Raw genomic sequence first — 144,179 nt, forward strand, 5'->3', positions numbered from 1 at the left:
AGATCACACAGCTAAGGGGCAGAACCCAATTCTGAACCCAGAGCACCTCTGGCCAAGCCTGATTCATTCAGCCTGCCTAAGCCCCTTCCTTATTACTACTGCTGGGCCCTAGTCCCAGCCCATTGCCACAGGACTGAAGGTGGAAGAGTGCAGCAGGTAGGTGACCCTGGATCCTAACTCTTCCAGGTGTGGTCGATGTCCATCCTCTGTCACTTGAAGAGCCTTCTTCAGACAGAGCCGCTCCCACTGTGAACTCAGCTTCTTGTGATTGAGATTCCTATCTATGGGGTCAAGTGAATCTAGGTAGTGTTGGGCAGCTTCTTTTCTTCCAGCTCAATGCTATCTACCCCAACCAGCAAAGCCAGAGTACAGGAAGTTGGCACTCTTGATGCCTTTTGTGGTCAGTCCTGTCCTCTTCAGCTCCTACATAAGTCTGCAAAGGAAATCCTGTGCATTCCTAGGAACAGAGCTGATTTTACAGGGAGGCCTGCCAAGCAGAGGCAAGCCAACCCACATTCCCTCCCCTTCCTGCACTGCCAGGGCATCTGGAAATTTAGAACTTGACATTTCTCCCAGGTAGCAAACAGTCCACATTTTCTAGAGTTCTTTGTTAGGAGGAGCCCCCGGCTAAGAGAACCAGTGAAGTGCTGGCCACCATAGGCATACGGCTACCCTCCTATGCTACTAACACCTACGTTTAGCACAGATGGAGGTCAGGGAGAAAGGAAGGAGAAACCAGATGCAGAGTTTGGTCATTGAACTCCAGAGACTAATTATTGCAGGAACCTCTCTGGAGAGACAGAGAGAATGAACAGGAAGCAGAAAATGAGTTACTTGTGGACCTAGACTCCTTTGGAGGTCAACCAACCCTTTGGCAGCAGTCACATAAGACCATCAGAAAACACAGATGTGTTTGTTATGATGCATAACAGTACCAGTGTTACAGTTGTGAAGTAGCAGTGAAAATAGTGTTCTAGCTGTGGGTCTCCACAGCATAAGGAACCATATTAAAGGGTCACAGCAATAGGAAGGTGGAGAACCACTGGGTTCCAAGGTAGTAGTCACTCGGGCTGCTCCAGCAGAGCTCCTTAGCCTGTAGGGCCCAGCACTGTACTATGCTTCTCAGAGGAGATGACTGACAGCAGAAGCACTCAGGCAGGCTAAGCCATTTGTTGGTTGGTTGTTTTGAGATAGTGTTTCAAGTACCCCAGGCTAGCCTCAAACCCACTTCATAGCTGAGGAAGACCTTAGATTCCTAGTCCTCCACCTTTACCTCCAAGGTGCTGGGATTACAGGCAAGCTCTAATACGCCTGAATTACAAACAGGTTCTAACTTGCCTGGCTTCTGGGTTCTTATTAAAACAAATCTCTAGACCCCACCTGAGCCCTTCAGAATCCTGAAGGAAGAACATAGACAATGTACATTTATGACACACATCTTTGGGAAATTCTAATGACCACAGAAGTCAATGAATTGACATTATAACTTGTTTATTTCTTGTTTATTTCTTTCCTCCACCCCCACAACCCCCCCTTTAAAGACAAGGTATGACATAACCCCAAGGCTAGCCTTGAACTTGCAATGCAACCAAGGCTAACCTTGAACTTGTGATCTTCCTGCCTCTACCTTCAAGTGCTGGGATTACCATACCTGCCTTACGAGGTGCTTAGAATTGAACCTATGGTTTCATGCAAGCTAGGGCAAGCATGCTACCAACTGAGCTATGTTCCCAGCCTCTTATACCTCATTTCTCTGTAAAAGCATCTCTTCTTACTGGCATTTCTGGACAGATTCCCTATTTCCCTGTCTTCCTACAGCACAGCACCAATTTAGGCAAACATCTAGATAAATTTACTAAGGTCGTTTCCCTTGAGTGCCTCTTTGGATGATTTGATGTGACTTAATCAGCAAGGGTAGTAGATCGAGTTTCACTAATTGTCATGAGGGACTGATACAAGGAGACTTGAAAGAAAAGTCTACATTAGCTCATATGGCCCTGCCTTTCCGCCCATGCTTGCACGACTCCACTCAGACATCTCGACATATCAGACATAATTTCCAGCAATGAGAAGAGTATATTATTTATCGAAATTTCAGAAGACATGGGTCTTTCTTAGAAGAAAACTGGGATTCTGTCAATATAGACTCCTCCACCATGTTCCTACCCGAGATGAGCCCACAGGAAGTTATAATGCTAGACATTTTCGTTTACTTCGTTCATTTATGGAGTGGGGCGCGGGTACTCCATGTGTACGTGGAGGCAGAAGACATCTTTCAGGAGTTGGCTCTCTCCTACTACATTGCACATTCTGGGAATGGCTTCGTCCTCAGGCTAGACAGCGAACACCCTTACCCACGGACACCGCACTGGCCTGTGCTGCTAGGTTCTCTACAGAATGAAAGTTCTAATAATCTGTTTGCTTTTCCTAATAATGCCCTGAACTTTCCTTTAAACTATCGTACATATTATAAAGCCTGTTCCTGGCTGGTATTTTCTCTTGTAAATAAAACATTGATAACCTCCCCAGTATAGAGGACTGTCAGGGTGGGGAGGTGGGAGTGGGTTGGTGGGTGAGAGAGCACCCTCATAGAAGGGGGGGGTATGGGATAGGTTAGCGGTTTTTTGGAGGGGAAACCAGGAAAGTGGATAACATTTAAAATATAAATTTTAAAAAATCCAATAAAAAATCATATTAACTAGAAAAAATTTCAAAAGAAAGAGAACTAAAAGAAACAAACAAAAAACTATAAATGTGGGGACAACATCTATGTTACTGGCACAAGCAAAAAGTTGAGGGATGTAGCATAGAAGTTAGAAAGATATAAAATGATGTAATGTTTATTTGGAGATTGGCTGAATAAATAAACTTATGAGCAAATAGTAAAGAAATGGCTTTAACATCCCACAGCTTTTGAAAGAGGAAACACAGATCCCTGTACAGTAGACTCTGCATTGTGGTATCAAATGATATGTGAGATAAATAAGATTACCAAAAAAAATTGATAACCATTACGAATGGCAATCTTAAGTGTCATTTTGAAAAATCAACATTCTTCCAAAAGAAAAAAAAAACTATCACGATATTTGAGGGTCGGGAGGATTTGGTTTTTTAAAACAAGAAAACAATGTTCAAAAATACATTGTAAACGTGCACAATTGCCCAAGAAATAATAATTACAGAGAAATAATAAAACAGAGAAAGGTAAAGACAGCAGCGATGGTCTGAAGGAAGATGGAGGAAGTGGAGGTGGCGGCCTCTGGCTCTGGCATCCAGTGCTGTCCTTCAGGGGCTTTTCCTGTTAAGTTCCTGCTTTCAGAAATGAGCCAGGCACTCCTGAGGGCATCCCCAACCCCAACCCACCCCCAACCGTGTTCAGTAGGATGGAGGTCATCTTGTTACAGGTCACACAGATAAAGGGCGGGGCAATCCCCACAGAGTCACACTGAGAAATATTTGCCGGAGGTGAGGAGCACTTGATGACTCTGAGAAACATGAAGACCTTTCTGACCTGCAGTTTTTCTGTCTCCAGGGTCCATGTGCCAAGGACTGCAAAAATAGGATGGCCCAGCAGCCGCGCGCAGCAGCCCCGCGCAGCAACCCCGTGTAGCCCTGCACGGCCCCCGCGCGGCCCACATCACACACAACTTACATTGGACAACTGATCCAGAAACACAGCAATTATCAGCATTCTCGGTCCAATCAGTAATGCAGCTATGGGAAAATAAGGATCAGGATTTCCGACACCTTGCAGCCACTCCCTCAACTGCGCCCTCCGCCCGCCATCCAGATGGGGTGTCTCCTTTTATTTTCCTTTCATTATTTTTTGTTATGCTTTGTGCTTTTTTTAATGAAAAGGGGAGGGAAAACATTTCCCCCTCTTGTCGTGTGAGGTGACGGTTTTACTTTTCCTAATGAATGGAGATGCTTGCCTCACAGAAAAGATGCCGGTAAACCCTTCAGGGGTAACTTAAAGACACTTGAGCAAAACATTTATTAATGGGCAGCTCTTTCCCGTGCAGGAGTCAGATGAGCATGTAATGGCGCATGTCTTGAGTATCATTAATTCTCTGCACCAGTACAAATATTAGGGAGGTATTTTGAGACAGGCTCTCATAATGTAGATGGGGCTGGCAAATCCCCCTGCCTCTGCCTCTGCTGTGCTGGGATGACAGATGTGGTTCACCACGCCCAGCTTCTGTAAGTATACTTTGAAATGGATTCACAGAATATATTGATTTTTGAAAATGGCACTTAAGATTGCCATTCGTAGTGGTTATCAATGACTTTTAGTAATCATCTTATTTAATTTATTTCACATATCATTCACATATATGTCAGAATATAGTACTTACACACTGTAACAGGTTCACTGTGATGTGCTCATAGTGGGTAAAATCCACTTTGATTATGTCACCTCTCGTCCCTGTCCACTGACTCCCACGTCTTCCAGCTAGCCAGGCTTCTGTTATCACGACTTCAGTTCTTTTCTTGGTTCAATGAGCTTGATGGGGTTTGCTTACAGGGACATGGGTGAGGGGTTTCATCTATAACTCTTGCATTAGGGCCCGAGGCCTCAAGTTGATCTCTGTAGAAATACAGGGAACTGTATCTCCTTAGGCAGAGAGAGTTGGGTTGACTTGAGTAGGTCCTTGTCAGAGTTGAAGTCCACTGTACTTCTCCCTCTTGTTGTCTGTTGTGTTGTCCTCAGATTAGTCAGTGGAGAAATGAGAATCTAGAAGAATGATGGGGGCTGGGGAGATGGCTCGGGGTGGGGGTGGGATAAAGTGCTTACACAGAGACAGGCAGATCCCTGGGGCTCGCCAGATAGCTGACCTAGCTGAAACACAGAGCTCCAGGTCCAGAGAGAGACCTGTCTCAAAGGGTAAGGTGGACAGAGATAGAAGAAGCTAGCTACATAAACTTCTTGCCGCCACATGTGCATGCACAGACATACTTGCATGGCACACACGTGCCATAGTGAGAGTGGGGAGGAGATGGGGAGGGGGAGAGAGAGACAGAGAGAGGAGAGAGACAGAGAGACAGAGAGAAAAGAGAGGAGAGAGACAGGGAGACAGAGAGAAAAGAGGGGAGAGACAGGGAGAGACACACAAACACACACACACACACACACACACACACACACACACACACGGAGAGAGAGAGAGAGAATCACAATGTGGGTATTACCACTTCTACAATCTCAAGTTTTGCGAGAGAGCAGCAGCATGAAGACTGGTCACAGGAAAGTAATAGCAACTGTTGTTTACCAACCAATTACCAGCTGAAGTCACCAGCTTCAAGTGTTAGCTGTAACTGCCAGTTAGTTGCAGGAACTAGCTACAGTTAAAAGCTAGCTGCAGATGCTAACTACAGGTACTAGTTAGCTGTAGGTACTAGCTATAGGTACTAGCTATCTGAAGGTATTAGGTAGTTACTAGCTAGTTGTAGTTACTAGCTACAGGTCCTAACTAGCTGTAGGTACTGACTAGCTGCGTGTGCTTTGCTTATCACTCAGTGCTCACAAGTTCATGTGTCCATTTCAGACAAGGACACTGAGTTGGGAATGTAGGCCACTAACTGCCGCACCCTCTCAGGGAGGGTGTGGAGAATCCTACCGCTCTGTGACCTTGCTGAGGCCTCCCTCACTCCCGGATGACAGCTTTCTGAGGGCCTCCCACTGGTGAACAGTCTGTGTTCTTAGGGTGCTTGTATCACTGAATAGGTACACCCCAAGGACGCAGCAGCGTACAAGGGTCATGGAGATGAGTGCGGTTCTTGTAGTGAGCTAGGATGGGGGACTAGAGAGCTCCGCGCTGGCTAGCTCGGTTTTCCCGATCATCTTAAGCTACTGCCTGTTGCCGTTTGCCAGGCACACAGTCTCACCTCTTATCAGGAAATATCCTGGTGGCTTATTTTTTCCTTTCTTCCAAATCATAACTTAAAATATTATTACTAAATATGTTTGAATAGATATTAAACACATTGAAAATAAGCAAGGCCTGGTGACAGCTACATGGTGGGGGTGGGGCGGGGTGGTGGGAGTTGGGTGGGAGTTGGGTGGAGGTGGGGTGGGTGGGGTGGACTGGAGGGCCAGTAAGACAGTTCAAGGCTACACACTGAGTTCAAGGCCAGGCTGGGAAACTTAGTGAAACTCTGCTTTAATTTTTGAAAAGACAGTGACTAGAAGCCTGGGGCTGTAACCTGTACAGTGCTTGCCCATTGTGTGTGAGGCCCTGGGTTCAATTCTGAGTAGAAGGAAGGAAGGAAGGAAGGAAGGAAGGAAGGAAGGAAGGAAGGAGGGAGGGAAGCAGGGGAGGTGAAAGAAAAAAAAAGAGCAAGCAAGGGAGGAGAAAAGAAAACATTTAAAAAATAGGGTTTTATTTGTTTGTTTTATTAAAAAGTAGAACTTTGGGAACTAGGAGGTGGCTCAGTTAATACTGTGCTGCCATGTCAACATAAGAAGCTGAGCCTTGATCCCCAGCACTCCTATAAGGTCTGGGTACAATATACACCTGTGCCTGCCGGTCACTGGGCAGGAGACAGGTGCAGCAGGGCACACCTGTGCCCACCGGTCACTGGGCAGGAGACAGGTGCAGCAGAGACCTGTGCCCAGAGTCACTGCAGTCTACCGGCGTGCCAGCCTGGCTAAATTGGCAAGCTGGTAGAAAATGATCCAGGAGGACACCCAGTGCTTTACCTCTGGCCTCCACAGATAGACCCCTTTACCTCTCACACACACCAGCAAGTGTTCATCCCTGCACATGCATGTGTGTATGCACCCATAAACACACTCACGTGTGCATATAATACACTCATATCACAAAGTAGAATCTTCATTTAAAATCTCAAAGACCCCAATTCTCTAGAACTGCGAAGGAATTCAAGGAACACTATAGCTACACTTAGATCCCCTGGTGATTATAATGGAGCTAAAAAGGGGACAGGAGGGATCCAATTCCAGTCAGAAGGGACCAGTGTGGGTTTGCTGCTTTACATTGTATTATAGAAACCTGGGGAGCTGTTCCTGAGGAGCCTGAGTCCACTCCCTATAGCCAAAGACAGAGAAAGCCAGAGACATAATTAGGGTGAGAACAGGATCACGGACATGAGGAGTGACTCTCCCCTGCTTGCAGGCTGGAGGATGTGGGAGAGACCATGGGCTGTGTTGCTCTGTAAGCACTCATCAGTCATCTATGGAGTGCGCTGGCTCGTCTTTAGGACCCAGGCTTCTGGACAGGCAGCCTCCAGGGATCATTCCGGATCTCTCACAGTCTGTGACATCGAAATAAAAATTTCATTTCTTCTGACACATTATTCAGACACAGTACTCTGAGATCTCAGAAGGGAACACTACATGAAAGCAAGTAGAAAAGGAGGAGGTTTTGTTTGCTTTGTTCTTGGAGGAATGCGTGTCTTTCCCTGTTTGAAGCCACTCTTGTGCCCCTAAGTGACATCACATTGCTGAGGTACTGTGCCAGCCCATGACACATTACATGCTCAGAGCATTACTCACATGACAAGCACATGTCAACTCACAGCTCTTCAGATCTCTCCAACCACTCTCCTTTTATTTACTTATTGACTTCAACCACTTTAGAGCAAAACTTTTCCTTACCCAATAGTCAATCTGTCATATCAAACTGACAAAACGTTTCATGTTGGCTCTCCGGGAAAGCAAACAACTTTCCACTATATTATTAAATACATAAGGGGCATATCGCCAGTTTATTTGAAAACCAAGAAGAGGAGGAGGGGCAGTTTTAAAATATTTTCACTACATAATCAACAGAAAGAAGAGACAGCCTATGGCATAGCAAAGAATCTTTGCCCACTATTCGCCAAGCAATCTAGAGTACAGAAAGAAATGTAGAAAGTAAATACCCCAAAAACTCAGGTAATCAGCAAGTGGGCCAGTGGGCTGAATTGACAGCCTCCAAAAGAAGACACAGGTGTGCCATAACTATTTAAACACAGCATAGCGTCCTTAGCCATCGGGGAGATGTGAGTTTAGACTGTTGCTGAGATTGCACCTCGAAACACCCAGAATGGCCATCATCAAACAGAAGCAGCATGCACTGGTGAGGACTTGGGAAGAGGAAGCTCGGACTGCTGTGAGAATGTACACTGGGGCAGCCACTATGGAAATCGGCATGGAGTCTTCCCCAAGTCTAAAACCAGAACCACCATACTGCCCAGCTGTGCCTCTCCCGGGTATAAACATGAACAGTCTGGAGTCAGCAGAGAGATACCCACACGGACTTACTGCTGCACGACCCACAGCTAACAGGTTTTGACTTCAGCTTAGGTGCCCATCAACATGTGCATGGATGAAGAAACTATGGTGCACATACACATGAAATGTTATCTGACTGTAAAGAAAAACGAAGTCATAGCCATCGCAAGAATAGATAGATCTGACATCATGCTAAGAAAAGCAAGCCAGATCCACAGAGAGAGACGCCACATGTTTTCTTTCACATGTGGAATCTACATTTAAATTTAAATGTATGTGCATATATAGATAATACTTTCTCAGCCATGTGATACATTCTTGTAATCCCAATAAGCAAAATTCTGATGCAGGAAGATCATGAATTTGAATCAGCCTGCTCTTTATAATCAAACATCTTTAAAAATTAAAAAATCAAGGCCAGAGAGAGGGGTCAGCAGACAATATGAGTTCCAACTCTTCCAGAGGACCTGAGTTTGGTTCATATCACCAACACCAGGCAGCTCGCCATTTCCTGTAACTCCAGCTCCAGGATGCAGACAGATACACACACACACACACACACACACACACACACACACACACACACACACACACACGTGTTGTGTGTATATATAAATATATAGATGTGTGTATATATACATGTGTGCGCAGTGTGCGTGTGCGTGTGTGTGATATTTTAAGCTGTAAAAGCCCCATGCTGCGCCCTAAAATAACTACACTATAAAATGAAAAACAAATATGGCATCCCTTTCCTTTCTTATGTTGTAAACTAATCTCATGTTGCAAGCAGAAAAGGAGACTATGGCATCAGGGATAGACTCCAATCAGAGCCCCTTTACCTTCTGAAGACAGCCTCCTCTTAAATGTCCCCATTCATGTACTCAAACTACTGCTTCAGATATTCAAACTCACTTCCCAGTGTCCATTTACCGTAAGTTATGGTAAAGCCAGAGGGAGAGAAAGAAACAGAACGTGTCCTTGCTCTCCTGACTAACAGAGACTAAAGTACATGAACTATGTTGTAAATTCTCCCCACTGAAGTGGTAGAGAAGGCTTTCCCTGCTGTGGATTCCCTTTGTAAACGTCGTATGCTTTGTAAACTTTGTGTAGTTTGGAAACTTCCTAAACTCTCAAGGCAAGAAAGTGGCTCAAACATCTGGAGTTCAACAGCAGCAGCACTGAGAGCAGAAGGGCGGGGCATGCCCACGCCACTTTGTTTCATCTATGCCCTGAGCCCATTGGATAGTTCTACCCACCTTCAAGGGCAGCTCCTCCTCCACCCCCACCCCCTCAGAGTCACTGATCTGTATGATAATTCTCTTTGAAAAACACTCTCATGTCCATGCCTAGAAGTGTGATGTGTCAGTTTTCTTGATGGCTTTTAATCCAGACAAGTAGGCAACCAAGATTAAGCATCATAGAGTATTCAGAAGATAGAACCCAGAGGACTCAGCAACGGTTACCATGGAGATACGGGAGGCACACACAGATGCGAAAGAATCGTGAGAGATGAAACTGAATGACTGAATTGAATGAGTCATATTCTTAACAGGGTAAAACACTCAGTGTCAAATATCTCATCATCAATAAAGAGCCATTGTGAGAACCAAAGAGAAAGCAGAGGCCGGCACATCCAGCCAAACGAGTCCTGAAATCCTCCAGACTTACGTAGTCCATACACATGTTGCCTCGCCCTTGAACTCAGAACAAGTTCGGCGCTCAGTTCCACGGTTTGTAAAGATTTTAAGAGAGTATTAGGTAATGGTTTTTGCATTTGTTTCTTTTCCTGTAGTTTGACAGAATGCCCGACAAAAGCGCATGAAGAGAGGAAGGTTTGGGCTCAGTTTAAGGGCATGATGGGAAAATCACAGCAGCAGTGTGAGGTAGTTGGCTTCACTGTGCCTGCAGTCAGGAAGCAGGGAGACGAATGTCGATGCTCGGCTCTCTGTATCTTTTATTCGGTGCCGGACTGCCGCCCGTGAGGTGATGCTCCCCACACAGAGTATCTCAGTTAATCCAATCTGTAAACCCCCTTGCAGACATGCTCAGATGATTCTAGATCTGTCTGTATTACTGTCAGTAGTCACCACCACAATTACATCTGTGTTTTCCTTCTCCCATGACAAAGAGCTCAGCTAAGGACTCTAGGGTGGCCAGATCCCATGGATCCTTGCCAATACGCATGCTCCTTGGCCACTTCCTGCACAGAGCACCTCCTCCTGATAATCTTGCAGCAGCCCATGGTTCCTCCCAGTCTCCTCTCCTCTACTTAGGTTACTCCTTAGGATGCTGCTGCCTCAGGACCTCGGGTGTAAAGATTCACACCTCCATTTTTAGAACCTGTCCTATTCTAACAAGCCACACAATTGTCTATTTCCTGGATATTTCTCCTAGGTGTTCACAGGCGCATCAACTGATCCTCAAGGTGTTGATGGAGCTCAAGTGGGGACTCCTCTCAGGTGACACTGGGCTTGGCCAGAGGTCAGACACCCTTCAAGACTACTTACACATCAGATCAGCTACCAAATCCTGACAACTAGAATCTAAAGGTTCTCCGCTGCTACCTTCCCTCAGCGCTGATTTCTAGGTTAGGTTTTGCACTCGGCCTTCTCACACTCTAGGTTTAGCTGGGTTCTAGAATGATCTCTATCAAGTTCCAATCTGTTTTTATCACTCCCTGCCTTTAGATCTGTGGAGATTTGAAGGTAAATCGCCCCCATAGGCTCATAGAGTTGAATATTTAGTCACGAGTGAGTGGCACTACCAGAAAGGATTAGAAGGTGTGGGCAGGATAGCCTTTGAGGTTTCCAAAAAGCCCATTCCAAGCTCAGAGTCTGACTCTTCCTGACGCCAGTGGATTCAGGCGTCGAACTCTCAGCTGCTCCTCCATCCAGCACCATGTTTGCCTTCATGCTGCCGTGCTTCTTGCTGTGGTGAGAGTGCGCTGAGCCTCTGAAACTGTAGGCCAGCCCCAGTTCAAGGCTTTCTTTTATAAGAGTTGCCATGGTCAGGGTGTCTCTGCACAGCCATAGAGCACGGACTGAGGCCACATCCTTCCAGGTCAACCCTTCATGTCCAGGCTATCATGATTGCATCCGACTCTTCTCCGATCCTGGGAGTTCCTTGGAGGCAGGGGTTGTCTCTGTTAATCTCTCTACAAGTTTTGAGAGGATTTTTCTTTTGAAATTGCATATGTTATCTCAGTGTGTGTGTGTGTGTGTGTGTGTGTGTGTGTGTGTGTGTGTATTATATGAACCCTCTGCTCCCCCTCCTCTGACCCCCCTCCCAATTTCATTTCTCCTCCTCCTCTTCCTCCTCTTCCTCCTCCTCCCTCATTCTACATAATCATTACAGGCTGTATACACTTGGATGCTGGGCTATTAACTGGAGCTTGGGTCACCTACCATAGGCAACACCCTTGGGGGAAAAAAAGGACTCTTCCTCTCCCAGTAGTTTCTCAGCTAGGGGTGGGGCCTTGTGAACACCTCTCATCCATGTTGGAATGTTGACTGGCTGGATCTTGTATCTGGCCTGACTTTAGTCAGTCCATCATAGCTGCCGTGAGTGAGGAATGCCTCAGTTCTGTCATGTGCAGAAGACACTGTTTCCCAGTGCTCTCTCAGATTTCCATCCATCTTCCCTGATATTCCCTAGACTTGAGTAGAACAGACTGTGGCCCAGCTTCCATTTAGGGCTGAGTCTGAGTTGATTTTCCTTCCTGCCATTTCTGAAGCCAGCAGACCCATCCACTCCTGTGCTAACTCTGCACTCCATGCAGGTGCCCCACGAAGTGTTAACATTTCCTTCATGTTTTGCATCCTGATAGACTTTGATGGGCAGAGGCCAGGATAATTCTCACTGATTTCTCACTCCTAGGATAATGTCTGATTGTAAAATTAATTTTTTTAAAAAAAAGATCCCACTTTGGGAGATTGTCAATTGAAGTCATAATCTTCACTACTGATTTTTTTCTATCTGGGCCTTAGATTTTTCTCATCTGGATTTTTTATCTGAGGGCAGCCTTAGAACCAATCCTCTGGTGTAACAAGGGATGAGTACATGTTAAACACTTCAAACTGGGGGCTGCAGAGATTCCTCTGTGGTTAAGACCATTGACTGCCATTCCAGATACCCAGGTTTTATTCCCAGCACCAACATGGCAGCTCACAACTGTCTGTCTCTCCAGCTTCAGGCACTCCAATGGCCATGTCTGGCCTCCACAGGCACTCTATACACATGGTGTATAAACATGCATGCAGGCCAAGCACTCATGTGCATAAAATAGTTTTGAAACCTTTCAAGTGGTATGTGGTGGTATACGCTACAATCCCAGAACTTAAGGGATGAGATAACCTGGAGTACATTTTTGAGGGAAGCCTGGGACTTACAGCAAGGTTTTATCTAAGGGAGGAGGAAGGGGAAGGAAGGAAGAAAGGAAGTCAAAAGAGTATAACATCATCAACAGAAATCCAAGAAAATGCCCAAGCAAAGTGGAAAGATTCATTGAAAAGGATTCCGATCTTTCTTGGCCATCTATTTTCTTGAAATCTTCAAAACTGGCAGCACAGCAGGACAAGTGACTCCTTCTATTTATCCCTCTCCAGTTGGTCAGCAAACCTATGGTTTTTAAAAATCATTTTAATGTATATATGTGCATGTATCTCTGTGCGTATGTGTGAGAGAAGCTCACAGGACAACATCAGGTGTCACCCTCAGGGATGTCAACTTTAAGACAAGGTTTCGCACTGGCCTAGAGCTCACTGGTCAGTGAGCCCCAAGGATCTTCCTATGCCCACTTGTCCAATGTCCACCACAAAGCTCTGAACTTTGTTAGGGGTTCTGGTGGTTGAACCAATATCCTTGCCTCGTGAGGGAAGCACTCTGTCCTGAGCCATATCTCCAGCCCAGGAAGCCTAGGTTTCGTTCTGATCAACTGAGCCATTCACTTCCTCTGGGGCCTCCCCCTCCTCTTCTCTATAAACCAAAGTAAACTAGATGGCTCTGGTCAAAACCCTTTCACAGTGATGATTAATCTTATTAAAAATCCTTAGCATTGAAAAATACAGTAAAAGAATTCATAAAAACAATAATCTTATCATTTTATTATAGTTTAAATTATTTATGATTACATTAAAAATAAATTTAGTATAATAACAAGCACAATATTAGTCAACTGTTTACTTTCATCATGCAGGAAGTGACAGTCCATGTCATTAACATTAAATTGAGTATTGGTCTGAAACATGTTTGGGAGAAGTTTTGTAGTGATATATATATATATATATGTGTGTGTGTGTGTGTGTGTGTGTGTGTGTGTGTGTATAAATTTTGCAGACTGATTGGCTAAAATTTAGAATGACATTTAAATGTTATACCAAATATCAATGGAAGCCGCCATATGTTTTAAGGTTCGGCCAAACTTATTATTTATTACTTAGTTATATTACAATTTAGTAGGTGTCTTAGTTAGGTTTTTATTGCTGTGAAGAGACACCATGACCAGGGCAACTCCCATAAAGGAAAATATTTAATTGGGGCTGGCTTACAGTTTGAGAGGTTCAGTCCATTACCATCACGGCAGGAAGCATGACAGTGTCCAGGCAGGCAGACATGGGGCTGGAGGAGATAAGAGTTCTACATCTTGATCTGAAGGCAACCAGGATGAGACTCTTCTGCAGGCAGCTAGGAAGAGGGCTTCTCTTCCTCACTGGGCAGAGCTTGGGCACTAGAAGTCCTCAGAGCCCACCTACGAAGCGACACACTTCCTCCAACCAGGACACACCTCCCAACAGTGCCACTACCCATGGGCCAAGCATATTCAAACCACCACAGTATGTATGGAGGAAGTGGGCTTTTTGCCGTGATTGCTGCTGCTATTGTTGCTCTGAGTCAGAGTCCCCTTGTAGTTGAGGCTGATCTTGAACTCCTAATCCTCCTCTACCTCCTAAATGCTAAGTTACAGGTATGCATGGCCGTTCCTCTCTACATTTGTTTTATAAAGAAATAAAAATATTAGAAAATTATCAAATTAGTATTTGTGAGTCCATCAATGCAAATAACACATTGTTTATCCTGCTGTACTTGTCTGACTTAGAGCGAAAACCTAACTCTGTCTTCAACGTCTTTTTTCCTTTTAAGGAAGAAAAATGTGCCCTGATGCCCTCCTTTGGTGTGTTAGGCAGAAAAATGTCATCTAAAGGCTTAGTGAAAATAATCTGGAGGCATACTGTCAGGAGGGATCATCATTTTTATGCTGTTTTTACTTGAATTTTTGCATCAGTGTTTCTTATTCCATTTTTTTCTTTTCCAAAGAGCATGGCAGTTCTATCAATGACGTCAAGGAGATAATTAAGATGGACGGTAGCTTAATCAGCTCTAGCACAAAGCAGTAAACAGATGAAACAAATCTACCCAGAAGGCTGCAAGGATTCTTCCTCTGTGTGCATGCGTGAGCCTTCACGTGTGTACATGTTCATATGTGTGCAGATGCATGTGTGTGCATGTATGTAGAGACCAAACAGCATCTGTAGGTGTCATCCCCACGTACTCATAGGTTGTTTCTTGAGACAAGGTCTTTCCCTATCCTGGAATTCACTAAGTAGTGCAGGCTGGCTGGTTGGTAGCTATAGGTTTCTACTTGTCTCTGCCTACCCAGCTCTGTAGTGACCAAGTACCATTGTACACAGTGTTTTATCTTCATGTGCATTATAGAGACTGAACACGTGTCCTTAGGATTACCAACAGAGCTGTCTCTACGACACCTAAACAATTCTATTTAAAATGTAAAATAATTGGTTTGCTGTGGCTGAGACAGTCTTGTTATGCAGGCCGGAATCAAGCCTTTTACACAGAATGTAGCCCGGGGTTGCCTCAAACATGATGAGGTCTTGCTTCTGCCTCCTCAATACTAGGTTTATAGGCTTGCCCCACCATAATCCCCCCTAAAACACATAATCAAACTGTCAGTGTTCTAGATGGTCTTGAACCAGACATTCAACCCATTTAATGATGCACTGGTTTCTTTGTAGAAGAGTTCATTGCAGGTCTCCTCAGTCCACAGGGCGTGTGGGAAGTCACTTACGGCTCATTCTGCCTGCTCTTCAGATCCTCAGGGCAGTGCAGAGTGCCTGCTATGTTGGCTATTGCTCTCCTATGATGGGGGAAACTAATAGGAACCACACGAGGATATTAGGTTTGTCACTGGGACAATCACAGTACATTCCATTTCTTGAGCACCTTCTATGTTCTGGGCACTACTTTCTACCAGGAGTTGGCAAACTGTAGCCCATGTGCCAAACCTAACTAATTGCCTTTTGGAAAATTAGGAATCTAAGCTAAGAATAGTAGTAGTCATAGTAGTAGTTGTTGTTGTTACTGTTTTTGTTGTTACTGTTTTCAGTTATGTTAAAGAAAGTTAACACTCTAATTTCTGGGCCAGAGAGAAGGTTTATTAGGGAGATTATTGCCAGGCCTACTGCCCTAAGTTCAATCCTGAAGACCCACTTGATAGGAAAGAAGCAACTCCCAGAAGGTGCCCTCTGATCTCTACATACACATAGTGGCATGTGTGTGCACCTCCACATGTACACTAAATAAATGTAAAATAAATATTTAATTTTCAACTTTCCTTTAAAATTTGAAGGCATATTATATCAAATATTAAGACACTAGACACTAAGAGAGGGGTTCACCCCATCGCAGGGGTCCAGTGCATCCATTTCTGCTCGTGTGTGCTCATTATGACAACGTTGAAGACAACATTCAAGACTTGCTCCTAGAATTTCTAACTTTGGCACTGTTCAACAAGATTTCTTATAGTTCTTAAAAGGATGGAGGAAAAGAATCTACATTTCATGACATGTGAACATTCCATCATACATGAACCTCTGTGTTCACAGAGTCCTGTTAGAAGACAGTCATTCCATGTCTGAGGCTGTTCTCCCCGTGGTAGCAGAGCTGAGTACCGGGACAGAGATCACGTGACCAGTTAAACCTCAAATATGTGTCATCCGGCTCCTTGCAGAAAAATGTGTTGATCCCTCCTTTAAGCACTTCACAAACAACAAAAAGACAATCTACTTTAAAGCAAGAGAGACAGAGGATAAATATATACATCATTTATAAGATAAAATTGTATTTAAGGGTGGTTGTCAAAACAAAAAAGGGGGCAAGAAACACAAGCACAGGGTCAAAAGGATAGAGGGCTGCAATATTAAATTTCATTTTGATGTATTCCTAGATATAGCTAACATCTCACTTAAGCCTACAACAATCATATTTTCAGTCTAAACACAATTTGCCTGTCACCGGGAAATTACTATGGCCATGCAATCAAGAAAAATCTTCAGGAAGGACTGTAAGTGGAAAGTGAGTTGGGATTTCTACCCAAGGAACAGTAGTTGTCTGAAGAGCTGCGTTAGCATTATAAAGGCTTCATGGGGAAGCCCAGGCTCTGTGCCATTGTGTATGGGTGGGAATGAATACACAGGCATGTCTATGTGCATTTGTATATGTATATGTATGTATGAGTGTGTGCACGTGTGTGTGCACGTGTGTGTGTGCACGTGTGTGTATGCATGCGGGTTTGGGTGTACGTGTGTGTGTGTGTGTGTGTGTGCATATGTATGTATGCATGCGGGTTTCCATGTACCTGTGTGTGTGTGTGTTTGTGTGTATGTGTGTCTGTGTGTGTGTGTGCTCCCGGATGAGCGTGTGCTTGTGGACAGAACAGATCATTTTAGATGTCTATCTGTCACTGACCTGGAAGATACCTGCTGTAGCTACACTTGGCGGCTTGTAAGCCCTAGGATCCATTATTCTCTACCCCACAATGCCAGGGTTACAGACACCTGCAGCCTCGCTTGACATTTTACATGGATGTTGGGGATTCGAACTTAGGCCCTCATGTTTGCAGAGTAAGGATTATTGCCCACTGAGCCATCTCTCTAGCTCTTCATTGGCACCTTGACCTCAGGCAGATCGAGATTTAATTGTTCCTCTAACCCTTCCCATCTGGATTTTTGGGCTGGGTTAAGCAAGTCAGAATCAAATTCCCTGTGCCTCGACTCTCCTCCTTTGTAAAGTAGAGGGAGCCCTGTCTTCCTCATCCGCTGAGGAATGACTCCATTTCTAATAAGAGCAGGAGAGGCCAGCATGGTCCTGGAGAAATGCTCAAGAAATGCTCGCTTCCTTCCCTCGCTTCTAATCAACCTTAGTTCTTGGCTCCCAATTAAAGATTTCCGACAGTTCCCTTTAATCTCCTGCTAGTTTTTGAAAAGCCCCAAGCCAAGCCAAGCCAGACAAAACAAACAGCAAATGGCCAGGAGACTTAGTCAGTGCCAAGATGCCCACTTCCTCATAGCCCCTGCCCAGAGGGCAATGGCCTGCCTGGGCTGTGTCCCCGCCAGAGTCTTTATTGCACACGTATTTCTCTTTTATACCTTTCTGACACCCCCTTCACCACTACCACCAATGTGGCTCTCTCTGTCAATGCCTCTTAAATCCTTAAGTGCGTCCATGATACTGTTATTTGGACCATCCTTCAGTGGTTTCTGAGACATAAAAACAGCTAAATTAAATGTCAGAAGCGACACTTGATAAACTGTACGAATAAATACTTCTCTTTTCTCCCCCCTCCCTAGGGTCCAAGGAATGCACAATAAAGTTGAAGCTGCGTTCCCCTTCAATTGGCCTTATTTGTGGTCATTATTTTGAAATATTTACAAAGTAATTTTTTTATTCTTTAAATTCCCACCTTCTGTGCTCTTCTGAAATAGGATTTCCACATTTTTTGGTCCTTTCATTGACATTTAAAAATGTCCGTATTATGATGTAGAAATTGAAGTACTATTGTTGCCATAGAAATATGTAAATTAACAATATACACTTATAGCCAGTGAATGGTTCGTTTTCATTTTTCTTGTTCTGTGAGGGGAGTTTCATTTGAAAGCAACCCCGTATCACATAAATTAGGGGACATTTCTCTCAGTTTTTCTTTATTGCTACCACCAAAGGCGACTCTAAATCTTCACGACACAATGAAGACATGGAATTGTGGCCTGCATGGGGAGCATCATCCTCCACCCAGCCTCTGTCTTCTCATTCATGTTTTTGCTCTACTATCAATCTACCTAAGATCCAAGGCTGTCCCTTCCTTGGTAGAATGCTTTACTGACAGCATGGGTGAGGCACGGTTTTAATCCCTGGCTCCCCATAAAACCGGGTGTGAGGATGACGCCTGAGATTCTGGCTCATTGCAGGGAGAGACAGGACGATCAGGGGTTTCAGGCCATCCTACCACATAGTGAATTTGAGGTTGGCCTGGGGTAGGATAGGACCCTGTTTTAAAAAACCAATCAGCAGACCTGCAAGACAGTTCAGCTAGTAAAGAGACTTGTCCCAAGCCTGACAACCTGACCTCAATTCCTGGGGCCCACACGATGGAAGGAGAGATCCAACTCCCACATGCAGTCTACCGTCTTCCACACGTGTACTGTTTTAACTGCACACTGGCACAGACACACAACACACACACACACACACACACACACACACACACAACCTTACAAGCAAACAACAAGCTTTTTGCAGTTAGAAAGAACCTTATGCCAAGTTCTCAATAAAGCTCCAAGATCAATGAGGCCATGTTCCTGTAAAATTATAAAAAATGATGCTGTCTTTTACCCCGCACTAGGTCTGGCACTGCAGACATCTGGTAGACATCTTCATCTCAGGCAGCAAAGCCTCTCATCCGCTCTGCTCCATCCTACATCACACTGCTGATGGCTTCTCTCTGAGCTTGGCAGCAATCTCTCTACCCATCCAGTTCCCAAGGCAGGCTTCACCATGTCAGAAACACACATCCCAATTCCATGGCGGCCTAGTGTGTCCAGCCACCACACACTCTCTTAAACTTAATTCGCCACATGAAAGAACACACGACCCAATAACCTCTGATCTAATTGATAAGATATAATTGCCCATCTAGACTCACAAAGGCCTATACACATCCATCCCTTAAGAACATCCATAACAACCTGTGAATGTACAGAGAAATCTTAACATCCGCCTCCACGTTCTCCCTTTCCTTGATCTAGTCTCCTCCTCACTTTGAAACTTTCCCCCACCCATCCTTCCTTCTCGTCCAATGACAGGCCTCGTTCTATCTTGTACCTGCCTTCACCTGTATGACATCATCCTACAGGGCCATTATATGCTCATTCCCAAGAAGGCACTCCATGTGGCTATGGGCTGACTACAGTAGAGATGCCGTTTCTGAGATGGATCAGGAAGGTACTTCCTGGATTCTCTAGTCCTGGCCTTGTGCCTGTGGCTCTCCACCGCTCATGTGCTGGGTTTGAGTCATTAAGCCACCCTAGCGCCCTCAGCATGTCTGGGAGGCTGTAGAATAGTGAGGTCTCAGGGACTGTCCTGTGAGGGTGCTGACCATTACAGTCAGAAAACACTGGTGTCTGGTATCAGAAACCCGACAGGGCTTTGACATAAACAGGGAAGCTTCCTCCTCTTCCATTTTAAGACAGACCTCAGTTTCCTCATGGTGAAATAGGGGTCACCAGAATTGCTAATTCAGTCTTTCTGAAAGAATCGATGGCATTCTATGCCCACCAAAAAGCCCAGTGCAGCTTGGAATCTCTAAGCAGCCAGCACTGTGATCGGTTCTGTTGCCCTGATTTCTAGTCCCAGAATTCATTTGATGGGGAGGGAGAGAACATGTCCAGGGTTCAGCACCAACGTTGTGTTTATAAAAAGATAGGGGAGGGGAGATTATGTTCTACAGAGGCCTGAGGAAAGGGGGTGCCTCAGTGGGCCCATGCTGAGACATCCCTTCCCCCTGAGGGACCAGCCACACGACAGTTTAGTATAGAATAGAGTTTATTCAGGGCATGGGGAGGAGAGTTAGAGGGTAGTAGGGCAGAGAAAGGCAGAGAGAGAGAGAGAGAGAGAGAGAGAGAGAGAGAGAGAGAGAGAGAAGAGAGAGGAGAGGAGAGGAAAGGCCGGCCATGAGCGTGTAGAGAAGGGGGAAAGGGAATAGGGAGAGAGGACAAAGGGGATAGAGGGTAAGAGCAAGAGAGCAAGAGAGAACAAGAGGGAGCAAGAGACAGAGGAGGGGGCAAGCAGCCCCTTTTACAGTGTCAGACATGCCTAACTGTTGCCAGGTAACTGTGGGGTGGAACACACCTGACTGTTGCCAGGTAACTGTGGGGGTGGAGCTTAGACAGAACGCTAACACCTACGACCTCCACACATGCACTGTGGCATGTGCCCGCCTATACGCATCGCACAGATGCACTGTGTAAGTGTTAGTTCAAGGGTTTGGACTTCATTCAACACATTCAGTAGATGTCTTCAAACATCAGTCAGTATGGATTCCACTTAATTTGAAAACGGACAAATTCAGGGTAAACATTTTAGACATAACACTTCAGACATAAGACATAAACGCCTCCGTTTTGCAGATGTGGTATCTGTGATTGTGAGAGGCTTCATGACTTCTTCAAGGGCACAGGGCTGAAACATTGCTATCTAGCAATCCAGTGCACGGTCTCCCAGGCCCGGGTCCTCAATCAGCACACTGTTATCTGCCCCGTAATAGAATGATAAGATTTCTAGCCATGGCCTGGTGATTGCACACGTAGGGACCAATTAGTATAACGTCCAAGTTAAGAGCATTTGAGCTTTTCCCTCAGCACAGGGCCCCCTGCTTATTCCTGCACCTACATCTTGCTTTCTTATTTATGTCCCACTCTGTGCCGAAATAATTTAAGGTGACCCTCGGATGTTTTACCAACAAGCCACATCTCTGGCTGCTACCATACCCTCTAAGGCCCGGACAGTCCCGTAGTTGCTTTCTAGAAGTGAGGGGAGAAAATCTGGGGAAACATTTGAGAACCCTGAACAATATCCAGTTTTCGTGGGATTATGTGGAACAGCGCAGTAGTATATGCCTTTGGTTAGCCAGAACCCCACTCACAATGTTAATAACCACATTGGCTATCAACACGTTAGAGTTTGCCATTCTGGTCACAAAGAAAAGAACAGGCATTTACTGTGCCCTTGTCTGGGAGACATAAAAGGGTTAATTCTCCACTGCTGTGTGCCAAAAAAATGTCTAGTTTACAGACTGGAACGAATATGGCACCTTCGTTTTAAACAGCCCATTTCCAGTTTCGTGTGGCTGTTGAGATTCCTAAGCTAGTGACAGGGGCCAGGCAGAATGGGCTGGGTTACTTACTTTGAATGTGGACATATGGGCTGTGGGAAGGAAACTATTTAAGATGGGGCTTAGGGAGAGGGGGAAAAAGTCGCCTTTCCCCAGCTGAGATTTTTCCAAGATGTCGTCATACAAATCTCCAAAACCTCTGCGGAACAGTAGACGGCTCTCATTGGCTGTATGCAAATGATGTGCGAGCACTGGTTTCCTGGCAGAGGAAAATTTACACCAAAGCAAAGATCCAGTCCGAGTCCAGCCCGGCTCCCTACAATCCTGAAAGAACAGTCATTCTTGACAGGACAATTTCAGCCTTTGACATGCCAGGAAGTAATTCCATAATGTCACTCAGTCTGAGGTCTCACCAGTCCTAAGACAAGAACACACAAATGCAGCGTTTACGGTTTAAGTTTTCGTACAAAACCCGGAGCAAAAACCGTGGGAGGAGCCCGAATTACATCAAACATTGTCACTAGTAATTAAATCCAGTGTATGGGAAGAAAGGGCTTCTGCCAGGAAATTGCAGGCACAACCTGAAGCTCATTTCTTCCCCCATTTTACAGACAGGGGGCCCACGCCACACTCCGGATGTGACACCCAGGTAAGGCTGGGTGGGTGTCATTAACGTACCTCCAGAAGTTAGCCCATCCTGGAGGCTCAGAGGCCTTCCTGAGGTTTGCTGACCTGTATGTTTCAACGTGTTTCATTTTCTCCAAGAGCAGGCAGACAAGAAAGGTCAGGGGACTTAGGTTAACAGCTGGGAAATGGCCTGGGACCCCACAGTATGACATCATTTTTTTTGCAGCTCAATGAAGCAATGACAATTCCATGAAGAAAAAAAAAATCAAAACACTATATAAAGTAGCCAGGGCTGCCACAGCAAGTCCCAGAATCTGCAGAGAAAGGACCTGCCTAGCTTAGCCCTTGCCTCTTCGTTAATATCCTCGGACAGGGCACCTCAGAAGAGAGGGTAGCAGGGATAGGGAGGGAAGAAGCTAAAAGAGAACACAATGAGAGAGAGTGGGGGGAGAGGATGGGAGGGAGGAAGTTGGGAGAGAGAAGGGGAGGGGGAATCTGGGGAACAAACATGAGAGGGCTCCTCCTAGACCTATAATGGGGTTCACTACTATTTATTGACTGTCTTGTGGGGAAGAAGGAGGATTAAAACTTGCTTCAGTGTCCAACTGCCAGGCCTGGGGCAGAGCTACATCTCCCCTTTTTGGACTTAGACAACTGTCTTAGGACTCGGTTGCACTGACTTGTCTAGAGATATGTACAGAGAAGCCTATTCACCTGGACAGAGAGGGCAATAGCAGACCAAAGAAACGGAACTGTACCAGTCTCTGGACAACTTGACAGCAACACCGTGGAAGGGTCTCGCCTCCCCAGAAACCCTTCACTGATTATGTAAGCTCTAGGAAGGGTGGGGAGTCAGCTTTGAACTTGTATGGTCCTCTTGAGACTTAGAACTTTGCTGTGAGTTTCTTCAGCTGCCCTACCCCTCCCTCTAGGAAGGGCTGTTTCAAAGCAGCAGGAACAGCTATAAGGGCCTTGTCCTGGGGCGCAGGTTTGAGTGGATGACAAGACTTTCCTAAGTAGCCCGTGAGTATGTGGACACTCCTTGTGGGATATATCTAGAAATTTAAGTGTGAGAATTTGTCTGGTTATGAAACTTCAGCAAATAGGTCTCCTGAGTGGGAACCCCCAAACATTGACAAAAAAGAAGTCCTCAAGGCACCAGCACAGGTCATAGGAGGCTCGCTGGGTTGGTAAGGAGGAACCCTGAGCTAGGCTTAGGCCTGTCTCCATGATCTTGTACCATGTGCCCAATTGTGGTGCTGCTCCTACCCTCCCCAGTGGCAGAGCCTGACCTGGATTCCAACCAACTGGTTCAGCACTGAATCAAGGCAAGGATTTAAAGGCTCTGGCAAACCCATTGAGAGGCTGCCTCAGAGTACCCTGCTGCCCCACCTCTGGTAGCAAGGTTTGGAGAACTGGCTTCTGTGTTATATACCTCTGTTGCTGGCTGAGTGGCTGCTTCCTATAACCAAGTGTCCGTTCCCTTTGTCATGCCCCAGTAGGGACTACAGGATGGCTTTGAAAGACAGTCTTAGCACTTTCGTCAATTTTCTTTGTTCTCCCCATACAGATCCTCCTGGAAGTTAACAGAAGCCACCAAACACTGACTACAGCTAAGCTAGACTATCATAGCTCCTTGACACTTTAATATATATTTCAAAAAAAAATTGACAATAAATCATTTTTACAACATCACTTCCTAGCCTCCTTGATGGGTGACACACTACAAGGGCTGTCTCAATCATGACAGAACAACTGTCCAGCAACTGAGCAGTACCAGGTGGCCCCTCTAATCTGGGTTTCAGGAAGTTATTCCACAATTCTTGGTGGGAACCATGCAGAGACAGATATGCTCCCCAGGAAATCACACATAGCTGAGAGGTGTACACATCCTCAGGATGGCTCAAAACTCTCATCCTCTCCCTCCACCTCTCCCTCATTCTCCCGGAGAGGGTTGGTGTCTTCTTTAAATGAGTCACTATCCCCACGATCTATTGAAAACTCTAGCTGTTGTAAGGTCAGGAAGCACAAGAAACAGAACTTTACATAAAATGCCCATAACTACTGAGGTTATTTTTTTCCCTGCCAAATTGGCATTCTTAAACTCTCTGGTCACTCCTTTTAGGTCGTTATGGTGTCTACAATTAACTTGATAGGGAAAGGGAATTTATTTTTACACTGGTGAACCTGATCACAAAATCCAGGGCTTGTCTATTTACCATCTGAATAACCACTGTGCTTGTTCACACATGTTGAAAGTGTCGTTTGACTTAAGTACACAGAGCAAACTCATTGAAGACTACCCTTTCACCTTGCTCTAGACTCGGAGAAAGATCAAAGCTGCCGGTATTTTTCCAGGGTGACCCCTGCTTTGTTCTGAACACTTCGCCCACCTCCAGTTTGTAGAAGCTCAGACAAAAGCCTTTTGTTTTTCTCTTCTAGAAACCTTCTTATAAACAAGACTGCGTTGCTCACTTGGCATCCCAAGAAGAGGGAATTCTTCCTCATAGGTAGACCTTTCCATTACAGTGTCTTCTACAGTTATAGCATCAGTCCCTTCAAACTTTTAAAGCTCACAGTGTTAAAGCAGGGAAGAGCATTGTGGGACTTGGCAGATGAAAAGCACTGTGGGACTTGGCAGGTGAAAAGCATTGTGGGACTTGGCAGGTGAAAAGCATTGTGGGACTTGGCAGGTGAGGAAAGGTATTGAAATGGTTCTGTTCTGTTCTAATAAGACCGATGTTGAACAATGAAAAACAGCTTAACTATTAACATCTCTGCCTTGAAATACCCAAGTGGCTAGCATTTTTTTTAAAAAATGTAACCCTGGTTTATTAAGTAATTCCTTTCATATTGGAGGAGAATATAAAGTAAGTGTTGATAACTGATTTTGATTAGCTCATAAGTTATTGTTGATAAAGAATGCACTGGGTACCAGACTGTGTCTTCTTAACATGGCACAATGACTTGGAAAAGCCCAGGGCCCAGCGGGAGGCTCAGGAGGTGAGGGTAATTTCCATTGAGCTTGGAAACTTCATCCCTGGGACACAACTCTGACCAGCAAGTTATCCTCTGACCTCCACACATGCTGTGGTATATGCAAGCTTGTGTGTGCTCGCACACACACAAATAAATAATTGTTAAAAAAAAAAATCTCCAGCCCGAAAAACACAAATGATACAGAAGATAAACGGTAAAGAAGTTTGACCAAGTTACACACCAGTAAAGGGACTGAAAACCAAACCCTTTTGCCTTTGGGGGGTTTCTGTTTTCCCACACATGGAACAAAGGAGCCAAGATTAGCTGTCATGTCCAGAATCCTGGAACTTTAAATACGTGTGCTGGTGTAGAACATTAAGCCCCCGCATGCTTTGCTTGGCAAATTTCACGAAAAAGATAAGTCCAATGGAATTATGACTTCAGACAGGGAAGTGGATGCTATCACAGACCTAGGGAAGAAGAAGAAGAAAAATATGGAGTCGGGCGACAGATAGGAAAGAATGCTGTTCTTTTTTTTTTTTTTAACAGCAGTCTGGACAGGAGGGAGCTCAGGCAGAGAAGGGCGCAGCAGGCTCAGGCTGAGAGCACCTTGCTCAGGCCAATCAATCAACAAAGATTTTATTTGACTCGAGTTACTTTATTTGTCAAGGGACGCTTAGGAGGCGCCTGAGATAACATGGACGAGGGTTATGTGCCCTGCCGAGTGTAGTGGATTGCAGAAATATCCTAGCGACTAGCTCTGGTAAGACTAGGGAGGGCAGGGGCCTGGGTAACCAGAGAGGGCTCAGGAAATATTCAAAGAATGCTCTGAGGTTGAGCCTAAACAGTGGGGCCTGGCTGGGGATTGTAAAGAGAGGGCAGTTGCAAGCAGACAGAGAATGAGAACCAAAATGGATTTATCCTCTTTAAGTAAATACCCAGCCAGCACTCGGGAGGGGACATCACGCCTGCGAAAAGCACTTGGACTGTGAACTGAAGAATGGGCCTCAGATGTCCTCAAAATATAAAGATGCTTCGGCATTCGCGATTTCCCACCGGACTCGCTTCTCCCAGAGAGAAATATAAAGAAAAAAACAGCGCTTCACGAGACTGTGTTCTCTTACAACATGAAAACTATGAAGTCCAGTGCATTACTCTTGTTGTCATGTCTCCCAGGAAGCTGAAACAGAATTGAGATTTAATTCTACGATTCATGTATCCAACTCTCTTTTCTTCATATCCTTCCTTATCTCCCCTTTCTATTGTTCATTACAGGCCGTCTCATTCTTTCCTCCATCTCAAAGATACTGCGTCCTCTGTGTCAGGCACGTCGAACGTTCTGAAGGGCAGATGGCGTGAGAGTCTGGGGCAGCAGGCAGAGTTATGAGCTTTTAATATTAGTTCTGCCTCTGACTCATCCTGTGTTTAGGTCTCGAGGCTTGAAGTTTATTCTTGGGATATAGTTCAGGCATTTTCCAGATGAGGAAGGGCTCTGGGGCATCTAGCTGGCTTTTCCTAATAACTCACCCAGTGACTGTCTTCCTCTTGTTTAAGCATGGCTTACTTCTCCGAGGGTCTTTGATCCCCTGTCTGCAGACACTCTGGCACCAGGAGCCTTAAAGGTCAAGGAGCAAAGACACACCGGAGGAGGGTGAAATCAGGGGACACTTGTTAGCAACCTCTGAGAACCTGTAGGGCAAACACTGGCTTCTAAGATAGATAGATGGTGTCATCCACGGTGTGAAGAACTGTGTGCTCACTAAGCTGAGGCAGAGACCCAGCAGGTGTGTTCTGGAACGGCTCATTAAACTCTGCTCCCTTTAATCCATGTGGATTGCCAAAGTTCAACATCATGAGGGCCAAGAGCAGAAGTATGCACTTGTGACTCAGTTTCCTAGTGGAAATAAAGGACTTAAAGGAAATAAAGGGCTCATTCAGCTCCTGAGGCTCTTTGCACTTTTAATTGCTACAGTATTTTTTGTTTTGTTTTGTTTCGTTTCGTTTTGTTTAATCTATTCATTCTCCTTACAGTCATTTGGCTCCACGGGGCACACAGAGGGACAGCTTTGGATTCTCTCTCAGTACCATGTGAAACAATACACTGATACAGTAGAAAACTATGCATAATTGGAAATATTGATTGGCAAGATGTCAATTCACTAAGATCTCTAAGATATACTAAAGACCTGCTACATATTTGTGATGGTTAGCTTTAATTGTCAATGTGACAATTTAGAACCACCTGGGAACAGAGTCTCAGTAAGAGTTTAGCTGTGAGCCTGTCTATGGGGGATTGTGTTTGTTACATTAATTGATGTGGAAAGACCTAGCCCACTGGGGGTGGCACCATTCCCTAGATTTGAGTTTGTAGCTGTGTAAGAATGAAGCAGATGAGCTGAGTACTGATTATGCATGCACAGGCTTGTCTCTGCTCTGGACCCTGGATCGTGACTAGCTAGTTTAAGCCCCTACTCTGATGGATTTGTGATTTAACACAATGCTTTCTCCCCTGAGTTGATTTTTGTTGGGATATTTTATTCACAGCAGCAAAAATGAATCTCATTACAGCATATTCAAATACGTAACAAAATTATTTGTTTTTGTTTGTTGTAAGAAGTCACACAGGAAGGGATCCTGTATAATCTTCTTTGTCAGTAGTACCATCTTGCAAAACCATAGCACAAATTCACAACCTGGTCTTGAACATTGACAGTCAAGATGACAACCATTTCTGTCGTGCTCAGGATCCCCCTCTGTGGTCTCACACATTTGCTTTCCACCCTTAATCCTTGGAAATTTCTGGACACCTCTTATCTATTCCCAACTTTTATAACTTTATCATTTCATACATTTTATATAAATATAATCATACATCATAAATGTCTAAGCTTTTATAAACTCAGCATCATTTTTGTTTGTTTACTTATTTGCTTATTTACTAAGTTTCTTTGGCACAGAGTCTCGTGTAGCTCAGGCTGGCCTCAAACATACTGTGTATCTTGAACTTGAACTTTTGATCTTCTTGCCTCTACCTCCTGAGTGCGAGCATTACAGGTATGTAAACCATGCCTCCTTTATGCAATGTAGGAATGTAGTCTAGAGCTTTGCATGCGGTATGCAAGCACTCAGCCAGTTGACCTATACCCCCCAGCCATCAAATATGTACCTTCTGAAGTGAGTGACTGCTATAAAGCTGTTGAACAGACTGGGGAAATGAAACACCAAGATTAGTTAGTGAATACAGACAGGGAGCTCTAACTTCCAAGATTAGATCAAAACTTTCCAGTTCCTTTGGGATGGCCAAATGGAGCATAACAGCTATAGAGACTGCCACATGGTCAGGAAATAGCCAGGCACCTCAGTCAACAGACAAATTCATCTGTGGTTCTGAGTGAAGTATGCTCTCTTCAGCACAGCTCATCGCTGGCCGTACACCCCTGAGTGATATCCATGATGGCCCCAAGAAGCCAAAGATTTGCCCAGCTGAGACCTCTGTGGGTATTTGATCCACTGAATCTGGTGGTATGTTAAAAACGATTGTTCTTCTAGGCAAATTTGGTGTAATAGTTACATAGCTACAGTACCTGGACATCAGCTACATGCTAACTAGATCCTCAGCCTGGACCCTTCCTATAAGTGCTGATCCACAGAGATTCATCTACCCAATGTCATCACTGGAAGCCATAGAAGGCCAACTCTCTGGCCCCTAAACCTCTCCTTTTTCTGTCTAATGAGTGATACTATTAAGAAAATATTTACAGAGTCAGTTGTGTGGCATATCTATAACCTTGGCACTCAGGGGACTGAAACAGGAGGATCATGAATATGAAGTCAGTCTGGTCTATAAAGTGAAACCCTTCCTGGTGGTGAATATGCTCGGCCCATGGGAAGTGACACTATTAGGAGATGTGGCATTGCTGGAATAGGTGTGACCTTTTGGAGAAAGTGTGTCACTGTGGGGTGGGCTTTGAGGTCTTATGCTCAAGCTCCACCCAGTATGGAAGAGGTCTCCTTCAGATCCAGATGTAGAACTCCCAGCTCCTCCTCCAGCACTATGTCTGCCTGCACACCCCCACCATGATAATAATGGACTGAACCTCTGAAACCAGAAGCCAGCCCCAACTGAATGTTTTCCTTTATAAGAGTTACCTTGGTCATGGTGTCTCTTCATGCAATAAAAACTATCTCAAAGAAAACAAAAAAGAGGATGATGATGAGAGGTCAGGGGGGAAAGAGCCATGATGAGGAAAAAGAAGAGGAAGAGGAGGAGAAAGAAGAGGAGGAGGAGGAAGAAAATAGGAGGAGAAGGAGAAAGAAAAAAAGGAGGAGGAGGAAAAAATAAATAAAAGAAATGAACTTTCTGAGCAGGGTCCAAACACTATTCTTTGACAGGCTACATTTTTATTTCCATTGAATAAAAGCTGAGTTAGTCAAAGGCTTTGACATATAAACAAAAAGTACACTGGGTGGCCTTACATGTGTAGTGCTTACAAACGGTGCACATAATTGGGCCATTTGAATGCAACTAGCTCCCAATTAGAGGAAGCAACATGCTGAAGTACATAAAGCAAGAACATTCTCAAGTCTCCGGATTTGAAAGCTGTCTGTGCCCAACACACTGAAAGGCCTTTGCTTCCACAAGAATAAAACTCGGCCTCTATTAATATCAAGCCTGGCCCCTCTGAACACTTGCTTCCTGGTGATTTATGAGGGCCAGGCTGCTTCCTGCTCCTTTTGAAAGTTAGGTTTCAACCTAGGAGGAATTCTAAGCAATTTCTCATCCCTTGGCCAGAGGGCAACTTCAGGCGAATCTTTTAAAGAAAGTTTGGATATTTACAACTCACAAATTGATCCTGGTTGATAGCTCACAAAGGAGAAAGGGGGGACTTGTTGTTATGTCTGATGCCAACTGGGACTTGATCCAAACACAAATAAGTCTACTGCGGGCAGTGTGTGTGTGAACGGATTTTCTAGGTCCCTTGCCCTACAGTAGAAAGATGGAAACTTTTCCCCTTAATCCCTAGCTGCCCTGAGCAGTCAACTGTCCCCGGTGCACCTTGATTCTCCCACCATCTCTCTGCATACATTCATCAGACCTGTGAATCCTGAACCATACACATGAGCTTCCCTTCCTCCACCTTTCTTCCCTGCTTGCTGAGTCCTCTGGGGAACCCCCAAATGCCCTACGCAGCGTGCTACCTCCGTTGGACCTCCATTTTCCTGTCACCTCTCTGCCCACCTACATCAGAACTGTGAATCCTAATCTCGAACCATATAGCCAAAGGATAACCATCAGAGATCTGCTACACCAACACCATCAAGGTTAATCATTCCTCCTCCCAGTATCTACTACTACAACAGGAGGAACATACAGGTACCACAGCCATCCAAATGGCTAAAGGCCCTCGAAATAACACAGTCAAGAAAAGCCAGGGCAACATGAGCACAGCCCTAGTAGAGCAAGCCCTGGATAACCTAACACAATGGACGCACACCTTAAGTCCAATCTTATAAAGATGATAGAGACCTGTAAAGAGGAAATGAATAAATCACTTAAGGAAATACAGGAAAATACAACCAAATGGGTAGATGTCTTTAAAGAGGAAACAAATACATCCCTTAAAGATATAAAGATACACCAGAAAATACACAGGGGAAGGAAATGAATAAAACTGTGCAAGATCTGAAAGTGGAAACAGAAGCATAAAGAAAACACAAACTGAGGAAATCCTGGAGATGGAAGGTCTAGGGAAGGGAACAGGAACAACAGATGTAAGCATCACCAACAGAATACAAGAGATGGCAGACAGATCTTGGTATAGAAGGCATAATAGAAGAATTTAATATGTCAATCAAAGAAAATGCTAAATCTAAAAATCTCCTGACAGAAAATATCCAGGAAATGTGGATATCATGAAGAGACTCAACATAAGAATAATAGGAATAGAAGAAGGTGAGGAGTCCCAGCTCCAAGGTCCATAAAATATTTTCAACAAAATCATAGAAAAAATTCCCCAACTTAAAAAAAGACATGCCTATAAACACACAAGAATGTCAGTCAGACTGGACCAGAAAGGAAAATCCTTCAGCCACATAATAATGAAAACAAAAATCTACATAACAAAAAAGAACATTAAAAACCACAAGGGAAAAAGGCTAGGATACATATAAAGGCAGACCTTTCAGAGTTAAACCTGATGTCTGAACAGAGACTCTAAAAGCTACAAGGGCCTGGACAGATATCTTACAACCTATTTTAAAAAAAGACAAAAAACAAAACAAAACAAAACAAAAACCAGATGCCAACCTAGACTACTATACCCAGCAAAACTCTCAATCACCATAGATGGAGAAAACAAGATATTTCTAGATAAATCCAAATTTAAACAATATCTATCCACAAATCCAGCCCTAACGAAAATATTAGAAGAAAAATTCCAGTCTAAGGAAGATGACTACATCCAAGAAAGCACAAGAAATTAGTAACTCCATACCAACAAAAACAGGGGAAGCATGTGTGCATGTGCACACACATACACACATCTCATACACATCTCTCTCACATACACACATGCTAATATCACACACACACACACACTGACATCAAAATAACAGGAAAGAACAATCACTGGTCATTAATATCTCTCAACCTCAATAAACTCATTTCCCCAATAAAAAGGCACAGGCTAATAGAATGAATATGAAAACAGGACCCATCACTCTGTTGCACACAAGAAACACACCTCAGCAATAAAGTTAGACATTAATTCACAGTAAAAAGGCTTGGGAAAAGTTTTCCAAGCAAACAAACCCAAGAAGCAAGCTGGGATAGCCATTCTAATATCTAATGAAATAGACTTACGACCAAAAATAATTAAACAAGACAGGAAAGGACACTTCATACTCATCAAAGGAATAATCTAACCAAGATGTTATTTCAGTTCTGAGCATCTGTGCCCCAAACACAAGGGTACCCACATTTGTAAAATAAACATTGCTAACGCTGAAATCCCTCATTGAACCCAACTCATTGAACCCAACACATAGATTGTGAGAGACTTCAACATCCCAGTTTCACCAGTGGACAGGAAAGTTCATAGTTTATACCTCCATAAAGAAATTAGAAAGTTCTCATATAAACAATTTAAAAGTACACCTGAATGCTCTTGAAGGGGGAGCAAGCACACCTAAGAAGAGCAGAAGGCAGGAAATAATCAAAATCAGGGCTGAAACCAATCAGTTAAAGACAAAGAAAACAATGCAAAGAATCTAAGAAAGCAAGAGCTGTTTCTTTGAAAAAATAAGGCAAAAAGATGGAAATGAAGAGGGAGATAAAACAACAGACACTGAAGAAATTCAAAGAATCATTAAGTCTTATTTCAAAAGCCTGTACTCCAAAAAATCTAAAAATATTAATTAAATGAATGATTTTCTAGACAGATACCACTTACTAAAGTTAAATCAAGATCAAGTAAACTATTTAAACAGCCCTATTACCCCTAAAGAAATAGAAGCAGTCTTCAAAAGTGTCCCAACCAAAAAAGCCAAGGGCCAGACAACTTTAGTGCAGAATTCTACCAGACTTTCAGAGAAGAGCTAATACCAATATTCATTAAACCATTCTACAAAATAGTAACAGAAGGAACACTTCCAAACTCATTCTATGAGGTCATAGTCACCTTGATACTTAAACCACACAAGATTCCACAAAAAGAATTTCAGACTGATTTCGCTTATGAACATTGATGCAAAAAATACTCAGTAAAATACTCGCAAAATCCAGAAGCATATCAAAGGCATCATCTATCAAGATCAAGTAAACTTCATCCCAGTGATGCAGGAATGGTTCAATATACGAAAATCCATCAACGTAATCCACCATAAAAACAAACTGCAAGAAAAAAAAATCACACGATCGTCTCATTAGATGCTGAAAAAGCCTTTGACAAAATCCAACATCCCTTCATGTTAAAAGTATTAGAGACATCAGGTATACAAGGCACATACATAAACATAATCAAAGCAACTTACAGCAAGTCAATACTTAACATCAACCTTAAACAGAGAAAAGCTTAAAGCAATTCCACTAAAATCAGAGACAAGACAAGGCTGCCCATTCTCTATTCAATATAGTACTTGAAGCTCTAGCCAGAACAATAAGATAGCTAAATGAGGTCAAGGGAATGCAAATCGGAAAGGAGGAAGTCAAATATTGTTATTTGTGGACGGTATGATAGCATACATAAGCAACTCCAAATTTCTACCAGAGAACTACTACAGCTGATTAACACCTTCATCAAAGTGGCTGGATACAAAATTAACTCAAAGAAACCAATAGCCCTCCTTTATACAAATGATAAACAGTAAGAGAAAGAAATTAGGGAAACTACACCTTTTATAATAGCCACAAATAATACAAAATACCTTGATGTAACTCTAAACAGCATTTCTTTTTTTTTCCCCCATCTCTATTTTTTTTTTTTTTTCGGAGCTGGAGACCGAACCCAGGGCCTTGCACTTGCTAGGCAAGTGTCCTACCACTGAGCTAAATCCCCAACCCCTTTCCCCATCTTTATTAACTTGAGTATTTCTTATTTACATTTCAATTGTTATTCCCCTTCCCGGTTTCCAGGCCAACATCCCCCTAACCCCTCCCCCTCCCCTTTTATATAAGTTTCCCCTCCCCATCCTCCCCCCCTTGCCGCCCCCCCCCCACCAATCACCTTCACTGGGGGTTCAGTCTTGGCAGGACCAAGGGCTTCCCCTTCCACTGGTGCTCTTACTAGGCTATTCATTGCTACCTATGAGGTCAGAGTCCAGGGTCAGTCCATGTATAGTCTTTAGGTAGTGGCTTAATCCTGGAAGCTCTGGTTGCTTGGCATTGCTGTTCATATGGGGTCTCCAGCCCCTTCAAGCTCTTCCAGTTCTTCCTCTGATTCCTTCAACGGGGGTCCTGTTCTCAGTTCAGTGGTTTGCTGCTGGCATTCGCCTCTGTATTTGCTGTATTCTGGCTGTGTCTCTCTGGAGAGATCTACATCCGTTTTTTTTTTTTTTTTTTAATTTATTTATGTTATGTTTATGAGTACACTGTGGCTGTCTTCAGACTCTAACCAGCATTTCTTACAGAGAAGATACATTTTGGGTCTGAAGTTTTGTGAATGGGTTGGTGTCCCTATTGCTTCACTGCGGTTCCTTCCTGGCTACAGGAAGTGGCCTCTTCAGGTTACATGTCCATAATGCTGTGAGTCAAAGCTAAGATCACCCACATTGATTCTTGAGAGTCTCCCCTATCGCAGGTCTGACATGTCCTCAAGATGACTGCCACTCCCCACCCTGTCATTTTGCAGATTTCTAATTATTCTCATGGCCATCTCTCCTATCCCTCCCCACACATGATCCTGAACACCCACCATCTCCCTCCCCATCCCCTCTCCCACCCAGTTCCCTCCCTTCATCTGCCTCCTACAGCAATTTTATTCTCCCTTTTAAGTGAGATCCAAGATGGAGCAGAGACTGAGGGAATGGACAACCCATAACCTGCACAATCCCATGGACAAGCACCAATCCCTGACACCATTGATCATACTCTGTTATGCTTGCAGACAGGCATCTAGTATGGCTGTGCTCTGGGAAGATTCAGCCAGCAGCTGATTCTGAGGGATGCAGAGACACACAGCCAAACAGAGGGTGGAGGTCGGGGACTTTTATGGAATAGTTGGGAGGATTGCAGGCCCTGAAGGAGATAAGAACTCCACAGAAAGACCAGCAAAGTCAACTAGCCTATACCCGTGGGGCTCTCAGAAACTAACCACCAACCAAAGAGCCTATGCAGGCTGGATCTAGCACCCACCTCCCTGGTACTTATGTAACAGATGTGCAGTTTGGTCTTCATGTGAGTCTCAAACAGCTGAAGCAGAGGCTATTCCAAAAGCTGCTGCTTGTCAGTGGGATAGCTTCTTCTAGTTGGGCTGCCCTTGCTGGCCTAAGTGGGAGAGGATCTGCCTGGCCCTGCAGAGATTGGATGTGCCTAGGGAAGGGGGGTGGGAATATACTGAGGGGACTCCACCCTCTCAGAAGAGAAGGGGATGGGGGACAGGTTATGGGAGGGGGTGACCAGGATGAGGGGCAATGAGTGGGATTAAATAGCAAACAAATTTTAAAAAATTTTTTTAAAGAAAACAACAACAAAATATCAAAGATATGATCCTTTTGTGGGTGACAGTGTTGTGCTTCTAAAATAATTCCATTTGAGGAAAATAACTAAGTAATCCAACTCCCAGTTGCCCATAATTATTTCTCAAAAACCAGCACTAACAACAACAGCAGCAATGACAACAAAACTGTAAGGGGCTCGGAGGCTGCTGTTCACCCTATTGCAACATTTTTGCTACTCACACAACTTAAGACAAAGGCTGGATTCAGTTCTATTCTGAACGTTCTTTGTCAGCACCTAGCCTGGTAAGGAAACTGTAGAGTCGGAGCCTAGAAAGTTCCACCAGGATGTGGAAGGTACAAGGCTCAAACTGACACTGTGAAACAGAAGAGGCACCGAGAACGCAGCTCAGCTGGTAATCACTCTTGTGCTTAGCATGCACAAGGCTGTCTTAGGGTTTCCATTGATGTGAAGAGACGCCATTACCACAGCAACTCTTAGAAAGGAGAACATTTAATTGGATCTGGCTTACAGTTCAGAGGTAGTTAGTTTATTGTCATCAAGGATGGAAGCATGGTGGTGTGCACAGACAGGCAGGTGCTGGAGAAGGAGTTAAGAGTTCTAACTCTGGATTGGCAGGCAGCAGGAAGTGGGGGGGGCACACTTCCTCTAATAAGGCCACACCTACTCCAACAAGGCCACAAGTTAGAACACTATTTCTCTACATTAATTCTAGTTCTAGAATTGAATTATTTTTACATTTAGAGTTTTGGTTTTGTGAGTTTGGGGTGTGTGTGTGTGTGTGTGTGTGTGTGTGTGTGTGTGTGTGTGTGAGAGAGAGAGAGAGAGAGAGAGAGAGAGAGAGAGAGAGAGAGAGAGAGCGCACGTGCGCTTCCTTACATGAAGGAGTCAGGGAGCACAATGAATGTGGTGGTTTATATATGCTTGGCCCAGAGAGTGGCAGGATTAGAAGGTGTGGCCCTGTTGGAGCAGGTGTGTCACTACAGGCATGGGCTTAAGACCCTCACCCTAGCTACCTAGAAGTCAGGATTCTGCTAGCAGCCTTCAGATGAAGATGTAGAACTCTCAGTTCCTTCTGTACCAGGCCTGCCTGGACACTCCTGCCTTGGTGACAATGGACTGAACCTCTGAACCTGTAAGCCAGCCCCAATTAAATGTTGTCCTTGTAAGACTTGCCTGGATCATGGTGACTGTTCACAGCAGTAAAACCCTAAGACACTGTATTATAACCAATGTGCGGACATAAGAGGGCAACTTTCAGAAGCTGGTTCTTGAGGTGACTGGGGTAAGGCCATCTTGTCCTGATCTTAACCTGACTCCCTTTGTGTCTGCTCAGGTCCCTTTCATCCCTCACCCTCCTGAACCATCACGTCTGCCTTGGTATCACATTCAGGACTTTCCATGAACCTGATCCTGCCAAAGTAACTGTTGGATGTATAGCCAAAATAAATAGCCAGGTTCCCTGACCTAACCCCGACAATGATGTCATTGTGGTTTTTACCTTTATACACATTGTACCCCTGAGCTTTGTTGTCAAGAGTTCTTTGGGACAAAGGCCTGCTCTCAGTCACGGGCTACTAAGGGACTCTACTTTGGCCTTGTATGCATGGTGGACTGTAACCTCACACCTTACTGGAGCCTGGTCTCTCTAGTTTCCATGGCTGTTCTGTGCTATGCACTCATGACCAGGAGGCCGTGGCATTCCTGTCTTCAGTTCCAGTCTTGCTGTAGGAGTGTTAGGATTGTAGAAGCACATCGCTGCCTCTGACTTTTTTCTAGACAGTCTCACTGTCTAGCAAGGACTAGCCTGGAGTCGCTCTGTAGACCAGACTGGCCTGGAACTCCTGCCTCTGCCTCCTGGGTGTTGGAATTAAAGGCATGTGCCTGCCACTACACCCAGCATGTCTGACCTTTTACATGTGTTCTGGGGCTTGAACTCAGGCCTTCAGGTGTGTGTGGCAAGTGATTTCACCCACTGAGTCATCACCCCAGCCTTCAAATTCAGTTGTATAAGTTGCGTATAGTTGCTTTCATAATGTAATGGTAGGTCTGTGTGTGTCTGTGTGTGTGTGTGTCTGTGTGTGTGTGTGTGTGTGTGTGTATGTGTATGCACATGCAAGTCTGTTGTTGTTGTTGTTGTTGTTGTTGTTGTTGTTGTTGTTGTTGCAAGCAGACTCTGACTCTACAGCTGTGGCTGATCTGCAGCTCACAGTCTGCACCGTGCTGGCCTGAGACCTACAGTGATCTTCTTGCTTCGGCCACTGCCTCCCAAGTGCTTTCTATGATGCTTGGTCAGGATGCTGAGTACCATGCTGACTACCGTGCTTAAATTTTTTGTGTTTCTTTATTTGGGGTTTGGGGTGGGTTTTTGTTTGCTTTGCTCTGTCTTTTGTTTGGTTTTTTGTTTGTTTGTTTGTTTTTTGAGATGGTCTCACATAGCCCAGGCTGTCCTTGAACTCACTATGTTCCCAAAGCTAGCCTCTAACTCCACCTGCCTCCATCTCTCTAATGCTAGAACTCCTGGTGAGCTCCACCAACCCCATTCTATCACGGAGTATTTGTTCCCCTGCCCCCCATCCCTGTCTCCGTTCCCCCCAACCCCGGTCAGGTCTCGCTATAGCTCACAGAGATCTGCCTCCTGCCTCCACTGCTGGCACAAAGTCCTGCACACCACTCCCAGCTTCTCACAGACTGCATCTGATAGACGCCTCCCGTTATTTTTCTGCTGTTAATGCCGAAAGCCAACTAATTAATACTAACAACCTGGGCCCCTGCGAGGTAGGGTGATTTTACTAACTGAAGTAAGGGAGCATGTGGATGTTGTTGGTACACAGGAACTTAGCACCCTTCCATGAGTGCACACTCCTCCCTGGTAGTCCAAAGGCACACCTTGGAAAAGGAAAACATCCATTAGTTTGCTTGGATTTGCTTAGCCTTTGTGTGTGTGTGTGTGTGTGTGTGTGTGTGTGTGTGTCTGTGTGTGTCTGTGTGTGTCTGTGTGTGTCTGTGTGTGTCTGTGTGTGTGTGTGTGTGTGTGTTGAGACAGTATCTTACATAGCCCATGGCGACCTCAATTTCACTATGTACCCGAGGCCAGCTTCTATTACACTCTGTGGTTATGCGATGCGATGCTGTTCTGTGGTCCCGTTCTGTGGCACCATTCTGTGGCTGTGTTCTATAGTTCCATTCTGGGGTTCTGTCTTACATTTCCATTCTGTTGGTGCTGGTCTGTGGTTCTGTGGCTCCTTCTCTTTGCTTTAGGGCATCATTTCCATACTGACTTTTTTTTAAAATTTGATTTTGTATATTCTGTGGTAGAAAAGGCCTTTTTTTTTTTTAAAAAAACGAGCCTAAGTAGAAGAAAAATAAGTAGTTAATTAAAATAAATCAATATTAAGATTACAAAATCACTCCAACATTAATTGATGTATTAAGGATGATCAAAGACTATTTCTAAAGGCTTGGCTGCATGCACATGAGAGATGACTACAGCAAGGATTAAAGCCTCCTCCCCACCTTTCCTTCCTCACCAGTTCTGAGGATCGCCGTGACCTTATTTACCTCATGTAGGCAAAAGGTCTTATCTCAAAAACTGCCATTGGCCACTCCAAATAAGAATCTGTTCTTCCAAATATGTACAAATAGTTAAAACCTGAGTAACAAGGCCAATAGCCTTCTTTCTAAACACAAGAAAGCCATGGCTTTCTTTCGGTTTTGCTGTAATGGGGATCTAGCCCAGGGTCCAACACAGCCTTTCCAAACTCTCTGCCCCTCCACCCTAGAATAAAACCATGTCTCAAGCCATAGAATAGAGCGGTAGCTTCCAGAGTCCCAGGAAAGAAGACACCGGTTGCCTTAAAGCCTGGCCAGGGTGATCCCCACTGAGTGACCTGAAAGCAATGTGCACCGGAACGTAGACGCCAGCAAGAGGCTCGGAGCACCTCTTCCTTGCTGCTTCTGTTGGAACTCTGTATCCCTGCTCCACATGCAGGGATGAACAGAACAACTGGAAACCAGACACGCAAACCGGACGCACGTGAGCAGAGGTAGCAATTACCCTGGGGATGGGTGTCAATGTTATGTAGAGCTGGTTCCTCAGGTACAGCTCACCTACTACTAAGAAAACCCGTCACACAGCGCAAGAGGCCTGCTCAGAGCACCGACGGTTTGCTTCTCCTGTGGCCAGAGATCCATCTAATGGCTCAGACAGAAGACTGCACTCTGAGGCTCTGAATGGTTCACTAAGTCCAGGAGTAACAGTTCTGGAAGTTGGCGTCTAGAAGCCAAGATACGACGGGAAGGGACCACTCACCGGTACTCTCCACCTCACCCCATCAGACTGGATCTGTCTCTCCTTCTCTCAATGCATAAAATTCTCACCAGTAAGGTAGAAATCTTATTGCCTAAAAACTGCTCAGTGGGGGATAGCTTTGGTACCTTTAAAAAAGTATTTTTTTACGAACTTTGTAACGTGCGTATGTGCAGGCATGTACAGGCATGTGTATTCCACAGCACGTGCGTGGGGGTTAGAGGTCAGCTCTGCGAAGTCACTTCTCTTCTGCCCTTTCATGTAGGTTCTGGGGATTGAACTCTGATCATTAAACCTGCACAATGGATTCCCCACTGAGCCATCTGTCTCACCTTGTATTGCTAGTTTCTAGTTTTTGGGTTTTTTTTTTCTTCTGTTTGCTTGTTTGTTTGTTGTTTTTGCTTTCTGAGACAGGGTTTTGCTATATAGCTCTGGTCTCGAACTGACAGAGATCCACCTGCCACTGCCTCCTGCGTTCTGGGATTAAAGGCGAGCACTACCACTGCCCAGCTAGTTTCTATTCATTTTAATTGCTTTTATTTTTATGCGTTTGTTTGCTGGGTGGATGCCCTTGTAGTCAGAGAATAACTTGTATCATTTGGGTCCTGTGAGTGGACTGCACGCAGGTCCTTAGACTTGGCTGTAAGTGTCTTTGCTGGTTGAGCCGACTGGGCAGGCGCTGTGGTGAGAAAGCAGAGCTGCAGCTCGATAGATCCCTCTGTGCCTCAGGCGTCTCCTCCGAACCGTGAGTCACTGTAAATGTCTTCAACTAGTTCTGTTCCATGAAGGGTCTTGATCTCCTGACACATGAAAAACCGCAGACCCAATGTTCCCACCGTCTGGCAAAACAGCAGCTCGGGCAGTGCTGCTTTCACTTGGAAGTTGGGGAGTGCTCGTATTGGGACTCGGTTAGGATAAATGATTACAGCTCCAGCAGGCTACTCAACCCGCGTGTCCCTTCCTCCGTCTGGAAAGTCAGAAGATCGGCAGTGCGCAATCACAGTGCTGTCACACAGGTGAGAGACTGGAAAGTTCTCTGCAAATATTAAGTGCTTGTGTTCCCGCCTGTTGTCACAGGCCGGTTTCATACCCCAAACAAAACAAACAAACAAACAAACAAACAAAAAACCCCAAACAACAACAACAAAACCTAAGCTCTAAACTGAACAGGACAAAAGTAAGGAAGAAAGGGAAATTGGTTGGAAATAGGTCTTCGACCACCATGAAAAGATGATGCTTCTGAAGTGAAATGGAAGCAGGGCATTTTGATAGCTGGATGGGATATGTGAGAGTGTAGTGTGTACCACCCCTGCAAACAGATGCTCTCTGTCCTTCCGCGCAGCTCCACGCGAAGCCAACCATCTCAAATGAAAGGGGAAACTTAAAAGTGGAAACTCCAGGTACAGCCAGGTGGTTTGTTGTTTGTTTTTCCTATTAAATGTGAGGTTTCCTGCAAGGGCAAAGATAGGCCTCCCTTCCAGCCAAAGTCAGCAGAGTTGGGTCCTGTAAAGTTCTGTGTAGAGAGGTTCACTCTGTGCTTTCAGGGTAAACTGTAATTCTTTAACAAGATGGTCTTTAAAAGGCATGTTCTCTAGCCCAGGTGCCCAAGGAGATGGATTAAAAAAAAATGGGAAGAGTATAGGTACATATATGGATATTTTAATAAGTAATGAAATCATTCACCCAGAGATGCGTTAAACAAGTTATAGTCATGTTAAGTGAATTAAGCTAGCTTCAGAAAGACAAGTCTGTTTGTTCTCTTTCATACGTGGCTCCTAGATTTTATACAGACACGTACTCACGATGTGGTGGCACACCTTGAATATCAACACCTGAGAGACTAATTATTGAATTTGAGGCCAGCTTGGTCTACATGGTGAGTTCCAGGCCAACTAAGGCTACATAGAGAGATCCCATCTCAAAAAAATAGAAAGAAATTAGAAAAGAAGAAATTAAAAAGTAAAAAGCAGAAGCAGTGAAATCTTCTAGTGGGAACAGAGAGAGACTAATGGGGAAGGAAGGGGGAAAGAGAGGACAGTGTCGGGGGCGTTCTCTGTAGGATATGTGCTTCCATGAGACTATCCGATGAACGCAGTACCGTGTGCAATTAATGCCTGAGGAAAGGGATGAAAATCCCCCTAAAAGCAGCCAAACAAAAATATAATCTCGGCTGTTTAATTAACTGTCAGTCAACAGACATCTTCTGACCAGAGACGACCATGTGTAAAGCTTTAGACTAAGCTCTTTGTGTCAGATACAACTTTAAGAAACAGCAAAATGCAAAACAAAAGATAACAGCGCTTGCTCTGAAGAGCTCTGGATCTAATTGGACAGATAAGACGTACACATCCGACCAGATAAGTGGTATACCAGGCTGTCCCTCATTGGGCCAAACGACTAGTTCAATACTAAGTGCAAAAGCTGGAGGCAGACTGCTCTGGGCCAGAGTGGGCCAAGAAAGGCGTCTAAGAACAACCTGAGAGAGGCCGTGGGGGGTCAGTGTGGGAAGGTGACTAGAGAGAGAGCTGGAGACAGAGAGGGGGAGGTGGGAGTGAGGCTGGTAAGTAGGATCTTCTACAGGACCCATTTGAGGATGAGTGGGTGTCAGGCCGTGGAGATGGCTCAGCAGAGAAAGACGACTCAGGTGACTTGAGTTCGCTCTCCAGGATCCTCATGGTAGAAAGAGAGAAATGATTCCTGCAACTGCCTTCAGACCTCTGCCCTCACAGCATGGCGTGCACATACCGACATCCATCCCTCCCCACCAACTCCCCACCCCCCCCATAATAAAATATATCTAACTTTTTTAAAAACATAGCTGTTTGATATAAGATTGAAGCTTAAAACATTTCTCTTTGTCCATCTCCCTGTCTCCCTTACCCTCTGGTGAGAACTCGCACACAGGGAGGTAGAAAGTGCTCCATGCTCAAAGACAGGCACTTTCGACCTTTAACTGCTGAATGCATCTCTGTCCTTGCTCATCTCTACCTTCTGCCCATTCCTCTTTCTCCCCTTCTTCCTCCTCCTTCTTTCACTCCCTTCTCTCAGCCTGAGTTTTCTTGGGAACCATCACTTCCAATTGTCCTGTTGCACTGTGAAAAAAAAAAAAAAAAAAAAAAAAGGAAACCTCTTGGGGCTGTTACCGAGGACTGCAGAGTGTTTAGGTCTCAGAACCTTGGAACATTGCAACAGAAACGTTCACAAGGCCCTAAGTTCACACTCCTCCAACACAAGCTTGCCAAGGGAGGGCGGCCATTACTAGCCTTCCCATTTCACATCCAGTTTACTCTGAAACTGCTTAAAGCTAACATCTGAAAGACCGTACTCACGCCGAGCAGAAATTAGAACTTAACAGCTCAGACCTGACTGAACTTTCTGCCATTCCTTGTTTCTTTTCCTGTTTTTGTTTTTTGGGTATTTTTGTTTTTGTTTTTGTTTTTGTTTTTGTTTTTGTTTTTGTTTTTAAACAGGGTTTCAGGTAGCCTAGGCTGACCTCAAACTCACTATGTAGCCAAAGCAGATCTTTCACTTCTAATCCTCCTGCCTCCACCTCCTAAGGTCTGGAATTACAAGTATCTGCCAACACAGTATCCAGTTGATGCAGTGCTGGATCACACTGTGGGCTTTGCACATGCTAGGCAAGCACTCTGACAAGTGAGATACACTGTAAATCATTGTGCAAGTCATTGTGGGGATTTTGTTTTGTTTTGTTTTTTATTTAACTAACATATCTGCATTAGGATTCTCAAGTCTAGAGAAACAGAATAGGTAGACTGAATGTATATTACGAAAGGATATCAGTCAAACTGGCTTGCAGTCCTAACAGGCTAAGCAGTCCGAGGTGGCTGCGTACTGGAGAATTCACCCGGTAGTTCTCAGCCCATGAGGTTGGATACCTCAGTTGCTCTGTCTGGTGCTGAGGCTGTTAAATCAATATTGGAGAACTTCTAGCCTCCAGTTTATATTGGAAAGCCAACATGCTGCATTCCACTGCCAGGGAAGGATGGTGGTAGCAGCAGCAGCAGCAACAACAACAATGGATTAGATGCACTTCCCATCAAGGAGTGAAGGTGGACAGGCAAAAATAGCATTGTTTCATCCTCAGACCTCTTCATATCTAGTCTACCACTGGAAGGTACTGCCCAGTCTGTTAGACTGTCTTTCTCCTCTGTTAGTCATTTTATAAACACCCTCATGGACCCATACAAAGGCATGTCTTTTCGTTGATTACAAATCTGTCCACCATCAAAATGATTTATGAAATATTTGGGTAAAATGCTAATGGCACCAGAATGAGTTTCAAATTCAATACCTAATGGCAGAAGAGCTGCATATATTGTAAAGTCTGTCTGACTGTCTGTGGTGCATTAAAAACAATGTTGGGGGCAGGCAGAAGCCAGGACATACCTTTAAATCAGAGATTCTCCGCAACACTGCTGGAAAAAGTAGTTCAAGGGTCGGAGTTAGCTGTTGAGACTCGTGTCATCTTAGGTTTGGAAATAACAGCTGTCCTCGTTGGGATTTCTATTACTGTGATAAACACCATGACCGAAAGCAAACTGGGGAGACAAGTTTATTTCAGCTTAAAACTCTCAGACGGAACTTTGTCACTGAAGGAGGTCAAGGCAGAAACGGACCTCCGAACCGCAGAGGCACAGTAAGGAGTGAGGAGCAGCCTGGGGCCCGATAGCCAGCCAGCAACTGAGCCTAGTCTGTGGCTCCAAGCAAATGTCTTTAAAAAAAATAAACTGGGGACTGACTTCAGGCCCCCACAGGTACATGCACACATGTACACACACACACACACACACACACACACAGGTGTGCTTCCATACACATGAACACAGACAATAGATTGAAGTTTCTCTCTATTAATTACTTAGAAAGTTCAACACACGCACTGTACATAAGACTAAAACTAGTAATATCAGGAGGTGGCTTCATTCAATAAAGCAGCGCTTTTCATTTTAAAAGCCTGGCCCAAAAAGTCTTTAAGGAAGTTTCAGTCTGCTGTTGCTGCTGCTGCTGCTCAAACACTTGTTTCTGAATCAGTCTTTGCTTCTAAACACTGCTTTAAGACAGGGTATGGTGCCTTGTGCTTAGAATTCCAGTCTTGCATAGGCATAAAGATCAAGAGTTCAAAGCCAGCCTTGGCTATATAATGGGAGTTTAAGATCAGACTAGGCTACCCCAGACATTGTCTAAAACAGAACAAACCAAACACTTACATGTCCAAGTACACTCATTTTTTTTATTGCAGAAAATTGAGATTCCCTGTAATCTAGACTTTCCCTTTCTTCTTCCTTCCCTTCCCTCCACCTTTCTTTCCTTCCTCTGTCTTCTCCATCTCCTCCTTTCTTCCCTCTTTCCCTTCTCTCCCCTTTCTTTCCCCTCATTTTTCCTTTCTTGGCTTTCCCCTCCCCTCACTTGCAATCCCCTCTTCCCAACCTTCTAACCCCTCACCCCCAACCCCTTCCTCTCTCACTTGAACACTTGAACCGCCTGAAACACAAGGAAGCTACTGATGTCTTCCAGGACCTTAATTGGAAGAACAGCTTTATCTCTCGGGCAGCCAGACACTACACAAATGTTTGGTTTTCCTTGTATCACATAGTTAGCAAGGTTCAAGGAAAATGATTTTAAGACGTCTCTAGGAGGACTCAACATTCTGGAGAAGAAAAAAGGAAAAAAGAAAAACCAACAGATAAGCATGAGGAGAACCAAAATCAGACCTACAGCTGGAGGTATTCTACAGGGAAAGGTTGAGCAAGGTTGGTTTGGAAACAAAGTAGCAGGATAATTAGTGAGGGTCTGTTGTTGAGGTTCCCACCTCCTCCCACTAAGAATGTTCAGCTAGCCGCTCTCAGGAGACACTTAACGTTTCATTTCTGACCTAGTCCCCCGATCGCTGCCATTCAAATTGTTCCAACCACAGGAAATGCCAATGGAGAAAGTTCTTCAGCTGATTCTCCCACGGAGGGCATAGGTTTCATCAAGCTTTAAAGGGCAGGTCCTCCTGGGCAAGCCCTGCAGGCTTCCTTCTGCACTCCCTTCTCAAACTGCTACCGGGAAAAATGTTATAGGGCTGCAATGGGCTGAGGATACCACTCCAATTGTAGAGTACCCTCGTAGGCATGCGTGATGTCTTGGTGTTCACCTCCCAGAATTCCCAGCACCACACACACACCAGGAATGATAGTGCCTACTGGTAATCCCAGTACTCAGTGGTTGAGGGAGGAAAGTCACAAGTTCAAAGTCATAGGTGACCTCATAGTAAATTGGAAGCCAGCCTGAACTACATGACTCCCTGTCTCAAGAAGTAATAGCAACAGCAACAACAACAACAACAACAACAACAACAACAACTGTTTTAAATTCGGTATGTGCAGTCACCCTGCCAACTTTGACTGCCCACTCACCATCCATTTTGGTGAGACAGTTAGAAAGTGTGGTATTTACTTCTTTACAGCCCTCTGGGCAAGTGGGCACCAAAACAGCTGGTTCTGAAGCCTCAAGCCATTTATCAGCCACTTGGAGAGGTTGGCTCGGACACCCTGGTCCACAGGAAATCTGAAGGCACGTTTCCATCCCCTCCCTCATATCAAGCTAAAAAACCACAAAGACCATACCTGAGCTGGGATTCATTGCCAAACTACAGGAGGGCACAAGGAAGTAATCATGTAGACTTCTCTGAGAAATTTCATCTCAGACCAGCCCTTAGCTCAGACGCCATGAGTTAAACTGCTTCAAGGCAGACCGTGTGGTTCTGGTTCCCCGCCATGTGGGATTTGCTGAGTCTCATTGGATCCTAAAATGCTTACGCCTAAAGGGCTTAGGACGCCCACGAGGCCCTAATATGTGGAGTGTAGCTTTATCTCTGGGAGGGACGCAGGGTCCTTTCTTCCTTGACAAGGAGCTGGAAATGTTTTCTAGAAGAGCTTAAGGGAAGGCAAACAAGTCCCCGGGAAAACACCATAGCTTTGCAAGCAGGACGAAGAGCTTCCGTCAGGTGACAAGTTGGGCACACAGGGAGATGACAAGCTGGAATGATGATTGTCAGGTGTTGGGAACAAGAAATGTACCCTGCTGTGAGACTTAAAGGAGGATGCCAAGAAATGTCACTATGGGAATGTCCCACAATGACAGAGCATTTCGACAACCGAGAAAGGGCTGTTCTTATTGGAGGATGGCTTTTCAGGCTTGGCCATTGGTACTTGAAGGGATGGTCAGAATGATAGCAAGTGGGAGCTAGGGAGATAGCTCTGTGGCTAAAGTGCTGACTTTGACCCTACGTAAAACAGCCATGCGTGGTAAGGTGTGCTCACAATCCCAGTACTGGGGAGGCAGGGACAGGCAGAGATCCGAGAGCCGTGGCATGGCCGGCTGGTGTGCTCACCTAAGGGATGAGTTCCAGGCTGGTGACAAACTGTCTCAAGAATCAAGATGGATGGCACTTAAGGGTCAGCATTCAGATTGATCTCTGGCCTACCCCACATACACTTGAACATGCACACACACACACACACACACACACACACACACACACACACACACACACACACCACCACCACCACCACCACCAAAACCAACAAAACACAAAATAATACAATTTGTGAACCGACAGGAATAGGAAAAGAGTTGTTAGTCATCTCTGGGTCTTCCAATCTCCACTTTCATTCTTTAATGGGCCTTTCATTCTCCCCAATTGGAGCCCATAATCCAGCAATGCCATGCCCACAAGGCTCCACAACCCAACCCTGTTGTGAGACCTCCCTGCTACTCCCTCTGGTCACCCCTCATCTCATGCCCACATCTCAGCAGTCTCAGGACCTGACTATCATGCTCCTTCTCCAGCGGGCCTTCACAGTGACGTAGTTTAGTGTTTGTTCTTAATCTCCCTTCCCAGAAGCCTGAGCGTCACGAGCTCAGACTGTGTCTCTTTACCATCAGGGTTTATCACAATATACAGACAGCTTCTGGTAAGAGCTACACAAATATTTGTTTAACAGAAGAATATGAACAGATGTACTGGAGTCAAAACAGGTAAGAAAAGTTCCCTCAAGCTCTCCTAGATAATTAACAATAGCCCAAGGGTGAGAATGGCACTTGCCTGAGAAACCCCTAGTCAAGGTGGTGAGGATGCGTCAGGTCAGGGTTTTGACGTCTGTGCAAGACCTGGTGGTTATCCTAGACACGTCATACAAGGATAGGGGAGGGTGAGTTCTGCGAAGCTGACTCCCTGTGGGCGTCAGGAGGATGAACTGGGTTGAACACACCATCATCCTTTCTCCTTACACAAGTCCAGCATCTGCCCAAACCACGTAGGGGCTGGCCCCCTTTCTCCTCAGCCCACCCCACCCCTCGAGCTACGCCCAATTCCCCACACACTTACTTGGTGCTGACTCAGGTCCCGTTCTTTCTCCCAGAAGTTCCTATCTATGCAGTGGGACAATTGTGTCAGGCTCTGATTGAGGCTTTTTATTTCCAGTGTTTATTTGGGGAGGACTGAGAAGGGTGGAAGACTAAAAATCTAGAGGAAGGGGAGGGGCTAAACAGCGCTCTATTTACAGCCTCTGTATAAAGCCCACTCTCTAATAGATGTTATCTAGATTCTGACTGACTCAAGAAAGGATACTTTATTTATTTACTTTTTTTTTCTTGTTAATATTTTAAAGGAAATCTTAACCCTGGTTTTGTAATTCCCCAGAGGGTCTTCAGTGGCGAGGAGGGTGTGACGAAATTCTGAAGTTGATTTGAAGTGGAATCACTCCGTCCAGTAAACATGTCACACAATACACTGTGAGGCCCAGGAAGGGGGCATCATGAAATAGAGTAGGTCAGCTTTTAAAGACCCTGAAAAAGACAGTCAGCTCCAGGGTAAGTGGGTGCTGGGTGGTGTTGAGAATGGTTTTGTTTCTGTAACCTCTGTCCCCCATAATCACCTTGTTCCTGCTCACACATGCTTCAGGAGGCGACAAGGACCCTAAGATCCCCGGTACCGAATACCCACCACTGACTGTGCCACGGTGTCTGAACTCACAACTCACAACCCTCTTAGCCGGTGATGTGGCTGTCAATACTAAGCATCGGCCTTGGTCAGGTTAACAACCCCAGGTTCAAGGAGTTGCTCCAATCTGCCGGATCCTTCAAGCCTGTGCTTGGCATCAGGGCTGCATTCTGGTGGTGGACATATCCTTCCTACACATAACCCACTGTCCGCCATCATATGCAACGAGAGGGGAAAACCTGGTGTGTGCTGTGAGGCTCAAGTCCACTTGAGGCAGAGTGTCAGGCATGCTGGGCTGATCTCAAACTTAAGTGAAGATGACCTTGAACTGTTCTGCTCACCTCTACCTCGCCAGCACGGCCACACTTGGCTTCATGTGGTGCTGGGATCAAAGCAAGAACCTTAGGCATACCAGGAAAGCACTACCAACTAAGCTATGTCCCTGCCTGCTTCCTCTTCAACAAGTTTGTCCTCTGAGGCCACACTGAGCAGAAATTCTAGCAACAATCTTTGCCATATGTCATGTTACGTGTGAACAAAGTAAAGGGCTGTGCCAATTCAAACTTTCACTAAACTCAGAGTGCAGTGTACAAAATACCATAGGACCAGCAAACTAAAAATTTAACCAGCCAACCAAAGCTTTTAAGTTACTTTTTCCAAGCTGTTTGTGACAATCTTACTGAGTTGCCTATCTAATAATGAACTTCATAAAGACATAGAGTATATATTGATGGTCTTCCAACAGCGTCAGACTACTAGGGGGTCCGTAACTGTCAATACCCTCTTACCACGTAAACAGACGGAAACACCAATTGAAGTATCCGATTGAGCTGAATACACGGCTCCATGAATAAAATGCTCTCCGTGCAAGCATAAGGCGCCCCAAAGCTCATGCAAAAGCCGGGAGGGCGGCACACATCTGTGTCCCCAGCACTGGGGAACGGAGAGACACAGATCTCAGGGGCCTTGCTGAGCAGCTAGACCAGTCAGCTTCAGATCTGGTAAGAAGCCCCGTCTAAGGTCTAGAGCAATAGAGTAAGACATAAGACACTCAACATTGACTTCTGGTCTCCATGAGCGCATGCGCGGGCGTGTGTACCGGCACCCATGCATAGACCCTCCCACATACACAGATGTGTCTAGTTTATGCTCATAGTTCCAAAGCCATATTTCTAACAGCAACTAAAAAAAAAAAAAGCTGCTGGTACGCCATTAATAGAGTATTTGCATAGCATGCATGAGGGTCGAATTCTCTGTATCAAATGAACTGGGGTAGTGCCAGAGACCCAAAACCCGGGCACAAGGGGAGTAGAGGTAGGAAGATCAGGAATTCAAGATCATCCTCAGAAACGTTGTGAGGCTTAAGACTAGCCTGGACGACATGAGAATCTGTCTGCTCTGGTGGTTTGAAAGGAAATGGGCCTCACAGGCCCATGGGTTGTGGTACTATTAGGAGGTGTGGCCTTGGAGTAGGCGTGGCTTTTTTTTTTTTTAATGTACATGACTAGGGGTGGCTTTGAGATCTCAGAAGCTCAAGCCGGTTCATTTCCTGCTGCCTGAAGACAAAGGTAGAGAACTCTCAGCTCCCTCTTCAGCTCCAGTGCCAAGTCTGCTGCTTGCCACCATGTTTCCACCATGATGATCATAGACTAAACCTCTGACACGTAAGACAACCCTAGTTAAATGTTGTCCTTTGTAAGAGTTGCCATGGTCTTGATGTCTCTTCCCAGCAGTAAAACACTAAGACAGCTGCCAGGAATCCTAAATTCACCTCGATGCAGAGTGCGTCTCCCTTCCTCCTAAGAAGCCAGCCCAATATTTCTAGTCGCAATGGTTCTCATAACCTAAGGAGTACAGTCCTGTGCCCTCATGAAATTTAAGTAATTTACTATCAGGCAAGTATTAAAACTCCTATATTAAAGATTAATGACATTTGGAAACACCATCAATAAAGAAATAGAGGGCAGAACTTTTTGCTGACCTAATATTCTCATTATTATTTGGGAATCTCATAAAATATGCCCTATCATACTCACTTCCCAGTCTTCCCATGTCTGTCCCCCAACCCTTCTGCTGCCCCCAACACTCCTATTCCTCCCAAAAAGAAAGAAACCAAACCAAAACACACACACACACACACACACACACACACACACACACAAACACACACACACACAATGTGGGTTGCCCATATACTCATTAGAGCATAGTCAAACTTCCAGCGGCTGAGTCCTTAAAGAAAATTGAGTCCTTCTTCACACACACACACACACACACACACATACACACACACACACACACACACACACACACACACACACACACACCTAGAAGCCATCAGCTGTGGAGAGCTACCCTTCAGCATCACTGTCACACTTTTTAAGAGTTCTTTCCAATGGCTTCCTGTCTAGGCTGTTACTTTGGGGGTGAGCAGGAGTTGTCACATAAGCCTCTTATGACTCTCTTTGTTAACTGTGAGTCCAAAGTCATTGAAACCACTGCACAAAGAGCTCTTTTGCTCTTTACAGTGAACGGGAGCATGGATCATACATTTCCACGTGGTTTCTGGTGACAACACAGACCACTGACATCCACGTGGCCAACAGCATCAGCACAGGCCACGGAGAGCAACATGGCCTCCAGGGCATGGGCTGCAGACATCAATATATGTGACTTTCAGTGGCAGTCCAGTCTATAGACATCAACATGGATTCAGACGGCAACAGAGATTGTGGACATCCACATGGCCTCTCCATTGTCAGCCCAGAGTACAGATCTCACATGGTCTCCCACAGCAGCATAGAGAACAGACACCATTATGGTCCTGAGCAGCAAGCCAGGCCACTGCTATGAACATGGCCTCCAGGAAATGGGCCACAGACCCCACCGTAGCCCCTAGTGACAGCATGGCCCATGGACATCAACATGGCTTCAGGCTGTGGCACAGATCATGGATATCAACCTAGCCTTCAGTGGTAACACAGGCTACTTACATAGCCATAGATTCTGACTGAGGTAGAATCCCAGCACTGGGTGCTAAGGCAAAAGGATCATGAGTTCTAGGCTAGTCTAAGCAAGGTTGTGAAAGGCTGTCTCAAAGAGAGGAGGAGGGAGGCGACTGGAGAAACAGGGAAACAAAGGATGGAGAAATGAAGAGAGGCAGAAGGAGGGAAAGAAGGGAGGGAGGAAAAGGGGAAAGGACAGAGAAAATATATGTATTGATTTCTCTGAACCTCTATTTTACTCTATTACAGAAGGAGTAATAAAATGTCTATAACCCAGAATACATATTTACATACACAGAGACAATGAAATATCAACAGACATCGTCAAATTAATTATAGTGGTCACTGGACTTTGAATTCTTTTCTTTTTATTTCCTGTGTTGAATCCCGGACCCTAAACACACTCAACAGAAACTATATCCTCAGACAAAGTCTTGTTGTTGCTGCTATTGTTGTAAAAATAAAATAGGAAGAGAAGAGAAGAGGAGAGGAAAGGAGAGGAGAGAAGAGAAGAGAAGCAGGATTGCATGTTATGAATACAGATGGGCTGACATGGAAGCAGTCTTACATCTCAGACTAAGAAACCTGGGCTTTCCTGGTTGTTGACGTGTGTGGTGCCTGCTTAGAACCTCAGCCTTTGGGAAGTATAGGCAGTTCAAGGTCATCCTCAGGTAAATGATCAGTTTGAGGTTCAAGGTCAGCCTGCTACATATGCTTCTGTCTCAAAACAAAACAAAAGAAAGGAAATGAAAAAAATCTATGAAAGGAAAAAGAATATTGTATTATATCCTGTATCAATGAAAAAGCCACCAACAGTTCTAAATAATCAAAATTATGTTTTAAAATAGCACTTTGATACTTTGGGATGGTTTCCTAAGAGTACATGCAGGGAAATAAATTCTCAGACTCTAGCAGTAATCAAGCAAAATGAAGTTACGGACGATGATCAGGCATGAATGAGGAGGGGCCGGATGGAGGAGGGGCCGGATGGAAGAGAGACCAGAGGGAGGAGGGGCCAGAGAGAGGAGGGGCTGGAGGGTGAGGGGCCAGAGGGAGGAGGGGCCGGAGGAAGGAGATACCTACCTTCCTTCCTTCCTTCCTCTCTTCCTTCCTTCCTTCCTCTCTTCCTTCCTTCCTTCCTTCCTTCCTTTCATCCTCTATGCATTTAATTAGGGTTATTTGCATGAGCATGGTTATTCCTTAAGCAAGGGTCTCTCACCTAGAGCTCACCACTCTGCCTAGACCGACTAGCCAGCAAGCTTTGGCGATCCTCCTGTTCCTGCACCATCAGCATGCTTTACAGTACAGTTCAGCAACTTTACAGTACGCACTGACACACCTGACTCTCACATGGATGCTGAAGATCCGAGCATGGGCCCTCACTGCTTGTGTGGCAATCGCTTTGTGACAGAACTACCTCATACAGAAGGACCTCTGTCTGTAAGAGGTCTCACCGCCTGGGTTTCATTTTGAAACCGGACAAAACCAAAACTCAGTGAATACTGACCACACACGGCAACCACAAAGCTAGCAACTTCAGAAGATGCTCTTGGCCTTGACTCTCACCATTGTGGCTACCTAACAGCTGGTGGGAAATGCCCTCCAGCCAAAGCAAAATTAAACCGCAAAGCTTCCTGGACCTTACTAGGAACCCATTCTTTTCCACCAAAGAAGGAATAACTGAGCCAAGAACCCCTTGTTTCATTTCTCTGAGACTCATCTCCTAGCTCCACAATCTGGCCTTGAACAATGTGAGATTCCCAAGTATGGCTTCTGGGATCTTCCAGTCTGGTTTTTCTTTAAGGATATGTTAAGTACCCAAAAGGAGGGGGCTCGTATGACATGTCCATGTACGTAGGCAATGTTCTGTGATTTGATCCTCCAGGAAACCTTAATGAGGCCAGTGGATTTTCATTTTTGAAATCTTTTGTACACCATGCAAATAGACCCAAACTCATTATGTGTGGCTTGCCTTCTATATGCAGGCGAGGGCAGGCACAAGACAAGGCCAGAGCCTGTGATTGGGCAGCGGGAAAAGAAGGCGGGCTGAGAGCTTTAGAGACAGGACAAATTGGGACACAGAAAGGAAAGGAAGAGGGAGGAAGTAAAGGATGAACCCAATCCACATGGCTTTAAATAGCCACAGGTAGCTATGAATATCTTATAAGGGATGGATCATTACAGGACAATTTGTCTTATCTAGGTGGGCAGTTTATATCAATATCAATTGGCTCTGAGTTTATTGTGTGGATGTTTTGTGGGTTGAGAATTTACTGATATAAACTTGACGGATAAATTACAAGCCTCTAGAGTTTCAATTTTACCTGGTTGTAGGGATTTGTGACAACTAACCACAGGGGGCTGATGGCTGGAAATTCAAGCAGGTTCCCCACCAAGAGAACCTTGAGTTGGGTGGCCACCACATGGGGACCTTGGCAACCTTGGAAGTGGGGAGACTGAGGTACTGGAACACAGCTGGCGATAGAGTGGTTTGCCTTTTAGTTATTTCATACAACAATTATCCAGCCTCAGATGGCCATGAACTTCGTCTGCAGACCCCACACCTCAGAGACACGAGTGCCAGTTTCCCCTGGCTCTTGTCCCCTGCCTGGAGTTCTTTCCATGTGGTAAAGCCATCCCTAATGGCTCCAGGCCAGAGTCCTTCCATGGGAAGAATTTGTATTTATGATTTGTTTTACTCTGTGTTCTCTTAAGAGTCCTTGGTTGGTTATGGTGGCACAGGCATATATCCTCAGCACTCAGGAGGCAGAAGCAGGCGAATCCCTGAGTTCGAGGCCATCCTGGTCTACAAAGTTTCAGGACAACCGAGGATGTTACATAGAGAAATTCTGCCTTGAAGAACCAAAAACTGGCCAAACAAGCCAAAAAGGCCTGCCAGCCACCAATACGCAGCAGGAGCCACTACAGTGTGCAAGCGTGTGCTGAAGAGATGGGGAGAAGGAGAAGCAGAACTTTTTGTGCACTAGGAAGAGGAGGCACTCATGGGTGGTGAGGAACAGCCTCTGTGAGCAGTTGGTGATGCCACCTGTGGGGTCCCGGCATGTGCCACCACTGAGGACCATGTCTGGTTCCTTGGCCCTGTGGCAGTAGCAGGGGTCTGTGTCGATGTCCATGGCTCATCAAAGGCCATGCGGAGGTTGCTGGTCTCAGCTGCCACCTGGGACCATGTCGATGTCAAAGGGCTAAGCAGAGCTCGCTCCACCCCTCACTGGCTGTAGCATTCAGGATTTCAGCTGGGCAGCACAGCAGAGCTCGCCAGCTGAAGCACGGGGGGAGAGCTGGACAGCTGGCCCTGTGGTGTGGGTGTGGGAAAGCTAGTGGACCGACCAACTCAGCTTCCACACAGGCCCAGATCCAGGACCCTGAGTTGGCCCATCCCCAAATCTACCACATGGATGAACTGCTGGAGCCCATGAAGGGGCCAGTCTTATAGATCCAAAGCTGCTGGATCTCCATAACACAGGGCAACAACAGGATACCCAAGAGGAGTCTCAGTGAGGATCCAGGATTGACTACGCAGCAGAAACCAGAGGCCTCCAGCCAGGCCACTGCCTCATCCCAATGAACATTTGCAAGTCAAGACGTGTGGACAGAAGGGTGTGCTGTGGGACACACTGACACGCCACAGCTTCCATGGTGGGATGTTTTAGTTTTGTTCCTTTAAAATTTTTAATTTTATTTTTTATTTTACTGGGGTGGTGGTGTAAAGGCCTCAGAGGGTGGATATGGAGAGACAGGGAGATGAGTGGGATTGGGATGCATGATGTGAGATTCACAAAGAATCAATAAAAAGTTTTTGAAAAGAACCTTTGAAAAAAATGATACGTTTTTATTATGTCTCAAAGGTTTTTAAAATCGTAAAACCAGGTTTTTAAAAGGCTTCCAAGCTAGAGAACCATTTACAATGGCTTATGGTTTCAATTTTCCAAAGAACAATTTAGAATTTTGTGTACCCCCTTGTAGTGTCATATTCTATAGTATTTTCATCATCATTTACATAAATCCACCCCTTTTATTATGCTTGCCACACAATACCACAGCCATTTTTTAAATATATATATTTAATGTTGACTTTCACAATCTTCAACCTATCTTTTAAGTTTATTTCAAAAGAACCCTGATTATATTATTCTGCCTATTTGAGGTTATTAGACTATTTCCATCTAAAATTATCCTTTAAACACGGTTTTATGATTATATAAAGAAATACACAAACTGTAGAAATTTTGGAATGAAAAGAAATAAAATGTACACATAAAATCTAACGTGCAGGCATGCAGATTTGATTTCTTTCATTCGTTTACTTTGGTTTCATGCTATGTAGAGTTTGGATGTGGTCTGTTTGCCAAGAAGTTCACGTGCCAGGACCTTGGTCTCCAGTGTGGAGGTTGCAAAGATGGCAGAGTCTTAGGAGCTGTGCCCAATCCACTCATAACCACAGGCTCATGGCTGGTAACGTTCTGAGAACAGGTTATTGTCCAGTGCTCAGCCACAATTGAAATGTCCACATCACCCCCCCACACCCCGGCCCCAGGGCTTTGGAACATTGCTAAAGAGAGGGCAGAAAGAATATAAGGGCTGGAGGGTAGCGTGGAGGGCTGTGGAATATGCTCTTCTGGGCATGGTACTTTGAACTCACAGCTGTTGTTTACTCCCATAAGACCAAGACAAAATTGGATCTATTGACATCCTGTAAGAGATGGAGAAGGGAGGGGTTGGGGATTTAGCTCAGTGGTAGAGCGCTTGCCTAGGAAGCGCAAGGCCCTGGGTTCAGTCCCCAGCTCTGAAGAAAAGAACCAAAAAAAAAAGAAAGAGAGAGAGAGAGAGAGAGGGAGAAGGGAGCTCACAGGGAACCCCTCCGCTGAGAATTTATAGACAGTTAACAGTAGCTAAGGGGGAAGTGTTCGCCACACCCTGAAGGTCTAGTGGCAGGTAATGACTGCTGGGAAAAAGAGAGACATTTTCCTGAGTGCTATAGCTACTGGTAAGGTGGCCGTAGACCTGCAAATAATCCTTCATCTGTGTTCTCGCAAGTAACTCTGATGAAACTCACAGGGTCACCAGAAATTAACAGCACAAAGCAGGGAAGCAGTGGAGAACTGGTTGGGAAGAGGAGAGGACCATGGAGAATGGGAGGGAGATGAGAGGGTTAGCGGGACAAACATGATCCACACATATTAGATACATAAATGAGAAGTCAATGGTCTCTTTGTCATGTGTTAATTAACATATGATAAATAAAAACATTAAAGATAGAAGAGAATTCAAGGGAAAGCAATTGGGTCATTGGATATCACAGAAGGTGGTCTATTATTTACTTGGGTCATAGAAGGTGGTCAGCTCATTGGGGTATGGGAGTTGACCAGCCCACTGAGGCCACTGAAGATGGCCAGCTCACAGAAGGTCATGAAAGATAATCAAGTCACTGTGGGCTCCACCCTCTGAAAGGATTCAACTCAGAGTCGAGTCATTTTCACAGACTCCATGTTGTAAAGGGGCAACCCGTACACTTGCCTTCTCTTTGGAGCAACCATCTGCTTCCTTGCTTCCCTGACACATGTGACAACCACCACCAAGGCAGTTCTTATCAGAGACTGAGTGAGCAGCTGTATCATCCCACTTTAGACTTTCGACCTCCAAGACTACGAGCAACAGTAAATCTTCCTTCTCACACTGCAGATGGACAAACGTGTGGTTACTACAGGAAAGCTCATTTTATGGGGTTCCTGGGGCATCGGAGTCTTAGGTACCTTGTCCTCATGAAGCACAACCAAATTTCAATCTCTAGTTACAGTTGATGCCACCTGCAGTCACCCAGAGACCACCCTGTCCTTCAGACCCTCAACTCAGTTCCCTGCTGTTTGTGTTCTTCCCTCCCATGTCCCTTCTCTTCCTTCTCGCCTCAGGAGATTCTTCTACACCTCTGCCACACTTGTTAACTCGGCCTGCCCTCTACCCCCTCTCCAGGGCAGTTCAGCAATTCAAACACACCTTGGAGCTCTATACAGCAGCACCCTGAACACCCATGAAAGAACCACCCCTGTCTCAGTGCACAGGTTTCTGAAGTGTGGAGAGCAGCTTACATTATTATATTTGTTGTATTTCTGAGTATTTTTATAATTGCTTTACTCAGCAAGCCTGGGAAATAGAGTTGAGTAGTCAGCAGTCTTACAGATGTGGGGATTAAGGTCCAGGAAGGTTAAATGACTTGCCTTAAATAGTCACAAAGCTGTATCATTAGAGCATCAGGTTTGAAGTGTCCTCTCTATTAAGACAATGCTCTTCTTAGCATGAGGAGAAATGATACAGTAATGAAGGATGTACTGTGTTGACCTAATGCACTAGCAGGGGGAAGCAGCACACAGGAGGAAGTAGACAGAAAGAGAAAGGGCACACAGAGCCAAACAGAGGCAAAGTTTGCAAGAAAAAAAAGATATTTTTCATCTCTTACAGTTTTCTGGGGCTTCTTGGTTGTTTCTGTCTGTGGACATAGGGTGTGACTCCTGATTTGATCCATGTTTGTAGGTGGTCTTGTTTCTATATTTTTCTAAGAGATTTATTTATTTCTATTTTATATGTGTTGGTATTTTGCCCTGCATGTCTGTCTTTCTGTCTGTCTGTGTACCACATGCATACAGTGTAACCATGTGGGTTCAAGAATAAGTTCTCTTGACGGTTAAGCCGTCTCTATTGCCCCTCCCCTGCATCTGTATATGAACTGGAATCTTGTGATACCCAGGGATGAGCATAACATGCGACTATCATCAGAGTACCTCTGCTGTAACCTTTGTACGTCAACGGAATGCATCTGCATGCATCTGTGTGTATCTGTGTGCATGGTACTACCCAAGCTTCTGGACCCCTGTTCTAACTTTAGCACCTAATGTATCCTCCCATCCACGCTGGCCTTAGAGGAGGGAGCAGACACTCAAGGCTACTCTTGGCTTCAGTACCTCGCCCCTCCTTTCCCCAGAACCAGTGAGAGCAGGCTCATGGTGCCACGTTCTATAGAGAGTTTGATGCAGGAGAAGTAGGAGGCAGCTGCTAGGCAGAGCTGGTGGCTAGAGGAGGGCGAGAGAAAGCTGGTCCCTTTCATTCTGTCACTTTTAACTTTTGTACTCAATGTGTTCTCAGAGTGTTCAAAAATAAACACGAAGATAAAACCACAAATGTTCTATATAATTGTTTCCAGAGCTCAAATACAGGAAACCTCTTGTACCATTCCATCCATGAGCATCCCACAATTCCTGGTCATGCTATTTTTGTCTTGGGAGCACCTCTCTACTTCCTCTTTCTCCTGTAAGAGTAACATTTCTGTTTTTCAGGAGAGTCACTGTCTGTCTTATCACCCAGCTGCCCTTACTTCTTTTGTCTCACAACCATAGGACAGTAACTTGCAGGAGTCTGGCTCTCAGGACCTCCCCAAGGCTGCCAGAAATGAAAAACACAGGCTTGTTATCTCAGCAGTGACCCAGGGTGGTCCCAATACTCCTTGAGTCCCTCTGCCAAGATCAAGTAGAGATATGATTGTTATTCTCTTTGTAAGACAGGTGTCCCGGAAGTTAAAAGACAAATAATTCTTAGGACAATGCCACCTAATCAAAATCAAACTAAATAGAAAACTCCTTTGTAGTTCTTATAACCTATAATGATTTATCCAGAAATAAACTCTAAAAATAGACTTTCGTCTTAATTCAAAATTAATGTGAAACAACTCTGCTTGTTGTGACTCTGTTTGTTGGTCTTTACCCTTCTTCAACTTTCAACCTCAAGATTCTACCCCAAAGGCAGTCACGCCAGTGACAAAACTACCATTTGTTATAAATCTATTTAAACACCATACGTGTGGGGCAAGTGGATCACACCACCAGAAGAAGAACTGGTAAGGTTGAAGCAGGTTCAAAAACCCTGGGAAATCTCAGAATTAAGAAAAGCAGTTATGGAACCAGATCTTGGCCTGTCCTGGAACACATAACCATGACACACTGGTCATGTTGCATAAACACCTGGAGTTCTCCATGGTAATAAGCTATCTTCTAGGCCCCAAGTATTCAGCCAATGAGCTTCACTTCCTAGGCATTTCTTCCTGCAAAAGGTATTTAATCCCTGGTTCACCATGAGTAAGATGATATGCATTCACATCCACCATAAAAATAAAGTAATTTGGACAACCAAGGACTGTCTTCTTCATCAAGGATCACCCAGTGGTCACACCTATTAAGATTCCAGAAGAATTTCCTATGAAGCTACATACAGCTATCACACTCTAAGAAGTAAAGAAGAACAGAAATCAAGTACAGAACACCCAACCAACAAAGAGAAGACCACATAAGCGCATAGAAAAATAGTCTTCCCAATACCAGATGCACAAATGCTGGTGTTAAAAAAAAAAAAAAAAACAAAAAAAACAAGCAATAATAGTAAAGAAAATATCTCTTCACTAGAATCCATCAACCCTAACACAACTGGCCAAGAATATTCAAATGTAACTGAATTACAAGAAAAAGACTTTGAAACAGGCTTTATGACAATGATAGGGCCCCTAAAATAAGAATTAATAAGTCCCTTAAAGAAATCTACGAAAAAAACAAACCATGGAAGAAAATTAGTAAAACCATTCAAGATCTGAAAGTGGAAATAAAATCAATAAAGAAATTGCAAAATAGGGAATAACTGTAACTTAAAAACAAAACAAATAAAAAAAATTAGGAACTCAAACAGGAACCACACAGGCAACCTTCATTAGCAGAGTATAAGAGATAGAAGAGAAAATATCAGACATTGAAGACACAATAGAAGATCCAGATACATTGGTCAAAGATAATGTTAAATCTAAAATAAGTTCCTAGCACAAAACATTCAGGAAATCTGGGACACCATAAAAGGTCAAATCTATGAGTAATATAAATATAGGAAGGATGAGAAATACAGGTCAAAGGCACAGAAAATCATAGAAGAAAATTTTCCTAACCTAAAGAAGGAGAAACCTATCAAAGATCAAGAAGACTAAATTAGACTAAAAACAACATAGTAAGTGCATGGCCCTTGGATTAAAATCACAAGGCAAGCTGATGGACATTACGGTGCAGCAGGGCCAGCTTCACTGCTCCTTGCTTTTACCAGTAGAAAGAATCCTGTCTCATTTGGGAAAGTCTGTGATCTACTAGACAGCTATAATAGTTCCATAACTATGACATAGCCATTGAATGTCCAAGTATTGTTGGTCCTCAGAGGAGTGGGGGAAGGTCCTGTGAGGAGTAGATTCACATAGCTGTTCTCTTTGTGTGTCTCTACACTTCCTTTCCTACTGCCTGGAAGAGATGGCTAGAGTTCTAACAGTCATTCTGTGGAGCCTGAAAGCTATGGGGCATATACAGGAAACCTAATTTACTAGCTATTTTGTGGGGTACCATTCTATTGAATTTCTACTCTGACTTCACAAACTAGAAGGGCTTTTTGTATTTTGTGTAGGAAATTTAATCAATGTTTGGTATTTGAGGCCCAGTCAGTTTTAGTTTTTTATTATAAACCTGGCATGGTGGCAAATGCCTGTATGCTCAACACTTGGGAAGTAGAAGCAAGAAGTTCAGGAGTTAAAGGCCATCCTTAACTACCATGGTAGTTTGAATGAGAATGATCCCCATAGACTCATCTATGGGAATACTTGGTACCCAGCTGGTAGACCTAATTGGGAAGAATGTGGAACGCTGGTCTTGTTGGAGGAGGTTTGTCACTGCAGGTAGGCATTGGGTTTTTCCAAAGCTCATGTCATTCCCAGTTAACTCTCTGGTTCTTGGCTCATGGAGTGGCACTATTAGAAAGTGTTGCCTTTTTGGAGGAAGTGTGTCACTGTGAGGGTGGGCTTTGAGACTCTTCCCCTAGCTGTCTGGAAGTCAATCTTCTTCTGTTTGCCTTTGGAACAAGAAGTAGAACTCTCAGATCCTTCCGTGCCATACCGGCAGGAAGGCATGGCTTCCCACCATGATGAGAATAGACTGAACCTCTGAACCCGTAACCCAGCCCTAATTAAGTGTTGTTCTTTGTAGAAGTTTGCTTTGGTCATGGCGTCTCTTCATAGCTTCCTACTTATAGAGTGGAATATAAGCTCTCAGCTCCTGCTCCAGTCCCATTCCTACCTATCTGTTGCCATGCTCCCCACCAGGATCAGGAACTCTAACTCTCTGGAACCACCAGCCCAAATAAATGGTTTCTTTTACAGGTTGCTTTGATCATGGTAACTCTTCACAGCAATAAGAAATAACTAACCCAGCAACATAGAGACTCAGAGACAAGACTGCGTGAGAGACTATCTAAAACAATTATCATACTCCAGTGGAAGACCACACATCCAAGAATATTTGGGTAGCAGAAATTGGTCTTGAGTGGCTTTTAAAATAGGGTACATAAAATTGGGTGGATCGTGAAATGGGGGTGAATCTGGGAAGAGTTAGAGAGGGGATTAGAATCAAAACACATTGTACCAAACTTGAAACTATCAAAGAACTAATAATAAAAACGTTTAAAAAAAAGTATTATAAACTGCCAAACTTAATTATAATTTAAACAAATGGACAATTTTATGCTCTGCTGGCAAAAGAGAAAGTGAAAATATGGTTTGGAAAATGATTAAGCATTTGGCTTGTGATGTTCTTTTTGAGTAATTCGACATCAAGAAATAAATTATAACAATAGTAATCAAATATGTTGTGATGGTTTGCATATGCTTGGCCCAGGGAGTGGCACTATTAGAAGGTGTGGCCTTGTTGGAGGAAGTGTGTCAGTGTGGGGTGGGCTTGGAGACCCTCCTTCTAGCTGCCTGGGGATGCTCAGTCTGTTCCTGGCTTCCTTCGGGTGAAGATGTAGAACTCAGCTCCTCCTGCACCATGGCTGTCTGGATGCTGCAATGCTGCCATGCTCCCACCTTGATGATAATGGACTGAACCTCTGAACCTGTAAGCCAGCCCCAATTCAATGTTGTCCTTTATAAAACTTACATTGGTCATGGTGTCTGTTCACAGCAATAAGACCCTAACTAAGACATATGTGGATATTTTTTACTAACACCTTCACAATTTAAGAAAAATAGAAACTGTCTAAATGTATAGCACAATAATCTTTTAAAAATATGGCATACAGAGGCCCTTTTGCTGCTGTGCAGTGAAGGCAGAAGAGGTCGCCCAGAGGCCCACCAGCTGCACTGCCAGCCCACAGGGGGAACAACTTCAGTGTGCAAGTGTGAGGTAGACAGATGAGGTAGAAAGGGAAGTGGAAGAATCTGAGCCTTGTGAAGGGAGATGGACCCCAAGGGTGGAGAGGAAGAGTTTGTTGTGAGGAGTCAGCTCTACCACCTGAGGCCATGGTGAAGTTCCAGCCATGTTGTCACTGAGAGCCAGGTCTCAGTCCCTGCGGCCATGCAGTGGGTCAGCTTCAATGTCTTGGCTCATGTTACCATTAGAGATCATGGAGACATCCCTAGTCTGGGCAGCTATCCGGGACCATGTAGATGTCCGAGGGCTGTGCAGAACTGGTCCTGCCCCACAGTGGCTGTAGCTATATAGAAAGCTGGTCTTACTTCTCTCCAAGAGATCAGGCTCTGCACCTCTCCTGGGCAGCACATTGACCCTGGTGGCAGGGCGTGAGTATGGGAGAGCTGACCTTGTCACTCTGCTGTGAGGTGAAGTGGGAGCAGGAATGATCCGATGCCCCTTGCCCCTCACCAGTCACCATCTCAGGCAGTCGGGATAGCTGGCCCTGTGTCACGAGAGCCAGAGAACTGGTTCTGCCCCTCGCTGCTGGCTGCCGCACTTAGGAGAGCAACTCTGCATCTCCACATGAGCAGTACAGTTGAACTGGCCCTGGTCCCACAGCTCAGGTGACCCATTCTCCCAAGGCAAGAGGGAGAGCTGGGCCCACCACTTGTCTGCCATGAGGTGGAGTGGGATCAGATGTGATGCCCTCTACCTGTCAGGACTTCTGCCCTTTAAGTCATGAGACAGATAGTCTGGCCCCTCTGGTTCTAGCACTCTGGAGAGTAGCTGCACCTCTCCAGGGCTACCCAGTGGAGCTGGCCCTGATGGTAAAGGCACCAGTGAGCCAGCCCTGAAGGTGTGAGAGCAGTAGGGCTGGCCCAGCCCCTTGCCAGCTCTAGCATTTGGGAGAGTGGGCTCTGTGCCTCAACTGAGCAGCACAGTGGAGCTGATTACAGGGGAGTGGGTGAGCTGGCGTGGGAGCAGGAGGACTGGCCCTGCCTCCTGCTGATGACCACTTTGGGTGACTGAGTCAGAGCAGTGATGGAGATCCAGCCTCGGTGGCATGGATGTAGGAGAGCTGGAGAGCTGACCAGCTCAGCTGCAACCCAGGCCCAGATCCAGGGCTTTGAGCTGGCCCACCCCTAAATCTACATTATCTAAGAACTGTTGGAGCACAGGAACGGGCCAGTCCTGCAGACCCAAAGCTGCAGGATCTCCATGACACAGAGCAACAACCGGATAACCAGGAGGAGTCCTGTAGGATGTCATACAGGAGAAGGCAGGTACAAGATAGAATGAGGCCTGTCATTGGACAAGAAGGAAGGATGGGCAGGAGATAAGTTTTAGAGAGAGGAAGAGACTAGAGTGGGGCAGAAGAAGCAGCAGTGAGAGCATGGAGGCGGATGTCAAGATTCCTCTCTGCACATTTCCAGGTTGTTATGAATATTCTTAAGGGATGGATGTGTACAGGGTTTTGTATGTCTGGGTGGGCAATTATATCTTCTCAATTGGATCAGAGGTTATTGTGCTGTGTGTTCTTTCACATGGCGATTTAAGTTTAAGAGAGTGTGTGGTGGTGGAGACACTGGGCCACCACTGAATTGAGATATGTGTGTTTGGCATGGTGGCACCCTGCCTTGGGAACTAGATGGGTAGAGAGATTATTCCCAGGTTCAGAGAGAAGCCATTGGCAGTGCGATATGAGGTAGAGCAAAGAGGGTGAGAGGCTTTGCTGACTGAGATGATGATATCTACCAGATAGTGCCTTGGGGCACTGCAGTGCTGGATCTAGTGTGGGATAAAGGAAAGCCTTTTTTTTTTTTAAAAAAAATAATTTTACAGCAACAGAGTCCCAGTGAGACTCTGATATGAATTGTGTCACAGAAGCTAGAAGGGGCTTGACCAGTGAACCAGACCAATGACCATTGCTGTGAACATTTGCAAGTGAAGATGTGTGGAGAGAGGGGTAGAGTGGGGGACACAGTGGATCACAGGACAGTTTCCTCGATGAGGTGTTATGCATGCTTTGTTTTGTTTATTTTGTTTGTATGATTTCTATTTTAGGGGGGTTGCAAGGGAGGAGGGTAGATACGAGGACACTCAGAGATGACAGGGACTGGGATGTATGTTATGGAACTCACACAGAATCAATAATAATAATCAATAAAAAATTCTGAAAAATGTGGTGTAAGAATTGAATAATAATAATAATAATAAATCAACAACCAAAAGTCAGGCATTGAAGTTTGTGTAGGTAATCCCAGAATTTCAGTGCCTGAGACAGGAGGTCAGTGCAGAGGTCAATCTGGAATACATGCTGGGTTTCAGACCAAAGTGGGTTACCTTGCCTCAAAAAAGGAACTAAAGATACTAATGATATTTTTTTTAAAAAAAAGCATTTTGTGGTAGCATTGTAAGCAAGATAGATGTTTATGGAGTTAGAACAGCGCTCTATTGTCTCTACTTAAGCCACCTCTGCACTTGCCTGTGTCCCATGTGTCTCTCCATGTTTCCCTTGTCTGTATAACATACCCATATATCTATGCATACATACTAGATTCTTTTGAAATAGAGTCTATCTACGTAGCCCTGGCTGACATAGTGTGTATGCCCACTATGCAGATTGATCGGTCTAGATAGCCTAGGACTTGAAGAAATCTGTTGCCTCTCAAGTGCTGGAATTAAAAGTCCCACCACATTTACAAATATATAATTCTTTTTATATTGAACTTAAACATATTTAAAAGAAAAAAGCATCAATAGTATGAAGAAATGTTTTATATGTTTATGCAATAACAAGTTTTCTATGTAACACAAAATATGATATAAGCAAGTTCTTGATTACATTTCAAAACGTTATCTAAAATGACTAAAGTAGTAAAATATGTATAATGAACAAGTATGTAAGTGAACGATAACATCATTAGGACTAGTAAGTAATGTTTACTATTTATTAATAACAGTGTTGTTTTTCCCTAGGCCAGACTCTGAGTTCTCGCCTGTCTTCATAAAGCTGATGATAAGAGCAACGTCCTGGCTCTCACAGCAAATCGTGAAAGGCCGAGGGCACAGATCTCAACCACCTGCTTCCACGTTCCATCCAAAACGACCCAGAACATTTTAAAATATGTAAAACCCTGATTCAGGCAAAGAAGCTAAGGAAGGAAACCATACAAATGCCAAAAACTTCAAAGAGTTTCTTTGAAATCCTTTGCAATTGGGACCAGATTAAAGAAGGCCATTCAGGACTAACCCCACAACCTGCACAAGAGCAGCTTAACCCCAGAGACAGGATGCTGACAGCAGGACCCAGCTGATTCCCGGGGGTCTTCAGAAGCCGAAGGAGGCCAGGTTGGCAAGCAGTGGTAAGGATTTCCGTCAGAAACCGAGGCTTGGCAGCAGTGCTTGCATTTTTGGCTCCTCTAGGCCCAGAGCTGGCAGCAGCAAGACACATGTGCTATTGGTAACGGCAGCCATCTTGGGTGATGCGGTGGACGCCAGAGTAGAGACCACAGCCCGACAGTTTGCAGAGCCCAGGCAAGGTTTGATCCCTTGTCCAGCAGAACCCGGACAAAGGGCCACGCCTGCACTACTAGCACATAGGATGCTGAGGAAGGCGGGCCAGAAGTTCATGTTGGAGTCTACCACAGCTACACATACAGAGGTGACCTTAGGGTGGCTTAAGCTATATATGAGACAAGTGATGATGATGATGATGATGATGATGATGATGATGATAACAATAATAATATAAGAAGTAAAAGAATAAAACAAAACAAAACAAATAAAAAACAACCCTGAGGTGAAGTTTAGGTAACTATATTTTAAAAACATTTTTCCTCATTACATAAGTCATAGGAATTAGTTTGAGATGGATGTCAGATGCCCCGGGAAAAGTGAACCAAGGAGGCTGTCTGGGAAACAATCCTCTTCCTGATCTTTGCTTGGGTGGAATATCACAAAGAAGACACCAATGCACTCTTCAGATAAGGAGCTGGTGCAATTTTGAATTTGATTAAGCTGGAAAAAAAATCTGCAACCAATGTTGCAGGTGAAGGACTCAAGTTCAGATGACAGAAAGAATTTCCAGTTAGTAAGATCATAGCTGGAGGGCCCAGAGGGATGGCTCAGTGCTTATGAACAATGATTGCCCTAAAGAAGACCAGATTTTAGTTCCTAGCACCCATGTCAAATGACTCACAACCACCTGTAACTCCAGCACTAAAAGATCTGACATTTTCTATCCTACACACACACACACACACACACACACACACACACACACACACACACGTAAAAAATAAAATAAAATAAAAATAAGTTATAGAAAAGTCCCTAATCCCAAAGTGATGGTTTTTGGAGGTAAAGATTTTTGGGGAGCTAACCAAGTCATGAGGACAAAGCCTTCCTGAGATTAAAATCCTTCTAAAAGAGGCCGCAAAAAGAGCGACAGTACCTCCTGCTACATGAGGAAACAAACAGATGACCAGGAACAAGGAACACAGGCCCATCCCAGACACCAAGTCTGCACCTTAACCTTGGATTTACCAGCGTCTATAATATAAGAAATGAACTTATCTTCTAATAAGCCACCAAGATTGTTACATTTGTTACATCAGCCCAAGGCACTAACTCATCCAACCAACGTGACAAGACAGAAGGACATAGAATGTGTATGATGTGACAAATATTCCAAGCAAAGTTAGAGAGACGGTGAATTTGAGGAATCAGAGACAACCTGGCAGGATTTGTGATGAGATGCAGATGCTGTCTGTCTCAAGAGCTAAGGAGAGACTACACAATTCTGTGAGCATCAATCAGGCATTAGGTCAATTTCTCAGTAGTGGTTCTCAACTCTGGTTATGCGTTGAAGTCACTGGGCAAGCCTTGTAAAAAGCAGCAGTGTCCAGGCCCCATCTTAAAAGGTTTTATTTAATCGTTTTGAGTTGGATCTTGGGCACAGACATTTCTAAAAACATTCCCTCAGTAATTTAAATGTGCAGCCAGACTTGAGAAAGCATTGCCTGGAGGAAATAAAAACATAGACTTTTCCAGAGAGCTAAACAGCATCAGTGAGTAGGGAAATTCTTCCAATCTAGGGAGGGAAAGAATTATGTACTTCAGTCAAGAGGTTGTTTGCAGGAAAACCCAGCATCATCCCCCAAGCCAGCACTCAGAAAGTACCATGCTCACCATTTAAGGACAAAGTACCACTCATGCAGGATTGGGTCAAGACTAAGCATCCACCAACTAGGGTGCCACAGCACAGAGAACTATTAGAAAGCAATGGAGGAGGACTGGGGAGTCTGCTTAGAGTTTAAAAGCACTTGCTGCCCTTGCAGAGTGCCTGGCTTCAGTTCTCAGCACCCATATGGTAGCTCACAACCATGCATGATTCCATTTTTAGGGGTATGGCCCTTCTTTGAACATCCACAGGCACCAGGCACATCTATCCCACGTACTCTTATGTGCAGGCAGACATTCATACACCTAAAAATAACATAAAAATCAACACCTAAAATTAAGGCAATAGAGACAAGTTAAACCATATAAAACCAGTCGTTAATATATTTAACTAATAAATATATAATTATAATATAATTAATTGATGCAATTAATGGCATTGGATCATTAATATAATTATAGAACATTAGTATCAAAAGGAAAGTTTGTTCTATAAAACAAAAGTAAGGGCTCGAGAGATGGCTTAGTGGTTAAGAGCACCGACTGCTCTTCCAGAGGTCCTGAGTTCAAATCCCAGCAACAACATGGTGGCTCACAACCATCTGTAATGGGATCCGATGTCCTCTTCTGGTGTGTCTGAAGACAGCAACAGTACTCATATACAAAATAAATAAATCAATCTTTAAAAAAAATAAAACGAAAGTAATTTAGGTCTAAATCCCAAATTAAGTCAATCAGAATTAAGCAGAATAAGACCATGAGCACAATAAAAATCTGAAAGATCTTCATTTTACATAGTTGGTAACTAGTAGGCAATAATTATATTCTTAATCTTCATTAGCAGAAGTAAAATTCTTTTGCTAGGCATGGTGGTACTAACCTTTAATTCCTGAACCAGGAGGTAAAGACAGACAAATAAGACTCTGTGAGTTTGAGGCCAGCCAGGATTACTTAGTGAGTTCCAGGCCAGACACACACACACACACACACACACACACACACACACACACACACACACACATACACACACTCACACAGGTCTTGCCCTCTAGACACACTGCCTAACCACATAATCACCCTGACACTGAGTAACAACAAGGTATCTGAGATGAAGAACTGTTCATTTTCTGAATTAAGTCTTCTCAAAAGATTTCCATGGTTCATGCTTGCTCTGGAGGCCATGTCGACCTCCATGATCCATGCTGCCACCAGGGACCAGGTTAATAGAAGCCCATGATCTGTGCTGCTGCTGGCTGCTATGGGCAGGATTGCTTCTTTTGCAATGGTGTAGACTGCTGCAGACTCATAACTGAGAGTGAGACACATTGGATGCTTCTGTGACAACTCTCACCCCTGAAGAAACAGGAAGCTGTTGAAGAGAGTTCTTAAAACTGTGATAAGGGCGGCTGCTGTGTACCTCTTCACCGTTGATGGCTTCTGGCAGGGTGGGTGGAGGGGGCTAAGTTTTCATTAGGGGGCTGGCCACTAGGCATTTGATCATACTCCAATGAGTATATGGACAACACAAGCTGGACTTAGTGGTTAATCATGGGGTGGGTTAGTTTTGAGGGTACAGGGCAAGAAGGTGGACCTTGAAGGAATGGAAATCAAGTGTTATGGGGGTACAGTGTATGAGATTCCCAAATAGTTAATACAAATTCTATGTTGTAGGGAAAGGGGGGCTGGAGAGATGGCTCACAGTTAAGAAGGCTCGGTTCTGTTACAAAGGAATTGGGTTTGATTTCCAGCACCCACATGGCTACTCACACTAGTCTGTAACCTCATTTCCAGAGGGTCTTGTACCCTCTTCTGATGTCTACAGGCACTGGGCCCAGACACACCAAATAAAAATAAATTTTTAAAATCTTTTGAGAATTTAATAATTTATTAACAACAAAATCACTAAGGGTTGAAACCAGAGAGTGAGTACAACACTTGCTCCTCCCTCCCCCCCTTTAAAGTTATTTATTTTATTTAATGCATATAGATGTGTTGTTTGTGTGTATGTCTACACCACATGCATGCCACGTAATGACTTGAGGTCAAAAGAGGTCATTGGTTCTCCTATAACTGGAGCTATAGAAGGTTACCAGCTGTCACTCAGGTGCTGGGAATCGAACTCTGGTCCTCTGAAAGAACAACTGCTTTTAACTGCTAAGCCATCTCTCAGCTCCAGAATTTGCTCTTGTAGTGGAACTGGGTTTAATTCCTAGCACCCACATCATAGCTCACACCCATCCATAACTCCAGTCTTCTGATCTCTGAGGGAATGAGGCAAGTACATGGTGCACAGACATAAAGGTAAACGCACACATATGAAATACCTTTAAATCTAAAAAAGAGAAAAACAAAAAGAATTTTTAAATCACTGTTAGAAATAAACATGATTATAGCTTCCAAACTAAAGACATAGACTAAGAAAAAGATAAAGACTAAGAAAATACAGTTAACAAAAGCATAAAAGGACATAAAACTATTATAGATGTGATTGTGTTTTGGTGCCTAATACATGTTACAGACGTGAAAACATAATTATGGAGAAAATACCCCAAAGTTCTTATAGTGGTTGTCATCAGACTGAGGTTATAGGGCTTCAGATTATTTTTTTACTAGTGACTTTTAACTTTTTCTAAATATTCTATAATTAAAATGTCTTTTTTGTAAATTGAAAAAAATTAAATTTTGACATTTAAAATTAATGTTCATCTTATTCTTTTTCCCGTTTCCATGGTTCTTGCATTAAAGGATAAAAGTCAAGTTTCTAATTCGGCTCGTTTTAGCAATTATAAGATTTTCTTTACTTGATCTGAGCTAATGACACTGTAAGAATTAACACCTATGAATACTATAAAGGCTTTTCTATAGATGCTTTTACAAAGTCACTGTTTGGAAGTTATGAAAATGTGCCCAAAGCAAGAATTCTAAAATGTGTTCTACATTAAGAAGGAGTCTACATCTTAAGTATATTAGAAGTTAACAGGATTTAGAAGTAAAAACACAACAGGAAGCCAGGGGAGCTCAGGAAAATGTGCTCACAACTATGAATTCTTAGTGCAGATAGAACCCTTAGAGGCACTGTATCCAGAGAGCTCACAAGCTTGAACCAGAACATGGTTAGTAAAAATGTCTGTGGTAGGAGGGCTCGACAGATGTCTCAGCTGTAAAGAGGAATTTCAGAAGACCCAGGTTCAATTCCCAGCACCCATGAGGCAGCTTAAGGCAGGCTGAACTCCAGTTTCAGGACCTGCAGTGCCCTCTTCAGTCACCAAGCACTCCCTCGGTGCACACACGTAAATGCAGGCACACACCCACACACATAAAATGACAATGGCAGAAAACGTCTCTTCCCCTGTCTTCTTCCAGTGCCCAAGTACTTTATGAACTCTCTTTTAGCTTCTTTTTCTAAGGTGATTTACAGAGATTTACAGATTTCTTGGCAGTACAATTCCAGGTTCACTGGACTTTGAGTCCTTGGAAACATGAACCAGAGCTTTAATTAATTTTTTTTTTACTAAATTTTTGGGCGGACTAGACCTGTAATAGTTCACACTTGAAATTTGCCCCTTTTTTATGCAATTAAAAAAAACCATAAAAGCTGGGTTGTGGTAAAAACATAGATGCTGGATTGTGGTCAAAACATATTTCCACCTCACTAATCAATTTTAGTCTTTAAGACAACAACACAGACTCAGTAGTCCCTTAACTTTAAACTCCAGGTGTTCCGCCAAGCCAAAGACTTAGACTTTTTTTCATATCTGGATCCCTTAACTTTAATAGCCTGAAAATACTGATATGGATCCAAGTCCCACAGCTTGGACACAGCCTGCTTCTTGCTTAGGGCACTGCTCTGTTCGTTTGCTTTTGAGACAGAGTCTCGTTTTATAACCCAGGCTGGCCTAGAATTCACTATAATTCAAGCTTGCCTTGAACTTGTAGCAATCCTCCTGCCTCAACACTCAAAGTACTGGGATTCAGGGCATAAGCCAACCATGCCTGGACTCCAAATCAGACACGTTTGAACTTGCTCAGTTAGATTCAAGCTGGGCACTCATATTTAAAGAGACATTGAGGTTAATCTTTGTTGTCAGCTCGACTGGACTAAAATCACCATGGAAACACATCTCTGGGTGTATCTAGCAGAATATTTCCAGAAGGATTTGTGGAAAGAAGGAAGACCCATCCTAACAATGGAAACACGTCTGTAGGTGTACCCATAGGGGTATTTCCAGAAAACTTTGACGTAAGAAGGAAGACCTCTTTGGAAAAAATTATTACACTATCTATTTCTTGTGTGAGTGAGTGGGTAGGTGGGGGTGGCCACGGAGGGTTCACTTATGCCATGGCAAACACGTGAAGGTCAGAGAACAACTTTTAGGAGTCAAGCCTCTGTTTCCACACCTGGATCTCAAGGATCAAACTCAGTTGTTAGCTTCATTGGCAGCACTGTCACCTGACAAGATGGCAGGTCATCACCAAATCTCTCTTCCATGACAGTGATTCAGGAGAAATTCCATTGAGAATCAAGAGGATAGGGGGGAACTACTTAGAACAAATTTGAAACCCGTTTCAGGAAAAAAGAAAAAACATTTGGAGCACGCAAGAGAGTTTTTAAGATTAAAATCACAGAATGTTCTAGAGAATTTGGTTTCTATAAAGATAAAAATGCTTCAGAGGAAGAATCCCTTCTAGGAAGAAAAATATGGCCACCTTAGAAGTCAAGGAATGAGCAAGAACCAGGTACTGACAAGTATGTGGGCTGGGGATATTGTGGCCCTCCACTTAGTAGTAATCATTACTACAGAAAGATCTCAGGGGAGTGACTAGTTAGAAGTCATTTAAAAGATGGGCATAGGAAAGAACAAAGACATTTGAATTCATTTTTTAATTTAAAATTTTATTTTTTTAATTTGTGAATATGTTGGGACGAGGGAGCTGCCCAGAAAGTCCAGAAAGGGTATCAGATTCTTTGAAGCTGGCATTAGAGAGAGACAGTGGGGAGCCACCTGACTCTGGGTGCCGGAAATGAAGCCCTCTGAGAACCGAGTGCTGGTAATGGCTGAGCCATATTCCTCACCCCAAGAGCAACACTTTTAAAGCGCACTCCGCAATGGTTTTTAAAGGAGTATTTATCGTGCGCGTGTGCGTGTGCGTGTGCGTGTGCGTGTGCGCGTGCGCGCGTGTGCGCGTGCGCGTGCGCGTGTGCGTGTGCGTGTGTGCGTGCGTGCGTGTGCGTGTGCGTGTGTCTGTGTGTGCTGGGGTGATGTATATGCATGTGGAGGTCAGAGGTTGACCCAGAGTGCTGTGCTTCAGTGGTCAACCACCTTGTTTTCTGAGACAGGGTCTCTCACTGGGGTCTGAGGCACACTGAATAGGCTACACTGGCTGGTCAGACAGAGCCAGGGACCCTCCAGTCTTTGCTTCTCCATCTCTGAGATACCCTCGCTTTTATATGTATTGAACACAGGTCCCCAGGCTTGAGTGGTAAGCACTTTGCCTGCTGAGCTAACTCCCTAGGCCCTTAGCAAGACATTTTTTCATGATGATAAGCCAAACACCTTCTTTTGCCCACTGTGACTGGTTAAAAGACCAGATAAACATTATATCTAGTATAGCAGCTAGCAGAGAGAAAAGCAGGCCCACAGAAGGTCTAGAACTCTGTACTCCCTTTTGATGGACACAAGAATATCTTACCACAGGTCCTAGAATAAAGCTCTCCAAACTAATACATATATAATTTTTAGTTTTTAAAGAGTTTTCTTTGAAAGTATACTTTTCAAATTATATTGACACTGTCAAATACTTAACCACCTTCACACATCAGGCTAGACCCTGGGATGAGAAAGCCCCGAAATACTGACCAAAGTCTTAGGAAATCATAGCCCTGTGATAGCTTAAAACATTGCTCCTGCTTTCGGTGCACCAATTTAGTCCTCCCTGTGGGTGCTTCCCAGACTCCCTCCTCAGCCTCGTGTAGCTCCCCTCTCATCCCTGGCACGATCGAATCAGCATCTCATCCCACTCATTTCCTTAAAAAGGCTTATCACATTATTGGAATAAAAAATAAGTTCTTTGAGGGCCAGGATTTCCACCTGGCCTGCCTGTGGGAGTATGTGTCTTCAGGAGGAATGCATGGTAAACATGTTCTGAAAGTCAGAGGAAGGGAGCAAGGCCGAGTGATCAAAATCAGCAAGCCACTCTTCAGAATAGAACCTGGCCTTGCTTTGTGGTCCGGGTGGCATGGAGCTGGGTACTTTTGGTAACAGAGAAGAGGGTATCAGGACACCCCCAGAAACAAGAAAGGCTTAGAGGAAGGAGTGCAAACAGCCTGAAAAGAGAGGGCCTCCTCCAGAGCTTCACATAGCTCCAGATATCTAGAGATAACAGGACCCAAGGAGTGGAGGAACGTGGGGCGAGCGGACCATGCCATAAGACAGAAGAAGAGCTGGTAAGGTTGAAGCAGGTTCAAATCCCCTAGGGAATCTCAGAATTGAGAGCAGCAGGCATTGGAGCCAGATCCTGGCCATACTCTGCCTGTCCTGAAACACATAACCATGACACCCCACTGAAAGGACCACGACAATGTAACATAAAAACCTGGAGTGCTCCATGTTAATGAGGTGTCTAGATAGGCCTTGAGTGTTTAGCCAATGAGCTTCCCATCCCTTTCTGCAAAAATCTCTGGTTCACACTGAGTACGATGTATGTATTCACATCCACCAGGAATAAAGCAGTTCGGACAAGCAAAGACCAGTTCTTTCATCAAGGTCTGCTTCATCATGAAGAGCTGCACTTAAATTTCCCAGAGAAGGACTTTGCTCTTTTATCCACCCCCTCCCTCCCACCCTGCACTCACTTGGAACCAAACTAGGCTCTACCCCATCCCCAGCCCAGTCACCCCATCCATCTAGCACAGAGGAGAAGCGCAGACTTTTAGACCACCATTTCTCAACTCCTCAAGGTCCCCAGTGTCATCTGGTTACACAGGAGAACCACAGTATCTGTCCCAGTCCCTACTGTTTCTCACCAGGAAAACACAGGCTGGCATCCCCTATCTTAGACTGCGTCTGCCTTCCTTGAGGAGCATGCCAGTGGTGCTCCTGTGAGACAGACATGCAGCCGGACAGAGGAACAGGTATCCCAGAAGGAAAAAGGCAGCAGGCATTCACCGTGAAGTGACTCATAAGCTCTACTGGGGAATTCCGACATTGTTCAAAAGCATGGTGGTTTGAATAGCAATGGGCCCCATAGCTTCATGTATTTGAATAGTGAGTACATCTAGGAGCAGCACTACTTGAGAAGGATTAGGAAGTATGGCCTTCTTGAATTATGCATGGCCTTGTTGGAGGAAGTTGCCACTGGGGTGAGCTTTCTGGTTTCAAAAACCCAAGCCAAACCCAATCTCTCTTTCTTCCTGCTGCCTGCAGATCTGGATGTAGAACTCTCAGCTATTTCTACAGCACCATATCTACCTGTGTGCCACCAAGCTCTCTACCTTGTTCCTTGCCATGATGATATGATAATAGACTAAACCTATGAAACTGTAAGCCAGCTCCAATTAAATGTTTTCTTGTGTAAGAGTTGCAGTGATCATGGTGTCTCTTCACGGCACTAGAACACTAACTAAGACACATAGTCAATAGACTGTGTTATGTGGCAAGAGGTGACGGAGACAAGGCTCAGGGCAGATTTGTGCTGTGGAACACTCAGCCAAAAAGCACTGTGAAGAGAAGAATGGAAGAGACTAGTAAACTCAACCATTACATAACTCAGGCAATAAATGACATGAAAGTAAACTAAAGCTGGGGTTATGGGAAGAGAGAACGGAGTGGACTGGAAGGTTATCTGGAAGGAAAAGACAAAGGAAGGAATTAAGCTTAATCTCATCTGATCTCACCCCAACTTCTGTGAACAGGGCTGCTCTGCTAGTTGACCAGTGCCATAGATACCCTCCTGTGATGCTCAGCAGGCCGTGCAGGCTTGAGTCACACCATCATGGTCATCTGATGGCCACATGGTCCAAAGGAAAGCTGGAAAGGCCAACTGCTCTTGCTGGGGGCAGAAAACAGGACATGGCACTGTTGGTTTTAGAAGAGAGTTCAGTCAGCAAAGTGGGGGACCTATGTTCAGTCTTAAGAAACTACACTGGTACAACTGGTCCAATTGTTTGTTGGCCCCAAACTGTGCCCCAACAGGCCAGATTTGGTTACCCCTTCTCACTAAGCCAACCAAAGGATCCAAATCAATAATGAAACAAACAACACCACCAACAAAATGTGTGTTTAATGTGGCCACATTGGGAAGAGGACACAGGGATTCAGTGACTCCCCTAAATCTGTCTTGGGGCAGAGGGATCTAACTTGAAGGTAAGTTCTAAGTAGAAAGCAGAGATGCCCATAACTAAAGAACCAGTAAAGTATAGCCATGAGTCCATGACTGTCTCAGCGCTAAGACTCTCCTGTAAAGTCATCAACAAGATGCGTATCTCTGTCAGGAGACAAGTTCTTCTTCTGAGTATCTCTAGTGCTTTGGCTATTTCCTCTCCTGTCAGAGAACTTCTGGGGAAATTCTAATTTCTTGGTGTTTATTATTTTCATAATCTAATGTCAAAGAGGGGAGCACAGGTATCTCTTTAGAATGTATTAATTTCTGCCAGAGAGGCTGGTTAAAGCATTTAAAACCCAAACACACCAAGTCATGGACTTGTAGTCCCAGCATTAGTGGGGCAGAAGCAGAAGGCAGAATGCACATTGTCTTCTGACCTGTATATGCAGGGTTACACACACACACACACACACACACACACACACACACACACACACACACACACACACACACACATATGAACTCATTGTGCCTACATATACAAACACACACACTCATTATACACATATGAACAGGCATACATATGTGCCTACACATACACATACACATACACACACACACATACTCATTGTACACATATGAACAGGCATACATATGTGCCTATATATACAAACACACACACTCATTATACACATATGAACAGGCATACATATGTGCCTACACACACACACACACACACACACACACACACACACACACACAGGTACACACATTCCAGAAAGGTCCAACCAAAACAGACCAGGTTAGTTGAGTTTTAGTCTTCTAACCAGCTCTAAGGATTCCTTTTCTGATAGACATGGTAAGGGTAGGACTTCAGAAACCTTTGTCTCCTTTTTCATAAAAATCTCTTTTAGAGAAGGAAGTCTAATCACATTTGGCTTTATCTTAGAGTATTTAATACAGGTCTTTTGTTTATGCTGGGCCCCGAGGAAAGAGCTGTGGACCTCAGTCTATAATTTGATGAAAGAAACAAGAGAAAATACAAATCCAACACAAATGTAGTAAGCATTCTAACAGAAGCACCTATACCAAAAGAACAGAATAGAGTGTGGGTGGAGAGATGGCTCAGTGGTTAAGACCACTGGCTGATCTTTCAGAGGATCCAGGTTCAATTCCCAGTACCACACAGTGGCTTATACCTGTTTAACTCCAATCCCAGGTGATCTAAGACCCTCTTCTGACCTCCTTGGGCATTCATTACATATATCTGGTACACAGACATGCATACAGATAAAACACCCATACACATAAACTCTGTCAATTAAAAAACAAAAACAAACAAACAGATAAAAACAGACTCCTAACCCAAAGGTGTTTCCAGGGGAAGAGTCTTGAATCAACAGGAATAATAGCATCTCCCCAAGGAGAAAAGTATCCTATACCTAATGAAGAGAAACATCCACTGAGAGTGTGTAGGCCCTGGAATAAACAAATAAATAAAAAATAGCACAAAGCAAAGATGTAGTTCAGTTGGTAGTGCTTGCCCACCATGGGAGAGGCCTTATTACTGAGTCATAACCCATACCAAGAGCTTTGAGTCCTTGGTGGTTTTAACTTCATTCTCGTACTAGCTAGGAGCCAGCACCACCCTTATAATTTCATAGACAAGAAAAGCGAGGCTAAAAGAGATTACAGAACTTGTCCAGGAGCGACTTAGACTTAGAGAACCCAAAGGCAGAGTTCCTAGTTGGAATGTGACTCCTATCTTCCAGTTACTGCCATCTGGTCTACCAGTCACCCCTCCACAGTACTAAAGAGAATTGCCCAAAGTCCTCAACAGCCTGACCTGGGGTTCAATCCAATTTGCTTCAGGACTCTGTCCTCTTATTCAGCTGTGACTTGAAGTCCCAAATATACTTACCATGGAAGAAAAGAATTTTTAAAATGGACTAGAAAAAAAATGCTCTTTGCCTTGATTTAAGGATGACCCAATATGCACCTCCCGCCTACACACGGGTTTTACAGAAGACTCTGTCAGAGGTTCCTGGGCCTAAGGCACAGACAGTGGCTCCTGGAGCAGACTCATCCCACCAGCTGTCTAACATCACTGGCTAGGGCGTGGCTTGATGGGCTAGGCCATCAGTGAAAAGTTCTGAGCAAACATTCTTTCTTTTTTCTTTTCCTTTCCTTCCTTTTCTTTTTTCTTCATATTTTCTTTCCTTTATTCCTTCTTTATAGACTCTCCTAGAACTCGCAACAATATCTGCTTTGTACCAACAAGTTCCGGGATTAAGGGGTGAAACACTGTGCTCAACTTCAAGTACTATACTCTGAAACTAATAATTTGAAAGTGAGACTATTTTATATTCAATGTTTCTCTTTATACCAAAATTCCTTCCATTGAGACAGTTTCCTTCTCCCCCTTTTGAAGTCAGCGTTTCTAGCCTAGGCTAACCTCAGACTGGCTGTGTAGCTGGGCTAACCATGAACTTCTGTTCTTCCTGCCTCTACCTTTCACACTGCTGGGATTCCAGGCATGTGCTGTAGATAGAACCCAGGGCTTCACGCATGAGAGCCAAGCACTCGCCAACTGACCAGCACCCTCACCTCTGGAATCTCACACTGTTGACATTCGAAGTTTTCAGCATTTATAACTCTGCACCCCTAGAGCTTGCCAATTGCAGACACAGAGGTTCCTGCTACCACAGACAGTCGAATTTCATCAGCTCTTTTTTTTTTGCAAAAGTGCAAGGCTCCTCCAATAGGTCAGGTACCACGGGTTTTTTAGGGAGTCCAGGATGCATCTTCCATTTCTTGAGAGCCCTTTTCTCGGGCTTCCAGAACGTAGAACTGGGCCTTGGCTACCTGGGTTTCCATTCACCTTGAGCTGCTCATTACCTCATAGGCACACTGGAGCTGGACTCTTTACAAGCTTCTTTGCCAGTATCTTAGCTCTGTTCTCTCAGATAGGATGTGCCTCTCTCTACTCTTCTCTCTCACAGATCACCAGCTGGGCCTGGAAGCAGCCCTGCTTCTGTCTTATGAAGTCGCTTATAAAATATCGCCATCCTCCAGCCCATTGTCTCTGCCCAAGGACTCTAATATGAACAGACCCTAGAATTTCTTCTTCATTTGTCTCAATCATTCTCCTTCCCTGACACTGGCTCTGGAAGGCCCTTTGCCTTCTTCTCTGTGAACCCATCCAAGAAAGTACTTCTCCAAAATGGCGGCAAGAGGTGGGGTTGACTTAGTCCCTACCCTAGCTTCTCTAATAAAAATAGACATAACAATTACCACAGAGCACTCTACAGTATCTCTAACAGGGTAGGGTTGTCCTGGGAGAAGATAAGAAGTGGTGGAACATTAGAGAACCATTACCTCATCTGCACACTTCCCTGAGAGTTGTTCTTTCTTAACCTAAAAAGTAGAATCTAATAGAACATATTTCTCTCACTTCTTTTTTTACCTTTATCTGCATTTATTTTATGCTGAATTTATTCCCATGCCATGAGTTTTTGTTTCTTCAGTTTCTTCTGGGATATCTTTTTCTTCTGTGCAACCTCTTCTTCTGGCTTTGGAACAATCTGTTCCTTCCCAGCGAGGATCATCTCAGTGGGAGCTCATGGATGGGTTAATCCAGCCATGTGCTCTGTAGGTCTGTCAGCACATCGCAGGTGCCTTGAATGTGTTCAATGACTAGAGAATCTACATCTAAATCCTTAGGCTCGGCATTACTCTCTGCATTTTTAACCATGTGCAGCAAAAATTCAGCACGCTTTTTTGGCCACTGTCCCTGTGTCCAGCCCCACTGCTTGGCTTAGGCGCACCTACCGACTCCACCATTATACCACCAGAATGGCACACATTGCTTCTTTAAAGTGATTTTCTTCAGATACTTGGTGGCTTTGCAGATATGCATACCCTTGATAGCCTGAGCAGTTTCCCTGTATTCTTAAAGTAAACACGAAGGTTTGAACCTCTTGATTTGCATGATTTCATGGGGTTTTCTGAGTCAAGGGAGTAGCGAATCATCTTCATACGTAACCTCTTACGAGAAGAGTTTTCTCTCACTTCTTTGAGGACTTTGGACTTCTGGGAAGCCTAGGTACACTGAGGGAGAGAGAAAGACAGCCAGGGCAGTCACATTGCCTGTAAGATTGCTGGTAGGGCCTACAATACGCAACAAACCAATGAATCTCAGAGCCTTGTGCTTGTCTTTATGGAAAAGGAGGATAATGAGATCGTCCTGATTGATTGATACAGTGCAATGTAAGTAACTATGTGTTTTGTAATTGTGTCAAGATACATTTGGAAAGCTATTGCTTCTGGAGGTGAGTTAGGGATCGAAGCTGAGATAGGATAGGGTAAGGAAATTGAGAAGAGGGTCTCAGGATTGTAGGAGCAGGCACAGGAAGGTGGAATGAAGGGTGTCAGTGTGGACTAATGATGTATCCCTAGAAGACAGAAGAGCCTAGAGGAATGAGAAATGCACCACGTTCATTCTCTTCATAGATTCTGAGTTTATTGGATGTCCTAGATGATCTTCCAAAGGCCCCACACTATCCCTGGAATCCCACTCCTGTGCTGTGTTAGACATTTCTCTTGTTGCCATGGCAAAAGTATTTAACAGGGTTGGGATTCTGTCTTAGGGTAGGGTTTTACTGCTGTGAACAGACACCATGGCCTATGCAAGTCTTATAAGAACAACTCTTAATTGGGGCTGCCTTACAGGTTCAGAGGTTCAGTCCATTACCATCAAGGTGGCAGCACGCATCGTCCAGACAGGCATAATGCAGGGGATGCTGAGAGTTCTATATCTTCATCTGAAGGCTGCTAGCAGAATACTGGCTTCCAGGCAGCTAGGATGAGGGACTTAAAGTCCACACCCACAGTGACACACCTACTCCAACAAGGCCACACCTTCTAATAGTGCCACTCCTGAGCTGAGCATATTCAAACCATCACAGAGACTTGTTTAATTGTTTGGGGTGTTTTTTGGGGGTGGGGTTATAGTTTAAGGGTACAGTCTACCCTGACTGGGAAGGCACTGCCACAGGAATATTAGGCAGCTGGTCACCTTGCCTCCTCAGTCAGGAGACGGAGAGAGATGAATGCTGGTGCCCAGCTTGCTTTCTCTTCCCTGTTCACTCTGACCCCAGAAAGACAGAAAGAAATCATAGACTACATTTTTTATTCCTCTTAATTCCTTTAGCTATGATCACATACGATTGCAAAATAATGATTTTAAAAAATGTCCTGACTCATGAACTCTGAGTGAACTTCTTTTAATTGTCATTAAGGAGCTAAGGAGGAAAGAATTACAAATGCTTTCAAGGTTCCACAAGCTACACAACCTGTAGCTCAATTTAATGTTATTTTAAAATTAATTGAAATATTCTCATTGGTGTCATTTTCTACCCTAGAAGATACTTTCCAGATCTATAATTTAAACTTTCTCTCTCATCCTGATCAGAATAATGTGTAAATGTGGACTAGACCCTTGGCTCACATGCAGAGGGCAGCTTAGCCCATGCTTTTAGAATCAAGTTTTGGAGAAGAAACTACTTGTGGTTTTTTATTAATTATTTTATTCTTTTACATTTCAAATGATATCCCCCTTCCCTGTTTCATTTCCATAAACCCTTCACCATGTCCCCCTCCCCAAGTTATGTTTTATTATAAAAACATTTTTTACATGTTGGTCCTGGAAGATACTTTGGGTTATTATAGCATACAGTCAAGCATAGTGATTGTATGTATTATATGTTATATAATTTAGTATATAGCATATATAGTATGTAATATAGTATATGATATATTACATAATTTTTTTTCTTTTTTTTCGGAGCTGGGGACTGAACCCAGGGCCTTGCGCTTGCCAGGCAAGCCCCCTACCACTGAGCTAAATCCCCAACCCCACATATATTTTATATATTATATAAAATACATAAAATAGATTATGGATATAATCATAACATATAATATGTATTAATTGTATGTAATTATGTGTTTTCTGTAATATATATTTATATTATATGTTATATAATATATTATATGTATTATATATTTTATACATTATAGCATACACATCAAGCATGGTGATTTTAGTGCAGGGAAAGGCCTACAGCTCATGTTTTAAAAATAGATGCCACTATGTGCATATGAGTCAGACTCTGCCCCAGGCACAGCCGTACTCCATTTCTTTCTTGAAAACACATATTGTTAGTCATTTTCACCAATGTGTCTTGACCTTACCTGCTCTTACCCTCCTCCTGCCAAGACCTTTCTTCTTCCCAATGAGTGTCCTTTGCTTTCAGGTCTTTTCAGTGCGTGTGCCCCACTGCATTCAATTAGAACGGCTTGTATGAGCTTGGAGGTGGCGCTTACTTCTGTGAGCAAGGGTAACTTACCTGAGGCTACACCACAGAGGAGTAATGAATGGATCCTCGCCCTTCAGCAACCATTAACTGCCGACAGCTCCTCAGGGAGGGGTGGGAACCTCATGATGCCTTTTCCCATTCTTGAAAGAATGTTGTCTGGCCTAGTCTCGTGCAAGCAACCACGGCCCAGCGGATTCCTGAGTGCAGTGGTCATTTCTCAAACAGAAGACTGAATTTCACAGCACTCTACCGCATTCTCTGCTCTTTCTGCTCCCTCTCCAAATCTCCGAACATTCAACAGCCACTTATTCTCCCTCCTGTGACCAGTTATGAGCCTCTCCATTACCCACTGTCCACTGCAAAATTAATCGTCTCTGATTAAGGCTGAGAATGCCCTTCAACTTTGAGTATAAACAAATATTTAAAAGGCAGCACATGCTCAGAGCTGTAGAGATGGCTCAGTGGTTAAGACACTGACTGCTCTTCCACAAGACCCAAGTTCAGTTCCCAGCAACCACATGATGGCTCACAACCATCTCTAGATACAGCTCCGGGTGATCTCATACCCTCACACAAACATATGTATAAAATCATAATGGCTTGGGGATAAGCTTAGACAGTGAGTTCTAGCACCTTGCTCTCTGTCACCCTGTGATGGTGTGTCCATTGCATTCCTGTCTGTATGCGTACCCTCTCTTTATCAAACATAAGACACTATGGAACCCAGGCCTTGCACTGCACACAATGGCCATCCCAGCATGTGGGCAGTGGAGGCAGGAGGACTGAGGGTTCGAGGCCAGTCCTAGGTATATGAAATCCTGTCAAACAAACAAAAAGGCTATAGAACCTCACTGGGGGCCACCAGTAAGAGAAACTCTGAACCAGAAAGGAGATAATGTCTTGCTATGTTAAATCAATACAAATGACAAGCAGGTTTCCTGGTTTAATCTGAATTTGTGTGTAGGTATATAGGTGTTACATGTTATGTGTTGGGCTCCTGGAGATAGAGTGACAGGTGATTTGGAAGCCTTTGACGTGAGTGATGGGAACTGAACTCTGTCCCTTAGCACTGTAAACTGTGGAGTCAGCCCTTTTCGGGATGAGGGTAGATCTCTGGTTTTTTAAACTTTACTTACATAATCTAGAACAGCAGTTCCTTATGGTGCGACCCATTAATACAGTTCCTCATGTTGTGCTGACCACCCCCACCATAAAATTATTTCCAATGCTACTTCATAACTATAATTTTGCTACTGTTATGAATTGTAATGTAAATATCTATATTTTCCTATGGTCTTAGGTGAGCCCTGTGAAAATCTATCCCCAAAGTGGTCATGACCCACAGGAGAAGCCCTGCTCATCTCGAACTTCCCTGTCTGAGAAATGAGAGGATGGCTCAGTGGTGGAGGAGATGCTGGTAAACCACATGACCTGAGTTCTGTGCCTCCCTCCCTCCTTTTAACATTTATTCATTTATTTATTTTATGCATGTGTGGATATGTGTGTGCCATGACTCGTATGTGCAGCTTGGAGGACGACTTTTGGGAGTTAGTTCTGTCTTCCAAATCTGTGGGTTCTGGGGACTGACCTCTGTCATCAGGCTTGGTAACAGATGCTTTTACCTGCTGAGCCATCTTGCTGGCCCCTGCTTTTTTCTTTGTATATTGATAGTTGACTGGTGAGGTTAAAGAAGACAAAAGTGCACTCTCACCCCAATGTTATTAAGATTGTGGCCCAAGCAGATATGACACTAAAAATGGGATGTGCTTATCTATAGCTGCCTGTCCATTAAACAGGCATAACACACCCTGTGTAAAGTCACAACTTAGCTGCCCTGAAGTTTATAGAAGGCTACTTGGGGGAGTTTTCAGAGAGATCCCCCTGTATTTTTCTAAACCAATATTGTGGGCTCTTTGTACTCCATCTGGCTTAAAGGAAGCCTCTGACACACCTGGAGCTATGGCTCTTTATCTTCCTAGGGGTCACCACTAAGCACTTCTTCCTCCTACCATCAGCCAGCCTTGCCGTCCAATGTCCCACATCATAAACAAGACTGCACTGTGTACTTCAGAAACACACTTCGATGACCACAAAAGTGCCTCACAAACGTTGGCACATAATTTCTGACAGCCACTAGGAGTGCTGGCATAGAGTTTCAGATCCTACTTCGAGACTCTCTACCTCCGAAGAGTCCCCAATGTTGTGTGCAACGGCCATCTCCTCCTAGTGGAAACCAAAGCCCCATCTACTCAATGAAAGGGGAATGGATCCTTCTTTCCTAAACCTGCCCCATGTCTTGCCTCAAAACTGACCTCATTCTGGGTGACACTGGGCATTTTAGTCTATTGTTTGTGGCTAATCTGTAATCATTAATATTATCAACTAGATAGGATCTAGAATAACTTCTGGGCATGCCTACATTAGGTTAATTGAAGTGAGAAATTCTGCCCTATATGTGGATGGGGCCCTCCTCTGAATAAATAGGAGAAAACTCTGAGCACCAACATCCCTGACTCTCTGCTTCCTGACTGCAGATACAATGTAACCAGCTACCTGTGTTCTTGCCATGCCTAACCTTCCCTTCTGTGATACACTGTATCTGCTCAGACTGTGAGACAAAAGAATTCTTTGTTTTTTTAAATTATTAGCCCCTGTACTCTGTCACAATAACTGAAGCAGTAACTAATGAATATACCAACATATCCAAGATGACCCACAAGGAAAAGAGCTCTATTTAATGTACAGCTTGGGAGACTGAAGATTGGACAGACTCATCAGTTTGGGCCCCAAATGGGACCTCCTCAATTTCTTGTCACTGCAGATATCAAGGAGAGACTAGGAGAGAGTGCACGGTGAGGCATGGGGTCGAATCGGGATGCCCAGGGCTGTGTTTGTTCTTTTATAACAGCTTGGTGTTCATGAAAGTAAAATTTTCCACAAACAAGTATTAACACACCCTTGGGATGTTAGCTTACACTGAGCGTTAAGTTTTAAGAAACCCTCTGCTTCTCAGTGTCACTATTCTGTGAACCAAGCTTCCAACACATGAATCCTTAGGAGACAAGCCACAGCAGCACTGTAGCAATAGCGCAGAGATTCTCCTTAGAGCAGTGCCTCCTGTCGCCAGGTCTGCACTCACTTACTGACCCAGAGAATTCAAGCACACTGAGATAGTTTGCAAAGTCTGAATTATGCTTGTTTTAATTCCTGCTAAGGTTTTTGTCCTTGTTTTATTCAGCCTGAGACTAGATAGATTTAGCCTTTTGATAAAGTCAAATCTTGGTTTCATTACTATAGTCACTGGAGAAGTAAGGAAGTAATCAGATGTGAGTAATAATTTACTTTTTTGTACACTGAGATGATTCTATGTTCAGATATTAGCATAAAAGAGTGCTTCAGGACAGAGAGATGACTCAGCAGGTAAGGGTGCTTGTTGCTCTTACATAGGACCAGAGTTTGGATCCCAGAAACCCATTCTGAGGGGCTCACAACTGCCCACAACTCTAGTTCCAGGGTTTGACACCCTCTTCTGGCCTCTGTGGGCACCTGCACACATGCACACACACACACACACACACACACACACACACACACGCACATACTTCCATTTTATTTACTTATTATTTTATATATATCACTTTCTTCAGACACACCAGAAGAAGGCATCAGATCCTATTACAGATGGTTGTGAGCCACCATGTGGTTGCTGGGAATTAAACTCAGGACCTCTGGAAGAGTAGTCAGTGCTCTTAATCGCTGACCCATCTCTCCAGCCCCCACACTTCCATTTTAAATAAATTCTTTAAAAATATGTTTCAAATTACATACATTAGAACTTACTAATACATCCAGCTTATGTTTCTAAATAGAACATTGAACTCTTCAAGCACCTGCTATGGGTTACTTCCCTGTAGTCATCTCTACCCAAGAAGAAATCCCAAATCAGGTTTCTGGCCACAAATCATAAAAGCATATGCCCCACCTCCCTATCTACAACACAGTTACTTCAAAATTTCAAGGTTTGGGGCTAGAGAGCTGGCTCTGTTAGTAAGGTACTTGGCATGCTATCTTGAAGACGAGTTCAGATCTTCAATACCTGTACTGGCTGGTTTTATATCAACTTGACACAAGTAAGAGTCATCAGAGAAGAACAAGCCTCAACTGAGAATATGCCTCCATAAGATCTGACTTTAAAGCATTTTCTTACTTAGTCATCAATGGCAAAAGGCCCAAGCCCATTGTGGGTTGGTGTCATCTCTGGGCTGGTGGTCCTGGGTTCTATAAGAAAGCAGGCTGTGCAAGCCATGATGAGCAAGCCGGTAAGCAGCACCCCTCCATGTCCTCTGCATCAGCTCCTGTCTTCAGGTTCCTGCCTTGTTTGAGTTCCTGTCCTGACTCTCTTCAACAATGAACTGTAGTGCGAAAGTGTAAGCCCAGTAAACCCTTTCTTCTCCAAACTGATTTGCTCATGGTGTTTCATCACAGCAACAGTAACCCTAACTCAGACAGTACCCATGTAAAAAGACAGGTATGCTGACACAAGTCTATAATCCTGATGTTGGAGGAGAAACAGGATACCTGGAGCTTACTCGCTGGCCAGTCTAGCCAATCAGCAAGCTGTGGGTTCAGTCAGACCTCGTCTCAAACTCTGTCTCAAAAACAAGATGGAGGGCCATTAAGGAAAACACCGAACTTTGACCTGTGCCCCACCCCAATACTCTCATTGTTTTGTCCCCCTTAAACTCATTGTTGCATTTATAGAAGGTGATTCAGTCTCGGCTGCTATCGGGCTGTGCTTGCTTCCTCTCTCAGATCTGCTGAGTGAGTGTCAGAGTCTCATCTCAGAACAGATTTTAAAAGAACGACCAACAAAAAAATGTCTTATTTTGAATAAGCAAAGTGGTACTGCCTTTTCTCTCCTTATTTGTTCTTGTTTAAGAAAATTGTAATCAGAACAGTTAACACCACCGAAAACAAAAAATCTTGAGAAAGTTTTTATTTCTGTTTGATTTGTGTGTGTGTGTGTGTGTGTGTGTGTGTAGATATTTTAGCAGTAAAAGAAAAATATTTACCACATTAAAAAAGACCTGGCTTGTGAATATAGAATTAGAAATTTTTTAAACTTCAAAACAAAGCTTTTAGCCTATAATTTGGAATTCTTTCTACGCAAAAAGAGATGAGGGAAGTTTGACTGAGCTTCTCAAACGTTGGAGGACAATGATACTAGAGTTACAACCAAGGGCCTGCTAAAACTAGAGGGAACTGAGATAATACAATAGCAGCTTAGGGCTTCTTTTTTCTGCACAGGTCAACACAATAGCACAGTGATTCTAAGTGAGCAAAATAAAACGATATGTTTGTGAATTGCTATAGAGCACTGGTTGGCTATCTACTTTATAAAACCCACAAGAGTTCTACCAAGTGGAAAACAGGGTTTGTTTTGTTTGTTAATGCTTCGAAGGCAGCCATCTTATTCTGCAAGGAGGAACCCTTTGCTTGTCTATGAAAAGAATACTAGAGAGCTCTCTTTCCACTACTGGACAGGAAACTGCCTAAACTTGAAAGATGGATACTCGGAAGCAATGTCTTCTGGCTTGCAAGCTATCAATGGACATGAAATCAATTACATTGTACACAGTGCTTTAAAAATATAAAATAGAGCTTTTTAGTGAGTTACACACAAAAATTATTACAGTTTTATGAAATTCTAAATTTAATTTATACTATTATATAAAGCTAACTCATTATAATTATAGATACTGTTATATGTAAGCTATTGTACACACATAATATACATGTGTTGTGTATACATATACACACACATCAACATGTCATGATTCCTTTTTCTCTCCTCTCTCTTCCCTCCCTCCCTCCCTCCCTTTGTTTGGATGTTGGATCTCATGCATGTATGGCAAGCATTCTACCAAGTAAGCAGGATTCCCAGTCTCAGTCTCATGAATACTTTTAATGATGTATTTCTTTCTGCAATTTAGTCAAAAGAATTGAAAAGCTACCTCTTTAATAGTAGTGGAGAAAACCACAGCCACCAAATCCTCAGACACCAATGGAAAATGTTCCCTATCTTCAGTCTTGGATTGCCTTACAAAACTATTTTTATCTTCAACAAACCATGAAAGCCACAAAAGGAAACTTGACACCCCAAATCCATCCTATTAACTGTGGAACACACGTAGAACGGGGTGTTCACTATGCAATGCTTTGACCACACCCAGACTTCAGAGGTCAGCCAGACACAGTTGTAAGAGATTTCCTGTCTCTCACTTCACCTCTTCCATTCATTCAGGACACCAGGGTCTAATTGAAGGGAGTAACAGCATGGACTCATCATGCTTTGGAAGACATCTGATGAAAGACTTAGGGCAGGAAGGGTGTGTAGCTCAGGGTTCAAGAGCTTCAGCCTATATAGTCTTTGGTTTTGTTTGTTTGTTTGTTTGTTTTGTTTTTTTACTCTGGGCAGAGCATCACAGCAGTGGGAGTATGTAGCAGGGGAAGCTCTCTTCATGGCCAACAGGAAGAAGCAGGCCTCTCGTGCCAAGGAGTTGACTTCTATCCCCTCTGATTCCATTCTGGCCTCTAGCCTTGGGCATGCTACAACCCACCCTCAGGGCTACTACTCCGACTGCAGTTTTATCACCTCTGAAAACACTCTAACAGACATCCCAGAGGTGCACTCATTAATGTTTTCAGTGCTTCCCATTCTAATCAAGTTGGTCATCGAAGCCAACCACCACTCAGCAGTCAGAGATAAACTCAGATTTACACTAAAGCATTATAATATCTGAGACCCACCTCACAGCTGTGCCTTGAGACCATGTGATTGGAATCTGGGAGGAGTCGCCATACTTAGATCTTCTCCCACACTTCCAGACCTGAATATGGTCTTACATACAACTGTCTAAACCAGAGTCTTTTACAGAGGATATTCCAGGTAACAAACCAAGGTACCAAACCCATAAAACAGCTACCAGATTTAAAAAATGGTCATGATTTTAAAAACCTGCTAACACATCCTTCTGTGGAGTAACACTCTTGAGAATCTCTTGTTTGGGAGTGGAGTGTTAAGATCAGTTATAAAACATACTCTTTCTCATTTTGTTGGTTAAATTAGTTACTTTTCTCAGCAATGTGGCAAAATACAGGTCCAGAAGCAACTTAAGGAATGGAGGATTTGTTTTGGCTTAGGGTTCTAAGGCGTACAGTCCAGTAGGTGAGGAAAGTTATGGCGGCAGAGTCTGACGCAGCTCGTCACATTGTATCTGAAGTCAGGGAGCTGTCACAAAGACTGCCAGTCAAATTCTTCCTTTTTACTCGTTCTAGAACTCCAGCCCACAGCATTGCGCCACCCACTTAGGGTAGGGTTCCTTTTTTCAGTTAGGGTTTGTGTGCTTCAGTAATTCTAAATCCAATCAAGTTGATAATGAGGATTCACCATACATTTTGGTTTCTTTTGTCTTTGGTTGCTTAGTTGGTCTGTTTCCCTCTTTAAAATGAAAGTTTGGGTACATGGCCATTGGGTTATGTTGAAGGTTCATCCCTGAACAATGCTGACTCTTCCTCCTTCAGCAGCTGTTCATCTCCTCAACTAGGGGTAGAGTCTTGGGAGCCCTCCCATCATCCATACTCCAATGTTCATGGATGCAGCATCCCTGTCATGTACAAAAGATGCTATTTTTGTGGCAATCCTCCAAGTTCTCTGGCTCTTACCATCTATTATATACAAGATATATTTCTTTATTTACGTTTCAAATGTTATTCCCTTTTCCCGGTTTCCTGTCCATAAGCCCCCTATCCCATTCCCCTCCCCCATAAGGGTTTTCTCCATCTACCCCTTTACCCCCCTGACATTCCCCTTCCCTGGGGATCCAACCTTGGCAGGACCAAGGCCTTCCCCTTCCACTGGTGCCCAACAAGGCTATTCACTGCTGCCTATGCAGTTGGAGCCCTGGGTCAGTCCATGTATAGTCTATGGGTAGTAGTTTAGTCCCTGGAAGCTCTGGTTCATTGGCATTTTTGTTCATATGGGGTCTCAAGCCCCTTTAGCTCTTTCAGTCCTTTCTCTAATTCCTCCAACAGGGATCCTGTTCTCAGTTCAGTATTTTGCTGCTAGCATTCACCTCTTTATTTGACATGTTCTGGCTGTGTCTCTCAGGAGAGTTCTATGTCCAGTTCCTGTTAGCACGCACTTCTTAGCTTCATCCATCTTATCTAGTTTCGGTGGCTGTCTTACCATCTTTTTACACCGGTCCCCTTTCAAGATGCCCCCTTTGTCTTGTGTAAAGGAGTTGTGTCACATATGTTGATTTGGATCTGGGCTCCCCACCGTCTCCTACTCTTTTCGTTTTGACAAGTTGTGAACCTCTGTAATAACCTCTGTCTGCTGCAGACAGAACACTTTGTTGATGAGGGATGAGAACTGCACTAATCTATGGGTAGAAGAGTTATTTTGAAGGTGGTTGGATAGCATATCCATTTAGCAGAAAGGTAATAGTAGGTTCCTCGGTCGGATCTATGACCTCTCTAGCCATGGGCTATGTTTACAGCACCAGACATGAATCCGCTCCTACTGAGCAGACCATAAGTCCAATCAGACAACTGTTGGTTACTCCTAAGATATTACTGTCACCATTGCACCTCTGTGCATATCTTGCCAGCCTGGTTATTATTGTAGGTCACAGGATTTGCAGCTAAGAGAACTTATCAACAAGTTTTCTCCCCAGCAGCCTCAAAGGCTTTTCCTGAGGATACTCAGTTTTTTCAATGAAGCCCAGTAGTGGCTTTTGGTCCAGTCTGCCAACTAGCCTCTTTTATATGTTATTCTTTATGTAGCTCTCCCCATTCTCTGTGATGCAGAAGCACTTTATTCACTCCCTTAAATATTATCTCAGTTATAGTCACAAATAATTCATAGGTGAAGATGACTGGTTCCTGGCTCCTAAGGTGGATACATCAGTGTTTGTGCACACACACACACACACACACACACACACACACACACACACACAAAATGAGTGGTATCACAGTGCTGAAGAAAAGTACTGACCTGCTTTACCTAGGTAATCGAAATGTGTGACTGTTAGAGGCTAATTCAAGAGAAGAGCCAGCTGTAAGTTCAGCATTAGATCAGCAATTCAAGAAGCCATGTTGTCTGGTACAAGATTCTCAAAGTTGAAATGTGTGTATCTTATTAAAATGCAGTTTATGAGCCAGTGAACGGAGAGGTGGACTCAGAAATTCTGTGTATCTGACTAGATTCCACATGGCCCACACGCTGGGCATACAGGAACCACACAGAGGAACACCGGTCTAGTACAGGGAGCAAGGGCTTCCCACCAGAGAGAAGGAAGTTTGATTCTTGCTCTGTTTCCTACAGCTGGTGATCTCAAACTGCCCTCATGTAAAATATCTTCAGCTTCCAAAGGCTGGATGAGAAGGCATGCACAATGTTCCACAGGAAGGAAAAGCTTGATCCAAATTAGTTCCTTTCTTCCCAATTTTGAATATACAATATATAATTAGTTTTGAAAATAAAGTTGGCTCCTCAGGACAAAATTCACTCAGAAAGCTCGTCTAAATCCACTGAGCCTCTTGACCCTTTTCCAAGTAAAAATCCCCGATATGTATTTGTTTTTACAACAAATTAAGGCATTAAGCTTCTCCCTGGGGCAATAACCACACAATGGCCAAGTCAGATAAGAACACAGGAAGTATTTTGCCATACAAACCGCTAATCCACTCAACCTTCTCCTTAATGAAGTAATGTCACTGGTGGTTCAGAGTTGCCTGAGCAATCTTGGAACTTCCCAACACAGCCATGGGAAGGGAGCCTGCAACCCTGCAGGGTCACAAACCCAAGCTTTGTTTTCCTTTGTGTGTGTGTTGGGCTGGGGGCAGGGTATGCATGTGCGCAGGAGTCCATGTGTCTCTGTGCCTGTGAGGGCCATGGGAGGACATCTGGTGTCCTGCTCTATCACTGTATACCTTACAGTGTATATCCTATACATGTATACTCCCTTGGGAGAGTCTCTCACTGAGCCTGGAGCAAGGCCGGTGGCTCACAAACCCCAGTGAGTGATCTTCCTAGCTCTTGGTCCTTCTTGCTACTTCTGGAGCTACAGGTACACCCGATCATGCCAGGCTTTTCAACTAAGTGCTGGGATTTGAACTCAGGTCCTCATGGTTGTGCAGCAAGCCCTTCCGCCCACTGATTCTCCAGCCAGCCTAAGCTTTCTTTAAGATGCTTGGGAATACAGCATGTGGAGTAAGCAGTAGCTATATTTGCTCGGAATTTACTGCCTCATTGTTCTCATGGATCCTGTCATCTGAGGCTCGGAACACTGTGACAGGCAAGTCATATGTTAAAGTGAGGTCCAAAGGGGGTGAAGTAACATCCTTTACTATATACATTGTCAAGTACCCCCCCCCCAGAAAACAATCATTTTATCCCAGAGGGCCTGCCCAATATATACTCTTTTGTTTTCTTTTGACAAACAAAAGGGTGGGAGAAGGGTAGGAAGGAAAGTAGAAAATGATGGCGTAGGCTGGCATTGGGGAACCCCTAAGAGTGGAACATGCTTCTTCTGTCTTCTGGCCAACTGCAGTTCGGGACTTTGTGCTTGTGTTCTTGGTGACAGCTGTTCAGCTGGAGTTAAGGGAGTTGCATGGGGATTAGGACTCACGTGATTATTTTCAAAAATGTTATGGTAAACTTGCAAGCTGAGTATTCAGCCACTGTTTTTCTTTGTTTAACGGGTTTTGATTTTTATCCTGGCTTCAATTCCTTTCCCTGATTGCTCTAATGTTTTCAGAAAATATTCCAATTAAATGAAATTTGGTGAATGATTGAAAACACCTCTACGAAATTCAGAATTCCCTTTTCCTGCCCCCATGCTGGGATTAAAGGTGTGCACCACAACTAGTGGGGAATATTTGTGATTTAGGGAAATTTCATTGCTTAGGTAAATCTAAACCCACAATACATACCAGCCTATTGTAGTTCAGCACTGACAGGCACCAGCCTGTAGGCATCTACACAGTTTTCGGGAGGTGTTATCACTTCCTTATTTAGGCCTGAACCCTCATTGTAAGAATACAGTGTTCAAAAACTATTATTTCTTCCTTCCAGAAAGCTACAGAGTAATGGATGTATGCTCTCAAAAGGATAGGTTGTCTCTTCAACAGCCTTATATTAAATGCCACAAAGCAAGAGAATCTGAGATAAAAAGAGCTAGTTTTCTATTTCCTCATGCAATTAATTTACCGGGTTTTCTGAATAATTCACCCAAAAACTTGAATTCATAAATGCTCATCAAGTGACTATCCTGAGCCAAAGGCTTGGCTGAATGTTACTGAAGATGACAGCCACAGTCCTCAGCTTCAGGACGTCCATGCACAGTGGAGGTTGAGACTTACCATCTTAAAATTAATTAATAAGTTCCAAACGTTTTCAACTCTAAAGATACGGTTAGACTGTTTCATGATCAGAAGACCTTTGCTCGTATGATTCCAGACGGATAAGAGTCTCTCAGCATCACAGTGGGGAGCATGGCAGCAGGCAACATAGCAAGCTGGGGGCTAGCATCTTAAAGCACCAGCAGGGAGCAGAGATAATGAATCAGGGACGATCTGAAATCTCACTGGTGTTCTACCAGTGACTTACCTCCTCCACCAATGTCACACCATTTAAGTCTCCCCAAACAGCACCACCAACAGGGAAGCAAGCATTCACACATTGGATCTTATGGGGACATTCTTGTTCACATCACCATGAAGCTTATGGTGAGTGAACGGTTTGCCTATGTGACCTGTCAATCTCCTCTAAGACGTGTGATAATTTGATTGCAGGGCTGGAGGAGCAGCACAGTGAAGTGCACAATAAGCTAAGGACCTGAACTCACGCTCTGGAACCCACGGACACAGCATACATACACTGAACACAGCATGATTCAGTGTTGTACACCTGTAACCCCAACGCTGGGGAGGCAGGTCCAAAGGATCCCTGGAGAGCGCTAGCCAATCAGACTAGGCAACGCCTGTTGTGGGTTTGGTCTAATGCTGTTTGTATTGTGTTGATCTTGGCCCCCAAAATTGCACAAGAATCCACACATCTGCAAGTAAGACATTGAGGGAACCTTGTCCCCAGTTGGTTTTGTTTGGTAAATGAAGTTGCCAGTGTCCAGTGGCTGGGCAGTGAGACAGAGGCAGGACTTTTAGGATTCCCAGAAAAGGGAAAAAGGAAAGAGGAAGGAGGAAGGAGGAAGAAGGAGAGATCCGCCATGCCTGGAGAAGGAGAACCAAGACACCACACTGGAGAGGTGCGGGACAGAGAACATAGCCGCCATGTAGGAGACAGGGGATCGCAGCTCTATTGGGCTGTACGACTGTTTCTAGGGCAGCAAAGATGGAATATAGATTTTTAATAAGTAGTAACTCAGGAATATCGGAGGAGGGTGGATTAGCCACATGGAGGTTAGGAAGTGGCCCAGCCACTGAGCTGTTTTAGGCGTATCAAAACATAAAAGCTGTGTGTATAGATCTTTCATTCGGGAACCCAGAGCACTGGGTTGGGTAGCAAGGAGTGCTGCTGATGCCAGGATTGTATTGAGAAGATTAATTGGGTACTGCTACACTTGCCAGCTCAAGGTCAATGAAGGTCATGTCTCAATCAATAAGGTGGAGAGAAACTGACATCAGACATCAACAACCTCTCAGCTCATTCACTGGTACACATACACCTGCATGCACACGCACACCTGCATGCACGCACGCACGAATGAGCAAGTGCACATAGGTTATTAGGGATATAATTTAAGACAGTACGGACCCTACAGTCTCTATTTTCTTTTGTTTTCAGCATGTTCCCATCTATGTGTCATCGATACCTGAATAAACTTAATAATTGAACTTGGAACCAAACAAGATCTAAGACACAAAGCAGGATTAGGCTGAGAATGGCCCAACAGTCACTGTGCCTTAATTCTTATTGAAGGAAAAGGCATTAGTAGTTGATTCGGAGACCAATCACTGCCTTCATAGCATTTGATGCACCCCAAGGAGTGCACTGCTGAGAGTTTAAGGGAGGCTTTCTGAGAAGAGCAGAGCCCTGGCCTACAACATTTGGGGGTTTCCATGGCATCGTGTTCTGCCCACAGCTGATGACAGGATGACACAGAACAGAGAGTTGGGAGGAAGGCTACCACTGGTACTCGTGCCTGGAAGAACTGACATTGTCATGCCACTCAGTGAACTATCACACAAGTGCTAAAAATCAATTCCGTGGTCTTGTCTGATGAAATGGTTGGCAGGAATCTAGAAGAAAAGAACCCCCAGGGCAGGTCTTAGTACCAGAAGCCCTCATAGTATAGAAAAGAGGACGTTCCTTAGGCTTCTGCAAAGGAAGGACTCTGTCAATAGATGGGTGTTACCATTCTGGCTGTGTGTGTGTGTGTGTGTGTGTGTGTGTGTGTGTGTGTGTGTGTGTGTGTGTGTGTGTGAATGGGTAGGGAAGCCCCTTATCTAGATCTCTCCATGTAGACTGGGCTGGCTGTTCAATAAGTCTCGGGAATCTGCTGCCTCTCTTCCCCCACTCCCACCCCGAGCTAGGATTACAGGCTCATACTGACTGCACCTAGCTTTTGTTCCTCTTGGATCCTAGAAATCACACACAGGCCCTGAGTCATCTCCCTAACCCGTAATTAATGTTTTTAAGAGTCAATCTTCACTGGGAATCCTTTAAAAGTGAAAATCCATTATTTAGCGTTGTTAGGGAATCTTTATTTATTCTGTCAGTATCGTGGGGGTGGGGTCCACATGCGCTGTGCACATGTGGAGCTCAGAGGACAAGTCACAAGAATCAGTGCTCTCCGCCCACCTTTATGCCTTGCTCTCAGACTTCCGCAGCAAATGCCTTTAGCCCAGTGAGTTGTATCTCTGGCTGGTTTGCTTGATTGTTTTAATTAGATTAATAAAGTTATCTCTCCAATCAAAAAAAAATCCTTAAGTATTATTCTAATCCTATTGCAGTAAAATTTGGGGGAAATATCACATTTCCCTGGCCTCTTAGACAATGCAGAATGGATGCTATTCAATGCCTGGCTCTTTAGGGACATGAAAAGGGCTGGTCTGTGGAATGCTGGATGCATGGAGGAGCTATTCAAATAAATTGAGCAGTGGGAGTGCAGGTCTCAAAGCCTGTCTTCTGGGGTGTTTAGGTTAGCTTTTTCCTCGTCTCCTGCCTTTCATCCTTCTGCCTGCTGTGATGTTTCACTTGCCCTCTGAGTGACTAGCCTCCAGCTATTTCACTGCCTTCTCCCAGTTGCTAATTTGCTGCTTCCAACCTGCTGAGGGTGAAGAAACAAAGGAGGAAACTCACCTTCTTCACCTTGTGTAGAAAAATAGACTCTGAGAGAAGGCCTGGGAGAACCTCCTACGCGTAAAGGGCATCTATTTCAATCATCAACTTGACAGGAGCTTTCCCTACTGGAATTTAATCTGTGCATGTCCTAAAACGGGAAAAACCATGTGGTGTAGGGAGAAACCATATAGTGTAGTTTTGATCCTACATAATTAAACTTGAGGCTGAAATCTTTAGTGCCACAAATTGATAACCTGTTGCTCTTTTGTCTCTCATCTAACTAGTAAAATACTGAAGGCTCTTCTTACCTCAGGACACGTAAGACTAGACCTACTAATTAGGTCGGGTCTGTTTCTCTGCCTCCTATCAGAGTTCCTTAGTGCCTGTAGCTTATCAGCTACAGTTATATAGAAGGGCGAGTTCATTTAAAATATTGAGTTCTTTCTCTTCCAGTCATTTCTCTCCACTAGGGTAAAAATTACATGAAAAGTGCATATAAATTTTACATGTAAAAATGCACAGATGGAATGTTCGATGAACTCATCCTGATAACCTGAGCACCTTCAAATCCAACTCTCCAGTATCCTGTCACTCCCGAGAGCCATTCACAGACTCACAGCTCTGTCTGCTACTGAGTGTTCTCTGGCTATTTGGGACATAATAGGTTGTAGGCAAAATACCTGTGGCATGTGTCAGAGGCTCATTTCTTCTCTCTAGACGGTTGAGTAGTTCTCCAGTACAGAAATGTACCACAGTTTGAACATCCATTCCTCTACTGATAGATACCATTTCAGTAAAGAACTATATAGTATAGTATAGAACTATAAGTCTTCTCCCAATGGCTACCAAGCCCAAGGTCAGCATATCGGGCAGTGTCCTCAGACTCAAGTCAAGAGAGATCGTTGTAACCTGGGGTGGCTCTTGGGCCTGAGTCCCAACACTCAAGGACCAGAGACAGAAAGATCACAAGAATGGTCTACATAGTAAGCTCCAGTCCAGTCTGGACCACATAGTGAGATTCTTCCTCAGAAAATTAAAAACAAGAAGAAAGTGCTTCAGTTTGCTTTCTGTGTGGGGTGGTGACTAATTTTCGATTGACCTCCTGGATCACTTGCATGTCCCTAACAGGTCTGCTCCAAAATAGAACCTTATAAAGTCTTACTGAAATATGTTACAGAGGGTGATTTGTAAATACGCACCTATGTCCGCCCCCCCACACACATAGACACACATGGAGTCACACATACCAACACACAGACACCCCCTACACACACACACACACACACACACACACACACACACACATGACAGAAAAAAGAGGGACAGGAAAGAAAGAAGGGAGGGGGGGAAAGGTTATAACAAAATACACATTTGTTCAATAGGATCTCTAGCCTGTCCCTCTCTTCCTCCTCTACATACTTCCCTGTTCCATCCCGTGGATTTGTGGTGTCCCTGGCCCCTTCTCTAGGGATGAAGGAAGAACAATTGCTTCCTTGTGTTAGGTCATTTAATGCCACCCGTGGAGAGAGCTCTTATGCTCTGTATGCAGGTACTCAAAGCTCAAGTTTTTCATGGAGGGAAATGAAAAACCCCCTTTACCAAACAACCTTTGCATAGTTCTAGCAGCCACTCTTGACACTAACCATAAAAGGTCAAAGGAAGCATGCTCCTGCTGCTGCTGCCATTGCTGCTGTTGTTAATGCAGGATACATAGTTCCAGCTGGCTATGGAGTCAGTGATGATTTTGAGCTCCTGATCCTCCAGCCCCACCTCCCAAAGTGCTGTGATTACAAGAATGAGCTTCCAGGTCGGAGTTGCTCAGGACAGAACTCGGGCATTTGTGCATGCCAGACAAGTATTCTCCCAACCGAGCTACAGCCCAGCCCCTCTGGTTGTTTCCATTCCGGAGCTTCTTGAAGGCACAGAAGTGAGAACTGTTGCATGTGTCTCTCCAGTCTTCTGTAGGAGACAATGGTTTCTAATATTCTGAATTCCATGTGAACCAGGAGTCTTGAACTTTGGTATTCTGGGATTACTTTTTGTGTCCCACTAGACCCCTGCAGCTTTGCCTCTGTTGCATTTTGGTTCACCCTGAGAACACAGCCAGAGTAGGATAATGTAGGTGTAATGATATTGATATTGAACTGTGTAAAGATTATCCTTGTATCACTCAGATGCCAATTTATCTGCCCGCATGACTGGTTGAAATTGAGATATGGAATTGTAGTGATCATGCTAAGAATCTCCTGACTCAATGTTGTGTAAACAACCTTCCCATTTATTCTCCGATTTATCAATAAAAGCTGATCAGACAAATGAATGATCAGAGTGGAGAATAGGGCTGGACTTCCTCCTAGCTAGAGCAGGGAGAGGAAAAAGGAGGAAGAGGGATTCAGCCAGGAGGAAAGGGACAGGAGACAACATAAGAGAAGACCTGGAGCAGAAAAAGTCATAAAATGCTTATCTTGAGGATTTTGACGGGAAGGTAGCCAGATTAGTTTAGAGAATTAAAATCGATTAGTGCTGCTCAGTTGTTGTGCCATAAATCTGTTAAATGAATACAATAGTCCAGTCTCAATTATTTCGGAGTTAGCTGGGTTAAGAGAAAACTGCAACATCTATAAAACAGCCACTAACAGAGCAGATTATATACCCCACCTCTACAAATAATCTACATTGAAAATGTATTTAATGATGCTAGGACAGTTAATCTACTTAGTTTAGTTCAACTTAGTAGTTAAACTTAATGCAGTAGTTCAGAACATTTGCCATTCTTGCAGAGAACCGGAGTTCAGATCCCAATACTCACATCAAGAAATTCACAACTACCTCTAACTCCAGCTCCAGAGGATCTGACACCCTTTCTGACCTCTAAGACACACACACACACACACACACACACACACACACACACACACACACACACACATTTAAAATGTATTTAAGTTGTGTATAGTGGCATATGCCTATAATGTCAGGTCTGAGGTCAAACTGTGTTGCACTGAGAGACCTTGTCATAAAAAGTGTGTGAGCGTGTGTGTGTTCATGGGGTTTTTTGGTTTTGTTTATTTGTTTATGTATTTGTTTGTTTGTTTTGGGTTTTGGCTTTTGAGAGAGGGTATCTCTGGAACTCATGTTATACACCAGGCTGGCCTTCAGCTCACAGAGATTCCCCCTGCCTCTTCCTCCTGAATGCTGGAACTAAAGGTGCACACCGCCACTGCCTGGAAGCACGTATACTTTTTTTAAAAAGAAAAAACACAATTTAGGGCTATAGAGATTTTAAGTCTACTTAAAATATTGAGTTCTTTCTTACCAAGTCTTTTCTCTCCAGTAACCTAAAATTTATATAATATATATGTATATATATTACATAAATTTCATTTATTGTGATAATGTGCATATTATAAACATCTCAGCCATTAAGTGCACTTGTTGTTCTTGCAGAGGACTTGGGTTCGGTCCCCAACACTTACATGGCGGCTCACAATCATCCATACCTCCAGTTCCAGGGAATTCGATACCCTCTTCTGACTCTGCAGGTATGAGACATGTGTATGCTACATACATATACAGGCAGACACAACACTCATCTACATAAAATAAAAAATAAATAAACGTACAAAAGAAATGTGACTTACAGTTTGTTTAAAAATCTAAAGGCGTTAGTATTTTACAGTTGTACTGACTTCTTATCAACCTAGCCTTTGTCAAATTGCTTGTCAGTATAATTTAGGTAAGCTATAATTCTCAGTCCACAGCCGGTCTACCCTAGCAATTCACGCATTTGATTGTTTTTTTTTAAAGTAAATATAATAGATTTTTGCATAAGAATTTCTGGGAAAACATTTTAACATTAGTTCCGTTGAACTATCATCAACTTAAAATTTAATTAAACGAAATAAGATTTGACAAAGTCCTAACCCTAAGACAAATTGTTCATATTTTCCCTAATGTGGTCATGCTTATTGCCATGGAGACAGCACAGTCAAAACATACCAGCTAGCATATTGTTCAGCTCTGCACTTCCTACTATAGATTTGATTAGGTAATCTGGCCGGCCCATTTTAAGACTCTGAGAACATAACATTGTTTCTTTAGTGAAAACACAGCAAGCAAACACAATCACAAGCCAGTGAGAACTGGATGTTAAATTCTATCATTGCCCCTTCTAATTTGATAATGGAAGAGATCACTTCAATTCGTTACTTTTCTGGCAAATTCAAGTCTCACATTTGTTCCCCAGAGAAACAGGTCTTGATTTTGTAAAAGGGATGGGGTAAATGATACTTATTGGGTAAATTAGACAGGTGGCCTTTAAACTAAAGTCCAAATAGGGCGAGGTTTGCAACATTTCCTTTGCAGACGCACTGAATATTACTCTCCAGCCTCCGGCTCTGTGCACTGCAGGAACAGTAGGGGATGTACAATGGGCTTCTTTTCAAAAGGGTGCACCTGTGGTTTTATAAGGTTGCCTTTTCCAGACCCATTCATGCTGCGATTGCTCATGGGAATGCTATTTTTAATCCCCGTGGGGGTTCATCTAGAAAGTCCGCATCCTTATTGGAGCTACACTTGTTTCTTTGCCCTCCAGTCTGGCAAAAGAGAGATTCCTATGTTTGAAGCTGTTTCAAGGAAGACATGCTAACAGTAGTCAGAAAAGGAAGGCTCTGCACGGGGAGGCCCTCCCCAGCACCTCATGAGGGCACCGAAAGAGAAATGTTTTCTTTTGTTTTTTTTTTTCAAGTAAAAAACGATTTGTCTGAATGGCCAAAAGAGCCAGAAGCCACCCCATTCCACCTTCTTTCTGTGCCAGCAGAAAATGTGATTTCTCCTTTAGTCTCCATTTTCTCTGTATCCAAGCACCCGGGGACTTACTTCTGAGACCAGCCCATGGACAGTAGTAACAAGCTTGGCTTTGGAGCAAGGGTTTTATTCATAGTGATCCAGTCTCTAAAGAAGCTTCATCATTTTGGTGACTTTCATTAAGAAAAAAAAAAACAAAAACAAAAAAATGCTGTTTGTAGCAAATTAATTCTTTGGGTTTTCCTACTTGGCATTATATGGAAAATAGTTTAATACTTGCTTCTTAAAGAGTTTCTTCCCAGTAGTTAAATGTGAGCATTTGACCAGGTAATTACATTTCATGGTAGGAGGAAGATGTATGTGTGTAATATCTACATGGTGTACAACTGTTATTACTATAGGACGTGCAGGCAGGGTTGGGATAGGGCAGGAACATTCATGACAAGCATAGGTGTGTAGGTCACAGGACATCTTGTGAAATCTGTGGTCTCCTTCCAGGGGTCGAATCAACCCACAAGGCTTCTGCAACCAGTGTACTTACAAGGGGAGCCATCTCCTCGGTCCCCTTTGCAAGGTTCCCTGCCATCTCTTCTGTAATCCTCAGAGGGCAGATGTCCACACCGTGTGCCTTTAGAAGACAGTGAGTCAAATACAGCTTTCAGGGTGGGTTGTTGGAAAAGAAAAGATTGGGCCTTGAGCCTACCCAGTGAAGAGTTTCTTCCAGAGCCCGGGCATGGAGACACCTACTTTCTGTTCATCTGTGGGTGGAGCTGGAGGAGACTGCCTTCTAGAAGGATCAGACCCCCTTTCTGAGGGTGAGGTAGGACAGACCTGCAGTGTGTTTAAGAGGGAAGCCCTGCGTCCTTGACTCCACGCCTTTCTGCTCTGCTTTAAAAGCAGCGCTGTTTTGAGTGTTGGAGTTGGCGGCTCTGCCGGCCACTGACTGCAGGAGAACAATCCTTCATTGAGACCAGGCAGCCCCGACCCAGACGCAGCAGAAAGCTGGGATGCAGGCACAGAGGGGCCCCTTGGCCCTCAACCCTCCACCCTGCGGAGGGTAAGGGCTCCGTCAGGCACCCCAGAGATTCCAGAGGGGAGAACTCAGCAGACTTCTAATACAGCATCCTTTATGCCAGTGTCGCGAGCACTTACACACTGAAGAGAGGCACAGTTCACCGGACTTGGCTTCCTTTCATCGGTGCCACCCAGCTGGGTTTGAGCCTCCCCAAACAGGCCTGAAGCAGGAGGCTTTGGTCTGTCTCCTCATTCAGAGAGGCTCTTCAACCGCACTGTAGCACTAACGTTTCTAAGTAAACCTCCGAATAAAAGGCCTCTTCTGATGAAGGCGATGCTTGGATGGAGGGAAGTGAAAGAAGGTTTGCAGCACCACAAGGCAAGGCCAGAAGAGAAAGAGAGGGGGAACTGCTAGTGTGATGACTTTGTGTCTTTTGTATCAAAAGGACCCAATACGTGGCCTGCTCTGAGGCAAATTCCCTTCTAAAAACAACAAACACTACCACCACCACCACCACCACCACCACCACCACCACCACCACCACCACACCACCACCACCACCATCACCACCACCACCACCACCACCACCACCACCACCACCACCACCACCACCACCACCACCACCACCACCACACACATCCACCCTACCACATGGACCGACAATGTGCTCCACCGTTTCTCTTTCTTAAAGTTGCCATAACAAACCACCAAAAAAACAAACAAACAAACACAAAAACAAAACAAAAAAAAACAAAATACAGGTTCTTTACAACTGTAGAAACCAGTTATCTCATAATTGCAGAAGTGAGAGGTCCCAAATCAAAGCACTAGCAAGACCTGGATCTCTCTCTCTCTCTCTCTCTCTCTCTCTCTCTCTCTCTCTCTCTCTCTCTCTCTCTCTCTCTCCTCTCTCTCTCTCTCTCTCTCTCTCTCTCTCTTCTCTCTCTCCCCACTCTCTTAGAACATTCTTGCCTCTCCTAGTCCATGGGGATTCACACACACACCTGTGCACACACACACCTGTGCATACACACACCTGTGCATACACACACACCTGTGCACACACACATACACCTGTGCACACACACATACACATACACACCTGTGTACACACACACATACACACACACATACACATACACACCTATGCACACACATACACACACACACACACCTGTGTACAAACACACACCTGCGAACATCCACACATGCACATATGCACACACACCAAAAAAAAGAAAAGATTATTAAAAAAGTTCAGGGCATGGTATAATTCAACCTGAAATAGACCTCAGCTTGTGAAGTATTTCCCACTGCCCTGTGATTGCTCACTTACAAGTAGTCAGGATAAACAGAATAAGCCCAATGTCTTTAAGATCCTAAGGTATATAGGTGAAGGCATCAGGTAGACATGGTTCTTCCTCTCTTAACTCCCTGCTGCCGTGAATTTTGGTAAATTCTACCACTCCTTAAGCAGAGCAGTTAGGAAGGCTGACTGGACCACTCCGGGGGCATTTCCACTTCTTGTTTATTTATCTCAGCACTAGAAAGAAGTGCAGAGGGTTCCGAGTAGTTGGCACGTCTGTCCCGAGGAACTGCGTCTTGGCCAAGACCAGTGTAGAGGAGTTAAAACTCAGAGAGGAATGGATACAGCCCTGTCTTCAGGAAGTTCAAAGGCTTGTAGAAGAAATTAATCCTGCTGTATGAATAAGCATCTCCATACAAATTGTTTGGTGCATCAGGAGGAGGCTAGAGGTGCCTGGCAGTTGGATGGTCCCCAAACGGGAGTTAACTGGATATTATGAGTGGAGTAGTTCAACCCAGGATGAAAGCGTCTATGTGGTGGAGATTGACAATGGGTTGTCATGGCTACTGTGCCAGGTCCTGGAGATCGAAACACTGTCTGGGGACTGGGGAGATGGCTGTTGAAAAAGTACTCTCTGAATAAGCATGAGGATCTGAGATCTCTGGGACTTACTGGCCAACCAGTTTAGCCTACTCAGGCAAAAAGCAAGGTGGATGGCTCTGAGGAATGACACCTGAGGTCGATTACCAGCTGTCTTCACACACCAGGTACACCGGGAAAGCATGGTGCACAGATATAGATGCAGGCAAAATAGTCATATATACATAAATATATATATACATATATATATACACACACATACATCTACATACAGTGTGTTGTGTGTGTGTATGTGTGTGTGTGTGCATATTTGAAAGTTGCCTTGTTCCTTTTGTTATGTGAATACCGGGAATTGAACTCAGGTCATTACACTTGGTGGCAAGTGCCTTTATTCACTAAGCCATCTTGTTGGCCCCAAGTTGCTTCTGAAGCAGGGGACTGACTGAAATAAGAGGTCTGGAGAAGGCCCGACTGGGAGGAAGGAACCTCTGCAATGCCCAACTTCTCACAGACACTCAGCTGTCAGTCCAGGGCTGTGTGTCCTCCTGAGGTAACCAACTGCAGGTGGTAACCCCCAAACCCTAGCTGGTTCTGATTATGACCTAGGGCTTCCTAGAAATGAGGAGCCCGAAGTGAGTGCCTGAACATCTGTGGGAAAACTCAGCTTCAGGGACCACCGATGTTGGAGAAGGGGGAGCCCCTGACAAATTGTTGGGAAGGAGCCAACAAGAGGGAGCTCCTGGCATCTCAGAAAACTCTCTGCCCCTTCTTTGTTCTTCCCCATCTACATCATTAATTTCTAAGCCATCTCCATGGCAAAGACCAGAAGGCATCATGGTATGTGTGCACAAGCATTAGCTGGCTGAACCGTTTTCATCTGGGGTGGGGGAATTGTTTTGTTTTGTGGTTTTTTTTTTTTTTTAGTTAAAGATCCAGTAAATTCTGAGCTACCCCTGAGATTGCCTTCTCCAAAAGTTAAACATAGTCAAATATTTTCGTCTTTGCACTCTGGCTTTTAAGAAGCAAACATGAAGGGGAGAGGACTTATCCATGTAATTTCTGGGTCAATGTTTGTCCTAAGACTATTCTCGGGGTAGAGAAAAAAAAAAAAAAACAGACTTCAGAATAGGTTTCAACATTTCAGTTTCTGTGATCCAAGTGCCAAGTAGGTGGAAAAAATCAATTCAAGTTAATTTTATTCTGCTTCAGATATCGAGTTCTATTAAGAGAGATCAAGTTCTATTAAAAGCCTCAGTCAAAACATTGCATTTATATGCTTATCCATCCTGGGTAGAATAAGGAAGTCCCAAAAAAAGATTTTCTCAAAGTTGCCTCCACCGAAAATGGGTCTTAATCATGTGAACTGAAATCTGAACTAGACAGCAGACTGTATAGGATATTGGGCTCCTACAGTGTATAGTTCAAGAAAAGTGCCAGGGAAGATGGTTCAGCGGGCCAAGTACCTGCCTGGTTCTTCCTGCACAAACAAGAAAGTCTGAACTCTATTCCTTATGTGCATCTAAAAAGGGATGCGTAGTGGAATGAATCTTTAATTCCAGCACTGAGGAGGCAGACAAAGCAGGACCACTGCAGCTCCATGGGCATCCGGTCTAGCCTAGTGGGATAGCCCCACCCCCACTCCCCGGACAAAGAGAGTCCCAGTCTCAAAGCACAAGATGGGCAGTTCCTAAGGAATGGAATCCAAGGTTGACCTCTGGCCTCTACACACATGCACATATGTATGTGTGCATACCCTCCTGCACACTCACATTGCCCAAAAAGGAAACCACGGTGATTCAGTTCTTAAGAATTCTCCAGTTCACCAGGTGTGTGTGAATCAAGAGATGACAGTTGTCTCCTGAAGTACACAGCACAGAACTCACCTTGAGGAGGTAGCTGGGAGTGTTCACGCTCTCTTCTGTATCCAGTCAGGGACAAGAGCCTTGGGAGTGGTTCTGTAAAGTGAGGAACCCTGGGAGGAATCCTGTGACCTGCTGAATCAGCATCCCAGAATCCTGGCCCATCAGCCTGCTCCCCCAGGGGTGGCTATCTGCCCAGAATCAACCACAGTTGTCCAGAGAAAGGTGAAGTCACCTCTTACCTGTTCATCAGGTGTGGGCAGAGAGTGGCCTTCTCAGGAAGGCTTCCCCCGCCCCTCACACTTCACCCCAGAGATGGGAGGCTACCTTTCCCTGTTCTTGACAAAGGGACAAATCCTGATTATGTGTCCCCACAGCTCAGCCGCTAAGGTGAGGAGAAGAGCTCCGTGTTTTCCTCTCTAGTGAAGTGTGCACTTGCTGAGGGCAAAGGGGTTAGCCTGTAAACCTCAACAATAAAAATAAAGATACAGCTGACAGTGAAAATGACCGGAAACAGGACAGGAAACCTGGTTTCTGAATTCAGCTTTGAATGTCCTGTGAGACCCGAGAAAATCAAGTAACTTCTACCGGATGTCCTTTGTCATTCTTTTCTCTTTTCTCTCTTTTTTTTAAAGTAATTGTTTGATTTTGAGACAGAATCTCACACTGTAGCCCAGGCTAGCCCGAGGTTTCCACCAATCTTCCTACCAGCAATGTAAGTAGTCCATTCCAACAAACCACATCAGCCAGGTGTGGTGGTGCACACCTTAGATCCCAGCATTTGGGAGGCAGAGGTAGGCAGGGCTCTACTGAGTTCCAGGACAGCCAGAGCTACACAGAAAAACCCTATCTCAAAATACAAAAACAACAACAACAACAACAAAAAACCCCAACAATCTGTGTTGCCGAAAGCCAATGCCACCCCCTATAAAGAACACAACTCAAAAAGTTTAAAACTTAAATTTTAAAAGTGTAAAAATATGAGATTTGCAGGAATTTTTCTTAATCTTAACATAAAATATGAGCTAAAAGGAAAAGAACAAAACAAAATTTAAAAGAATGCATAATCCAAGTCCCGGGATTGTAGACATAAGCTACTATGTCTAGTTGACTTTTAAAAAGTACTTAAATCAAACCAACTATTGTATGATTTTATTAGAAATAATAAGATATTGTAATGCAGGCAACGCAGGGGCCTAATGCTAAGATCAAGGTGACCGGCACACTGTCACCTCAGACAGTTAAAGGATTCACAGGCTCTTGGCCTCTAAGCTCCCGGAGTCTGTGCATCCTCACAGTCCAGAACTGCAGCGTGGCCACCGCAGGAACAAAGAGGGTCTGTTGTAACCTGTTGAGTAACTGTGGAAGACTGTATTAAAACAGAGAAAATTGGGGAAGGGACTTACGGTGTGGTATATGAGGGTAGACACAGAACTACTGGCCAGACAGTGGCCATGAAGAAAATCAGACTTGGAAGCAAGGAAGAAGGAGTGCCCAGTACTGCAGTCCGGGAAGTCTCTCTATCAAAAGAACTCTGACATCCAAATATAGTCAGCCTTCAGGGTGTGCTCATGCAGGACATGCTCATGCTCACCCGGTTGTATCTCATCTTTGAGTTCCTGTCCATGGACCTCAAGAAGCACCTGGACTTCATCCCTCCTGGCCACTTCATGGATTCTTGACTCCTTAAGAGTTACTTGTACCAAATCCTCCAGGGGATTGTGTTTTGTCACTCCAGACAAGTTCTTCACAGAGACTTGAAACCTCAAAATCTATTGATTGATGACAAAGGAACTATCAAGCTGGCTGATTCTGGCCATTCCAGGGCGTTTGGAATACCGATAAGAGTGTACACAAATGAGGTGGTGACGCTGTGGTACTGATCTCCAGACGTGTTGCTGGGCTCCGCTTGCTACTCCACCCCACTTTTCATCTGGAGCATAGGGTCCATATTTGCAGAGCTGCCAACCATGAAGCCACTTATCCATGGCGATTCAGAGACTGACTAGCTCTTCGGAATCTTCAGAGGTCTGGGTACCCCTAACAACAAAGGGTGGCCAGAAGTAGAGCCCCTGCAGGACTACAAGAGCACTTTTCCCAAATGGAAGCCAGGGAGCCTCGCATATCAAGGACCGGGATGAAAATGGCTTGGATTTTCTCTCAACGATGCTAGTCTATGATCCTGCCTAATAAATGTCTGGGAAAACGGCCCTCAGGCACCCATCCTTTGATAACCTGGGCAATCAGGTTAAGATGTAGCTTTCTGCTAGTCCTTGGCTCTCTTCCTGCTTTGTATAGTTTTCTTTTCTTTGTAAACCATCATCTGGACTTTTCCTTATTTCCTACGTACAACTTAAGTAACATGTAAATATTATTCCATATGAATTTAAATATAATTCTGTATATGTGTAAAAGAAAAAGAATGCCCACACAGTTCATTACTCTCTGCCACGCAGAACGTTAGAAATGATCTTTACGTCCTCTCTACTTGCCTTTTACAGTCTTAATGTTACTTTGGGATTTTGGTATTTTGTGATTTTTTTTTTTCAGTTTGTAGCTTTTAATTTTTTTCAAGTTTTAAACAAATTTAAATTTTTTGCAATTCATAGTTTTTCAAGTTTGTTTTTCATTATGATTGTGTGTCTATGACTTGGATGCTGTCACACAGTGTACAGAGGTGAGAAAACAAGTCTTGGGAGGAAGCTCTCTCCTTTCACCCTAGATTCCTGCAATTGAACTCAGGTGTGTCAGGCTTGCTCAGAAAGTCTGTCCACGTACTGAGCCACATCACAGGCTTTCTATTTTCTCCCTTCCTTCCTTCCTTCCTTCCTTCCTTCCTTCCTTCCTTCCTTCCTTCCTTTCTTTCTTCTTTCTTTCTTTCTTTCTCTGGGGGGAGGGGACTAGGCTTCATATTGTCCAGGCTGACCTCAAACTCACCACATAGTCAAGGATGGCCTTGAACTTTTGATCCTTCTTCCTCTACCTCCTGAGTGTTGGGATAATTAGGCATATGTCACTCCACCTGTTTTACGTGGTGTTGGGGATCAAACCCAGGGCTACATGTATGCTAAACAAGGTCTCCACCCTCTGAGCTATGTCCCCAGTCTGTTTTATGCACTCTGAGTTCTTTTGAAGTGTCCTTTTTCATGGGAATGACATTATCCTTTGGGGACACGGATCACGGAAAAACAATGAAAAACGAGGAGGACCACTATATTGCTTGATTTCTATTGCTGTGATAAGAAACATCAGGATCAAAAGAGATCTGTGGGAGAAAGAGTTCCTTCTGACTCGCAGCTGCAGACGGAGAGTCCATGATGTCAGGGAAGGGAAGCATGGCAGAGGGCACCCAGAGCCTGAAGCTGAGAGATCAACCGTCAACCACACTGAGAACTCAGAGAAAACCAACTGGAAATGGGGCAAGGCCCACATCCCAGTCCCTCAGAGCCCAGGGCCAGTGCTGCTCTTCTTCCGACGAGGCTCTACCTCCTACAGGTTCCACAACCTTCTCAAAGAGCACATAAAACCCAGGACCAAGTGAGTAAATTCATGAGCCCCGAGTATATTTCTCTTTCTAATCTACAACAACCTTGGCCATTTTTTAAATAGTCATGATTGCTAGCTAGAGTTGTGAACTTAATACAACCCAGAATCCTCTGAGAACAGTCTCCACCCTGGGTTGTTCTGTGCGTATGTCTGTGAGGAACTGTCTTAATAAGATTGATCATTGTGGAACTACAGTGCCTCTATTCCCAAGGCAGGCCTCATGAACTGCGTGAGAGTGAAAAAAAAAGTTGCGTATGGTCCAGCCCACAGCAGCTGAGAGAGACACCTAAGTGCCCCACCCTGGCCACCAACCAGGGAGGCTGAAAGAAAGTCACTCAAGCACTGACGAATGTGCAATGGAGATATGGTAGGGAAAGGAAGCCCAGGGGTTTATACACAATGGAGAGGTGGAACTGGAGACTCGACAGTAGGAAGGAACAGACAGATACGAGGAGGCCATAGTAAGGCCCTGGTCCAAGCTGCCGCCAAGGACCATGTCTGGGTCTGTGGTATACGCTGTTCCAATCTGGGCTGCCACTGGAGACATATGGATATCTAAGGGCCATAATGCTGAGGGGGTGCATGCTGATCTGAGAGGCCTATGCTACCACCTGAGGCCATGAGGTCATCCAGGCCCAGGCTACTGCTGGGGGCCATATCTGAGACCATGGTCTTGTGACAGCCAGTGTCTGTGGACATCCCAGACCTATGTTACCACCAAAGGCCATGCAGATGTCCCTGGTCTGGACTGACGCCTGAGGCACTGTGATAAACTGGCCCTATCCTTCACTGACCACCACACTTGGAAGAGCTGGCCTTGCCCCTTGTCAGTTACAGCATTAGGTGAGCTATCTGGGATGGTGCTAGAAAGTTCACCTCCATGGTGTAGGCACAGGTAAGCTGGTGGGCTGGTCAACTCAGCTACCTCCCTTGCCCAGATCTACCCCATCTATGAATTGTTGGAGCACATGAAGGGGTCCAGTCCTGCAGATCCAAAACTGTAGGATCTCCATGACACAGCGCAACAACAGGAGTCCCTGTTAGGATCCAATCAGTATACATAGTGTAGCCGAAGCCAGAGGCCTCAAACCGCACCATTGACTCACTGCAATGAACATCTGCAAGCAAAGATGTGTGGACAAAAGGCCATGCAGTGTGACACACTGTGACGCATTACAACTTCCATGACCAAAAGAAAAAGGTTACTAATCTTAATTTCTCTCTTTTGGGGAGGGGTTTGACAGAGCAGAGGGTTGATATGACAGGATGGAGTGTTGATGGCATGATGGGAAATTTACAAAGAGTCAATAAAAAGTTTTAAAAAAAAATAAAAGAAAGCAACTTTTTTTTTAAAAAAGTGGGGAAGTCAAATGGAGCACAAGCAAGCAGACAGCCATCCTTTCCCTCTGTCCTTGAATCTGAGTGGCCAGCTGTTTCCAGCTCCTGTTGCTGTGACTTCTCAGCGGTGACAGACTCAAAGCTAGAATTATAAGCTTAAAAAAATTTCTTCTCCAAGTTACTTTTTGTGAGGGCATTTTATTACAGTAACAGAAAGGAAACTGGAACAGTAGCCAATATTGAAATGGAGAAAAGACAGAGAACCAGGGGCGACAGGAGAATAGAAGATGGCCTGAAGAAAACATGTCCTGGAAGGAAGGACTGTTAGCCCAGAATCTAGACTGAGGACAACCAACGCAGTTTTCCCTCGCTGTATGGAACCAGGATAAGCAATCTGGAGCAGCTGTTAGGTCCAGGGATGGAAAGAAAACACAGCATTTGAGAACAGAACAAAACATTGGAAAGAAAGTATCCATCAGGATGCTGTGATGAATACTATGCTGATACCTGATCCTTCAGATAAATCCCAGCAGATTCATCTGGCCAGCAGCCCTGGTCTGAGGCCACACTAACCCTCAGTACATTGAGCTATACATTTACAAAGAGGGAGCAAAGTGATAAGCTTGCTGTTGTTTTTATTGTTGCTGTTGTTGTTGATTTGTTGTGTTTTGGTTGGCTAGTTTCTGGTTGTTGTTGCCTTGGGGTTGTTTGTTTGGTTGGTTGGTTGGTTTGTTGTTTTGTTTTAATCTTCCTGGTTTCTGATAAAAACGTATTTAATACCCTCACCTGGAGCTCCAAGTAGCATTTTCATGCCAAAGACTGCACTGACGGCCACTCAGATCGATAACATTGAGTGGGTCCTTTTCTGTTTTTAGGCATTGCATTGGAGAAGGGAATATAAATAAGGCCGGGCTTTGCCTCCAAGAGAGGAAGGGCAGTAAACCAATACAATACAGCAGCCTTGAAGTCAAGGCATGGCGGCTGAGGCAGGAAGGAGGAGGAAGTGATTAACTCCTCCTGGGGATGTGTCACCATGATGACAAAAGCTGAGGGAGGCAAGATTACTTTAGACAGATTCCTGAACTATTTATAGAAGTGTTGTAAGAATCGCATCATCTGCTATTTAAGCAGGTCATCAGTTCCAGTCTCTTCCACCTGGAAGCAGAAGCAAGATGGCCAAGGGAGCGTCATCACCTGGAAAGACAGCAACAATACACACACTTTGTGTGGATGCTTGTGTCTCCAAGGCCCTTCCCTGCAGATATCAAGGACCTATGGTAAATATGGCAGTCCTGTCAAGCCCACAGGAAAGTTTAGCTAAAAAGCCAAGGCTAAGAGGCAAAACAGTGCCAGGACCACAGAGGCACCTAAAAACTGTCTCTGAGTCAGACATGGATTCCATGACGGAGCAAAGGCTGACCCCACAAGGGTGGTTGCTGCAGTATCTGTTCATCTTGAGAATTCCAGTGATCATTCATAAAATAAACATTCTGGTTTCAAAAACTGGGAAAAAAAACCCAGATCTTTGTTGACCATTTACCTTTTTCATTACTTTGAAAATTCACACGTGTGTATCTGTAGCTCCACATACTTCTCAGAATTATGATTCTGATGGTACACACAGTTTTACCACCCCATCCTACAAATGAAGACCATGAGGTAAGGAGAGATTAAACTTGCCTAACACAGCACTAATGAATGGTACAGCCCATGCCTGTGTACCAGGAGACACCCAGAAACTTAACAGCTGGGGCTGCAATGTTACAGAAACGGAAGGATGAGGATAAAAACAGTAATGTCTTCCTAGCAGAAGGGTCTTGAATCTTTTCATTTGCCCAAGGGAAAGAGGAAATCAACAGAGAGAGGAGAAAGCCTTTGTTACACACAGCAACTGAAAAGTTTCAAATGAAGACACTATGAATTCCAAATGCTTTTCTCCACGATGAAATCCAAATTAGAGAAAAAAGGCACACTCATTCCTAGTCATGACCTGTCAGTGTCTGAAGAAAAGTTTCAGTGTGGAGGATGAAGTTGGTCCTAGAAGACTCTGCTGAAGCTTGGACACATCCAAACAAAGACTAGAATTATTTACTGCACGTCTTGAATGAGTCAAAGGTAAAAAGTCCACCTGATTTTCAGGAGTGAAACAATGCCTATCCCAACCTCACAACATCATCCCAACATCCCAACATCATTCCAATCTCTAAACATCATCCCAACACCATCCCAACCTCCCAATATTATCCCAACCTCCCAAAATCATCCCAACATCATCCCAACCTCCTAACATCATCCCAACATCCCAACATCCCAACATCATCCCAACCTCCCAACATCATCCCAACATCCCAACCTCCCACCATTATCCCAACATCCCAACATCATCCCAACCTCCTAACCTCCCACCATTCCAACCTCCCAACATCATCCCAAATTTCCAACATCCTAACTTGCCAACATCTCAATATCCCAACATCCCATGACCTGTTAGAGAGATGTCAGTATTACACTTTCTACTTACTGAAAAGCTAACACTTAAGAATGCTTACTTTAGGAGTGGGAGATACGGCTTCGTAGTTAAGAACCCTGGCTTCCAGAGGAACTGGGCTCAGCTCACAATTTGTAACTCCAGTTTCAGGGGTCTGATGCCTGCTTCTGACCTCCTCTAGCACCAGGCACACATATGGTCCATGGACACACATGCAGGCAAAATGCTCATACACAGTTTAGAAAGAGCACTCACTTTGAGGTAAAAGGTGCCTGGACATTCGGATTTCAGTCTTGCTCCTGTGGACGTGGACACCTGATTTAGACAGTTTGTCTCTCTGCGCCCTCACTGTAAAGTCAAGATATTAACACCGGCCTCTCGAAGAAATGTAAAGCACATAGAGTAAGTATTAAACGTAGCATGAATGCTCAGGAAAACACAGACTCTGATGATCACTAAATGTATGTCCTTGTAAGAGCAGACAGAACAAATGTGTTGACTTGTTTTGGGGGAAGGAAAGTCTCAGAAGGGGAAAAAATTTCTCTCAGCCGCTTAAATAGCTATGGTTTGCTGTTTGCTTTGTTTCTCAATTCTCTTTTGTTTGTTTCCATTGCTGTTTCATTTGTTACTCAATTTGTTTTACTTTATGTGTACGGATGGATATTCCTGCACATATACACAGAGGCCAGAAGAGAGTGTCAGGTCCCCTGAAATTGGAATCGCAGACAGTCGTGAGCTACCATGTAGGAGGGGGTTGAACCCACGTGGTCTGGAACAGTAGCTAGTGCTCTCAACAGCTGAGCCATCTCTGCAGCTCCTCATTCAGCTTTGTGAAGTCAGTGTCTCAAGTAACTTAGGCTGCTCTGAAACTCGCTACGTAGGTAGCAGAGGCTGACCTTGAACTCCTGATCTCGCTCAGGTCTCCATCCTTTAAATTCTGGGACTGCTGGTATGCAGCACAAACTCAGATCATAGTTTTTCTTTAATAAGAAAAAAGTTGGACAAGAATGTGACAGCGGGAATGTGCAGCCCCTTTAGAAAACAGAGGCAGCACAGCCTCTGTTCTTAACCACTAAGCCATATCTCCCTCTCAAAGCGTCAATCATGCAGCACACAGCGGTACAGCCTGAGAGAAACATACACAGTCAGACTAGTTTCTAAATACCGGTCACCTGAAAGAAATACACTGGGTCAGGGAAGATGGCTCCGAGAGTAACCGAGCTGGGCCACAAACCCAACTACTTGAATTTGGATACTCAGAACCCAGGCAAAAGCTGGACTGTATGCACATCCCCAGCAGATGGGAGGGGACATAGACATACCCTGAAGCAGTCCTGCTGTCCTATGGTATAGGAACAAAACAAGAGACCTGACTAGCAAGGGAAGGCAAAAGCCAACTCCCAACACTTGGCTTCTGACCTGCACACAGGTAGTGTGCCATGTAGACTGCTTTTGCACACACAGGCACACATGAACACAAGCCGAAAATAATAAAAATTTAAACAGAAAAAATGCCATGGTACTACTTGGGAATGTTTGTTTATTAGGCATTTGATCTCTTAGAAACTATGTCTGGGAATTAAGAAAGTACAAGGCATAAGCAACACGTTAAATGCACGTTCCTTATTCAATGAAGTATTTTAAGTAGGTGCAGGTTGATACCAATGCCACTCAAGAAGAAGAAGAAGAAAGAGGAGGAGGAGGAGGAGGAGGAGGAGGAGGAGAAGGAGAAGAAGAAGAAGAAGAAGAAGAAGAAGAAGAAGAAGAAGAAGAAGAAGAAGAAGAAGAAGAAGAAGAAGAAGAAGAAGAAGAAGAAGAAGAAGAAGAAGAAGAAGAAAGAAAAGAAAAGTAGCTTGTCCCTACATCCATGAAAAAGAATTAAAAGTGATATATACTAATGGCTGGACCTTGAAAATACACTGCTATCACAAAAGGTCACCGTAAGTGATTTCATTGTCAGGAAATATCCAGAATGGGAAAATCCATGAAGCCTGAAAGAATTGCCTTCCAGTAACCAGAAAAGAAAGGGAAGGAAAATGACAGCCAACGGAAATGACAGCCAATGGAGGCCATCTTTGTTAAGAAGACAACAGAAATGTTCTATAACTAGAAGGGATTGACACGTGATCAACACCGTCGATGTACCAACCCCCCGGAATCCACGCTGTGAATTGTCAAGATTATGTTATATAAAATACTCCCCTCCCCCCCAAAAAAACCCAGATTTTAAGGACTTATAAAAGACATGCTGAAGGAGACACAGGCTGAGGGAACTCTGTGGGGTCAAAGCTCAGAAGCAATAACAGACTTTTGTTGAAAGCGTAGTGACAATCTGATAAAGGCAGAGCCCTGTGGTCAGTGGACTCTGATTTGTTTGCAACATTGTGTTGACCATCTGAGAAGAGAAGCTGAGAGCAAGCAGGGGAGCACAGACACGTAGGGCAGAGCATTACTTTTCATATACTGAGATATGAAATACACGACAGTTCCACAAGCTGGCCAAAGTGCACGGGGGACATTGGTTAAAAAAAAAAAAAAAATAAAATAAAATATTTGGGGGGGGTGGTTCTTGGTTGGTTGTTTTTCTCATCGCCTTGGATAAAATCTTAGACTTGGGGGAGGAAAGGTTTGCTTGGCTCTCAGCTCTGAGTCCATCTTGATGGAGAACGCACGGTGATGGGAGAGAGGTTGTCTGTGGCAGTGGGAGTGTACGGTGGCAGCTGTTCACCTCTGCACACAAAGAAGGAGAGGATACAGGCTTGACTGAGGGCCACATCAGAAGCTTCAAAAATCCTGCCCCTAATGATCTACTGTCAGAAAGGCCCTACGTCCTGAAACCTCCACATCTTTCAAAATAGCCCAAGAAGCTATGAGACAAGCATTCAAAACATTATCCATCGGGGGACGTATTAGAGGCAAGCAGTAACATTTCATCTCTAGCCCAAAAGGCTAATAATAGCTATCTTAGAACTGTATAAGGTCAAGTTCAAGAGTCCCCATACTCTTAGCAGTTCCCACACCTTTTAAAGGTACAGAGCCCTTGTTAAATAAAAAAGAAAGTCAAGTACCTCCAATGTACATAATCAGCATTTCTAAGCCAAACAGGACCGGGGGTGGGGGGTGGGGTGGAGAATGGAACACAGCAAGGAAAGACTGAGAAAAAGATAATTGAGAACCAGCAGGACAGACCTGAGGTCCTGCAGCCCTATGCCCAGCATCAAGGGCATGTGGGAACATCATCTGAGCCCCAGCAAGCTCCAAGAGTCTGTCCTGTATGATTCTACCGTTTGCAGCACCCATGGTATCTCTGAATGGGTTCACACAGTGCTTTCAGCAGATACCCCTGGCATCTCCAATATCGGACATTGTAACTTAGGCATCCCCTTCATAGCTGAACGTATATCTCACTCACGTGGTGCCTCGAAAGAATTTGGACCCTGTTGCACACTGCCTAGCCGCCCCAGCTTTTCTCTGGAACCTTCGGAACCTTGGTACAAGCCTCTAGGACTCTGTGAATCTTGCATTCAGCATAGTTGTGAACCAGCACCACATCGATGATGCCATGTGTGGCTGCCAGCTCACCATGTAGACATGTTCTCCTGCACCAAAGTGAGTAAATATTTCCTTAGGTTGTCTTTTTCCCTCAGAGAACCCTTCAGTGGTCTGTTTGAAATGAAAGGCTGTAGATGGGTTTGTGTTTTCATGCTTTGGAGCCCTTGTGCTGGGTCTGTCCTTCAAGACACCCTTCCTACTGTCCCGGGGAGTCCCTCTGTCTTTTTTTTTTTTTTTTTTTTCCGACTGGGGACCGAACCCAGGGCCTTGCGCTTGCTAGGCAAGCGCTCTACCACTGAGCACTGAGCTAAATCCCCACCCCCTGGTCCTCTGTCTCTTTAGCAGTTGTCACTCCTTTGTCTGCATTTGCTTTGTCACTAACTTTAACCATATTTGCAACCCTCTTCTCTCTAAACGGAGCATTTTAAACATTTTTATAGCATTGCTGCATACATGTAAGAGGTGTGTCTATAAAGGACTGTGTGTGCTAGGACACACATATTTAGATCAGAAGACAACTTTGTGGAGTCTGTCCTCCTTTCCTGCCTTTATGTGGGTTCCAGGGCTTAAACCCAATTCACCAGGCTTGTTCAGCAAGTAAATACCTTCACTTGCTGAGCCGTTTCACCAGCACCCTAAACCGCACTCGCTCACGCACACACGCACGCATGCACACACACACACATGCACACACACACACACACACGCACACACACATTTTTCTGCCTCACTTTTTGCTCCCATTTCTCACTGTAAATCTGGCTAAAACCAGCATTCAATAACTTTCATAGTCTGAACATCATGCTATCATTCCTCCCACTAAATTAATTAGTACATCTTTAATTCAGTTTCACTCACCTTCAACAAAGTGTAAAGACGATTTTTTTTTCAGCACATAACACCAATGGCTTCTAGTGCAACCCCTGATAGTTTGTATTCGGTTTATTGTTGTTGTTGTTGTTGTTGTTGTTGTTTTTGTTTTTATCTCCCCTGACATCTTAAGGTCCCGACCTCTCCTAGCCACCTTCCTGTGAGCTCTGTGGTCTTCCAATATCTGTCAGAATGACATCTTAAGTTTCAGCTTACAACAGCCTAGGACTTTTCTATCCTGCAGTTCCAGTTCCTCCACATCTCTCCTGGAAATCAGTTCCCAAGGTCGGAGAACCACAGGGTCAGGTTTATCACAGCAACACTGCCCACAGTCTGTAACAGTTTCTCCAGGTCAGTTGACCAAACTTTCTGACAGAAACAAAAGGGGAAGATGGATCATGGCCCCTCATTTCAGAAGGTCTCAGTCCATCATGGTAAGAATCCAGCTTAGTTCACACAGTGGGAGTTTGTGGTGGCTCTCACGGCACAGGCCAGGAAGCAGATAGCACACAGCTGGAACATGTGACAGACATAGGTTTCAAAGGCCCAACTCTAGTGACCTACATCTGCTATACATGGTCTGTAACCTTCAAAATAGAGCCAGGAGCCAAGAGACAAGCATTTCGGGTACAAACCACAGTAGCCCACTTTAATCGTTAACAATTAAGCTTCTTTAATCAGATGTGCCTAGTTCTGCAACATAAATACTTCTAAGTATACATTACCTTTTTGGGCCTAGTGAAAAGAGAATATTCAGGACTTAGAAGGAGAAAAAAATCTTAATGAAAACAAAACAAACTTCGAGGAAATAAATAATTCCAACTTGGCGTTAGGTACAGTACACAGAATAATCAAAAGAGGTTAAAGGAGACGGAAGATACCAGTCAGTACTCACATATGTATTTACATTTATTGAATGAGAAATCAGGATAAATTACCCTGGGAAGGAAGCTGGGCTGAGAGCCAGCTTAATGGCAAAGTGACAAAGCGATAGGCATGGAACAGGGCAGGGGTGTCCCAGCTCACACTCCTGTAAAGAGAATGAGCAAAGCCAATGTCATGTGTGGTGATGCCCTCTCAGTCACTCTGGAGAACCCTGATCAATTCCAGACATCCATTCCTGCACACTAGGGAGGTGGAGAAAGAAAGGGAAACTGAGGTACAATTGGGAGAACTAGCTTCTCTTTTCTCCTCTGCCTTGACTGTTACTGTGACTCGACCAGGAGACTTCCCCTGTGGCTCCTCCCTCTCAGAGCAGAGGCCACCCTCTTAGCATGTAGTTTTGTTCAAGTCCATCAGATTCTGAGTCCACAGCAGGGCCAAAGTAGCTTGTTTGTCCACGCCGGTTCAGGGTGGAGGGAGTTCACATTCAGCACAGGCACAGCAGTGTGTCATATCACATTGCCAAGGGCTTGCATCATTTCTAAACTTTCCGGAAGCCTGATGGGCGAGAGGTCATCTGTGTTTATTTTGTGAAGTTTGGCCTACCAGGAAATGTGTGGGTACAAGAGATATTTCGGGCCCCTGAGACTCTAACTTAAGACACTTAAATCCGGCAGCCTGTGCTACAAGCGTGAACCTCTAAGTAGGTCTTTGAAACAGAGTGGCAAATTGCAAAGTATGAGAGGTTTCTTGGCTGCACGAACCAAGCCACGTATAAAACCCTGTTGCCAAACAGAGACTAGAACCAGATGGCAAGTCTGAAAACACACAGCACGTATTGACTCTTCTATAAAATACTCATTACTGCCTAATCCAGTAATAGTCATTTCTAGAAGAATTTCATAAACACTCGTGAATCCATTTTAATTAAGGTTGTAAATTGACCTTACCAAAAAAAAAAAGAATCTTTGAACAAAATTTTTCATGTCACATTGTTTTAAGAATATAATGAAATTTCTCTGTCATAGGAGAAGAAGGATGCGTCTGAAAGGTGAAATTTTCATCATGTTGAAAGCATACACAGTTGTTAGCTGTCTACCAGCAGGCTTTCTCCGGTCTCTGGCAGACAGTTAAGGCTATTTTGGTCTTTGTGCCATCAATAATCTAGCATGTGACCTTACCTAAAAGAAAATGGTCTTTCATGTGGAACTGACAAACAAAATTCTATACACACACACACACACACACACACACACACACACACACACACACACGCACGCACCTCCAGGCCCAATCCCAATCACATAAGTAAAGGGAAACTCACAATAGAGAGAATGCCCATAGCCAATGCTAAGGGATGGATGGATGCACAGAACAATACTACCCACAAAGACACAGGATTGAGTCAAACACCCCTGTTCTTGTCCACTGCAGTTACCATGACTAGGCCCAGGAGATCCTAAAAAGAGTAGACCAGCATTTTCATCTCCCTAGCAGACGACACTCCCGATACACTATTCCAGGGAAGATCATTCTGGAACCCTGCAGTGAGGTGTTAGGGCCACACTGACAGGCAGTAAGCCAGAAGACTGCCTGGAACTGAGAGATGTGTATGCATCATCGACAAACACGTATCCCGTCCCTGCCTGGGCTTGGATCCAGCTACTTCTAGAAAGTTCTGCCTCAGACACAGATGCACACCACTCCCCAGTTCATATATCTCAGAGCAAGGACCCTCCATTTTGTCCTTCTCATGACTTTCAAAGACTGCCTCCACCATGAAGACTTCTCTGGTGGAACCAGACCGCCACTCACGGCAGAAAGAGGCCGATCGCTTAGGCCCCTTTCTCCCGACCCCGTTGTTTGGCTGTTTGACATTCACATTTCTAATACTCCACAAACGACATGGTTACTTCTCAAAAATTTACCTCCAAGCTACACATCCTTCCATCTGGCTCAGTTCCTCAAGGCAGTTTCTTCTTCTGACTTGCCCCTCCTTGCATACTGGAGTCGAAAACCCATCTTTCCTATCTGCTTTTAATATAATCCTGACTCACAAACGTATTGCCTCTTCTTAAGAAGTATTTTAAATCTTGGAATCTTTGTGTGTGGGAATGTGCGTCCTTGCCAAGTCCTGTATTCGTATGTTGCTGGTTAAAGATGTGTCTTAATGGCTCACTGTGCATGCCTCCAAGGATCCTGAAATCTCTCTCTCTCTCTCTCTCTCTCTCTCTCTCTCTCTCTCTCTCTCTCTCTCTGTGTGTGTGTGTGTGTGTGTGTGTACAAGTGTATCGAGTGCATGGAGTTCATAAATCAACCTCAGACATCGTTCCTTTTTTTTCTTCCTGAGGCAGAAGCCTGGAGCTTGCTGACTTGGCTAGGCTGGCAGCCAGTAAACCCAGAGATCTGCCTGTCTGCACCTCTACAGGTATTAACAACTATGCATTGCTACTCCTGGCTTCTAGACAGAGATCTTGGGGATCGAACTCAGGTCTTCAACTGAGCAGGCTCCTGAGACTGCATGGTCCTAAAACTACTACAAAAGAGAGAAGAGTCCTCCGATCTGGAAACATTCTCAATAAAAGAGAAAAGCAAAACTAGGCCTCCGTTGCCTTTGTCAAATGCCATTGCTAATCGTTGTCAACCCTCAAACCAATTAACATAAAACAACAAATGGGCAATGACAATATAATAATAATAATAATAATAATAATAATAATAATAATGATAATGATAAATAATTTTTAAAATGGGTAGTAAGGGAGTGGTTGTAAAGAGTCATCTCTCAGGGATGGGCCGATGACTCTGGGTAAAGTGCCTGCTAGGGTAAGTGGAAACCCTGAGCTCAGATCCCTAGCACAGTAGTGTGAGTTAGAAATTCCAGAGAGGTAGAGCAGGACAGAGACAGGTAGATCCTAGAAGTCGTTGGCCAGCCAGCCTACCAAATCAATGATCTTCAGATTCGGTGTAATACCCTACCTCAAAAAATAAAGGTAGAGATCAATTGCCTTAGTTATCTCTGTGTTGCTGTAGAAAAAAAAAAAAAAACTAAAAGCTGAAGACGATTTTTTTTAAAGTCTGACAAAAGCAACATAAGGGGAAAAGGATCTGTCTGTCTGACTCACAGTTTAAGTATATCAGGTCCGTGCGGAAATATCAAAGTGACAGGAACTTGAGGCAGCTGGTCAGATTAAATCCACAAACAGGAACAACAGTTCCCTGTCTCCACATGTACTCCCAAGGTTCTAAGGGATGGTGCCACCCAGAGTGGGCAAAGCTTTCCATTTAATTAAGCCCAACCAAGGTGATCTAGCACAGACAAGTCCAGAGGCTAGATAAACATAGGAAATCTCTCTCAGGTGTGCCCAGTGACTTTTCTCTTGCCATATTCTAAATTCTCTTGGATCAGTAATTAACACTAAACAGAATAGCTATCTATGAAAGACACGGATGCCGACTTGTGGCTCCCACACATGCACATACTGCCATGTGCACTTGCACCCACATACACTAACATACACAGATACTATCAAGGACATACATAACCATATATATACACACATGCAGGTAAGATTTTTTTAAAGAGTCACTCTAAAATACATATATGCTGAAAGTGCAAAAGGATGTGAGATGGCTTGTAGGAAAGCAGTGCTGGGCTTAACATGCTTCCAGGGAAACAGTTAGGAACTCATCTTAGAGCATCCCAACTCTGCTGCCTTCTGCACGTTTGCATCAATGAAGGTCAAGTTCTTCAGCATTGTTTCCACTCTGGAAACACATGCATTTCTCCATCACACTTATTAATACCTACTGTGTTCCAAGAGCCACAGTATGGACCAGGAGTACAGGTAAGGAAAACAAGGTCTCCATTCTTGCAAAGATAATAATGTCTCGAAAGAGATTATAGACATACAACCAAGGCACCACAGACCACAACCAGACTATCTCCTGATTATTCCTGTCTTGAATCCAATCTTGTAAAGTTGCCTCAGAAGCTGAGCATGGTAGTATACACCTGCTATCCCAGCACTCCTGTGGTGAGAGCAAGAGAATCAGAAGTTTAAGGTTCTCCTTAGCTATAGTGAGTTTGAGTTCAGATGGGGTTATATGAGACCTTGCCTTGTAAATAAATAAGTTAAGCAAACAAACGAACAAGGCCAGAGAGATGGCTCAGTGGGTAGGGCATCAGCCACCCAAGTCTAACTACCTGAGCTTAATCCCTGGATAGAGTGATTAACTAAAACACCTGCTTTTGATGGATAAGAACTCTCCTCATGGTACATTGATGTTAGGTGCTAGGTCTTGGCAGAAGGGAGTCTTACTACTGTTATCTGAGTGTATGCTGTGGATTGGATGTTTTTGTGTCCTCTCCAATCCACATGCTGGAATCCTACTTCATCATGTGATGGTACTGGGCCATGATTGGAGTGGAGCTGTGAGTAGGAAGTGCCCTTATTAAAGAGAACTCACAGAGCTTTCTGTTTTTAAACCATATGTACATACGTAATGTATATAAACTCTTTGAGGGCGTCATATGTGCCTACAATGTATGTTCATATTTTCCCACATTCTCTGTGAACACCTTCTCCCAGGTCTAGCTCCCACCTCCAACCCCTCCCACTTTCATGGGGGTCTTTTTTTTGTAACCCACCAAGTCTAATTTGTACTGCCCATATACTCATGGGTAGGGGGCCATCCACTGTCTGACCTCCAGGGGCCACACCCTTAAGGAAAGCCGACTTTCCTTCCCTCAGAAGTCATCATCTGCCAATAAGTCTTCAGCTAGAAGTAGGACTCCTGAGCCCCTCCAGATCCATGCTGGAATGTTGACTGGTTTGACTGTGTACAGGCCATGTGCAGGCAAACATGGCTGCCTTGTTCCTGAGTTATGCCATCTAGAAGACACTGCTTCACTCTAGTCCTCTGTGACCTCTGGCTCATGCACTCTTTCTACTTCCTCTTCCTTGACTGTTCTTAAGCCTTAGGGGAAGAAAATGTTCTTATATCTGCACCTTCAGCAGTACATAGAGCTTCCTTGAGGTTATTCTACTAAGTGAGTGTACAAGAGAAGGATATCACTCTACAACCAGAAGAGGCCCTTGACAGAAGTTGACTGTGTTGGGTATTGGTACTTGATATGGGACTACATCTGTGGAAAATAAATATGTTTTTGTAAGCCCCTAAGTCTATGGTACATTGGTTTGGTTTTAGAGTGTGTGTGTGTGTGTGTGTGTGTGTGTGTGTGTGTGTGTGTGTGTGTTCATGCTCATGTGTATTCTTATGTGTGAATGTAGCATGTATGTGCACATGCATGTGGAGACTAGACTAGAACATTGGGCATTAACATCAGTTGTCGTCCATTGTTCTTTAATCTATTCCTTTGAGACAGAGTCTTTCACTGAATCTAGAGCTTGTGGTTGGCTAGACAGGCTGGTCAGCAAGTTTTAGGGAGCCTCCTGTCTGCCTCCCAAGCCTGAAATCACAGGCATTCACTGCAGTGCTCCACTTTTTATGGGTGTCAGGATCCAAACTCAGGTCCTCGTGGTTGTACAGCAAGCACTATACTGCCTAAGGCACTTCCCTGTCCTTAATTTGTTTGGTTTAGGTTTTTTTCTTTGTTTCTAAAAATCTTATTCATGTTTTCAAAATAAAATTTTATCATGTTTACCCCTCATTCCCTTCTCCAACTGACCCCATGTTAATCCCAGCATGCCCCCTCTCAACTCCTTGCCTTTTATTTATTCAGTCATTTGATTTTTTTTTTGTTTGATTGACATATAACCCACCTAGTCAAGGTAGTGCTACCCATATGTGCCTGGCTGGGGCTGTGCCCTGGAGCAAAGGAAACCTTGTAGGAGCCTGTAGGAGCGCACAGCACTTCAGGGCTCCCCTCCCCCCCTTCAGTTCTTACACTCGTCCCAGCCCCTCTTCTGTAGTGTCTCCTCAGCTTTGGGGGTGAGGGTACAGAGACTTTGACCAATTGCAAGCCTCCACATTGATGGCTGCCCTCTGTAAAAACGAACCTCTCTGTCCAATAGGAAGCAATTCAGTTCTGTAGGTAGAAGCATGAGCTTTCAGAGGGCAGTATGAATAGAGCATCAGTGGACACTTCTTAAGTGAGGGGATGACTTGGTTGTATCCCCGACAAGGAATAGGTTGGGATGTGCACAGCAGTATTAGTCAAATGTGACCTTTAGGTGGGGGGAATGTTCGGGAGATAAGAAGTGAATTTACAAAAAGATCATCAGTTTCCTCTTTCCATAATACATTGTAGCCAGAAAACCAGATGTTCCGCTCTCCTCACGCTGTGTCCTTGGCAAGAGAAAGGCTCTTCCACTGTAAAGAAATTCACTGTGATCTTGAGGGTGTCCCTTCAAAGGTGTCATTAAACACAAAGGCTAAGGCTTTTAACAAAAGGCTTTTCCTTTTATTAATATAGGTGGATAAGTAAAAGGCCCAAGATGAGACCAGAAAAAAATGCTCTTTTAAAATGAGCCAGAGGGGCAGCGGGAGAGATGGCCCAGTGGTTAGCGCTGGCTGCTCTTCCAGAGGGCTCAGGATCAATACCTAGAACTGACATGGTGGCTCACAACCATCTCTAACTCCAGTATCAGAAGATCTGGTGACTTCTTCTGGTCTCCGTGGTCACCAGGCACAGTGAGATCAACAGACAAACATGTAAGCAATATACCCATATATAAAAGGTAAACTTAAGGAATAATGGGATGGGGATGTCGCTCGATCGTAGAGAGCTTGTCTAGAAGGCACAGTGCCCCAGGGTCAACCCCCATAATCCCATCGTCAATATTGCATAAACCAAATGGGATAGCACATACCTATAATCCAAGCCCTTTGGAAGCAGAGGTAGGAAGGTCATTCTAGATTACAAATTAAAAACAAGCTCAGTCTGGGAAATATGATAGCTTACTTGTAATAGGACATGTAAATGACAATCTCCTGGGTAGAAGTTTCAGAATTATTTAGAGTATAAAGTTTCTGGTCTTTAAGGTAGTGGCTATCTATAAACAAGCTTGTCTTCAAAGCTTGAAAGCTAGGAGGGGTGTGTGTGTGTGTGTGTGTGTGTGTGTGTGTGTGTAAGAGAGGGAGAGAGGGGGGAGGGGGAGAATGGGAGGGAGGAGAGGGGGGGAGAGAGACAGAGACAGAGAGAGACAGAGACAGAGAGACAGAGAGAGAGTGTTTTGACATGACACTTTTAGGGCTTATGCCCAGCATCTGCCTTATTTGCTAAAGCAGGAATGCTCCATTGCTTGCTGCTAATACCCACATGCTAGTCACAGAAACACCATTATGCAAGAATCCGAGGAACGCCGATAAAAAGACAGCCTGGTATTCAAAAATAAACAGAAACCGACTTCTTTTGGTCACAGTAACGTGTACTTTCCACAGCACCTCAGCTAGCCAGTAGATTCATTTCTATCTGGTTTGTCTTCAGAGCCGGAGAGAAGGAATCCTGGATTTGGCAGGCCCTGCTCTTGAAGCCCACACCCACTGGAGCAACATTATTGGTTCAATCCTTGAGGCCAGTAACACTTGCAGCCCCAGGGAAACCTCGGTTCCAAACTTTTCCATCATCCCACCAGGGAGTTCGTTTTGCGAAAGGCTTTGGCTGTTCCAGGCACTTTCTCTCCCTTTCCTCTCTTAAAGCATACTTTGTAAGGTTGGAACAGTGTGGAGTCTTTCCCTCTGTCCTCATCCAGATGTTTCTGCTCCTCAGGATGTACACCTGTGAAGCTGGGTCACTGGGGAGAGATGCTTGCACTTTATTTACAGCAAAGAAGAATGTGTTCTTCACATGCAAATGTTTAAAATGGTCATTTTGTTCCCAGGGCTCCATGGCAAGATCTGCTAAGACGGACTCTTCAGGGACAGGAAAACAAAATGTTAAGGTCAAAATCATCTAATCATTAAATGTTTCAAAATGCGTGTCCTGGCTCCCTCATACTCTTCTTGGTGCTGAGGGAGAAAAATCTGTTTTAGTTAAGAAAGAAGTAGAGTTGGGGAGGACGGGCAGTTTGCGAAAAAAGAAAAATAAGTGAAAAAGAGGGATAGTTGGTTTGGTGACAGTGTCCTGAAATTTGAAAGGAAAGTTAATCTGTTGGGCTCTGCTTCTCACCAGGCGGGTGATCTCCTTGTTTGGATGATATACACTGACTGATGATGTCCACAGCGTGTTTGAGGCGATATTTGAAACAGGGTAGATGTTCAATACAGTTCCTTGGATGGAAGACGTTGACTGACCAAGAAACCCTCTCAGTGCTGGCTTACACGTTGCCGGGAGATGCTTTGCAGGTTTCTGTGGTAGAGAAAGACAATAGTCGCACCCAAAGCTGTGCCCTCCCTACTACCGTCCACCTGCCTAGCCTGTGTGTCTGCTGCCACAGTAGCGGCATGATGGCTGTGGGAGTAACCAATTCCAGGCTGGATATGAGTCCTGCCGAAGGGGAGCAATTTTATGCGTGGTGCCATAAATCTAGTCAAAAGCCTACAACTGAAGGGAGTATAGGCCCTAGGGGGAATTCACTGCTGTTATGCTAGATGGTCATTTTATAAATATGTTTATACTCACAGATTGGTGTTGCTCTGAACTTTACTCATAGAAGTCCCTTTTTTGTGCAATGGGTAGTAATTAATGCAGAAAATCATAAGTGATTAAAGAGTCAAGTTAAGCAACTGTGAGTATTAAGTAAATGTGGTGGGTGAGTTACGTACATTAATCTCCCCCATCCAAAACCCAGGGAACATCGGAGACGAATGGATAGAAAGTGAGAGCTGGCGGATGAGGAGGAGGTTTTTGAAGTACTGACTTGTGAATATGACACGGCTGCCACACACATCAGCTCGTACCAGTTGTGGTTCCCTGCCTAATCAATATCAAACCAGTCAAAAATTCCGGAATAAACGGAGGGGCTTTAGGTAGTTAATGGTTGCTGAGAGAGAAAGAGTCACTCTCTTTGGGGATGTGGTTGATAGTAGGTAGTAAGTGCCCCATTGGGTGGTCCCACACCCATGTGCACATCTGGAACGCTGACTGGACTTGGGGAGTTATTTATAACAACAGAGAAAGGAGGACATGAAATTGGGAGGAAGGCAGGGTGGAAAGTTCTAGTGGGGAGCTAGAAAAAGGTGGTGGTAGATAGGTTTAATACCCTATTGTCAATGAGTAAATTTATATATGTGTGTGTGTGTGTATGTATACATCCTACATATGCGTTTTGTCAGTATGCATGTGTGTGCACCATGCACACCATGCTTCGTGCACACAGAGGCCAGAAGAAGCCATTGGATCCCTTAGAACTACAGTTGCAGATGCTGTGGGTGCTAAATACCAAATTCAAGTGCTCTGCAGAGCAGCAACTGGTCTTAACAGCCAAGCCTTCTCTCAGCCTTGTAAAATACTATTCAAAAAAAATAATAATTCTTTCTACTCTGAGCTACCAAGCCATACCATACTCTCTTAGAATCAGCCTTAAAATCTCAGTCCTCACAACCCATGCTTTTCTTTCATGTCACTCCAAGTACACTCTTCAAAGTTTTACCTATCACCCGTTTCCACAACTACTTCCACATTTCGGGGCACTGGTTAAAACATCGTCCCAGGATCTTTCTCTGATCACGCTTCTTTAACAAGTACCATATGGGTCAGTGGTGTGGCTCAGTGGGTAGAGTGCTTGTCTTGCATGCATGAAGCTCAGGATGTGAACCTGACCACTCCATAAAGCCGGCGTGATGATTCACAACTGTAATCCCAGCACTCCGGAGGGTCAAGAGTTCAAAGTCATTCTCAGCTCCACATTGAATGGGGGGGGGAGGTCAGCCCACGACACATGAGACGCTCTCACATCTCATACACCGCTGGTGGGAGCAGACCCTACTCCAGAGACACAGCCACAGCCCTGCTCATTAATACTTATTTGTGGTTGCAAGGGAATGAAGTCAACCTAGGTGACCATGAACAGATGAATTGATGAGAAAAAAAAAGTGATACATATACACAATGGAATATTTTTCAGCTGTAAAGAAAACTGAAATTTATGGGAAAATAGATGGAACTGGAAGGTTTGTACTGAGTGGGGAAGCCCAGTGCACAGAGACAAGTACTGTGTGTTCTCTAATCTCACTTCAAATCTTTTCTTCCTTGTATTTAGTTTGGAGTATAAGTGAAAGCCAGGAAACAAGAAAGGGGCTTTGGGGAGGGGCATGTTGTGGTGGTTTTAATGAGAATGGCCCCGTACGCTCATATATTTGAATGCTTAGAGAGCATAGAACTCTGATAGGACTAGAAGATTAGGAGGTGTGGCTTTATTAAAGTAGGTGTGGCCTTTTAGAGGAGCTGTGTCACTGAGGGTAGGCTTTGAGATTCTAAATGGCAGACCCAGGATCTCTCTCTCTCTCTCTCTCTCTCTCTCTCTCTCTCTCTCTCTCTCTCTCTCTGCCTTAGGTCTGTGGATCAGCTCTCAGCTACTGCTCCAGCACCTGTCTGCTTCTTACCAAGATGGCAATGTAACCTCTGAATCTATAAGCAAGCCCCTAAGTAAATGCTTTTTCAAATTGTTTATAAGCACAGCCTTGGTCATGGGTCTCTTCCTAGGAATGGAACAGAAACTAAGATACATGCTAAGGGAACCTGGAGGATGGACAGGGAGAAGTACTATGAACTGATGTCTTATGGACATGACATGGCTACCATAATCATTAACTCACAGCATCTGTGGTTACCTGCAAACATCAGTGTAAGATCAAGTCAGCCAAAATTACAGCACAGTGGGGGAGAAGCTAAAGAAGCCCTACCCCTAACAGAAGCTATTAACAGTTTTTAGCTATTTGGGGGTAGAATTCTCCTTTGGGGGCATGGCTATGTGTAAGTTGCACATGCCCCAGTGGATGGCTTCACACCTGTGCACATATAAACAACACAAATGGCCTTAGTGAGGTTTAAAGAAAGAAAATAGAGAAAGAGGACAGGAAATTGGGAGGCCATGTTGGAAAGGATAAACGAAACGACTTACAATGAAGGAAAGAAAAAATTTAAAAGCTTATGCGAGAGTCCAAAGTTAGACACAGTGCAGATACCCTATAGACGGACAAATAGCTCAGGAAGTTGAAGGATAAATAGGAGGCAAACCCCAGGGATGACTAGGGACTGTCCTGAGCAAACTTTATATCCTGACTGAAGAGTGACCCAGGGCAATGGAAGTGCACGCCTAGAGCTTGAGAAATCACTGTGTGTTTAACAAAATCAGAAAACAAGAAGCATATTGAGAACCACGGTAGTAGTTGTGATCTGAAACGCTAAACCATTGCATAGGTAGAGACTAACACTTAGAACTGAGAAATGTTGGGAGCTCTGATCTTCTAGGGTGAGCGTTGACTGATGCAGGGGGCAGGGCAGGAGAAAGTGGAAAGACGCCAAGGAGAGAAGAGAGGCTTCTTCGGGAACAAGGAGAAGGATGGCAATGCTGGCGACTGAACAGTTTTCTGCGGTGTCTCTAGATGCAAACATCTGGGAGAGTTCTAGAATTTCAAGGCCAAAGCTCAGGCCATGGCATGTTTTCCAGGGTGATGGGTACGTGAGCATAAATTGTGTTTATGAAAATGCATAAGATCACATGGAGAGTATGCACAGAGGAAGGACGAGGTCAGACACTGAGAGTGGTGAGTTATACAGAAGAGAAAAGGAGAGTTGTCAGAATCAGCCAGGTTACGGAGACACCAGGAAACCAGAAGGGCAGGGGAGCATGGGACACTACCAGGTGCTCTGAAGAAGCAAGAAAAGTACACCAGAGGTTTAGCTACAAACAGACAACTTGTGACACAGAGGAGAGGAGTCCGTGGCCTTGAGAAGGGCAGTTAGAGACCAGGATAAGGATCCTGACTGATGCCAGTTAGTGACCAGGATGAGGACAGTTGGTGACCAGGATGACAGTTGATGACCAGGGTAAGGAAAGTTGGTGGCCAAGGTGAGAACAGTCAGCAACCAGGATGTAAACAGTTGGCGACCAGAATGAGGACAGTTGGCGACCAGTATGTTGACAGTTGGCAACCAGGATGTGGATGGTTGGTGACCAGGATGAGGTCATTTTGTGATGAGGATGAGAGCAGTTGGTAACCCAAATAAGGACAGATGGTGACCAGGATGAGGACGTTAATGATCAGGATCAGGACAGTTGCCAGGATTAATCCCCTGGTTGAGGTTAGTGACCATGATGGGCACAATAGTTTCTAGGTGAAAAACGTGTAAATACAGGATTGAGGAAAAGTTGGTTGTAGTTACCAGAGACAGGAAGTTGGGAAGCAAAGAGAAGATGGACAGTTTTTCCATCAGGTTGGCCTTGTGTGGTACGTCAGTGAGCAGTAGAGTAAGTGTGGTGGGAACACGTCAGCATAAAAGAGACTTGCGCATATTGAGGTAAGAAAGAACTAGGGTAGATTCAAAAGTTGAAGTATAAAACAGAGGGTGTCCCAGCTAGTTTTATGTCAACTTTACACAAGCTAGCATTGTCAGAGAGGAGGGGACCTCAATTGAGAAAATGATCCTGTAAGATCTGGCTGCAAGGCATTTTCTTAATTAGTGATCATGGGGGAGGACCCAGCCCATTGTGGGTGGTGCCAGCCCTGGACTGACAACCTTGGGGCCTATAAGAAAGCAGGCTGAGTGAGCCTTGTGAACAAGCCAGTGAGTAACACCCCTCCATGGCCTGTGCATCAGCTGAGGTCCAGTCCTGACTTTCTTCAGGGATTGAAGTGATGTGGACGTATAAGCCAAATGAACCCTTTCCCCCCTTAACTTACTTCTTCACAACAATAGTATTCCTACAACAGAGGGGTTGTTGGAAAGTCCCAAGGAAGTCGAATTCAGCAGGGCTAGTCAAGGGTAAATCCCAATGTAGAGGCAGCAAGGAAGTACAGGGTTAGGGAGGAAATTACATGCACTCTCATCTGTGGCTTGTTTGAATCAGGCGAATGTCATCTGAGAGGAAGATGAGCAAACACCAAGGAAGAAAGTAGAGTAATTAAAATAGATGGAGACAGGAGGAAGGTGACAGGGAAGCTGGAGTCCTCAGTGCAATTCCCTTGGATAAAGGGAAAGTAATAAATACACCGTTTCACAAGGTATCTCTCCAGCTCTCCACATAGGAAGCATGGGAGGGGAAGGCCGCTGTGAGTAGAAGGGCTCATCTAGCAGTTTGGATGGAAAGACAAAGCTGCAAAAGGTTCTGGGGATACAGCTCAGTCAGTGGCGTGCTGGCCTAGCATGCATGGGGCCTTAGGTCTACGCTCTCATACTCCATATGTGTCACCACGGGCACATATGTGTGCTCCCAGCGCTCAGGAGGCAGAGACAGAAGGATCAGAAGATCAAGGTCATCCTTGGTGTCTTAATTAGGATTTCTATTGCTGCAACTAAACACCATGACCAAAAGGCAAATTTGGGGGTTTGGAAGGGATGGTTGTTTAGCACGTCCCTCCCACATCACTCACTGTTCATCATCTGAGGACATCAGGACAGGAAATCAAACTGGGCAGGAACCCAGAGGCAAGAGCTGCTGCACAGGCCATGGATGGGGTGTTGCCTACTGCCATGAGGGTTCCCTATGACTTGTTCAGCCTGGTTTCTTATAGAACCCAGGACCACCAGCCCAGGGATAACTCCCACTCACAAGGCGCTGGGCCCTCTCTCAACAATCACTGATTTAAAAAATGACTTATAGTCTGACTTTATGGCAATATTTTTTTCAACTAATGTTCCCTCGTTTCAGATAACTCTAGCTTATGTCAAATTGACAGTAGACTAGACAGCACACTAGGCTATATACGGTGAATTCAAGACCAGCCTGCGCTAAGTGTGACCCTTTCTCAAAGACAACCCAACCCTACAATGACAAAGATCAAAGCTGAGGGGAAACAACATGTTCTGGAGTGAACCAGGCATCGGGGAAGAGGAGACAGTGTTCAGAGGACTGGGATGTGGGGGGATGGGAATGTTCTCCTTCTCAAAGGAAAAATGGATATGACCAGGAGGAGCAGGACAGCAAGGGTGTGGGGGAAAGCAAAGGAGCTCAAAAAGTAGCAGCGGTAAGAAGACACAGTCATTCCATGAGAGCCCGACCTCACCCAGTGATTCAGGAAGGCCATGCGGCAGAGGAATACATAGATGGCCTATGACACAGTCCAGAAGTCATCTCACGCCAAAGAGACTGTCACAAGGGAGGAAGTGCCTTGTACAAATGTAGAGACCAGGCTCATCGCTTAAGGCCCAAGGGGATCAGTGGTCTCTGTGGCCTTCCAGGCAGAAATTCCATGCCCCTAGGGCTGGGAGACTCAGGATGTTTGGAGGGAGGGAGTTCATAGAAGAGGTCTGCATGACTCGAGCCTTCGGAGGTAAGACGAGATAGGAAGCTCCATCTCCTCACAGGTTAACTTTTAAGCGCTTCAGAGGCTCCAGGCCTATGCCGAGGAACGGTAGAAGTTCATTTCCTAACTACTAGTACACTCCTCCATATTACAGGACAGTCGACCTTTAGTGACTTCAAAACCATAGGTTTTAATGCTTTCAAAAATATGAACTAATCTTAAATTCACATTAGTCCAGAGTCCAGGTCCTTCTTTATCGCATATGAAAGCAAGCAAGCAGGGCTGATGATGATGTCGTACAGAAATGGTTCCAGAGTACTTTCAGTTGCCGCAGTGATAGAGGAACCCTGGTGGCATCTGTTAACTGTCCAACGACGTCTGTGAGAGTCCCAAGCTCATGCCCACGCTGTTCCTCCTGGGGACCCTGATAGAGCAACATGAAAAACAGCCTTCAAGATGGCACTCAGAAATCTTCATGCCCGGGTGCTTCGAGCTGTGTGAGCCCTCTCACTGTACGCAGTCTGTCCAGGCGGCCAGAAGACCATGACAGAGGTGATGACCCATCATGTCCCAGATGAGTGTTTGAAGGATTGCTGCTGTCTTGCTCACTGTCCCCATGCCACTTGCTCTGGGGAAAGCCCTGTCATGAGCAGTCCTATGGAAAAGTCCCTGGGAAGGAAGTGAAGCCCCTCTCAACAGCCACCTCCACGCTCTTTGGGAGGAACCCGCCAGCTTCAATCACAGCTCCAGAGACCTCCTGCAAACAGCTTGACTGTGACCTCAGGAGAGACCTTTAGTCAGCCTGGCCACCCTGCACTCCCAGCCCTCAGACCCAGGGACACTGTATTTGTTTGAAGTTGCTAATCTGGGGTGGGAGGATTTCTTATGTAACAGTAGATGATCGATCTGAACAATTAACTCTTAGCGCAGCTTAATTATCTGTCTTTCTGTCAGCTGAGCCCAGAAACTTCTAACAAGAGTCATAGGAGCAATAACCCAGAGTATGACACAACAGAAGATCATGTCACATAAGAGAAAAAGGAAAATGAGAAGATAATGAAGGAGAAGAAAGAAAACACTATAGGTTACACCATAGCCAGGTGCATTAGCATACATTTGCCATCCCAGACATCGGTAGGCAGACACAGGAAGATCACAAGTTCCAGGCCGGCCTGGCTATGTTGCAAGATCCTGTTAGAAGTAGAGGAAAGGGAGTGGAGAGATTAAGGAAAATATACTGCACACTACTCCTTGCCAACACTCTTGTCTCTGTGTGTTGTCACGGGATATTCTTTGTCTCTGTCTAAAGTTGTCATGGCCACCTTCCACTGTGTGTGGGAATAAGCAGTGATGTTGTTCTAGGGGCTCCATCTGTTGATGTTGCTGAAGTAAAACTTCACCTTAGCTGATTGATAACATCTGCATAAATCATATCACTTCCATGTGTATGTGTATGTGTGTGTATGATGTGTGTGTGTGGTGTGCGTGGTGTGTGTGGTGTATGTGGTGTGTGTGGTATGTGTGATATGTATGGTGTATGTGTATGTATGCGTGATATGTATGGTGTGGTGTGGTGTGGTGTGTATGTGTGTGTGTGTGTGTGTGGTATGTGTGGTTTGTGTGATATGTATGGTGTGTGTATGTATGTGTGATATGTATGGTGTGGTGTGGTGTGTGTGTGTGGTGTGTATATGTGTGTGTGGTATAATGTATATGGTATGTGTGTGTGTGTGGTGTGTATGATATGTGTGATACATGTGGTATAGTATGTGTGCATATGTGGTGTGGGATGGTGAATGTGTAGGTGTGTGGTATATATGGTGTATATGGTGTGTGTATGTGTATGGATGGTGTGTGTAGGTGCTGTATGTGTATGTAGTGTGTGTGTATGGGTAGTATATGGGGTGTGTGTGTGTGTGTGTGCTGTTAATGATGAATGTATGTGGTATGTATGGTATATGTGGTGTGTGTGTATGTTGTGTATGTATGTTGTATGTGTATGTGTAGTGCATATAATGTGTGTGTAGTGTGTATGCTATGTGTGTGGTGTGTGTGTGTGTGGTGTATGATGTGTGTGATATGTATGGTATATTTGTGTATGTGTGTGTGACGTGTGGTGTGTGGTGTATGTGTGTGGTATGTATGGTATATGTGTATATTTGGGGTGTGATGTATATGGGGAGTGTGTGATATATATGGTGTGTGGGTGTGGTGTGTATGGTGTAGTGTGTGTGTGTGATGTGAATGGTATATGTGGTGTATATGGTGTGTATGTGTGTGTGTTGTGTGTGGTATGTATGGTACGTATGGTATATGGGTGTATGTGTAGTATGTATGGTGTATGTGGTACGTGTGGTGTGTGTGTATGTGTATGGTGAATGTGTGTATGGTATGTATGGTATGTGTAGTGTATGTGTGGTGTATGGTGTATGGTTTATGTGTATATATGTGTGGGGGGTGATGTGTATGGTGTGTGTGTGTGTGTGTGGTATGTATGGTATGTGGGTGTGGTGTGTATGGTGTATGTGGGATGTGTGGTGTAGTATGTGTGTATATGATGTGTGTGGTACATGTGGTGTGTATGGAGTGGTGTGTGTGTGTGTGCATGTGTGTGTGCTCGAATGGTTTATATGGTATATAGAGTGTGTGTGTGTGTGGTACATGTGGTGTGTGTGGTGTGGTGTGTGTGTGTGTGTGTGCATGTGTGTGTGCGTGAATGGTGTATATGGTATGTAGGGTGTGTCTGTGTGTGTGTGTGTGTGTGTGTGTGTGTGTGTGTGTGTGTGTGTGTGGTTTATGCCAGGTACCTGCAGGTGGATCTGATGAATTGAATTTGGATCATCACAGTAGCAGTTCATCTTGCCAGCTCTAAAATTGTTCTTGGTACAAACTTGTTAGAGGTGGAGGAAGCTGCTGTAACAGAACAAAGAATATTTAAAGAAAAACAAATTTGTGGTGAATAGAGACATGAAAAGACCTCCCCAAAGTTGAAAATTCCATCTTGCTCTTACAATATCATAATTTATCCACATGTAGCTACGACAGGAAACACTGGGTTTAGCTGGACATGGGAACTCACACCTGTAATCCCAGCACTTAGGGGGCCGTAGTAGGGAAATTTCTGCTAAGAGTGAGCCCTAGGCCAGTGCACCTAGAGTGTGAGATCTCAAGAAAGCAAAATAGAAAAATTCAAAACACTCACAAAACTCCCTGAGCTGAACCTGAGTCACGATTTAGAGATGTGAACCCCATTCTGCACTTACTCTCTGGTGATCACACAGGAATCACTAAAGTATTACAGTTGCATATGCTCAGCCATGGGTGGGTGACACCCCTGTCAACAACCCCAGAGGCTCAGGGAACACCTCAGACAAGGGAATGGAAAGACTCTCAGGATGGGGAGGTATGTTGTGGAATTCCGTCTCCTGAACATGATATGGCTATCATATCACAAACTCACAGCAGCTGGGGTTTCCTGCGTGAAATCAACTAGTTAACCTCAGCAGGGATAGGGAGAGGCTACTGAAGCCTGAGATGGCTACAGGGAAAGGAGAGTCGCTTTTCTTTGGGAATATGAGCACTGGTAGATTGCCCAAGCCCTGGTGGATAAGCCTACTGCACACATATGCAGGCAGCTCTAATTAGACTCTGTGTATTAATAATGATTATATGAAGGTGGGTTGGAGATATGTTTTGGGATCTCAGGGAGAACTGGAAAGACAATGAGTGACGTGGATACAATCAAGATATATCTATAAAAGTATAAAAGTTTGGGGTTTTTTTGTTTGTTTGTTTGTTTTTCAAAACAGGATTTCTGTGTAACCCTTGTTCTACAAAGTCCCTCCCAGGTGTTGGGATTAAAGGCCTGTGCCACTGCCTCCCAGAAAAAAAAAATGTCAAAAATAAATAAATAAAAATATTTTTCCAAAAGCTGCGAGCATTTAGAGTTTCTTCCAGAGTCGGTGGAAAAGTATAATATGAGGCCAGAGCTATGTGAGAGCAGTACTTCACCCACCACTTACACGCTGATAACTCCCACGGCAAGCAAGAAATGCTTCTTCCACATCGAGTCATAGAGAAGCCGCCAAGGACACAACCGTGAATCAGCATCCAAACCCGAGTGTGTTTGCAGCCCTGTTCCCAGGGCCGGGAGACTGACGCTGACCATACAATGCCACATGCAGCAGCACGCACCTGTAACTTCAGCACTCGGGAGACAGAAGCAGGAGGCTGGGATGTTCTATCTAGACCATCCTCTGCTACGGACGGAGCCTACACAGCTTGTTTTAGTAGGCAAGCATGCGATCCATGAGACCTTTCCTTAAATGTGAGAAATGGAGGTGACCTCACAGCCGCTTTATGTCGAATTGATACTGGCATTCATCAGAGAACTAAAGTTTGTCTTAGTAAGGAACGCATGAACTGAAATAGAGACCAGTGTGACCCAGCACTTTTATTACTTCATATCCTTGAGAACGAAATTTGGGGCTAAGGAGAGATGGCTGAGTGGTGAAGTTCTTTCTGCACGATGTGAAGACCTGAAATTGGATCCCCAATATACAGCACCCAAAAAGGCTAGGTGCCATAGCTTGTGCCTATAACCCTGTCCCAATGGCAGAGAGAGGTGGACCCGGGCTTGACGACCAGTGGCTTTAGACTCTTCAGCACACTTGGATTCAAGGAGAGACCTGGTAGCCAAATAGGAAGGTAGAGAGCAATAAAGTCACCTTCTCACCTCCACATGTGTACATAGGAGAGCACACCATTACATGTGCACACACATACAAACATACAGAAATGCCTCGTCTTTCCCGCCCCCAGTTTCCACACTGACAGTCCTGTGGCTCGCCCAGCAGGACGTTTGCTTCACACGAACAGAGCCCTGTGTTCCAGCTCCAGCACTACAGAAAACGGTCCTAGCGGTGCATGAGTGTACTCTCAGCACAAAGGAAGAGGAGGCAGGAGAACAGAAAAATCAAGGCTAGCCTCAGCTAACACAGTGATCTGAAGCCGAGGTGGGGTAAATGAGACTCCGTCTTAGTTTCTTCTCCTAGTGCACAAAACAAACAAAAACCAAACAAACAAACAAAACAGCTTAAAGGACGGGCTTACTGTTGCCCACAGTTAAGATTGGCCTTCCCAAATCAATTAATAGAATCAAGATAACCCCCCATAAGCCTTCCCAGAGACCCACCTCCTAACAGACTGTAGATCCCACAGAGCACTGACCACCACACACCCTGTCTCACACAAATAAGTAGACACTCTTTTAAACCTTGTTTTACACTTAGTAAACATCTAGTTGTTTTGCACAAATATGTGTACATGTACAAGTGGAACCAGAGGAGAAGTTACAGGAGTCAGTTTTCTCCTTCCAGCATGTGGGATTGAGGCTTGAATTCAGGTAATCAGACTTGGTGGCAAGTGTCTTTGCCCACTGAGCCATCTTATGGGCCCCAATGACAACTCTATGGGCCTGGGGCTTCTCCAAGCTTCCTTCCCTGCTAGGCTGAAATGACTCGTAGAAAGCAGGGACAGCAAACTCCCTCCCTGGATCGGTCTGCATGCCTTTGATGATAACATGCAGAGACGCAGGAGGCCCACACAGTCCCATGTCCAGAGCAATCTGAGATTTCCCGTGCAAGCATGCTAGAAAAGGCAAGCATCTCATGGGTCCCAAACCAAGAGCTGACTGTTGGTGGTCACGTTCACTGTCACAAAGAAAATGCACAGGGAGAGATGCTCACATTATTGGCAAAACTAGGCAGGGGGGAAAGCCACTGCCCTTCCAAAGCTCTGTGACGGGAAACTCTAGTTGGCTGTGGAAGCGGATCAAACACACCATAGAAAACACAGCTTTTAAGGAGATGGCTGCTATTAAAAGACGCATCTGTGGCTCAACGATAATGACATAAAAGCTAAAGTGTTATTTCCTGGTCTTTATTACATCTTAACTGTCACTGAAACTAAAGTAATGGAAAAATTATATTTGTATGTGCAAAGTAACCGTAAATTATCCATTCACTGCGAAAACACTTTATCCCTTATCTATTCAAATGTAATTACAGCCTTGCTCTTTAGCTGCAGAGGAAGAATGCGGGCTGATAAAAACTCCAGTTAAGCAAGTATCCCTTTTTGTTTGGAGGGGGGCCTGGAATTGGGGTCTCTTATTCCCTCCCGCCTCCCCAGATACTTTACTCTTAAACTGGGCAAAACAAGCGTGTCCCAGTGATATAAGATTTCTTTCCAAGCCAATAAATAACTCTAGCTGAGCCTAGACTCCACTGTTCTCATGAAAATCAGTAAAAACAAAATTTGGATAGCAGACTGCTTAAGGTAGATAGATTAGAGAAGTACTACTCTAATTTGGCTGTAATTCCATTTTGTTGTTTGAAGCAAGATTTTGTGTATCTTAGGCTGCCCTTAAACTCATTATACACCCAAGAATGACCTTTGAACTTCTGATCTTGCCTCTGCCCCCCAAGGACAGCATCCTCGGGACATGTGTACCACTAGGTTTACCAGGTGCTAGGGATGGAACCCAGGGCTTTGGGATGCTGAGCAAGCACTTGACCAGCTGAGATGCATTCTCAGACCTTACAATTCCACTTTAAAAAGTGCAGTACAAATATATACCTTTGCCCTGTGTGCTGTAGGTACAAATAATTTCTACTTGAGCCTCAGCTCCATGAGGATAGTGACTTAGATGGTCTCATTAATTTCCATAGTAGTTCTTAAATGTAAAATAGCTCCTAGCATTTAGGAAATGTAGTATATCTGATAATGTTCATTTGCCATACTATGGTTATTTGCAGATGCTGGCTATATAGAACAAAAATGGAAGAGAGGAAGTATCTGCTCTCCTGGTGTTATGCTCTAAAAAGGAAAAAGAAACAAAAGACTATACTTACGACAAAGAATATTTGAAGGACAAGCTATGTAAGTAATGGACGTTGGTGGCTACCCAATAATGGGCAGCAGCAGAAGCTGTGTGCTGTCACCTGGTGACCCTGGAGGATTAGAGTCTCTTTCCATAGTTGCTACAAATATCTGACAAGAGCTCCCAACTGGATCTTAGCTGGGGGTTGTTCTTGATGGAAGGGAGCTACCTTACCCAAGCCTCCTCTGTGGCTGAGGGAAGCATATATCCATAAAATTGGTTCAAACAGATGTAGATCCCTCTTGCTTCCACATTCTGGGGCTCTGAGGGTCCCCCAGCTCCATACCTGTTTGCACAGATCTACTCAGACCACAGCTGCAGCTCAGGTTCTGCTTCTCTCTGCTGTTCTTCTCACCCATCACCAGTAAGCCTCAGCACATCTCAACATCTGTACAGGAGCAAGAGAAAGGACAGGATCTGGATTTTGCTCTCGCTCCTTAATTACCTACAAGCTATAGGACTTGTTCAGGGAACAAGGGAAGCTCAAGATAGGGATTGGGCTTGGTGATGGTGGCACATGCCTTTAATCCTAGGACTTGGAAGGCAGAGGTAGGTAAATCTCTGTGAGTTCAAGGCCAGCCTGGTCTACAAAGAGAGTCCCAGAACCGTCAGGGCTAAACAGAGAAATCTTATGAAAAAACAAACAAACATCAAACAAACAAAAGTGGGGAGGAGAGGATGGAGCAGCAACAATTCTCAAAGTCATAGAACTACATAATGGCACCAGGAGTAAAAGGAGAATACAAGAGGCCCAGGAGTGAAGTTTCAGAGCCCATCTGACATTTCAAATGCCAGGAACTTACAAAAAAGATGGAAAAGATGTAGCCACTGAAACGGAGCTGTTGGCTACAGTCCTGAGAGCCATAAAGGAACCTGCCCTCGGGGAGGGTAAGATAAACAAGGTCAAATGCTGCCGACAAATCAAGGTAGTGAGACTGTGACCGGATGAGAGGCAGCCATAGAAAGGTCATTGGTGATGACAGAGGTTCTAGCAGACAGCAAGAGAACTTACCAGACGAGTCTAACACTCTCATGAGAAAGACCGTCTAGACACTGACCCAGCATGGAGTTTTCCTTCCTCCGTATTTGAGCTGCTAGTTACTTTGTTTCCCTAGCGCAAAATGATGCCAGGCACATGACTGAGTCTAGTACAATGGATGAATGAAGTATTTGGTGCCATTTTTGTTTGGTACAGAGGCATCACTGGCCTAACAATATGGAATTTTAAACGGGAAAAGAGATTGATTATAGATGCACAGACATGTGTGCACATGTACACACACACACACACACACACACACACACACACACGGCCTTTCTTGATAATGCAGCATCTCACAACCATACATCACACAACAGAGCTGGTACTGAAATCCACCTTCGTTTTGGCTAAGACATCATGATACATGAATGGGACTTTTGCTTTACATAACTTGATAAATTTAGAATTACCTTCAGTTCCAAGTACAGAAAAAATGGTGGGAGAAATATCTCATGATGTAAAAATAAATATCCCTATAATTCATTGGTGACTTCTCCTGCTCCTGCGTAGATGAAAGTGAGGAAACCATCCGATGAAGACGTGCATGTCTTTTCAGTTTTGGGAACCAGACCCCTGGCAGCCTACTGTATACCACTGAACTCCACCCAATGTCTCAAACTTGACTTTTAAACTGTGGTTTCATTGATGAAACATTGACAGTGCAGGTCACTGTGAGAATCCCTGCTACGTTTAGGGCAACTCTGCATAAAGCAGTGTAGGATTCGGCTGTTAACGCAGTTTCAAGCAAAAGGGTCACTTGCTTCCCAGCTTCTCTCCAGTTCCACCTTTAATGGAGCCACGGGGCATTAGCGTCATCATTGGAACACAGTTCTGTCCCAGAATTGAACCCACAGCCTTACACCAGCCAAACACACTCTACCACAGAACCATGGCTTCAGCATATTTAAAAAAAAATTTTTTTAGACAATGCTACCGTGAGCTAAGATCGATTTATATTTTTAGTCCCTTGTACTCAAAAGGATCTAGTTTATTTTCAAAGAGTCCAAGTATTTTACATCAAAAACCAGACAGTTTTAAAAAAATGCAGCATTGTGAAATTTCCTAATTTGTTTTATAGAGTCAGATTTTTTGATGTCATACTCAGAAAAATACTACTCATGGGTAGCATCACTAAACTAGCCTTTGGCAGAAACTTCAGAAAACAACTGTCGAGTGCAAAAGCGTTAGAGTAGATGAATAATTTTACTCTGGTTTTATTAACCTATACCGCGGATGCAGTTGCAAAAAACACAAGTACAATTTACTTGTCTCTTTCACTAATATGTTTTTTCTTTTTCCAAGTGTAAGATCGTCTCAAAGAAAACAAGATGTCAGCCGTACTCAGTTTGGCTGTGGTAAGAATGGGCGGGCATGAGGTAAGCCTCTTTATTTTTAGTCTGTAGGGCCAAGTTAAAGAGAAAGAAAGCCCACCTCTGGTGTAGATCATGCAGCCCTTGAAGCTTGCTATGAACAAAAAGAGCTTGAGAAGTGTTTGGACCATCCCAAGTGGAGTTTACTTTAAATAAGAAAAGATTCTTCTGCAACCACCAGTGGAGTCATTGATTGAGGTAATGATTTTGGTGGTGGGGGTGGGGGTGCTCACAGGATAAAAGGTATTAGGGAACAAGATATTGATTTGACTTCAGAAAAGCAATCCGTAGGTGGCTCATGACAAAGGAAAATAATACCATAACAATAGCAGAGTACAGAAGGTTCACCCATTTAAACACATACATAAATACTTCTCTGAAACATTCGCCTGTTCAAACATACATGCATTCTTCTGTGAAACTTGCCTTTCTCATGCACTAAAACCTGGTAGGATTTTCAAACCAACCAGATAATTTTAGTTTGTTATCTCTTAACCATTTGAACACTGAACAACACCCGATAGTAATGATTACAGCATTGGTACACCAGACAGCATATGGTAATAGATACATACCGTATTGATCCAGCCTAAACTAGTATTGATCCCACCTAATTTGCTACCTCTACAGATAATATCCTGAAATAAACATCATTGTAAATATGACACCTAGACTGATTCTTGGCCTTTAAGAGTGGACCCAATATGCATAGACCATTCATATTAATACATGCTAATATATTAAATGCATATTAAAAGATTGCTTTCCAAGAGCCAGAGAGATGGATCAGTGGGTAAGAGCATTTGCTGTGCAAACAAGAGGACTTGAGTTCAACTCCTCCACAACTCACATAAAAAGCAGGGCATGACCGGGAATGCTTATTGGCCCCCTTAAAGGAATGGGTACAAAAAGATTCCAGGAATCACTCCAGGTCAGCCTTGTTGAGAGTTCAGGAAGAGACTCTGTCCCCAGAGAATGAAGTGGAGAGTTATCTAGCAGGACCTTGGTGCCCTCTTCCAAGGGTGGAGACAGACAGACAGACAGACAGACAGACAGACAGACACACACACACACACACACACACACACACACACACCACACCACACAAACATGTTTTTAAAATTGCTTTTCAAAACGGCTGGTAGGAG

General features: G+C 44.3%; 1 protein-coding gene and 1 pseudogene across 1 annotated transcript in view; both read left to right on the top strand.

Moving 5' to 3' along the window:
* Tmem212 (transmembrane protein 212) overlaps window positions 1-3,610 on the top strand; it is a 17,150-nt gene extending 13,540 nt beyond the window's left edge. The window contains exon 4 of the mRNA XM_032897003.1: window positions 3,533-3,610. Coding sequence (XP_032752894.1) covers window positions 3,533-3,610 — 78 coding nt within the window. The remainder of the gene's footprint in view (window positions 1-3,532) is intronic.
* A 4,438-nt stretch (window positions 3,611-8,048) lies between these two features.
* LOC116895934 lies at window positions 8,049-108,771 on the top strand (annotated as a pseudogene).
* Window positions 108,772-144,179: the final 35,408 nt, after the last annotated feature.

The sequence above is a fragment of the Rattus rattus genome, chromosome 3, assembly GCF_011064425.1.
Source record: "Rattus rattus isolate New Zealand chromosome 3, Rrattus_CSIRO_v1, whole genome shotgun sequence".
NCBI lineage: Eukaryota > Metazoa > Chordata > Mammalia > Rodentia > Muridae > Rattus > Rattus rattus.